General features: G+C 36.4%; 1 protein-coding gene across 2 annotated transcripts; it reads right to left on the reverse strand.

The window, feature by feature from the left end:
• Positions 1 to 3707: 3707 nt before the first annotated feature.
• Positions 3708 to 101023, reverse strand: CUL3 (cullin 3). Of its 2 annotated transcripts, XM_057551241.1 has the most exons (16): positions 100516 to 101023; positions 80573 to 80770; positions 58692 to 58805; positions 42427 to 42587; positions 41294 to 41408; positions 38946 to 39174; positions 34478 to 34623; positions 33569 to 33745; positions 32187 to 32357; positions 31476 to 31583; positions 27184 to 27308; positions 26492 to 26588; positions 24516 to 24650; positions 17171 to 17357; positions 6925 to 7070; positions 3708 to 4187 (listed from the first exon to the last, which is right to left on the reverse strand). In XM_057551241.1, the coding sequence occupies exons 1-16, from the start codon at positions 100579 to 100581 to the stop codon at positions 4056 to 4058; spliced, it is 2307 nt and encodes a 768-aa protein (XP_057407224.1). In that variant the 5' UTR covers positions 100582 to 101023; the 3' UTR covers positions 3708 to 4055. The 2 variants fall into 2 exon arrangements, with proteins under 2 accessions (XP_057407224.1, XP_057407225.1); XM_057551242.1 differs by lacking the exon at positions 80573 to 80770.
• Between the last annotated feature and the right edge of the window lie 20873 nt (positions 101024 to 121896).

A 121896-nucleotide genomic window follows, 5' to 3' on the forward strand; every position in this document is an offset into this window, starting at 1 on the left:
GTTAGCTTCATGACCAATCTCTGTATCATTACTTGTTAAATTCAGTCATTCTTAGGTCTTCTCTTACTTCTGGCTAAATAAATGATGTGGTATAGGAAAGGCATGTAGTAAGTAAAATGTTTCTTAAAACCCAAGATTTGAATTTAAATAAAGCACGTATCCATGTTACCCATTAAAGTATCTAAGACATTCACTAAGACTCCAGAATAGCGGCCTTTACCTTCCCTGTATCCCTTCCTACTAAAAACTGTGATCAGCAAGTAATACAAAGGCAATAAAAACGTCTTAAGTTCCATATTGAGATGCTTTGTGTATTATCTTTAACTTTAGCTTGCCATAAGTTCTTTTTCATGTGAATGAGATACAAAGTAAATGATAAATTTATAAACAGAAAATGATGCCAATCTGCAATATGGAAGATAAGCTAGGAGCCAGACATACAACAAACCTAGGTCCAGCTCCTGGCTCTGCCATTTCCTAGTAGTAACCTTGGGCAACACTGGTATAATTAAGTTCTCATCTCACAGAGACCATGTGACGACTAAACGAAATACACATAAAAAGCACAGAACAGTGTCTGGCACATGATAATAAGTACATATGTTGTTACTGTTTAACATTTCTATTGTTTCTGCTTTTGGGAATAGAAATGATTTATGTTATTTTGCTAACCTGAAATGTTTTAACGTTCTTATCAAGAGTACAAAACACTTATTGACTGACTATATACACCATATAGAATACACGAGCTACAATTTTGATAGGTGACAGCTTTCCTCCCCAGACTGAAACAATCTAATAGTATTCATCAGATACCATGTGAAAAATAAGGCTATAAAAATTGAGTCTTAAGTTACAGTAGGCAGGCAAAGATATAACCCTCTAATACTTATTCAAAATGAGTATTTAAAACTGTAAACAAAAAAACCCCCCCCCAGCATTATCTGGATTTAACATACTACAGTGATTTTCCAAAATTAGGAACTAAAGATTTAGAAGCCTGAGATCATGCCAACTAGTCTCCTAGGGACGGAGGCATAACTGTAAGATCCCTCGGTTGCCAGCTAAGCCTTTCTTGCTACCCAACATACACACTGAGGGATGGAGCATCAAGAGTGCTTCACTGACAAGTTGCTTGTCAAGAAAGTGTGCCAGCATCTTGGAGTCTGGGGGTGGTACGCGTCTGGGGGTGGTACGCGTCTGTATTTACAGTGCTACACACGTGATTCTAACACATCCTTTAGCGAGACATGCACCCCTTCCCCATCCCCTTTTAAAACTCATTGACATAAAGAACCTTACAATCACAACCACAGTTTATTTTGTGAGGCTGTGTGTTCCCTAACTGCAATGAATTTTCAATCTTTAAATAATGTAACTATATAACAATTCAAAATAAACACTGTCCTGGATTCAAAAATGATAGCAGAGAATTACAATTTAAACAAGTGAACAAAGAGTACATCATTTTTGCAGTTGGAAAACTATGCATCCATCCTCCTTAAAATTCTTCAAGTAAATCACCAAAATCTATTCACATCAACAGGATTAAATGAATGGTTAGGATGCATTATTCTTTGAGATTAAGACATTAAAAAATGAAGAAAAACGGCATGAATGATCTCTTGCTGAAAAGAAAGCAAGGTCAAAATGTATCACTATGAGCTTAATGAGCTAAAATAAAACTAATGCGCTAAACATATAAAACATGTTAGGTGATCCAATTTTGTTTTTCAATGCAGCATCATTTTGCGACCACTCGACTCAACTGCAATTGACTGAAATGCAATTGAATGCAAATGGTTGCCTTTGCCCACCATACAACTCAACTGCAATTCAGAAGTGTTTTAATATATTTACAAGCATTTAGAAGCATAAATATCAAACCTGTTCTCCAAAACTAACAAGTATGTCTCTGAATTCTAGATGTAATTTGTACATCCACACTTGAGACAATGACATAAATTTAACCTGATTTTTAATAGTTCAAACCAGCACTTAAATTTTTGTTTTAATGTCTCATTTAGATTTCAAATGGAAGTTTTTACATCTTTCATTATTTATTAACTTGACAATCTGAGTGTTCTATTTCCCAAAGTGTTATATATATACCAATTAAATGATATATACAACATTTTGGGAAACAGAACACTCAGATTGTCACGTTAATAAAAAAATAAAAAAATTATGAAACGTGAAATAACCAGTATTTTTCTAGGGTAAACACCCTGTCATTAAAGAAATTCCAATTGTGTAAAATCAGAAAGGGAAACCCTTCAGCTTTCCATGTTACACCTGACCTACTATCACTCAAGTATGGTGAAAGTATCCTGAGAATGATGTTCATGATAGTTTTCATTTGTATCTTAATTGCATCATGTAAAAGTGGAAAACAGAGAGATTAAGAGCATAAGGCTTGTAATTCTACAGGACAGATGGAGACAAAATTAAATGTAGGAAGAGCATATTTGCAAGTCTTAAAGGAAAATTATAACCCAAGACGCATGGGGAAAAATATTTATGTGGAGTTTTTAATCCATATTAGAATTCAGTTGTAACTTGACCATAAATTTAAACAGATACCATCTTCTGAAACATACATTCTAATAAATGTATCAACAGTATCATAGTCAGTTGGTTACTTGAACTTATTAGTAACATGTCATTTTTCTATCAACAGAAATCTATAGTGGTTTGCCCCAATTACATATCTGAAACATTGTCCTATGAAAACAAAATTAAATAAAACTGAAGATAAAAATACTCTAAAGTTAAAATAAAGCAAACTATAATCCTTGGCAGATCAATCAGGTAAAAAATATTGGTGAAAGTTGGAAGCACAGGATAACTGACATGAATCTTCAGCACAAAGCACATCTTTTGAAAACATGAAATGATGACTCTTTGGAGGACAACAGTTAAGAATGATCCAAGAATCATCAGGTTTGAAAAATATTGCTTAATCACTTTCCAAAATGCAGCTGCAAGAACTAAAGATCTTATTAGAAAATATTAAGGTAATCATATTTATTGCATCTTTAGAATGCATTTTGAAACAGAAAATTAACAGTGCATCCCAGCTTCACCAAAATATATATTTAAGAGAGGGGGAACCTAAGATATTTAGAAACAAAGTGTAGACTGTATGTGCTTTTCAGAGGGGCTGAATTAAATACAACCAGCTGCCAACTTTGTGCTCTGACACACCTGAATTAGTATGTGTATATTAAATTCATTTATTTTTGTCTACAATAAATGAAATAAAAACACTGCCCTATACAATCCACTATTAGCAGTGAGTACAACAGCAAAAAATTATTGTACAATTTATACATACTAAAATATTTTCTTTCTCTAGAGATAATGCAGAACAAAACCTAATCATTGTAAGAATTTGCGACATCTCAAATTACAGTAGGGAAAAATCAAACCAGGGTGTATACTGAGGCCAAAACAAAGGTTCCTGGTCATTAGGCTATTAGATTAGTAAGTGCAGGTGGTAGAATAAAGCATGCTCAAATTTTATGCTTGGGTCTCTGTATATTTATCAAACCTTTAAATTAAACAAGACGAGCTAAAGAAATGCCTTAAGCAGAGCGAGATAATTGGGAATTGTGTCATTTCTTTTACCATTTTTGTTACCCAACTTATACAATGTGCAAAGTGCTAAGCAACACTACAAAAACACATTTACGTGAACACTGAAGACCTGGGGAAATGAAATCCAACAATTTTATTTTAATGAGCTGTATTTTCTAAATTTTGTTTTATTTTTTCCTGTTTTCATACAGTATTGAAAACAAAACGCGGCACATTCACATTTTCCCGAGGAACTGTAAAGATGATCTCTACAGGGATAAACGTTGTAAAGCCTGAAGCTCAATCAATTGATGTTGAAAACTCTCAAAGGGAGTAAAGGCTTGATCTGAATGGTCTAGAACATGTACTGTAATTTAATAGAAGAGATGGTCGTCTTAATATTTAATGATTTAAAAGAACTTCCCAGTCCATGCGAAGAGTACAGTCCAATAATAAATCAAGTTTCTGAATGCATTTTATGCTACATATGTGTATACTTTGCGATCCTCAGGTGTTCGTGCCAAATATTCTCTCTCAATAAGTCCTTCGATACGTTTTTTAATAACAACTGGACTTGGTAAGAATCGAGCCTTCAACTGCTGAGTTACCTAAAAGAGAAGGTTAAAAAAAAAAAACAGCACTAATTCCTACCAGAAAATTAAAAAACAAAAACAAAAAACAATTCCATATAAACACATAAAAATTCTTATCTTTGAGTAGAACTGATATGTCATTTTAAGACTCAGCTCAAACTTTTCTAATTTGATTATGAACATTAAAAATACAGAAAATTAAAAAGGATTCTATTTGAAAATGTAATGTATGGCTAGAACATACCTCCTCACATCAGAATGTGAATGCTAAAGTGGATTAGTAGACGAATTAGTTGAAATATACTAGTATGAATTTATACCACCATATAGTTGAACCCATTTTGAAGCTACAATCTAATGACTTCTGGGTTACTCTCCCAATTCACAGAATTTGGGTAGCATAATGTGTTTAAAAGCACCAACTCGGGACTCAGACTTGCCTGGATTCAAATCCCAGCTCTCCGACTTACTAGCTCTGGGCCCTTGGGAAAGTTACTTAACCTCATGAAGTTGTTGTGTATATTAAATGAGTTAAAAGATGTGATGCTTTAGAATAATGCCCAGTCCATAGTTAAGTGCTACTGTTGGTATTCTTTTCTCCAACAGCTGTCAGGATTCTAGGTATTGTGACATCGGTAATAATAAAACAGTAATGACAGCAGTAGCCGAAATCTGAGTATGCACTATGTATCAGTCAGTTTTGTTTATATTTATTAATGCTCTTAACCCTGCCAAGTAGGCTGTCTCGTTTTACAAATGAGGAAAATAAGCCAGAGAGGAAAAATGGTATGAACAAGTAGTAAACAGAGCCAGAAGAGATGAGAATCTACATCCTCCTGCCCCTGAGGCCCGTGCTTTTCTCACTAATCCACTTAGTGATCTTGCAGATCACTCATCTAGCCATAAGCCAGCTTTTCTTTAACTCGTGTTGGATCAGTTCATTTTGAAGGCCACAATGATTAACTCTTCAAAATCAGCACTTCACTCCCCAACTAAAATCCATCACTCTTCTAATATTATCACTCCAGTATCAACAAATTTGTTCTCAACCCACCTGAGACCCTGAATCAATCCTCTGGCCCTTTCTTCTAAGCTATCAATAACTACTTCTTCTGATCTCACCTCCTTCCTTCATAAAAGATCACCTGAGCTGCACCCCCAACAGTACCTTCAACTCCCTGACTCCTTTGGTTCTGTTCCATAAGCACCCATTCTACATTTACTACATCACCCCAAATCCACTGCTCGGTTCTTTACTGAGTGAAGTTGTCGTTTTCACTCCTTTTGTGCAGACCTGGGGTCCACAGGCAAATACAGCCCGCTGCCTGTTGCAATCCCTCCTGGAACACAGCACACTCACTTGTTATCTACGGACGCTTTCATGCTGCAACTGGCCATTTAAAAAAAGGTTGCCAATCACTGGTTTAGACTGATAACACAAATTTACAGCATTCAAGGTCAGCAAGTTCTCAAGCACCATAACCTCACATCCTGTTTTACATAAGAAAAGAGGCCATTTCAGTTTGAAACTCCTCAAACTCCCACCACCTTACATTTATCCATTTATCCATGTTTCATTCGAACCAGCCCTGCACCCAGCCCTGGGTTCTCAGGAAAGGCATTTGGTAGCATCCCTGTTAACACATCTACCACCTACCTGTGTTCTCTAAACAACCCTCTCGCCTTTCTTTTTCTAGACTTTAGTACATCAATTAACCCCTCATCTCATTTTTCTTCCCTTTTGTTTTTAAGCATCTCTTCCTAACCTTAGAATATAAATATAACGCAATGTCTTCCCATCTAGAAAAACAGTATCCAGAAGCCCTCAACTCAACACTTAACCCTCTAGTATTGCTCTCTGTGCCCTTCCCACGAGCCAACACCTCAAAGGAGAAACCACTCACTTGGTGGTTTCACCTCCATTTACTTCTCAAGGCACTGCCATCAAATGTCTATTCTTACCAGTCCAATGAAAATAGGAAAACTAACCAGTCACCTAACTGTCAACATGTCTTAAAGGTTTACTTGTTTTGGTTTTTTAATGGTTTTTTAAATTACTGACTGACCACTCACCTATAATTCTCTTCCTCTGCCATGTGATACGAAGTCAACTTATAAACAATGCTATTAGCTGACGTGCGGAACACCGCAGCACACAGCCCCTCCCTTTTCCATTGAAGAAACCAGCCTATGTGCAGCTGAGCCAGCTACGGGCCTAAGAGGCATCCTCCACTCCGCCCTCTCAGTTCCCACGATCAGTCAATACATGCCGTCAGCTTCACTTCCCGTGTGTCTTCATTCAGCTATCTTCAACGAATACTTTATTCAGCCCTAATCACCTCGTTCCTCACTATTTCAATGGCTTCACAATGGTCTTCCCCTCCTTAGTTTCCTAATTTTTAGTATATATGTACTCAATAAATAAGCTATTAATTTCTACAAGTATAGGTAGTTTGTTTTACATCAAAGTATTAAATAGCAGTGAAAAGTTTTTTCTTTATTCTTCATGTGACAGTATTCTACCATTATCTTCATTACAAACATATTAGTTCTTAAAGTGTGCACATATTTTGATGCATTGCTATGTTTAACTATCAAGCAAGTACCATGCTTTTAATAATGTGTTATTTGACTATGGTTTTCTAATTTTAAGATTGTATTTTAAATTAGCTGAATACAGTACTTTCCTAAATTTAAATTGTTAAAGTAATTTTGTCTTTTCTACATTAATCCAGTCTGGAAGTGTCCTCACCTCTGCTACTAACACATTGTGCTGCATCTTCTTCCTAGATTTCATTATCCGCACTATAGCAGCTTCTATCTCATGTTTTCTGTCGTCATCTACTTTCTGCCTTGTTTCTTTCCTTTCTGGGTCAGATTCACCTTGTTTGGCAGCAACTAAAAGACAAATAAAGACACTTACCATGTGATTATGATGTAAATTTCAAAGGTAATGAAAAATGTTTATAAGCAAACTTAATATAATTTACTATTATCAAGAGAGAAATCAATGTCAACCTCTGAATATACACCACACATATACTTATTAATTAAACATTCAAAAAGTGCCTAATTCAATGTTTACTTTAATAAATATTTAAATAATTAACAGGCAGTAATATAAAAATTCTTCAATTCTAAATTATTCTTTTTAAATATTAGGAGTTTAATTTTACAGAGATAATAAAACAAATTTTATTTTTATAGAATTCAATGATTCCTTTCCTAGAATTGAAAAAGAGTAGCTGGATATATTTAGCAGTAAAATTATCAGTAAATAATTTCATTGCTTGTGACTTCCAGAGGTTAACTAGTATTTTACCACCATGACTCCAAGTTAAACCTCACCAAAAGCATCTCAAACAGGAGAAATGTGGGAACTTTAAGAGGAGGAAAGAACATGTATTGCCAAGATTGTTAGCTAAATAAAAAATTTAAAGTACCACTAGAACGTCACTTAACCAAACTCCATAACAATTCTTTTGTACCTCTCATCAATTATTCAACAATTTCTTGTCATGTATCTTAGTAATTTTTAAATGTCATAATCTCAATATCACTAATGCAAACTATATTCCACTCTTTAGAAGTCTTACTCTGTTATTCCCTATAGTCTTCAAGGCAACTGCTAAAGAATTAAGTATAAAAGTCCCTTTCTCTTATAACCTTGCTCTAATTGAAGCAGCAGAGAAAGAGTCTTTTTGTTTATTTGGTCATCAACAGGAGATAGATGTGAAGTTTCTGGAGGGAGAAATTGTAAAATTACAAAGAACCATATGCAACATTGCTGACTTAGCAGACTGTACAATTTAGAAGATCATTTTGGTGTGCATATTCATTCAGCTGTTTCTAATTAGAATCCCTTGGTTAAGAATTCTGCTTTCAGTGTCTTCTCCCAAGTTAATCAATACCTTAATAAAAAAGAGTAAAATTAGAATAAAATGCTCAACTAAAGAAGAAAAATGCTTTTCTTCAAAAATTCAATGTCATAAGGGGAAAAAAAAAAGATAGAGGCACTGAATTAGATTGAATAGAACTAAAGAAACATTAAAATCAATGTAATGTGGGACCCTTGACTGAATCCTGGATCCAAAAACTAAGATATGAAGGGCATTTTTTTTTTTTAATGATTTTTTTTTTTTTTAATTTATTTTTGGCTGTGTTGGGTCTTCGTTGCTGTGCGCGGGCTTCCCCCCTGGTTGTGGCGAGCAGGGGCTACTCTTTGTTGCAGTGCGCAGGCCTCTCATTGCAGTGGCCTCTCTCCTTGTGGAGCACGGGCTCTAGGCACGTGGGCTCCAGCAGCTGCGGCATGCGGGCTCAGTAGTTGTGGCTCACGAGCCCAGTCGCTCTGGGGCATGTGGGATCCTCCCGGACCAGGGATTGAACCCGTGTCCCCTGCATTGGCAGGCGGACTCTCAACCACTGCGCCACCGGGGAAGCCCTGAAAGGCATTTTTGAGACAACTGTGGACATGTAAATATGGGTGATATATAGATGTTTGGAATTATTAATTTTCTGGGGTGTGATATAGTATTACAATTATGTGGTAAAATCTTAATTCTGAGATAGGTATATGCTCAAGTATTTAAGTGGGAAGTGTTATAATGTTTACAAATTAAGTTAAAATGCTGTAGGAAAGGAGGCGGAGTCAAGATGATGGTGTGGGAAGATGCGGAGTTAGCGTCTCCCCACAACTAGGGCGCCTGCCGGCTGCTGGTGGGGGACACTCTGATGTCCAAGGAGACGGGAGGAACTGCAAAGTGAACCGGTAGGACACAGGGGGGCTGAGGCGGGAGGAGAAGTAGAGGCCAGACAGGATCAGCACCCCTGAGGCCGGGTAGATCAGGAGACACAGGCGGGAGAGACTCACCAGTAAGAGCAGGAAAGGAGCCTGCTGAGCTCCCAGGCCAGTCCCCTGTCCTCCAAAGTCCCCTCCAGGCCACGTAGGTCCTTGGGGGCATAGGAGGGAGGCCCAGGAGATCAGGAGGGGCCCTCCCAGACCAGAGGTGCAGGAGAGGAGAGGAGGGCATTTGCCCCACCACTCAAGCCCAGGAAGCCTGCTGGCCTCCTAGGTGAGGTCCCCTGCCCTCTGAGACCAGGGGTGGGGGGCATGCCTGTGCCCCTTCTGTTCCTTGAGCCTAAGCTCCACCCGCCACAGCCCCCAGGGCCTTTTCCAGCCCTGTGGGTCCTGAGCATAGGCCCTGCCCACCACCCAAACCTCCCCCTTGCTTAAGCACCCCCTCCACAGCCAAGGTCCCTCCCCCCTTTTTCTTTTCTCTCCTCTTTTTTTACTTTTGTGGTACTGATCTGATGTACCTTCTGGTTGTTGATTCATCTATATTTTTATATTCTTCCTAACATATCTGTTAGTTTCCTTACCTAATTTTATTTTTTACTTTGTTTTTTTTTTTTTTTTTTTTTTGCTGCCCCAGGCGGCTTGCAGAATCTTGGTTCATGAGCCTGGGGTTGGGTGGAAGCTCCTGCGGTAGGAACTCTGAGTCCAAACCACTGGACTAACAGAGAACCTCAGACCCCAGGGAATATTCCATCAGAGTGAGGACTCACAGAGGTCCTCAGCTCAGCACGAAGACCCAGCTCTACCCAATAAGCCTACAAACTCCAGTGCTGGAAGCCTGAGGCCAAACAACCAGTAAGATAGGAACACAATCCCACTCATTTAAAAAAAAAAAAAAAAAAGAGACGGCAAAAAACATGTCACAGATGAAGGAGCAAGGTAAAAACCTACAAGGCCAAATAAATGAAGAGGAAATAGGCAATCTACCTGAAAAAGAATTCATAATAATGATAGTAAAGATGATCCAGAATCTCAGAAATAGAATGGAGGTACGGATTGAGAACATCAAGAAATGTTTAACAAAGGTCTAGAAGAACTAAAGAACAAACAGAGATGAACAACATAATAACTGAAATGAAAATTACACTAGAAGGAAACAATAACAGAATAACTGAGGCAGAAGAACAAGTAAGTGAGCTGGAAGTCAAAATGGTAGAAATACCTGCCGAGGAGCAGAATAAAGAAAAAAGAATGAAAAGAATTGAAGACAATCTCAGAGACCTCTGGGACAACACTAAACACACCAACATTCAAATTAGAGGGGTCCCAGAAGAAGAAGAGAAAAAGAAAGGGTCTGAGAAAACATTTGAAGAGATTATAATTGAAAACTTCCCTAACATGGGAAAGGAAATAGTCACCCAAGTCCAGGAAGCACAGAGTCCCAAACAGGATAAACCCTAGGAAAAACACACCAAGACACATATTAATCAAAGTAACAAAAATTAAATTCAAAGAAAAAATATTAAAAGCAGCAAGGGAAAAACAAGAAATAACATACGAAGGAATCCCCATAAGGTTATCAGCTGATTTTTTCAGTGGAAACTCTGCAGGCCAGAAGGGAGTGGCAGGATATACTTAAAGTGATGAAAGAGAAAAACCTACAACCAAGATTACTCTACCCAGCAAGGATGTCATTAAGATTCGATGGACAAGTCAAAAGCTTTTCAGACAAGCAAAAGCTAAGAGAATTCAGCACCACCAAACCAGCTTTACAACAAATGCTAAAGAAACTTCTCTAAGGGGGAAACACAAGAGAAGAAAAAGACCCACAAAAACAAACCCAAAACAATTAAGAAAATGGTCATAGGAACATACATATTGATTATTACCTTCAACGTGAATGGATTAAATGCCCCAACCAAAAGACACAGACTTGCTGAATGGATACAAAAACAAGACCCATATATATGCTGTCTAGAAGAGACCCATTTCAGACCTAGGGACACATACAGACTGAAACTGAACGGATGGAAAAAGATATTCCATGCAAATGGAAAGAAAGCTGAAGTAGCAATACTCATATCAGATAAAACAGACTTCAAAATAAAGACTGTTACAAGAGATAAGGAGGGACACTACATAATGATCAAAGGATCAATCCAAGAAGAAGATACAACAATTATAAATGTTTAGGCACCCAACACAGTAGCACCTCAATACATAAGGCAAATGCTAACAACCATGAAAGGAGAAATTGACAGACACACAATAATAGTAGGGGACTTTAACACCTCACTTACACCAATGGACAGATCATCCAGAGAATAAATAAGGAAACACAACCTTTAAATGACACAACAGACCAGATAGATCTAATTGATATTTATAGAACATTCCACCCAAAAGTGGCAAAATACACTTCCTTCTCAAGTGCACATGGAACATTCTCCAGGATAGATCACATCTTGGGTCACAAATCAAGCCTTGAAAAACTTAAGAATATTGAAATTGTATCAAACATCCTTTCTGACCACAATGCTATGAGACTGGAAATCAATTACAGGAAAAAAACTGTAAAAAACACAAATACATGAAGGCTAAACAGTGCACAACTAAATAACCAAGAGATTGCTGAAGAAATCAAAGAGGAGATCAAAAAATACCTAAAACAAGTGACAATGAAAACACGACGACCCCAAAACCTATGGGATGCAGCAAAAGCAGTTCTAAGAGGGAAGTTTACAGCAATACAATCTCACCTCAAGAAACAAGAAAAATCTCAAACAATCTAACCCTACACTTAAAACAACTAGAGAAAGAACAAAGAAAACCCAAAATCAGTAGAAGGAAAGAAATCATAAAGATCAAAGCAGAAATAAATGAAATACAAACAAAGAAAACAATAGCAAAGATCAATAAAACTAAAAGCTGGTTCGTTGAGAAATTAAACAAAACTGATAAACCCTTAGCCAAACTCATCAAGAAAAAAAGGGAGGACACAAATCAACAAAATTAGAAATGAAAAAGGAGAAATCACAACTGACACTGCAGAAATACAAAGAATTATAAGAAACTACTACAAACAACTATATGCCAATAAAATGGACAACCATGAAGAAACGGACAAATTCTTGGAAAGGTACAATTTTCCAAGACTGAACCAGGAAGAATTAGAAAATATAAACAGACCTATCACAAGTAATGAAATTGAAACCATAATTAAAAATCTTCCAACAAACAAAAGTCCAGGACCAGATGGCTTCACAGGCGAATTCTATCAAACATTCAGAGAAGAGCTAACACCCATCCATCTCAAGCTCTTCCAAAAAACTGCATAGGGAGAAACACTCCCAAATTTATTCTAAGAAGCCACCATCATCCTGATACCAAAACCAGAAAAAGACATCACAAGAAAAGAAAATTATAGACCAATATCACTGATGAACACAGATGCAAAAAACCTCAACAAAATACTAGCAAACAGAATCGAAAAGCACATTAAAAGGACCATACACCATGATCAAGTGGGAATCATCCCAGGGATGCAATGATTCTTCAATATATGCTATCAATCAATGTGATACACCACATTAACAAATTAAGGAATAAGAACCATATGATCATCTCAATAGATGCAGAAAAAGCTTGTGACAAAATTCAACACTAATTTATGATAAAAACTCTCCAGAAAATGAGCATAGAGGGTACCTACCTCAACATAATCAAGGCCATATATGACAAACCCACAGCAAGCACCATACTCAATGGTGAAAAACTGAAAGCATTTCCACTAACATCAGGGACAAGACAAGGATGTTCACTCTCGCCACTATTACTCAACATAGTTTTGGAAGTCCTAGCCATAGCAATCAGAGAAGAAGAAGAAATAAAAGGAATACAAATTGGAAAAGAAGAAGTAAAACTGTCAGTGTTTGCCGATGACATGATATTATACATAGAAAATCCTAAAGATGCCACCAGAAAACTACTAGAACTAATCAATGAATTTGGTAAGGTTGCAGGACACAAAATTAATGCACAGAAATCTCTGGCATTCCTAAACACCAACAATGAAAAATCAGAAAGAGAAATTAAGGAAACACTCCCATTTACCACTGCAACAAAAAGAATAAAATACCTAGGAATAAACCTGCCTAAGGAGGCAAAAGACTTGTACTCAGAAAACTATTATACACTGATGAAAGAAATCAAAGATGACATAAGCAGATGGAGAAATATACCATGTTCTTGGGTTGGAAGAATCAATACTGTGAAAAATGACTATACTACCCAAAGCAATCTACAGATGCAATGCAATCCTTAGCAAACTACCAATGGCATTCTTCACAGAATTAGAACAAAAAATTTTACAATTCGTATGGAAACACAAAAGACCCCGAATAGCTAAAGCATCTTGAGAAAGAAAAACGGAGTTGGAGGAATCAGGCTCCCCGACTTCGAACTACACCACAAAGCTACGGTAATCAAGACAGTACGGTAGTGGCACAAAAACAGAAATATAGATCAATGGTATGGGACAGAATGCCCAGAGATAAACCCACGCCCGTATGGTCAACTAATTTACGACAAAGGAGGCAAGAACATACAATGGAGAAAAGACAGCCTCTTCAGTAAGTGGTGCTAGGAAAACTGGACAGCTACATGTAAACGAATGAAATTAGAACACTCCCTAACACCATACACAAAAATAAACTCCAAATGGGTTAAAGACTTAAATGTAAGACCAGACACTATAAAACTCTTAGGGGAAAACATAGGAAAAACACTCTGACATAAACCACAGCAAGATCTTTTTTGACCTACCTTCTAGAATAAGGGAAATAAAAGCAAAAATAAACAAATGGGACTTAATTAAACTTAAAAGCTTTTGCACAGCAAAGGAAACCATAAACAAGACAAAAAGACAACCCTCAGAATGGGAGAAAATATTTGCAAATGAAACAACAAAGGATTAATCTCCAAAATATACAAACAGCTCATGGAGCTCAATATCAAAAAAACAAACAATCCAGTTAAAAAATGGGTGGAAGACCTGAACAGACATTTCACAAAGGAAGACATACAGATGGCCAAGAGGCACATGCAAAGATGCTCAACATCACTAATTATTAGAGAAATGCAAATCAAAGCTACAATGAGGTATCACCTCATGCTGGTCAGAATGGCCATTATCAAAAAATCTAGAAACAATAAATGCTGGAAAGGGTGTGGTGAAAAGGGAACTCTCCTGCACTGTTGGTGGGAATGTAAACTGATACAGCCACTATGGAAAACAGTATGGAGGTTCCTTAAAAAACTAAAACTAGAATTACCATATGACCCAGCAATCCCACTACTGGGCATATACCCTGAGAAAACCATAATTCAAAAAGAGACATGTACCACAATGTTCACTGCAGCACTATTTACAATAGTCAGGACATGGAACCAACCTAAGTGCCCAGTGACAGATGAATGGATAAAGAAGATGTGGCACTTATATACAATGGAATATTACTCAGCCATAAAAAGAAAACTGGAGTTATTTGTAGTGAGGTGGATGGACCTAGAGTCTGTCACACAGAGTGAAGTAAATCAGAAAAACAAATATCATATATTAACGCATATATGTGGAACCTAAAAAAAAAAAAAAGGTACTGACGATGAAGCTAGTTGCAGGGCAGGAATAAAGAGGTAGACATAGAAAATGGACTTGAGAACATGGGGTGGGAGGGCAAAGCTGGGGCGAAGTGAGAGTAGCATCGACATACATACACTACCGAATGTGAAATAGTTGGCTGATGGGAAGCAGCTGCATAGCACAGGGATATCGGCTTGGTGCTCTGCGATGACCTAGAGACGCGGGATAGAGAGGATGGCAGGGAGGCTCAAAAGGGAGGGGATATGGGGACATGGCTAATTCACTTTCTTATGCAACAGAAACTAACATAGTATTGTGAAGCAATTATACTCCAATAAAGAGCTATTTAAAAAAACGCCGTGGGAAATATATACATATATGAAGGGAGGAGAGGGAGAGCGCGAGGGTGGAAATAAGGGTGCTTGAGCAAATGTGGCAAAATTTTAACGATTATCTACTAGAGCGTTTTTCACTTTTCCTGCAGATGTGAAAATAAATAAAATGGTGGAGGGAAAAAAACAACTTTTTAACAATCCACTTGGTTCATCTAAATTTGGTCACCTAAATTAATATACTCCAAGATAAATGGGAAGATTATGGTGATACATACTGAATTATGATGTTTTTAAAAATGTGAGGGCAGGAGCTCACTCCCAGAGCCTAGCACAATACTCTCTGCATTTAAGAAGAGCATAACAAGGGTATCTGCTGGGTAAGTGGGTACCTAAGTAGATGTATTAGGAGGAAAGGGACAAAGAAGGTGAGTGCTGGGGGTGGGGAAGGCTGTCAACTATGGAAATCACTGTAAAATACACCGAATCTAATTCTTTTCAAAGGTTGTGTTATTTGAGTAAATGCTTTTCAGTTTTTGCTTGAATGTCTATTACAGACCATGGTAAAAAGCAGCATAAGTAGGTAAGATCAGCCTCTCTGAATATTTGATTACGAGCCTGAGTACTTTCTCAAAAAGGCAAACGTGTATTTTGACAACTTTAAAAAAACTATGTGGTCACAATACTTATCACCAGAGAGAAAATTTTAACTTCTACAAAATATCAGTAAGAGCCAAGATAATCTAAGCACCATTTCAAAATGAAAAGCATTTTTCTTTACAGAATTTTACAGCTGAAAAGAACTTTAAAAGGTCATCTAGTCCAATTCTTCATCATGTATAACTATATTCCTATTTTAATCAGATCTAAAATACTATACACACACACTTAACACCAAAAATTAACAATCTATGAAGATTATTTTTTTGATAATCATAATAATATCTGACAATATTTGCAGGGCATGATAGAATCTTGCATTACAAAGACACTTAATTATTTAGGATAAAGCAGGGTAGGGCTAAGTATTTCAGATATGTATCACCCACCATATATCCTCCAAATCTGAGATTCAAGTAAGTCCTGATACCCAAAAACCCATCTCTGTCCAAAACTATAAAGTCGTATGTCTTGTACTGGGAGAAGAAGAAATTTTATTCCACGACCCTCCTTAGCACAGTTCTGTTTTATTTTTAATATACATCTGTGTCCCAAAGATATGGATCAATTTTGGAGATGAAGATAAGATACAATGATAAGGTTGGCAATGATGGGACAAAGTAGTCAAGACTGTAAAGAGAGACCACCCTGCTTTGAAAAGAATATCCAATTAGGGTCAAAAAGAAAAACAAAAGTGTATATAAAAAGTTCCTGAATCAATATATTCCGGCAATCAATTGTATATTTAACATTAAAATAATTTTTAAAAGGCTTTATCTTTTATTAATACATAATATAAAACCATTTTCAAATCAGAAAATTGTAGTCATTTAAAAAGTTTACCTTACTGTACAGACATATTAGCTGTAATGGATAAACTACCACTGGGAAGCTTATCTAATACTAGTTTTGAAACCAGGTAGCAAGCTACATTAGAGTTTTAAAAATCAGCAAAGGTGAAGTGCCTTTTTTCCTCCTTAAATGCATCGAAAGTATACACCTTACATTGCTAAATATACAATCGGCAGGACGTTTACCATCAACCTAAAAAAAAGCTGTGCCAAAATCTGTTCACCAACAGGGTCACCACTGTTTTTAAGTTAGAGAGAGAATATGGGTTTTTAAAATTTTGAAACTTAGAAAGTATTTATCAAATATAAATAGTTGCATTTAAAGATTAAATTTTAAATAGGTAACCCCCAATTCTGAGAAATTTATAAATGTCTTAAAATAGACATCAATGACTATTAGTTAACTCAACCAGTTAAAAAAAATTATTTTATAAGTACTAATATGTTCATAAAATTATATTTCACTTGTCGAAAACCATATGGAAATAAATACTTGTTCACATTATGAATGACTTTTTAAAATGCTTACTGTACTTGGATTCAACTGCATTTTGACAGGAACACATATCAATAAAAGTGCTTTATTTCTTAAGCCTATATGTCATGCAGCACCAGAAAAGCATTACTTTTTAAAAAATAGAAATCCAACAATTAAGAATATTTTTAGAAAAAAGAAATATATATAATTTTTTTAGAGAGAAAAATATAATTCCAGATACCTGTTTGAATCTTGACTCTGTGTAGTTTGGATGTGAACTGATCATTAACTGTAAATATGTGACCATTTTCTATTTCCTTGGACTTGGGTTCCTTTGTGAGAACCCGCTGTGTTGGTTTACCACAGGCGAGGGACTGCAGGGCTCTAACAAGTTCTCTTTCAGGGATATCTGTCTCTTGTTGGATTTCCTGAAATTTCATCAGATTAACATAATTACACTTTTTGAAAGATTAATTAGTAAGTAAAATTGACCAAGCAGTAATTAGAGAGGAAATTCCATTAAAGAAATAATTTACAACAAAGAACTTCCTGACTATTATGACACTAAAATCTCACTTATTTGAACAAATTAGAGAAAAAGTTGGTTCAAATTACAAAATACTGAAAAGACATGTATTTTTTGTTTCAGAGATATAAAGCGTAGTCTAAGAATGTCATCCAGCAGAGATTATTAAGGGACCTGCTTTAATATTTAGGTAAAAAACAAAGTGTTAATCAACATATGATTGTTAATTTTAGAAATACTCTACAATCTTCCTCTCAAGTTTATCCATACTACACTCTTTTGCTTAGCAACTTCTTTCCTAGAAATAAGCAAAGTAAGCCTGACCTAAGGTCTTCTATCATGCTATCAAAACTTACAATCCAAGTTGACCATTTTTACTGCCTGTATAACCAAATTAAAAAAATTTTTTTTAAATACTTGGTAATTAATACTAAATATGAAAAGCAATATGAAATATGTTTTGAAGTGCAGGTGATAATTTTTGCTACATATTATGGCATGAATAAAATGTAATACTGAAAAAAAAAGCAGTTCAGGAAAGAGTGACTCTGTAACTTTTAAATTCATTATACTCCTTTTATGGCAGTAAGAGAACTGCACATGAATACGATTTAGTCCCTTCACATCTGCAGGTACTGCACGGCGCAGCAGAGCTTCCTGTTAGGATGTAGCGTTTTGCTTCACTGTATAAAGCTGTTTTTTTCTCAAAAGGAGCTCAGGAAGAGTGGGCATAAAGATGGTGTTATTCAGAGTATGTAACTGATCTGGAGAGAGTTGTTCTCCCTTTCACAAGTCTCTGAGGAACAGTTCAGGCTTTTCTAAAGGACTGTCAGGTAAGTGAGACTGAAAGAAATGTGACCGATAGTGATGATGATGCATATTCCCTTGCTTCAAATGATCTCAGTATGTCTACATACTTCAGACATAGAAATGTTAATCCCAGCAAATTAAATAGGTGCTATTAATAATTAGAATGTTAACTGTAATTATTATATACATGCTAAAAGTGACTTATTTACATGTATTGTTGTTTAACCATAGTCAAAGAGCCGGAAATACCTTCTTAGGTGGTATTTTAACAACTACAGATCATTCCTAGAGGTAGCTACAGATCTTCTTCAAATTACAATGGGGTTATGTCCTAATAAACTCATAGTACTGAATAAGCTGAAAATGCATTTAATGCGCTTAACATACTGAACATCCTAGCTGAGCCTAGCCTACCTTAAACATGCTCAGAACACGTACGTACCTTAGCCTATAGTTGGGCAAAATCATCTAACACAAAGTCTATTTTATAATAGTGTTGAATATCTCATGTAATTATTGAATATTGTACTGAAAGTAAAAAGCAGAATGGTTGTGTGGGTACAGAATGGTGATAAGTGTATCAGTTGTTTACTCCTGTGATCACCTAGCTGAGAGCTGCAGCTTGCTGATCCCAGCCTGGGAAAAGATCAAAATTCAAAGTACAGCCTCAACCGAATGCGTATTGCTTTGTGCCATTAAAGTTGAAAAATCTTAAGTCAAACCACCATAAGTCAGGAACTGTCTGTACTGCAATTCAATGTTCATCCTTCTATGCCATTTTTGTAAATACATTTACATATATATATGTATATATACACACACACACGAATACAAATACACATATACATGTATGTACATTAACATACTTACCTATACACTAGTATTAGTGTTACATATAAACAGGATCACACCATATGAATTCTTCCATTAATTTCTTGGTGATTTTCCATGTTTGCGTAACGACGTTAAAGCTACAGGGAATTCCATAGTACTGCTCTATCACAATATGGAGATTGAAATTGTATCCAATTTTGTGATGGAGCATGCATTCCTGCCTGAGTACAAGAGCTAGGTTTCTGAAGCACATTTCTAGAAATGTACTTGTTTCCTCAGAGTTATAAAGATTTTTATATTTCATAGACAGTGACAAACTGCCTTTCAAGTTTCTTAACTATTTAACTTCATAGGAGTTATAAGTATTCATTCTCTCTACCTTCAAACACAGAACATTTTTCTTCTGCCCATCTATTGGGCTAAAAATGTTATCTCATTATTTTAATTTGTACTTCTATAACCAGTAGAAGAAAAAACCCATCTTTTTATGTTTACAAGATATCTGTAACTCTTCTTCTGTGCTTTATCTATTCATATTCCTTCCACGTTTTTCTATTCAACTGTTTTTGTATTGATTTACTGGTGCTCTTTACGTATTACAGTTTTCAATACTCTTACTTGATGTAAATAATTTCTCCTGGACTCTTTATCTTCTCTTTTAACTTGTTTCATCATTTACATGTTTTACTACTTTTTTTTACATGGTTAAATCTGTCAGTCTTTTTCTTTGTGGTTTATGTAACAGGCTTGAAAAAAGGCCTTACTTATATCACGCTTATCAAAATATTGTTTTTTTCTATTACATTTATAGATTTGTGCTTACATCTACCTGGAATTTGATTTTGATTTTACATTTGATATGACATATGGAACTAAGTTCGCCAAAGTACTCTCCTTCCATTCCCACAAATGAAGTAGCAGTTATTTTAATTTAGTTTATTAGAAATGTTAAACATATTGCATCCCAAACACCTCTCTATATACTAATCTGTTTCTGGACTCCCTATTTTGTTCAAATGACCTATTTGTCTACACATGTTAAAAACAATTTTAACTTTGAGGTATTTCTGGGTACTAAGACATACTCCTTTCCCTCTTACTGGGCCTTCCCATCTCCCAAATCCCTGCCCCTCATTGCCTATTCTTGTGCATTTTCTTGCCCAGATGAATTTTGGGATCAGCTTGTCAAGTTTCACAGAAAAGAAATCTTCTGCAGATTTGGATCGAGATTTCACTGAATTTATAGGTGACTTAAAAAAAAAACCTCCCTTATAACACATAACTTTCCCTTTCAGGTACATCTACCCTTCCATATTCTTTTCTTTTATTGCCTTTTTTGTGTAAGTCTTCTACTTTTTGTGTTAGAATGATTCCTAGAAAGATTATGATTCTTATTAAACCATCCTTTTCCTCATGTCATTTTCAGATTAATTCTGATGTAGAGAAAAGCTGACTTACAGTAAGTATGACTTATAGAAAAACTTTTCAACCAAACTCTCCTCAAAGAATAATTTCTCAGTTGATTATTATAGCTGACGATCATACTGTCTACAAACTTTGTCAACTCCTGATATTTATAAATTTCATTCCTTTTTCTTTTCTAGTGTGTTAATTAGGACCTGAAGAACAAGGCTGGATAGTAGTAGTAAAGGCAGGTATCCTAAATTGTTCCTAACCTTAATGGGAAGGTGTCTAACATTTTACTACTAATTACTGTTTGCTTAGGTCTCTCATTTAAAGCTTAGGTCTCTCATTAGATACACCCATATGCCATTAGGCATTTCATTCTATCCTTAGGTGGCTAAGAGTACCCCATCTGGAAATAAGAAGTGGGGACTGACTTTTCTCACGTGCTTTTTGCACATTTGTGGAAATCACTGATTTTCTCCTTTAAATGATGTCTGGTAATATAGCAGGTGATCAGTTAATTTTATTATTATTATAAAATCTCAGTAGCTGTTAACAAATTCCTTCTTTGTATTCCAGGAATAAACCCTGTTTGGACAGAGTGGATTATTATTTCAATAGACTGCTGAATATAACTTGCTAATGATAGTTTACTTAAGATTTGTGTATTTATTTTGAATAAACTATAGCCTCCCTTTCTTTTTTGTATTTTCCTTGTTCAGTTTTAGTAATAAGGTTATGCCAGCCTCAGATATTTCCCAAGAACAATTTGTGTATTTTGCTTCCTGAGTTCAAAATTCCCTGTATAGCTTTCAATTTTAATTTGCTAATTGTGTTATTCAAATCTTCTATATCCCTCTTTTTTATCGTATAGTCAAATCAGTACATTTGTGAGGGATTTCTGTAACTGTGGAATTGTCTATTTCTCCTTGTACTTCCAACCATTTTCCTTCATATACTGTTATGCCACATTAATGACATAAGTTCTCGATGAAATATCAATTACCACTGTTGTTTAATGGTTTTCTATTCAAATTCTGTCTGACATTTCATTTTGCTACTGTCTACAATTAGCTTTTATATTTCAGACTCATTTTCAGAAATTTTTGAAAAGTATAATAAAGAACATTCAGAAAAATATGTATTAATATCCATACCTCTTTCAAAAATTAAATGCTATTACTAAAAATCCAAGGTACAGATTACCATTATATGTATTTCCGTATTTTAGCTGTTCTAAATCACAATACGGACTTCATTCCAAAAACTATATAAAAAGAGGAAAAAGCCTGAGCAGCCTGACTATGGATTAAATGTGACACTACAATAAATGCCACCTTTTGTAGGCAGTTTCCAAGATGGCCCGCAATGATCCTGGTATGTTTTAACCTTGTGTGGTTCCCCTCACTGCATCAGGGCTGACTTGAGTGACCAACAAAATAAGGAAGTGATGATACGTGACTTCCAAGGCTGGGTCATAAAGGCACTGCAGGTTCTGCCTGGGTCTCTTGGATTTCTTGCTCTAGGGAAAGTTAGCCACCAGGAGGCAAGGACAATCAAACAGCCATGTTTGGTAAAGCCCATGTGGAGAGAAACTAAGACCTCTTACCAACAGCCAAAACAAACTTGCCAGCCATGTGGAAGAAGGCACATACCAAGAGCATTTTCCAGCCCTAGACAAACATTAGATGACTGAAGCCCCAACTGACATCTTAATGTAACCTCACGAAAGATTCCAAGCCAGAACGACCCAGCAAGCCCCTCCTGAATCCCTAACCCACAGAAACCACGAAAGATAATAAACTGTTAGTGGTTGTTTTAAAACATGAATTTGAGACCTGTTATGTAGCATTAAATAATGAATACACCATCTTACTGAACTTATAAAGAAAGAATATTCAAAGATAAGAGATCAGCTTCCTTTAATAATTATTATAGTTAAATACTTTTAACAGTCTCCTCTAATTTGTGGAGATTTCTGTAAAAGAGCTGTCTAATAAAACGTATGCGGCAGACTGACTATAAGCACATAGTGTGAGTAAAGACAAAAAACTTCGTGTGCCTTTTCACTATTCCCCAGTTGGAGATGCAAGCAGCCAGAAGGTTTTGGAGCCACAGGAATGGCATTTTACATATGCCACTCATGCTCAGGCTTCTGGTTTGTGACTTAGCTAAAATTTAAACTATTACAGGTATTTTTCTACTTAATTTTACCTTCTACCTAAATCACTACTCATTAGCCTCACTGATCGCAAGCTGACTGGGACGAGAAAAGTAAGCTTGAACCACTAAAATGACTAGCAATTGCAATAATGGCTTAAGAAAATGAATTTATGTTTTTGTTTATCCCATTATTTTTGCCAGCTCTTTATTAAGTAGGACTCTGAAAACCAACTCCAGCATTTATCAAGTAGCTTATTTTGTATAAAATATATTATCCATGAGAACAGCAGATTAAAACATCCAAGCTGTTGAAGATAATTCAATTCCACCTGTCTGAAAAGGCTTACAATGTTTGGGTAAGGTACTCAATACTTACTTAATCAATATTCTTACAACTCAATCACATTTAACTTGTGCTTGAAAATTAAAGTTATTCCCTAGGTAAAACACGCCTGGAAATTTGTAAGAGCAAAACCTCTTGGCTTAGCCACTGACCTAAAACACATTTCAAAATATTTCCTTGAGGTATATCACATAAAAACAGTCATCTCTTAACTATATCATCATCACAAAAAGGGAATATGGAGATGAGTATTAAAATAGGCCTAGAATTTAATCTTGCTCTTCATTTCAAACTTAAACTTATTTCTTCCTATATTCATTCACCTATGTCTGAAAATTGATTTTCAGTTAAGTATAAATATGGCTATAATTCTACAGCTTTTTAAAATATTCATTCTTTATCTTTAATTTAAACTTATTAAAAATCACATGATCTTCATTTCAACTCCAACCTACTCATCAAAGGTATGGGAAAAGACTAACTGAATTTAATTCAATCAAATCATGACTTAATGGGAGAAATAAAAAGTATATTATAGTATATATAGTTACTCTAAGAAAAAAAAAGAAAGTTGACACTATCAAGATAGTGTAAAATTAGCATAAGGATAGACATAGAACTTAATGAAATAGATCAGAGTGTGCAGAAATAGACCCACATACATATGGTCAACTCTTTTTTTTTTTTTTTTTAAATAAAGGGCTCAAAGTAATTCAAAGGGAAAAGACTAGTGTTTTTGACAAATGATGCTGAAATGAACAACTGAATACCTATGTGTGGGGAGGAAATAATTCTTAATCCTTACCTCTAACCATACAAAAAAAATTAACTTGAAATTGATCATAGGCCTAAATGTAAAAGCTAAAACTATAAATCACTTAGAAGAAAATCTTTGCAAACTTGGGATAGCCAATAATTTCTTAGATAGGATATCAAAAGCATGAACCATAAACGTAAAAAACTGGCCACTGGACTTCGTCAATATTAAAAAGTTCTGCTCTTCAGAATACAACATTAAGAAAATGAAAAGGCAAGAGACAGACAGTGAGAAAATATTCACAGAACATAGATCTGATGAAGGATTTGTATCTAGAATTTATAAAGAACTTTTAAAAAAACTGATAAAGATATGAACAAAGAATTCACCAAACAAGACATATAAGTGGCATATGAACAAATAAAAAATGCTCAATGTCATTATTAGTCAAGGAAAGGAATTAAATCCACAATGTATAGGTACAATTACACACCAGCTAAAATGGCCAAAATTTAAAAGACTGACAATACTAAATTTTGGAGAGGATGTGGGGCAACTAGAACTCTCCTACACTGCTGGCAGGAATGTAAAATGGTAAAAATCACTTCGGGATGCAGTTTGGCAACTTCTTTAAAAAGTTAAACATAGAGCTCTATTCACTACAGTCTAAATCTGAGAACAACCCAAATGCCGGGTGAGAATCAGAAACAATACAATTGGTTAAAATTCACATAACCAGCCCATACCTCAAACGTGTATTTTTCTCTATTATTGAAGAGCATTAATATGGTCATCTGGAAAGTGGAGACTTGCAATATATGCTTCCGCGTATTAGAGCCAGTTACTTGTGCCCCTCCAACACCAACTTCAGATCCATCCTCCTGTTTAATTTTTTAAATATAAAAATAGAAACAAGATATAATTATCTCCTAGTAACTTCAACAGTATATTTGAAAAATAAGTTCTGTAATGCCCAACCTCTCCTTAACAAAATGATATAAACTCATTCCTATATAAAAAGGAAATGTTATTTTAAAAGTGTACATGTAAATATGTGTGTATACATACACACACAGTCTTTATTTAGGACTGTCCCATTTTTTTCCATTATGAACATTTTAATGTATCTGAGCAAGTAATGAGTAATTCCTTATATTTATAACTAAAATTATGTTAACAGTACACAATGGGATAATAATGGACTTATAACATGCTACTGCCATTATACTACTACCCTAAAGTAGTATTAGGTTTCTTTCTGTGTGGACTGATCATGGTAAGAGTCCAAATAATAGCATAGGATGGGGAGAAAAAAACCTCTGCCATCCTTAAAGCCTATTCCTGCTCTATGATTTAGAAGTACAAAGTAGAAATTCAGTCCTCAATAATTAACATATGAATTATGTTTTTAAAACCTACTGATCTGTTTAATAAAACCTCAAAAGATAACATGATTATTTAGGAACAAAAACCTCTCCTTTAAAACAGAAAGAAAGCAATAATTAAAAGCTGAGTTCTTGGGCTTCCCTGGTGGCGCAGTGGTTAAGAATCCGCCTGCTAATGCAGCGGACACGGGTTCAAGCCCTGGTCCGGGAAGATCCCACATGCCATGGAGCAACTAAGCTCGTGCACCACCACTACTGAGCTTGCGCTCTAGAGCCTGTGAGCCACAGCTGCTGAGCCCGCGTGCCACAACTACTGAAGCCCATGTGCCTAGGGCCTGTGCTCTGCAACAAGAGAAGCCACCGCAATGAGAAGCCCATGCACTGCAACGAAGAGTAGCCCCCACTCGCCACAACTAGAGAAAAGCCCTCGCGCAGCAACAAAGACCCAGCGCAGCCAAAAATAAATTAAAAAAAAAAAAAAAAAAAGCTGAGTTCTTTAGTATGTATCCTTGACCTTCCCACTTACAGTTAAATATATAATAGTATCAAACATTATTCAACTAACTGAACTCTAAGGACTATTTCCCACTTCAATTAAATATAAAAATTAGAACATGTATATAGGCATCTTCAACAATATTAAAAAAAAAAAACTTTGGTGTTACAGTGACAAGTAAGATATTAATTAAAATATTTAATGAAACTGTTATTTGCTGCCAAGATGACAACTTAGGTATTTTTAATGTTTTTTTAGAAGCTTTTTATTATTTTGCCATATTAAGCCAAATGACCCTGATTTGATTTATGCCAAGCAATGAAAGTAAATTATTACTCTAAACCTCACAATTTTACATATAAAAAAGCAATTACTTCTTTAAATGAAGGCACTTCTCTAGTGTATTGTTAATTTTTAAATAATCACTTTAGCAATATTTTGTACATTTCACAAATCTTAAGTGTTAGCCTTCCCGGTTTCAATTTACTGGAAATAAGGATTATAGGAGACTGAGAATTTTGAAAAGGGACTCATGGCTTTGTATGCCCTCAAATCCATTATTTTATGCAATATTATCTCAAATCTAATCTTATAAATAAAACATGTAATTATTTATTCCATAAGGAAGGCTACTGGTATAGTCTTCATATTGTCAAATGAAGTTAGCAAGTAAGGGAACAGAAATAAATCAAAGCCGAAGTTTCCCTCTTTTTCATATTTGAAACAGGTAAGGAAATAAAAGAAATAAATAATTTATCCAAGTCAACAAAAATCACAAATCAGTTCTGTAGACTAATTTTAAGTTACTTAATAAAAATACCTTCAAACTATTAATATTTACCTTTTTAACTGGTCCATAAAAGGTGGCATTGAGATCTGCAGAACCCATATGATGTTGGAGTGTGAGCTGTCGACCACTGTGTTTGGCTAAGTAAAACCTTCAGCAAATCAAACCAGGTTTTTGAGAATCATGTAATTTACATATTTGAAATTATAAACTACCAACCCTTAACAAACATATATGTAAGGGAGACTTCAAAAGCTAAACAAAACCTTAGGAATCAAGTTCAGTTCCAATTTTTTTTTTACAGAAAAGAAACCCTAAATAAGGGGCGGGGGTGGCTGGGTGGGAAACAGACCTAAGAAACTTAGCTCGCTAGTAAGTGATGAAGGTAGCACACTACATACTTCCTACCAGGACATTTATTTGCCCCTGGCTGCTGCTCAGCCACCGCTGTTTATACGACCACCTTTCTCCATAGTTAACCCAATAAGCAAGTCACCCCAAGCTAGTGTCAAACATCAACAATACAAAATATACTCCTAACCATGCACTAATGCTGAAGAAAGCACACTGATATTCCTCTGAAAAGTTTATGCAATTCATCCTTACATATTAAATGCATAAAGGATAACATGAGATTAAAAAAATAGAGTATATTCCTCTTCAATTGGGGACACTACCGAATGCTCAAATTTATCTCAATTCTGGATAATTTGTACTTACAAATACAAAGTTCGATCTACATTTACCTTCTGAATATCTCAAAAGCATGTCTTGGTGCTGGTGGGATGTTGCACTTTGGTGTGGCTGACTGAGTGGGCCAATAACCTGTTGTGAGCACCCGAACTGTGAGATCAACACCACCTAAAGATACCTGTGGAAAAGAGAAGAAAACGTTCCCCCCTAATTAGCTAGGATGTGTTATCTGTTCCATACAGACACTGTGTTAGAGCCATCAAAGTAGTTACCTCCATATCCAACATCCAGCAAATAAAACACATCTTCTTAAAAGTTACACTCATCCAATGTTTTCCTAATTTTAACTATCCTGGCACATTTATAATTATTGCTTAAGATGCTGACTTTACAATACTGATCAAAGTTCCTAGCATATGAACAAAGTCTTACTGGTGTCATTGAAAAGTACAGAGTTTTTGGCCCTCAAGATGTTTTTCAGATAAAATGTCAAGGGGCCATATCAGTATCATTTTAGGGAAAATTCTAGAATATTATTCTAGAATTTTCATCTCAGCTTTTAAACATTTTTACCATCTTAACACAGAAACAACACATTTCTAATATCCCAGTCACATTTCAACTATATTGACCAAAACTTCCACGTTTTCACATGTAGCTCACATTCTAACAACCTCTGCATAGGACACTAGATCCAGTTCTACACAGCAGGTGCTCTATAAGCATTTGCATAATGTTTGACTACCTCTACAAAATATATGCTAGCATTACCATCACAATTAGATTTTTTTAAAAAAATAAATTACAATTTTAAGAAAACAAAAATAAAATACATCAACAGAAATTCTAAAGGGGGGAATATTATCTTTATTATTAACATTCACAGCTTGTTTTAAACCATTATTCCATTTTTATGTAACCTGGATGATTTCGTGATAGAAATTCTTTAAAGAGAAAAACGAATTTATAAATATCAAGAAGTATTCCACACTCAGATTTCTTCATAAATATCTAATAAATGATTTACTCTATTTTAAAGAAACTGAATCTAGAAATCTTACATGACACATAGGAGAGATGATCACTGCAGAGACTCTTAGATGATGAATGGAGAAGGGCTGAGAACTGTTTGTACACTTGTAATTGGGAAGGGGGTCACAACTTGGTTCAATCCACCCAAGACAATGAAGTCTTTCATCTCTTTTCCCGTATCTCCACACGTCTTGCTCCCTAACCGTCAAGGCTTTCCTCAAAATGTCGTTTTTTAAAGGAGGCCTTCCTCGACCACTCTTCTTTGCTACAAATTTCCTCTATATCTCCTATCACCAGCTAAGGTGCTATGTAATTACTTATCTTGTTGATCATCTGTCTCCCAGATTGGAAAGTAAGCTCCATCATGGCAGGGATTTTTGTGTATCCTCTGCTGTATAACCAGTGCCTAGAACAACGCTTGGCACAGAAACAATGAGTTATTTGCTAAATTAAAAAAAGAAAAAGAGGGCTTCCCTGGTGGCGCAGTGGTTAAGAATCCGCCTGCCAATGCAGGGGACACGGGTTCGAGCCCTGGCCCGGGAAGATCCCACATGCTGTGGAGCAACTAAGCCCGTGCGCCACAACTACTGAGCCTGCGCTCTAGAGCCCGCGTGCCTAGAGCCTGTGCTCCGCAAGAGGAGAAGCCACCGCAATGAGAAGCCCACGCACCGCAAAACCAGAGTAGCCCCCCGCTCAGCGCAACTAGAGAAAGCCCGAGCACAGCAAGGAAGACCCAATGCAGCCAAAAATAAATAAATAAATAAATTTATTAAAAAGAAAAAAAGGAAAAAGAAAAAGAAAGAACCTCAAGGAACTATTACTCCAATGGTTTGGACCTTTTCTTTCTAAATCTCTTAGTATTATTTTTAAGCCACTCAGCTTATTTTCCAAGACAGCACATGACAGGGACAAGTACACAGAAACAGAGGTACCAGAAAAGTCTGTCTGGATATGATATGATTTGCTGATATAAATAAACAGAAATATGATAGCAAGGTGGTTTTCCTGTTCCTATCCCCATTAAAAAAGTACAACACAGGAAAAAATGCACAAACACTTAAATTTCCCTCAGCATAATAAATACAACTTGCCTAAATAAAATATACCACAAGTATTTAGAATTTTAAGAAAAGTACTTGTTAATGACTTCTAAAAGTAAACAGAAGAGTCATTCTCTTGGCATATTTAAACAGGCCAAGAACCTTTAAGAAAGTTACAGAGAATTATCTGAGGATTGATGATGTTTTAAAAGGGTTCCAAGAGTTCAGAAAGTTCAAGATTTGTTTTGATTCCTCTGTCACTTTTCATCAAATCTTTCTAATGAAGATTAAGGCTTAGGGGACGTGAAGCTTAAGATGCTTAGTTTAAACAATTACAAAATAGCCAATAATTGCATGCAAATAATGGCCTTACAAAGTGAAAGCTGCAAACAGATGAGCAGATATATAACTTTGAGCATCTTGATAAGTACTCTACTTACTGGGTTAACAAATTATGAAACAAATATTCCACCATAAAGTGCAGGATATATCTGAATAATCAAAATGAAAGAACAGAAAATGCACAAACTTCATAACAATAGAAAATAACAAAAGCAAACAATCTGATGAAATTATGACGTTGAACAATCATTCCCTCTTTTTTAAATGAAACAAGTGCAAGAGAGTGGTCAAGAGTAAATAAAGACCATAATTGCCTTATCAAAAGGCCTTCAACTACCACAGATAAGGTAATTAGACAGCTAAAAAAATAGTAAGGGTTTTGGACCCATCCAGGAACATTCCTTTACATGGTTTCAATACAGCATTTATTCAGACCAGCTTATCTCCTCATAGCTCTTAATATGTGTAACATTAGTGGAAGAAAAAAAAAAAACAAAAAACCAAAAAATGTACCATATGAAAATATGATTTTATCAATGCATTAGACAGAATGAAGCACAAATCTCTGAACAATCTAAAAAAGAAAAACATCTAGGATAATCACATTATTCAGTCCCTGCCCACTCAAATTTCTATTTATCACAGAGTCTATCTTTCCTGCTCTCAGCCTTTCTCCACTGTAAACATCCGAGGCAAATCACACAACTATTTTTAACAAAGAGGAAACAGAAGTCCCTCTGAGTCAGAATGTCTTAATATATATAAATGTCCATTTCTACAGAATTAGGTATTTTCACATATTTTGTTTGTGATGAGACTATGGGACCAGCAGAAGTGATAATCTCATATTTAAATATCAAAGAAAAGACCTCCAATTTTTTTTAATGGTTGTGACATGTCTTAATTATGAAGTAGTATATGGTCAGTTGAGAGAGAAAACTTTAAAGAAAAAATGTGGAGTTCTCTAAACTTAAAGTTACAGTTGAAAAACAGTTAAAAAAAAAAAAGAAGAGAAGGGAAAATTCTGAACTTCATTAAACCCCACTGAATCTTCACAAAACCCCACTGGACTCCAAGGCCATATAAGTTGCAGCTTACTGCCTTCTGGGAATCACAATACAAAACCACATTTATAACACACTAGCATCAGCGTTTTTATACTCAGTTCACCCTCCACCGACCCTGAGGATGTCAGGCCCATTTATCCTGACATTTCAGATGAATAAGAATACTGACGCACAGGAAAATCAAGTAACAATTCTAAGACAGCACCATCCTGGGGTAAAGTAAAAGGAAGAGTATTAAAACTCAGTAAGCTTCCCTAAGCCTGGTATTCTTTCCCTAACCTAAAAATGGTTATAACAGCAGAATCACTATTTATTAAATTTTCAGTACATTCCTTCAAGTGGGGAAGATAAACTAAGTTTTATAAGAATAAGAAAAAATATTTTAAGATTAATAGTTAGAAAAAGAGGTTATATGGGAGAAATAATTTTTAAAGCACTCACAGACAATACATATGTTGTCACTAATGGCATTTAAAGAAATGACATGGGGTGGGGGGAAGGATAAATTGGGAGACTGAGATTGACATATACACACTACTATATATAAAATAGATAACTAATAAGAACCTGCTGCATAGCACAGGGAACTCTACTCAATACTCTGTAATGGCCTATATTCTTTTCTTGGGAAAAGAATCTAAAAAAAAAAGAGTGGATATATGGTATGTACAACTGATTCACTTTGCTGTACACCTGAAACTAATACAACATTGTAAATCAACTATACTCCAATAAAAGTTTTTAAAAAAAATAAAATAAAGAAATAACACCAGCAATTCAGTTATCTGAATGGATGAAAATGCCCATTACAAAAGACTTTACATAAACACATTTATATAAGTAGAAATTAATGAAGAATCCTACCCCAGTTGCCTGTAGATGTTGCCTGAACTCATCCATAGTTGTGTTTGAGATGCTCATATCCCTAAACATTCCTTCCAGTTTTGATGTGAATTGACATCCACATTCAGTCTGTGGAAGAAAAACAAATATGTACAAATAAATGATGGATTTTACTATTAGAAAATGTACAAAGAAACTCTTTCATGTTACTGTCATCCTTCCTAAATCTTTCCAATAGTTGTTCTATGTCTGTGGATACCAACTTCAGTGTGATTAAGATTAATCCAAGAATTTTATTTTAAAATGCAAATTCCCAGACTCTGAGATTCCCATAAACCTCACTGAAGGTAGTGCTCAGAACTCCTATGTTTTCAACAAGAAACACCCGTATCAGGTGATATGGGTACAGGTAGTCTGTGGACCACATTTTGTGAAACAGAACTATATGATGATATTCCCTTTATTGTTTCCCTTGTACTAATCCTGCCCCAGATCTCCATGAATGAATGTATTTGCCACATCAAGAGAAATTCCAGCACACTGTGAATGTCCCAGAACTTGAACAAATCTAAGTACAGCCTGCTCAAAAAAAAAAAAAAAATCTAGTTTTATTAATTCATAGAAATAAGTATTTTAAATCAATTAAGTATTTTCCAGTCACATGTTGCTTGTGTTCAATTATGTGATAATCATTAGTTAGGTGCACTCCATTCCATCTTAAATACACCTTACCTTTAACTTAGAAATCATATTTTTTTCAGAGTCATCAGAAACACTTTTATTTGTGAGAAGTCTCCTTGCCAAGTGTTGTTTATAATAACGTTCAAATACATCTTTTTCTTGCATAAACCTAAAAAGGACCATTGCCTTATCCAATATTGTTTCTACTTCTTGTTCTGTTAGCTGCAAACCATTGAAAAGACAATTTAACAATTACACAATTTTAGTTCTACAAAAACAGCATCACAGTTCATCAATAGTTTAAAAACACTGTTTGATAACAAACATAAACATCTGGTTGAGATATGTCAGGAGGAGGGATCTAGTGCGAGAAAGTGCCTCCTACTTCATCTAGTAGCACGACTCTTAAATCCTCATCTAGTGCAGCATTAATCAGGGGCTGGAATGGAGTTCCACTCCCTAGTGGGCTACCTCTGAAAGGGAGGCATGAAGTGATACATGGCTGGATTAAAGGATGACTGAGAACAGAAGAAATGAAATTTTAATCACATAAAAGAATTTTACTATGCCCTTGCATAGTATCTAGGCAGAAACTTACATGGCCAAAAGACAAGATATTTTTATATAAGCTCAGTCAAAATCTAAATTGTGCAACCAGAATGGTAATAGTTTGTTATAATTCCAAAAGTGAAAAGGCCTCTTGCCCCTAATCTTTTAAATAAGGGCAAGATGATACTGTGGCAGGTTGTATTAAGCTTATATTAAAAACTATGGTAGACTACTCAGCTGTGTCTTTTCTGTTTGGTGCCCTTAGTAATCTTTCTCTTATTTGTTTCTTTGTTATAGCTACCTATTTATTGCTTTGCCCTCCTGTCTCACAAATCCCAAGATGAAGTCAAGAAGACCAATTTATGTGTGATCACAATCTGCTTATTTTGATTTTCTGTGCTGTAGTGAGCTTCCAAGATCCCAGGTATATTATAAAGGCTTGAAACTGAGCTTCCATATATGCTTTCAAACTATTTTTCTGATACCTATTCTAGTCTGTGCCTTCAAATTTTTGGCACTCAAGTATTGTTGGATACATAACCCCCAGAACCAGGTGACAGCAAGCAACATTCTATGTGCCACATGGATAGCTGTTTTCTAGTTCCTTATTATCTCTATAGCATATCTAACCCTCACAATCTCAAGTCTATGGATGTGCAGTTGTTTTTGATGCCAGTTACACATTCAGTGAAATGTCAAAGTACTTTTTGTGACCATTTCAAATACTTGAAACAATCCTTTCAAATATCACAGTGCACATTTAAGCATAGAAAAAGAGGACTGTTTAATTTTATAGCTACAAAATTCCTTGATTTTATATTTTATTTCCTTATTTTATATCTACAAATAAAACTTAATATATTTTCAAATGCATTAATACTTACCCCTTTGACTCCCTTTTTCAGCTTATCATCAATAAATAATGAGAGGTATTCAGGGGACCTGGAGTTGAGGTTGAGAAAATACTCAAAGTCACCCGCAATAGTTTGTTTAAAGAGCCGGTCGTTATTAAACGATTCCTGGAGGAAGCGATCAAACCTACTCTTCAGATCCAATAAGCCCTTCCAAATAAAAACAAAGAAACTTAGGATACATTATAGTAACTTTCCTATACACAATACATGTGTAACTACGTACGTTTAACTTTGCTGGTAATAAATGTGTGCATTCAGTGTTAAACTTACTGATTCTACATTGCTATTTTCAAGCCTGTATCTAAGCCTGTTAAAAATGTCAGTGGTGAGAGAAGTATTCTATCTTCCATTTATGTATTATTCTATTAAAGATGAACCAAAGATTCTCCTCACTTTTTCTCCCCACCTTCCTCTATCTTGACTGAATGGGTGAGCCTGAGAGAAAATTTGCTTTAAAAATACATAGAGAAAGCTTATTTATATTAAAATACGAAAAACTTGAGAGCATATTTGTTGTACTGCTTGAAAGCAAAATATCTTGAACCAAAAAGTCACTAAAACACAGTTATTTTTTCTTGAACACACTAAGGTAGTATATGAACACTAAAGCATACAAAAAAGTAGAACTTTCATTCTTGAGACTATTTAAATAAAGACTTCTTCATCAGACAAGCTAATAAATGAAAAGAAGTGTTTGAGTTTGTATCCCTGATATAAATGTACATGCTTTCCAAAATTCTAAAATATTTAGGATTACACATTAATTTACCATTGGAAAAATTAAGTGAGAAATACATACTACATAGCTTTGTAAAAGTGACCTTTTTAGCACTTGCCAAAATTACTTTATGATAAAGAGAATCTTCTGTATTTACTTACCTGGATATAGTCAACGGGATTCTTTCCTTCTCCTTCCTCAGAAACAAGGGCTTTACCTTGTTCCCTCAAATAGGAACTCATACACTCACACATCGTTTTCAAACCATTTGGCACACGACTAAATAACTTGTACATGCAAGCAAGGTCTGCAATCAGAACGAACACACAAATTGGCTACATTAAAAATTAAGAAAAGAAATTTGAATCTCTGTTCATGGTGATTTGCGATACTTAAAGAAGCTTATTTCTCCATTATGATCATTTGCTGACCACATGAAAAACTATTTAAAAAAAAAAAAACCCCAGGAAAACAGGGGAAAAAAAGCTAGTTAATGGTTATTATTGCAATTTACAAAATACAGATGAGATACAGATGAGATACTTTAAAAGCATCAATAAAATGTCATAGCAAATTTTAGTTTACATGGAAGAGATGTCCAAACAGCATTATAGTCACAAAAAACTGCAGTTTTGAGTTCCTACATAATTTAACCTATATAATTCTAATCTAGAATCTAGTTAATACTGCAAAACAACTATCAAAAGGATAACTTTAACTGTGGTATAATTGGCAGTTAATGTAATAGGGAAGAAATTTAAAAACCAATTAAAGTCTTCCAGATAATCTTTAAGTATATCTATCTCAAAAGTTCAAATGACAGCCATGACAACAAATAAAATTAAATATATTAGGACTTATTTCATTACACATCATGGTAAAATTCATGTGAAACTTACAGCATAAATTCCTATTCTTTAATATTTTCCTCAGAGCAATCCCTAATATTTCCCAGGTGTTGACCTAAGCCAATATGTATATTTTAAAAATTGGTTTATCTCACTACATTGTTTTTATTTAGAAGGAAAACTCTGGACTCTATTTTTTACAAGATTAAAATGTGGAGTTAAAATACTGCTTTTCGATACATCTAATGTATCTCTGAAATAAGAATTTACTGGGAGGCTATAGTGTCAACTTTACAATGATATAAAAAGGTTTTATGATCGAGAACTTTTAAATATGGAGTTAGTACAGTTAGCAGTTTCTAGATCAGTGGCTGGAAAACTGTTTTCTGTAAAGCACCAGAGAGTAAATATTTTAAACTTGTGGACCACATGGTCTCTTTTGCAACTACTCGATTTTGCCATTGTAGCCATAAAGAAGCTGCAGATAATACATAAGTGAATGGGCATGACTGTGCTCCAATAAAACTTGATTTATGGACACTGAGATCTAAAATTTATATAATTTTCATGTGTAATGAAATACTACTCTTTTGATTTTTTTTTTTCAACCAAACTGACAGTGGGCCAGATTTGGCAGACAGGCTATAATTTGCCACCCTGGTCTACATTTATAAGAGCAACTTAGATCCTAAAACTGAAGTTGTATGTATTTTAAAGATACCTGGAAACAAGTTTTACAAAAAGGGCTTCAAAATTTGTTTCAGTGACTTTCAAAAGCAAATTTCATTAAAAAGTGCTTTCATCAATAATATATGTCCAAAATAACAGCAAATCTTATAGTTTCTCACACTTGTTATAAATTACAACCAAGTTTCCCATGTTAAAAACAAATATTACAAACACGACAATAATTTATGGACATATATACTACAGTAAACTTGGCATATCAAATACCTCTAACAAAATAGTTCCCAACTTTGTCTACTTTGTTCCTATGCTGTTACAGTTTTGCTTAGTCGCATGTATATTTAACAGTATGTAAATTAATACAATTTCATTATATGTAATTCACTGTATATAAATGTATGGCTTAGTGGAGAATGTGAAAGAGAAAATGAAAAATATGCGTCATTCAAAAATTAAATATCATTATTTCTGTATACACTTCATAAAACAATAAAATGATACCATTCAAACTTAATTTCATAATGTTATCTGCATTTAATTATCAATCCAACTCATCCTCCATTCATGGTGGGAAAAAACTGTTTTTCACTTTCTGATTTATGAGATATTTGGCTTCATAATGGTGAAGCTGTGTCTCTGACGTATTCTTGACATACTGCTCATGAGGAGGGCCTAGCATAATTAAAGATATTCTGCAATTAGGTTTCTAGTGGAAAGCCAGGCAAACTGAAGCCATGATTTTAAAATTTAATTTAGAATCACAGAAAGCTGCTTAGTTGTGGAGAACATTAAGTACTAAATAGAAACTATGGTAAGTGGCTATTCTGATACTCCATTATTTAAGCACTTATTAAGCACCTGCCATGTGTTAGGTATACTTAATGCCTTTAACACAAGTCTCCATGCAGGTTTCAGTTACAATTCAGGTATGCTCAACAACCTCCCCATCAAACATTTCCTAGCCTCTAATCTCCAAGCCCATTTCATCTCCCCTCCTCAACAACCCCCACCCAAGGTGACTAAGAAAGCATTAACTCAATAACTAAACAGTACATTAGAAAATTGAGGGCTTCCCTGGTGGCACAGTGGTTAAGAATCCACCTGCCAATGCAGGGGACACGGGTTTGAGCCCTGGTCCGGGAAGATCCCACATGCCGTGGAGCAACTAAGGCCATGAGCCACAACTACTGAGCCTGAGCTCTAGAGCCTGTGAGCCACAACTACTGAGCCCGCGTGCCTAGAGCCTGTGCTCCGCAACAAGAGAAGCCACCACCATGAGAAGCCCACGCACCACAATGAAGAGTAACCCCCGCTCGTCGCAACTAGAGAAAGCCCACGTGCAGCAACAAAGACCCAACACAGCCAAAAATAAATAAATAAATTTATTTTTTTTAAAAAATCAAAAAAAAAAAAAAGGATAGATTCTCATTTTAAGTAAAGGAAAATGCTTTTCATAAAGTCCTATCTGCCAGGGATCATTATGATCAGGGTCATCAAACTATAGCCCATGGACCAACTACAGCCCGCTGCTTGTTTTTGTACAGCTCACAAACTAAGAATGGTTTTCACATTTTTAAATGTTTGAAAAATAAAAATCAAAGTTTTATAGGAACACAGTCAAGTTTAATTAGTTTGTGTTATTGCCTATGCCTACTTTCTCACTATTACAGCAGAGATGAGTAGTTTACTGTCTGGTCCAAACACTTAAAATATTTATTATCTGGCCTTTTACAAAAAAAGCTTGCCAATCCCTGACAGACCATAGGCATCCAGGAGTAGCTTATTTTAGAAAACATGACAAACATCCTTAAAAATCATTTTTGTTTTGCATTTTTGCTTTTATAAAAAAGGTTTACCAGAAGGGTCTTTTAAAAAGTAACTTTCTCTAGTTTAATAAAAACAACAAATTTACATACAACTTTTTAGGAACTTAGCACATATATAGAAATATAACCACTTGAAAACACAAGGCAAAGATTCCACTAGAGAAAGAATGGAACAACCTCTCTGCCTACCATCTTTGTTTTCCCTTCTCGTACATCCTCCGTTTTAAATTATTAACTTAAAAAAATTTTTTTTCTATTCCTTACCTATGTCATGACCCAACAGGCAATATGTATTTATTTTATAAGAAATACATGGCTAAAATATTGCTAAGACTTCATCTAAGAGCACCAAATTTGTTTATTTTTTAATACCGTATCAGTGACTTATCCAGTCATAGTTTTAAAGAAAACCTTCAGAAATCAAGGAGGAGGACAACATGACTATTCTTTATAATTTCTCCTAGAGTACTTGTTACAAAATAACATTTTAGGAAAATCAGGTAAATAGCCAAGAAGAGTAAATGTTAGTTATCTCCAAAATGTTTACTTTTAAGCAATTCTCCTTTCTCCTCTTTCAGTCTATAACAAGAGTTCCCAAAACCAATCTACTAATTTATCTAAATATGTCAACATGGAAGACAAATATTTTTGCATTTTTGGTACCCTTACCACAACTAACTCCCAAAGAAATGCTTACAAAAATTTTAAGATTGGAACTTCAGACTGTAGAAGAATCACAAAAACTACAGGAGAGTGTGTGGGAAAGAAGAGTCTAAACACCCTGCTATAGAAATATAAAGTACAGGAATAGGTGAGGAGATCATTGACCTCATCAATAATATTAATCTTCTTCTTTTTTTTAAGCTCTTTTTTTTTCTCCTCTACTCTATTTCCCCCCCCCGCCCCTTTGGTGCGCTGTGTGGCTTGTGGGATCTTAGTTCCCCAACCAGGGATCGAACCTGTGCCCCCTGCAGCCGAAGCACGGGGTCTTAACCACTGGACCGCCAGGGACGTCCCTAAACTTACCTTTTGGGTTAAGAAAAACAAAAAGTGAGGAGACTTAAGATGAAAGAAAAAAAAAAGCCACTTGATTCACTAGGAATATCTAAAATCCTCATTAATATGTGTAAAGTAACAACAGTGATAAATTAATGACAAACACCACAACTTCTTGAAAACTGACATTCATAAACTACAATAGAAAAAAAAATACTGAGAACCTGGTAGAACAATAAGACTTTAATTATTTCTCAACTGCTAACACTTACCTTCTGTCTTTCCGTTTTTCAACATATGTACTAGCCCCGAATTCTCCATTTCTACTATAGTTTTCATGTGCTTGGAAATGAGTTCCCTCTCAACCACCTTTACAATTGGCTCTTCAGTTGATTTGTCAAGGCAGTGCATCACCCGTTCTATTTCTTCATTAATTCTAGCTTCTACTTTCTTTATATATACTGAAGCACTGTTTTCTGCTAAAAATTTCTGGCTTTCCATCTGCAAATAAGAAGCATGATTTTTTTTTTTAAAAAACACAGAAGCAAAATGTGCTTCTGCTTTTAACTGGGTTTCTACAGTTTCTCATAAACCAAACTAAATATCCCAAGCACTATTAACATTTTATATACTGTCTTATTATATATATTCATATAGTCCGAATTATACCCTTTAAAGCATTACTTACATAAGACTTAATTAATACATTATCCTTAAGCAGCGTTTTTCAGACTTTGCCAGTGTATTCCAAATAGCAGAAAAAGTAAGCACACGCCAGTGAAGATCAAAAGTATAGAATGAAGCATCTGACCCCAAGTGAGAGTGGGAAATTCTTCTTTGATTTGTTTTATTGTAAAATTATGCCTAAAAAGATTCATCATGTTTATCATACAGTTTTGCTGGCATACTGGTAGTTACTAAAGTCCGCCTGCCACCCCACTCCCGCTCTCAAAGGAATATATATAAACTTTGAGAAATAGAGCTTTTGAGTAACTATTAATCTTGTCTTCTAACACCAGCCTTAGAGAAATTCCAGTAAATTTTAAATGTTGGCTCAATTGACTTCAATCTCATAGTAAAATTAACAAATATATCTAAGAATTACATAATAGAAGATGTATTAATATAAATTATGTACAAAATTTAATAACATTTCCCATTCTCTTAATAAAAAGTAGTTTATACCAAATGTAAAATGGATGGCTAGTGGGAAGCTGCCGCATAGCACAGGGAGCTCAGCTCGATGCTCTGTGACCACCTAGAGGGGTGGGACAGGGAGGGTGGGAGGGAGGCTCAAAAGGGAGGGGATATGGGGATATATGTATACTTATAGCTGATTCACTTTGTTGTACAACAGAAACTAACACAACATTGTAGAGCAATTATACTCCAATAAAGATGTTAAAAAAAAAGCAGTTTAAAATAATCAAGTTTCTAAGAATAAACATTAACACACCAAACAAAAATCTTGGTGAGACCGTCACTTCCCTGTTAAAACTGTATTTTATATATACACACAGATGTATACATATGCCACTGCAACACACTTTGGGATCCTGACAATAACCATCTACTGGTATTTCTATACTGTAATGAAGGTAATTAAAACAAATGCAAACGTCAAAAACGTTGCCAAAAATATCTAGAAGTAGTTGCTGTGTTACCAGAAAATAAAGCCTGTTTCCTACATTATAAAATTAATAGTTCATGAAGTATGGTCCAGGCTCACCAGTACAGGCCACACAAGGCTTCCTGATGGCTACAGGCTGATTTCTGAAAAGCGGCCTGGGGGTTACACCAGTCCAAAGGACATCGAAACCCCCCGAGTCTACTTCTATACTCATCCAATGGCTTCTATGAATGACGCACTGTAGAGCTATTGTAACGTTCTATTCATTTAGTTCTTTAAAAGGTTATTACTAAAGTTGACCAGTAAGGTCTACTTTAGCAACACTACAAAGCTCCTACTATAAATTGCTCAGATAGTTGAGGCTTTCAGGAAGAATGTCTGATTATCATGACCTTATAAATATTGTCTTATCATTTGTCATAGTACTCAGTCCTTGTTGTTATCATTTCATTACAAAATAGTACTGGTTTAGCTTTACTTTCAGCAACGTAGTTGATTTGGGGTTGTATATACTGCTGCAAATTTTTACCAACTGTACTTACTGACTTTTAATTTCCTAATCAACAGCTTTTAAGACATATATATGCCTTACGAGATCATGCATATATCTATATTTATTTTACTAGTAACTTATATTACCAAAAAGCCTGAATAGTGAAACTTCACTGGTGATGTACTGCCTGTGAATCTATGGTAAATAGTTAGTAACATACAAATATAATAAAATTTAAGGTTATTTCTAAGTTTATATATTTTATACATATAATTTTTTAAAAATCATGTGTGTAAGTCCAACCTCTTTGACTTATTTTCAGAAAGTTCCTTCACTGGAACGTGAGACTGTGGGGTAGGTGTGCTGAAGGGTGTAATTTGCACCCTCTTCCCCAAAGGGCCACAGTACAAAAAGGTCAAAATGCTTAAATTACTAACTATATTCGGTAATTTTAAGAACATCTTAAAAGAGTATTTATTTATATCTTCACTGATTACCTGAAAAAACTCTGCAGACATTTCCAAAAAAGGAGCCTCAAAATCTTCTTCATAGACTGATCGTCCTTCGAGACCTAAAATCATTAACATCTGGCAAGCATTTCTTATTGCGCCTCTGTCAAAAGAAGTTAAACCACTTGATAATAAAAACACATTAAAGATTCATGTAAAAGATGCAGCAGAAGTAGCTAGAAAGACTTTCAGAGCAAGTTTTTTAACCTAAGTGACCAATCTTCCATAAGCAACTAATTTATAACATAAAGATTTAGAGTAATTTTAACTGGAAAGCGTATCTTGACTGCACAGCTATTTATCTCAAGTTGTTCTCATGCTGTTGTAACTTAGGATTTTTGAAGAAAATATATTTTAAATGACTAAATATTCCTGTGTACTTAAAAGCGCAAAAAGAATCAACAGGCTATCAAGAAGCAGGGAGGAGAGCAGGAGTCTACAGCACTCAACATGGGTACAACGCACAGTTGCTCCTAGGCAATATAATTTTTTTGCACCAAATGGCTTTGGGGCAATCCTGACCAAGCACCAAAGATGAAATAAAAAGAACTTTACAAGTCTTCCTCTAACAGCTGCTTTGAATACAAAGAAGCAAAGAAAGCAGTCTTGCATGTTTCAAGCCACTCTGGCTGCAGTGTCACAAAAATGGCACTGCAACAATGTTTGGGGGGGCGGAATACGACTTAACAAAAGGGGTACAAGAGTTCTTAGTCATTTTAGACTATGTTCAACATTTTTTTCTTCAAAGACCTTAAAAATAAATGCTAGCCAAAAGCCCTTTTACAGAAGAAAAAAATATATTATCAAATAGCAAAAAAAAAAAAAAAAAAAGCCAGCATAAAAAAAATACATAAAAAAATCAAAAAGAAGACTAATGGCCGATTTGCTTTTTAAAAGTATATTAAATAAAAGCTTAGGATGGTTTCTTCTAAAAATAAATGTGTGCTTTTTAGTTACAATCTAGCTAACTTTGTTAACTGTGATATAAAGTTTTTGAGTATTTTCATAATATGCTGGACAATCAAACTTTAATTTACTTTAATAAAATTAAGACAGTGAAATCGGTTCTCAAGATATAACCACTAAAAACCAAAACCCAAAGAGTAAAAAGATTATTATACCGGTCTACAACTTCTCCTTTCCGCTCTCTGGCAATCATATCCAACAACGTTTGTCGTAGGTGATCCCTAATACACCCATAACGTACAACTTGATCTCGAAAAATAATTAATCCCAAATTGTAGACATTCTCCACATTATTTTGTTGTACGTACACACGGTCCTGCAGTTAAAACAAAACCATAATATAAACATTAGTACAACTCTTGCGAACATAAAAATAATCCTTTTGAGTTACAATAATAAAGGAAATAAAATTCCAAAAGTGGTCAATTTTTCAGGTGAGAAACACTTCAAGCAACATGGAATTTTCTAGTACCTCCCAAGTTATATAAAAGTTATATATAGTAAGTCCTTACAATTTACAATTGCTACTGAAACAAACAATGGCTATAGGCGGTTGCCCATTTACCTTAAGAAAAAGGGAGGAAAAAAGCAAGCACCCCACCCAGGGAGAGAGGCAAGTCAGCAGAAAGCAGAGGCGAAAGGTAGACAGCAAGGCAGGCAGAACTTCCTTTCTCCCCAAAGCCATACCATGCACAAATATGGTTCTTATTTTCTTAAATACTGTACCTGAAGATCATATTAAGTAAAACTGAGAGCTGAATGAAATACAGATGCATGTGACTTAAGCTGACTGTTTACTGGTAAATGTTAAAAGGTTCTAATGCTTATAATAGAGCAGCATTCAGTATTACATAATTAAAACACCCCTAGCTACTGCCATTTCAGATTATTTACCGGTAGTCATCTAACTTTCAAGTTCTTACCAACATGATTACCGGTGTCTCACTTAATAGAGTACAGATAATCCAGAATTATTGGCCATAAAAGTCCTATTTTGTGAAATATTTTAAAATCTGTATTTACACCAAAATACACTGAAATAAAACTACTGTTCTTAATTCACAAAAGGATTAGTAAAAGAATTCCTTTCTGTTCTTAACCAGGATCTCTCCCGGCTTTGGCGGGTCTGTGAACTTCCCAAAATTTTTAAATTATTGTGTGTTTGTTCATACATAAGTATTTTGGAAAGAGTCCGTAGTTTTCACCAGATTCTGAAAGGCATTTGTAATCCAAAAACAGTAAGACTCACTGCAAACTGTGATCTCTGAACTTTTAAAGGAACACTGTTAATACAAGCAACACCAAATACAAGGTAAACGTGAACAGAAGTTCTACCGTATTAGTATTAAATGGTCTTGATCACCTTTCTAGCCAATTTTTACTAAATTCTCCATGAGTAGCACTCTCTTCACAGACACTATCCTCCAACTTTCACTCATCTCACACAATGGTACATACCTAATGGCTACAAGGAAAGCTGCTCTTTTATTAGCATTGTTGGTGCTCACTTTCTCCATTTTATTTCACATTTTTCAAATCCTGACAGCAACTTCAGTTAAAGTTCAAAATTTTCATTGATGACTTCTTCAATAAATTTTTGAATTTCATACTTCTTTCCTCAAGATCGTAAATTCTGAGTTTTGCCCTGGCCGCATCCCTCCTCCTTTTCGATGGCCTCACTGTTTTCTACGCACTGAAGCTACTCTTCACTCTCATGACCTTCAGGTCCAACACTCCCCACCCTCCACTACCATCCTGATTCTGGCTTACTTTTCAGCATAAAACAAAACACATTCAATAAAAACTGGCATAAATCTAATAATTTATGAAGCAATGAGAAAAAATAATCACTCCAATTATTGAGTAAATTATTTATAAATTTGATTTTTACAATTTTGATTATAAATTTCTATGGTACAGATTCTGTACCAAATACAGAATCACTCTTACCCAATGCAATCAAAACCAGTAACTAGCTAGCTAAAGTGGTAAAAGAGGAAAACTATTAAACATACACACACACACCACACCAGCACCTTAAACATTTTAATTTAAAACATATAAGCATTCACTGAGATAAAGACTTTTTCTTTGAACATGAGTCCTGTGATTAGAAGTCAATGCTGTCTTTCTCACATATACCCATACATCATAAATTTCTAGCCTGTCTACTTTCAGTTTCATTAAGATGGCTAATGACCAGAGACAACTGTGAAGCAATGTAAAAGGCCTTCTAGATTTTTACAATTTCCACTCCAGTCTTATAAATTACCAAATTACCCAATATTTAGTGATTTGCCTTTGTCAAGTCTTTCCAAAACATTCAATCTAGTTTGCCAAATAACAAATTTTATTGTTTTTCACACTTTTATTGACTTACACAATATAAAATGATGTAATAACAAGAAATACAACTAGCATAAACAAGCTTGAAAACAAATACAACTGACTCTCAGTGAGCAAAGCTCAACTGACAAGAGCAAAACAGAGAAGATACAATGAATAGTAGTGGAACAGCACTGAGAGAACTTTGTATCAATCAGGCTGTTTCACAGCTAGAATAGAAAGTATTGTTAATTCAGGCAGGTACTGTTAAGTTTCAACTGTACTATATATGCCTCTGTGACATTCAGCACATCTTGTAGGGGATATATAACATCCCATACATACGATATAAGCAAACTTAACATATGTCTACTAAGACACTAACCTCTTTCTTAGGAAACCAAATGTTCTTAATTTAGGCTAAGAGAAATGTCAAAGAACCAAGTCAGATTTTATTGTTTTTGGTTAAAGGCAACTCCCTTTAAGAATTACAGAACAGGGCTTCCCTGGTGGCGCAGTGGTTGAGAATCTGCCTGCCAATGCAGGGGACATGGGTTCGAACCCTGGTCTGGGAAGATCCCACATGCCACGGAGCAACTAGGCCCATGAGCCACAACTACTGAGCCTGCGCGTCTGGAGCCTGTGCTCCGCAACAAGAGAGGCCGCGATAGTGAGAGGCCCGCGCACCGCGATTAAGAGTGGTCCCCGCTTGCCACAACTAGAGGAAGCCCTCGCACAGAAACGAAGACCCAACACAGCCATAAAATAAATAAATAAATAAATTTAAAAGTTAAAAAAAAAAAATTACAGAACAAAAGACACATGCAATGTAATCTTCAGAGTAAACTAAGAGTGTTAAAGTGAAAATTTTTTAATGTTTTCCCCTTTTGGCTTTATTGCAGTTATATGCCATAAAATTCACTCATTTTAAGAGCATGAGTTCAATTATTTACAGTAAATTTCTATATTGTGTAGTCATTGCCACAATCCAGTTCTAGAATATACTTCCATCACTCAAAAAAAGAAAGAAAAAAGAAAAAGGAAAAATCCCTCCAGCCCTTCCGCAGTCAATCTCCACTTCCAGCACCTCTGCTTTCTCTTTCTATACATTTCCTTTCCTGGACATTTCATATAAGTGGAAGCATAGAACATGTAATCTTTTGTGTCTGATTTTTCATCAAGTGTAAACTTGCTAAGGTTCATTAATATAACATATATTAGTATTTCATTCCTTTTTGGGGCTGAAGTATTCCATTGTATTGGATATGCCACATTTAGCTTATCCATTTATCAGCTGATGGATATTTGGGGCTGTTTCCAGTTTACTGGCTGTTTCCAGTCTACTATGAGTAACGTTGCTATGAACACTTGGGTGCAATCTTCTTGTTGGACGTATGCTTTCATTTTTCTCGGATGGATTTCTATGAGTAGAAGTACTATTGAGCCATATGAAAATTGCCAAATTGTTTGTTTTCTAAAGTGGACGTGCCAGTTATAGAATTCTTCGTATTATCTTTGGCTCTACCATTAACTGGTGGTGTGACCCTGAGTAAGTCATTTACCCACTCCGGTCCTGGGTAACATAAAGGGCTGGTCAAGACAGTCTCTAAAACTCTGATTTCCTTTGAAGCTTAACTCTCTGATCAAAAATTAACATATACTAGGGATCAAGACACATTTCAATATTACTCCTTCCCTTTCTGTTATCAGTCTCCCCTGGCCTGGGTTCCTCTCTTCTCAATCCTAAACACAGTGATGCTATCACTACCAAAGCAGGTGAGTCTATAACCGTATTGGCCTATAATATCTGCTATCTTAAGCCCTGTGGCAACAAGACAGAACGAGAGCCAGGTGCAACTGATGAGTTCTTCAGGCAGAATGCATATGGGAGAGAACAATGTTTCAGAGTAAAAGAAGCCAGGTATGATGGGAACACATGGTTGGAGTATTTGAGCAAAGCGTAGAAAATTTACATCCATGGAGGATGACTGGGGATAAGGGAAATACAGATGTTGTAGGATAAAAGCCAAACCCTTGTCTTTTAATGTGAGACCGTCAAGGTGTATAATGATTATAATTAAACGACATAATATTAAGAAAAGCTGTTAACCCTGAAATATGATTATAGATACCAGAGAGCTAATACATAGAGAAGGGAAAACCTGCAAACATGAGTATAGCCACTTAAATTAGTAATACCAAATAGTCATTTATATTGTTTGGTACATATGATTAATTACCATCAAGTAAAATAAAAGCTACACATACATACATCTGAGTGTTTATGTGTGCGTAAACTAATGCAGGCACACATTCACAATAAACTTGTGATCTGCACATGATCATTAAAATATCTGCTGAATGAACATGCTAAATCTTCTGTTTACTGTTTATCAGCACTATCAGAAGGAATTCAGCCTGTGGGTACACAACAGCCTTTCATAATAGATTCTAACAGGAATCTCTCTTTGTTAAAAAATAAGTGGCTAATTTTATGTAATACAATATCAATTTAGCTCTGATCATTTAAATCACTGGAAGACTATTTTGTATACCTTTCTATGTGAATATTTAATTTGACCAAAAGGTAGTTTGTATGAGTCCAACATTAGTCATTTATCTATTGAAGAGAGCTCAACAGAGATAGAAAGTTGGTGGTTGCTTCTATTTGCCTTTTGAAAGCCAAAATACAGGCATTTTAAATATAAAATGTTATGAAAAATCCATTTGAAAGCCTCACATCTGGATCAAACATTAGATTTACTAAAGGGATGTGAGTTTCATAACTACAGAGATAAAATTACATTTAAAATCTCTGTTTATGGTTCCCTCTTGGGAGTTGCTATTCCTAGGCCAAGCAAACCTTTTCCCCTTAACTGATGGCTTCACCAAGACACCTAATCCACCAAGATACCTAAATATTTAACTAATATATGACAGATCAAACTCAGCATGCAAAAGTATTCTTAGATGTGTCAAGACACACTATGTGAAAATATAGATTTTATGAAAGCTAAACCTGTGCAAAGTCAAGGAGTAACTGTGCAAGTGGGCTAAAAAGCTTCATGACTCAGGGAGTGGTATTTAGATAAAAATAAAACAGCAAAAATTTGATAATGAACTTCAAAAAATAACTCTTGGGGCTTCCCTGGTGGCGCAGTGGTTGAGAATCTGCCTGCCAATGCAGGGGACACGGGTTCGAGCCCTGGTCTGGGAAGATCCCACATGCCGCGTAGCAACTAGGCCCGTGAGCCACAATTACTGAGCCTGCGCGTCTGGAGCCTGTGCTCCACAAGAGAGGCCACGATAGTGAGAGGCCCGCGCACCGCGATGAAGAGTGGCCCCCACTTGCCGCAACAAGAGAAAGCCCTCGCACAGAAACGAAGACCCAATGCAGCCATAAATAAATAAATAAATAAAAATTAAAAAAAAAAAAAAAAAACAACTCTTACTATTTTATCCAGAAGAAATGGTTCGGGAAATATTTTTAACCAACAGTCATTGTATCACGAAAAAGCAAACTAGGATAAATGTGTACTGGGCATAGGAATCAATGATGCACCCAAGGAAAGGACAAATTATAAGCTCTTTCAATATCACTCATATCTAGTTGTCTCATTTGAACACTGTTTTCTTGTAAGATTACATAGGTATTTGGGAAGCAAATTCTAAAACTAACCTTTGGGTTACATTCAACTCTGAACACTGAGTACTACAAATATAAATACAATAGTCCTTTGTCTCAATTATTTTTTGAGGGAGCTTGTTATAAAATTTTTGCTTCAAATACCAGCAGTTCAGTACTTTTAATAACACCACTAATGAACTAAATAAGGGCAGTTATGGATTAGTGCTCATTTATCTACACTTCCCTGCTTGATCCCACTTATGACCAATGGCAGCTATTTATTTAGGCAAAGACCACTTTTTAAATTGAAGTGAATAGCTCTGAAAGTTGGTTTATCAAGCACACTGTCAAGGAGCTTAATTAAACTTAAATAATTCTTCTTTCACTTTCTTGTCCTCAAGGCAAGAAGATCTATAACTGTTTTCGTTTACCTTTTTTTTAAAAAAAGGGAACAGAAAAGCAGCAGGAGCCCGCATGCTGCAACTAAGATCTGGCGCAACCAAATAAATAAAATAATTAAATAAATTTTTAAAAAATAAAAAAAAATTTAAATAAGAAGGGTAAATAAATAAATAAAAATAAAAACAGCATTACCATATGATCTAGCAATTCTACCATCTAGGTTTATACTCGAAAGAGTCAAAAGAAGGGTCTTAAAGAAATATTCATACACCCATGTTCATAGCAGCATTATTCAAAATTGCCCAAGGGTGGAAACAAGCCAAGTGACCACTGACAGATGAATGGATAAGCAAATGTGGTATATCCATCCAACTGAATATTATTCAGCCTGAAAAAGAAAGGCAATTTTTAAAATTGATGCAACACTGGTTTATAACATTACATACATTTCATGTGTACAACATTATATTATGACTTCTGTATACACTACAACGTGCTCACCACCAAATGTTTAGTTTCTGTCATCACACAGCCAACCCCCTTTACCCATCTTGCCCTGCCCCCATCCCCCTTTCCCTCTGGTAACCATTAATCTATTAAGGAAGGGAATTCAGACTCAGGCTACAACATGGATGAAACCTGAGTTGCGAAAGGACAGATACTCTACGATTCCACTTATATGAGGTAGCTAGAGTGGTCTAATTCATACAGAAAGTACAGTGGTGGTGACCAGGGGGTGGGGAATGGGGAGTTATCATTTAATGGGTATCAGGTTTTAGTTTTGCAAGATGAAAATTCTGGAAATGAATGGAGGTGATGGCTGTGCAACAGTATGAATGTACTTAACACCACCAAGCTAACTGTACACTTTAAAATGATTAAGATAATAACTTTTATGTTATGTGCGTTTTACAACAATTACAACAAACAAACAAATACTGTTTAAAAGCATCAAAGAGCACCAAAAGCAACCTGGACTTGCGGGGCCTGGATTCTGGAGAAAAGACAAGTATACTGAGAGGAGCCCTACGTTCGCCTTCACTCGTTCCCTTGGGTCATTTGTTGTATTTGGAGGACTGGAAATAAGAGGCCAAGCAGAAAGTCACAGGTGGGCTGGCTATCAAGCAGCTAAGACTTACGAGGCAGAAGTCTGAAGAAGAGAGAAATGTAAAGAGGAGCCAGAAATTCTGCAAGCAATTTTCACTGAGATGTTTACTGACACATCACCTAAGCATGGATGAGACACCAAAATACCAAACAGAAAGCAGCACTGGGAGACTAAAGAGCTGAACAGAGACTGTTGGCAGACTTGCAGCAGAGAGAGACAAAAGCTGGTATCTCAAGGCACAGTAACATGAAGGGCAAAGCAGTAAACAACTCAGGCTTTTAACTGAGACCCCAGAAGGGGTTATTTCCTGTGTGTAAAAACATGCCCTGGAAAAAAAGGCAAACTGAAAACAGATCAACCTTAACAAAGCCTAAAAGCCAGCTTCAACTAGATCATGGTGATCTATGATCCTATGAAGGAAAACATCATCATCCAGGGCCTCCACAATTTTTCATACACAATGTTGGAAAAATTACCAGGCCTGTCCCCGCACCAAAACAAAACAAGCACTCCAGGATCAAATGTCTAAAAACTAAGGGGGAAAAGCCCCAGGAAGTCAAAGTATTCTAAGAGTCCGATACTATCCAGAAGTGGTTTTAAGAAAAAACTAACATAAGGTAAACTATAAGTCAAGGATCTATGTTGTAATCTCTAAGGTAATCCCTAAAATAATAATAATAAAAGCATATATAAATAACAGCTAATGGGGGAAGGGGATAGGATAATAAATCATACTTGATTCACCTAAAAGGAGAAAAGAAAGCTGAAAAAAATCAAAAGAACAGATAAGACAAACAGGAAAAAACCAAAACAGTAGGATGGCAAATATAAACCTAAATACATCAGTAGTCACATTAAATGTAAATGAATTATATGCTTCAATTTAAAAACAAAGATTATCAGATAGGTTAAAAAGCATGTTACTATATGGTACTTACAAGTGACACACCTTAAATATAAGGACACAAAAAGGTGGAAAGAAAAGGATGAGATGAAGTTTGCCATACAAACATTAATTGTAAGAAAGCTCATTTAGTAACACTAGACAAAGTAGTCTTTAAGCAAGAAGTATTACTAGTGATAAAGAAGGATATTTCAGAAAAATAAAAGTCGATTCAATAGGAAGATAAAAACCCTAAATTGATATTCACTTTGTAACAAAACCTCAAAATATATAAACTAAAAGAATAAACAAACAAATCAAATCTGAAGATTTTAATATTTCTTGGTAGTTGACAGAACAAGCAGACAAAAAGTTTAGTAAAGACGTGGAAGATCTGAACTTGATTAGTAAATCTGACTAACTGGTATGTTTACAACACTTTATCCAACAACTGCAGATTGAAAAACTGAAATTAATTGAAATTAAAAACTTCTCTGATCAAAGACACCATTAAGAGAAAGGGCAAGCCCAGAATGGAAGACATTACCTCACAATACATATATTATTTAACAAAGAACATTTATCCAGAACATATAAAGAACTCCCACAAATTACGAAAAAAACAAACCCCAGAAAACCCACATTTTTAAAAAAATGGGCAAAAAAAATTGTGCAGTTTAATTTATGTTACATATCAACAAGTGTTTCTAAAAAAATTAGAAGTGGACTTTCAAATTAGTTTAAGGCTAATATACTATCAAGTGGTTGGAATAATTGCTACAGTATCTAATATTTTTGCTGAGTTTCTAAGTGTTCTAAATAATGATGGTTTTAAATAACTTCTGATGACAATTAGGTATCTAAAGCCTTAGAAAGTCACTTCTTTAATGAGAATTTTATTATCAAATTCAAAATAAAAAATGAGAAAAGAAACAATACTAAAGATTTCTAATATGCTTTGATAGCTTACACCTGGATCATTGATAAAATCACTGTTCTTAAATTAGGCTTGGGAAACCAGGATTATCTGCCCAAATGGGATGTCCACATCATAAAACTGCCCAGTGATAGAAGAAACCGGAAAAAGGAACCCAGTTGTTTAGCATATAGTGTCTGATACATAATACACAGTCATTGTATACCTGCTGAATGAATGAATTTATTATCCACATAAGCGCAAAGGTGAATGAATGTTAGCTCAACTCTGCGTAAATAAATTATCATATATATATATGATATTACATAAAATTATCATATATACACACACACACATATGTATATATATGGGGAGCACTCCCCTTTGTGGACAAAAGTTTCATTTCCTTTCCTACAGCAAGATATGACTGCACCACCACAGGGCCTACCTCTGGCTGAATTAATACTTGCCTCCCTAAACTCAGTCATAGATTGCTACATAATCAGTGCACACACACAAAAACAGTTCACAGGGCATAGTAATCAAGGTGTTTATGGTTCTATTAATCTGTTTGAAAGAGGGGCTAAAATGGACGGCAAGGAAGAAAGCTAATTATCAAGCACAATACTCTTAACCTTTACAGTATTTACGATGTTGCCCTAGTTTTATTTTACATAAAGGCCTAGTACCTGGCCTTTGACCTAACCATAAAAAGATGCCAAGGTATTATACTGTCAGTCACAAATGCAAAAACTAGAGCACATATGGGGAACCTGTCTTGCACAGACCTTTCTTGCAAAAGCAGTAAGTAAACATTGAACAAGTGTGAAGCTTAACAGTCCCAAAGCCACTGGATCCTATTTTCTTCTAAGATGTTATTTTGAAAACAGAGAAAGTACCAAGAAGACTCTTAAGCAACCTATCTATATTCTTCCAGAATACAGCTATTTTCAAACTTTTTTCAATGTGCAATCTAGAATACAGTAAAGAAGTATTTTTTGGAACTAAAAGTATCAAAATCTACGAGAGGAAAAACAGACTCATAAATTCTGTCATCTCCATGTTCTCATCCTGTCTTCTGATCTCCAAGGACATACAAATCCTTGGTAGCTTCAGCAAACAGCTTACATTATTTCTCTCAACTCTACTCCTTGACATCTATTACCTTTGGTAACTGCAACTTTTATAATAATGACCAATCTGACACACTCCTTAAAGATGCCTAAATTTTCATCTCCCATCTTATCAGGATTCCCTTCACCCACATATTGATATGGACAAATCTTGAGACTCATCATTAGAAGACATCAAATATCTCTGGTATTAAAGATCCTCTTTTTCCTCCCACCTCTCCCTCTGTTACACTTCAACTGCTCCTCATTCTAACTGGATCTTCAGGTCTACTGATCTGTAACACCTAATACTTCTGTTTCCTGGGACCTTGTGATTCACTTGCCTGCTTATTAAACAGCACAGATTCACGATCAACAATTTTAACAATGCTACTATCTTAGAATTCTTCCCCATACCGAATAAGCCAAATTATATCAGTAGGTTTTTCTTAGTTTTTGAATATTCTTCTCTGAGACTGCTTAAGTACCTCCGAAAAAAGTACAAATGCTGCTGACAGCCTCCACTATACAAAATTTGGGCCAACTTACCCTAAATTATCCCCTCACAATTACAGATGATCCACTTATTTATTTATAGATAGTTGACCCCACCACAGGGGATATTCCAAACTTCCCCCATGTGTTAGTTTCCTATCATTGCTGAAGAAATTACCACAACTTTAGTACCTTACTTATTCTCTAACAGTTCTACAGTTAAGACTGAAAACAGTTTCACTAGGATAAATCAAGATGTCGGCAGGGCTGATTCTTTCTGGAGGCTCTGAGGGGGGAATCCACTTCCTTGACTTTTTCAGCTTCTAGTAGCCACCTGTATTCCCTGGCTATAGCCCCTTTTCCATCTTCAAAGCATTATCACTCCAATCTCTGCCTCTGTCATCATACTGACTTCTCTTACTCTGACCCTCCTGCAGCCCTCTTATAAAGACCCTGCACTTCTACTGGGCCCACCAGGATAACCTAGGAAAACATCATCTCGTGATCCTCAACCTAATCACGTCTGCAAAGTTCCTTTTGCCATATAAGGTAACAATCCCTAGGTTCCAGAGGTTAGTCATGGGCATACCTGGGGGTCCATTACTCAGTCTACCACACTCCTCAACACCTGACAGGCTTCTGTCACCTGTAACTGATGGCCCCACCTTCTACTTTATTAAGGAGACCAAGAGCATCAGAAGAGTTCCTCAGCTTCTTTCCTCTTCACAAAGTTGTTGCTACATTCCACCTCATCGCTTCACCCACCATCCTTGATGACTTCCCATATAGCTCAAAGAAGCAGTGACCCTCCTTTCCTGGGTCAACGCTCCACCCCAGGGCTTTGAATTTATAGCCTCTAGTCTTTAAGGATAACCTGCAATAGTACTATATCTTTGTTATTTGTGAAAATGACTGGGAATATAGATAAATTCAAGTAAAAACATGAAAATATCTTTGAAAATAACCAGAGTTTTATGCAGAAAATTCCTCTATTAACCTTCTATTAGCCCTACATATCACAATAGGAAATGCTTTCCTATATCTGTTGACATTAATTCTAATTGCTCAAAAGTAACCTACAGAATACCATCCATAAATTTAACTCTCCCTTGATATTGTATTCATTTTATAGTTTAAGGGGGGGAGGGAAATGAACTGAATATTAATATACCTGTAGATCATTTTGATAATTAAAGCTATTATATAACCTATAACACATTTTCTCCATAAAATAATCAGATCTTTCCCCAATCATTCATCTTTTAAACAATTAAAAAACTGAAAAGGAAACTTATACTAAGTAGGCTCAAACCAATCTTAAAAGTTTAACATGTTAACTTTTCTTAAAGAAAAGAATGAATTAAAAATAAGAAACAAAGCAGAGATTACAAACTCCAGCGCCTTCAGGGGCAAAATACATAATGCAAGTCTCAAATGTTAGAAGGGGGTATAGATCACATGTTCCATCTAGAGACACGTACACTTTTCTTTCTGGAACGCTGAACCTGCCAACAACAAAGTGAGTGGGGACCAATTGTGACCAACGGCTGCCTCCACGTAACCTGTGACTGATTCCATTTCCACTTTCAAGAGTCAGTGTGTCCCATGCTATCTATATACACTGAGGCTCACACAGGGCATTTTAGATACAGACACCTCCTTGTTAGAGAAAAAGTCAGCTAGCTGAGTAGGAGGGAGGTGGGAAGACAGTGCAGCATCTTCTCTCCTCCCTCTGAGCCTGAGATCTAAAATTCCAACAGTTAGAGCCAGAATTCATAGGAAAGAGAAATCTGTCTAGAAACCTGTACACCTCAGGTGTATGTCTTATCTAGCAGGTAAAGTGATCTGATAAGTCTGAATTGAGGGTAAAAATCCTCACAGAAAATAACGTAGATGTCAACAGAAAAAATTTTTTTGATCTTTGGAAAATTAAAAGCATTTATTTATCTTGACTGAAGTATTGGTTACAAAGGAGCACACATGTGTCAAAAATAACTTTATACACTTCAGTTCTGCACATTTCAATGTATATAAATTTTACCTTAATTTTTAAAAGCACTTATTTAACTAAGCCCAGAACACTACACATAAAAAGGAAAAATAAAGAGAATGAAAGATGAAAGAAGTCTACCTTATAGAACATGAAGATACCTTATCAACACTTAAATTTCTTTCTGAATCTGTAATTGCATATTTTAATAAGCATTTTGAAAAAAGCACGATTGAAAAAGAATGTGTATATTAATTCAAAGATGTATGGGAGTGCCTTGTTTGTGCAGAGAGTTGTGCTAGGTGTTGGAGACACCGCGGTGACACAGACATCCCCCCCAGTGAAGTTCAGTCTAGTGAGGAAACGAGGCGCTAAACAGTTGTTAATAATGATAAATGCTACAAAAGGAGTAGTGCTGAGCACAGTGAGAGCAGCTGGTGCCAGTGTGCAGTACACAGCACGAGTCAGAAATGTAAGCTAAGACTTAACGGATAAGTAGGAAAAAAATCACATAAAGGGTGGCAACATATCCAGACAGAAGACGTGTGAAAATTCCAAGATGAGAGAGAAGGACTTCAGCAGGGCAGTAACATAATCATGTGCTTTATAGAGAAGAGAGGGGAGCACAGTGAATGTTATATGACTAGTTACTAAGAAATGAAGGTGCTTTGGTCTTAGGTAGTAGATATGAAAACAGAGAAATTTCAGGTTCTAGAAATACATGATGTAGGGAGAGAGGGAGAAGAAACTGACAAGAGTAATTCCCAGGTTTCTGTCATGATCAGATGGAATGACACCGATTATGAGCTCATTTGGAAACGCCAAGTCTGAAGTACCTCTCAGACAATGAAGGGAGCCACCAACTAGATAAATGAACTTACGAGTCTGAATCTCAGAGAATGAGGCTGGAGACATAATGTGGGAATCACCTGAACAGAGGCACAACAGAGAGCTAAGGTAAGCAAATAACAGGTACCAGGAGAAGGAAGCCTAGGACTAAGCCCCAAGAATGCCTCTATTTTAAAGGGCAGAGGAGAAGGAAGAGTGACTGAGAAGAAACAGAAAGGCAGGAGGCATACCAAGGGAGTGTTTGGTCACAGAAATTAAGAACCCAACGTGTTCCGATGCTGCTGGAAGAATCCAGGAGCATGAGGAGTAGCAGTGAGCTTTGCTTTCAGAGACGCGCAAACGCGGAGATCCCAGTAAGAGCAAGAAGGAATAGAAGAGTTGAGATAGAAGCGTGACTAAAACATATTCAAAATGAATAAAAGATGAGAAAAAAGAGATAGCAAGTGTCAACATTTCCTATGAGACATTTAGCTGTGCATGGCAATGAGACACCCTGGGAAGCAGTGCAGGGGTCCAGCCGAAAATGTAGTGGGGTTTTATTTTGAGGATGCCAGTGACCTGAATGTGTCCAGTGCTGATGAGTAAGACCAGTAAAAAGGCAGAACCTGAAAATAATTCTGTTTTTTGACAAAGTAGAAAGAAATGAGATTCTTAGCACAAGTGAAGAAATGGCATTTGATAGGTGAGGAAACACTGCCCTCCATTAAAATGGGAGGGAAAAAGAGAAACACAAAAGGGGAGAAAATATAGGGAAACCTGTAGATTCAGAGGCAAGAGATGAACCCAGCTTCCACCTGATGCTTTCTCCTTCTCTCTGAGAGGCAGAAGGCAAGATTGTTTATTAAGAGTAAGGGGACCAGCAGGACAGCTGGAGGTTTGAAGAGAAATAACTCTTTCAAAGTGGTGGAATGAGCTGAATAGAGAAAGCGTGAGACTACTGAGCAGTGTGGAGGGCTGACTAGAGGTTTGTGAAAATGGACAAATACTGGCACTGAGCTACCCTGTGTGAGGTTTCCCAAGTGGGGTTTCTACCAGCAGAAGCCCAGGAAAGGCAAGTTGCTGGGTTTATCTAGGGGTGTGGTACTACCAGCTGGGTTTGATGAAAAGATGATGGGAAATATTAATACTAGTTAATTTTTACTGAGCACATTACTACAGTCCAGGCCATATAGGTGCTTCATATGAAAGGCTCCTTTAAGCCTCATGGCTACTCTACCCAATTAGCACAATATTATTTTCATTTTATAAATGAGGAAGCTGAGGAATGATAATTAGTTCCTTGACTATGGTCACATAATAGCCAGGATTCAAGGTTTGAGATTTCATTTGCCCCCCAACCAACAAAAAAAGTGGTGTGTGTGTGTGCTGAAATAAAACAGAAATTTAAAAAATAGCATGGTATAAAAAGTATATAAATAATTTTAAAATATTCCTTTTATCAATAGAGTGATGGACCATGAAATCACAAGTAATTTTCTATCTCAGTGTCTGTGTTGGAATTTAAAGACTCACCAAATCCAAAACTTAAAGAGGACAGCAGTAAGTTAACTTATTTCACATTTAAATCCCAGACATTATATGTTTTCACATGCTATCGCATTTACCTCAAAATATCAACTTAAAATGAATCTATATCCTGAAGAGGAAAACGAGGCTCAGAAAGGCTAAATAATTTGTTAAACGTTTCATCAAAACCCTGAAAAACGAAGTAGCTTCTCCTTGACCCTCTTGCCACTAAGCCCTATAAAACCTGGGGTAATAGGCCTGATTGAATTCACTCAGCAGAACAAAAAACTTGACAGCTGTTTGCTCTCATTGGAAATTCTTTCCAAACACTGCTTCATTCTACCAAGTAAAAGAAAGCAGGACACGCTCTCACCATTACAACTAATAATCAAAACTAAAGAAACTGAAAATAAAAATTCGAAAAGCAGAGAGTGAAATCTTAGAAGAAAATCACTACGTCCAATTCTCAAACATAAACAATGAAGTAACAAGTTATTGGGCTTGATGATTTTGCAGACACAATAATTAAGCTTGATGAATCTTAATAATCATACTAAAGTTAAAAAAACCTGAGAGTTTAATCTCCTTGAAAGCTATTAAACAGCTTACCTCAGGTCCATGTTTTCCAAATTGTTTTGATGAACAAGATACTTTTCTTGAATGATTAAAAAACAGTAAAACTAGGTGAAAAAGGCAATACATATCTGAAGAATATATATATATACCGCAAGCACTTACAGTCCTTGTAAGATTGGGAGAGATTTATTATTAGGAGTGATAGATGGCAGTTATTACAAAAATATTTGTATTAATATGACATCCCCTGTAACTGAAGATATAAGGACATTAGGGTTTAAAAACTTGCAAGAGAATATTCAGCTTTCATCTCTCATGTTGTCACTCAATCACCCTTACTCAAGAAGAGATGATGGACTTTTCGGTATTTCACATATTGAAGCGTAAGTGCTAGATATTTAGAAAAATATTAAATCTTTCCCTTTCAGTTTTCCATTCTAATCATTAAGTATAGGAGCAACTAAGATTCTACTCATATAAGCTAAGGCTGGCCCTTACGAAGGAAATAGTATTTTAAAGAAAAAGAAAAAAAGGTTTCCACACTGAGTTGTACCATCCAAATGTGACAGAAAAAAGGCACTGTGTTTTGAAATGCTTAACTTAAAGGAAAAACAACAAAGCTCTACTTACCATATACATTAGTATGTCTCTAATCATCACCATAGCTGTCTGATGATCGTTCCAAGCTTGATTTAGTGTTTGAAGAAAGTTGTTATTCAATGAATTTAGTACATCTTCTCGCACCTATTAACAGAAAAGTTCATTAGTTTGTTTATACATATGCACGCGTGCACTCATATGTATACATGCACATATCTGTTCAACAAAATAATGAAGTGGAATCTTCGATTTTAGATCAAAGAAACATGTTACAGACCAGTAGAAATATTTTAAGCTATAATACAACCTATATACAGATAACTAACAAATGTGTTTTGTATAATCCAGACCCATCTCTTGACCTCCAGAATCATAAAGCAACCTCTTGGGCACTTCTCAACCCGCCGATGACTTAACCTCACTGTCAGCATAAAATCCTAAATACTTATAAAGGAACCACAAAGGCCCCACAGAACTGGCCCCAGGCTATTGCTCCAATTAAATTTCCTACTACACTTCCCCTCCCCAATCTTTGAAGAATGGTCGAAAACACTGATTTTGGAGTCAAACTACCTGGGCTTGAATCCCAGCTCGCCGACTAGCTGTGCAACCTTGGGTAAAGTATTTAATCTCTGTGCTTCAGTTTCCTCAAATCTGAAGTAGTATCCATTTTATAGGATTGTTTTAAGGATTGAATTACCACTAGTAATACAGGTAGAACAGTGTCTGGCACTCAGTAAACACTCAGTGAGCATAAACTATTAACTTAATGCACTCCAGCTACCATGGAGCTGCATACAGCAAATGTGCTCTGCCATCTCCTCTGCGCTGGTTCACATACCTCACTCCCTGCCTTTTTTTCTGCTCAAGTTTCACCTCCACAAAAAGGTCTTCCCTGACACCCTATTTCAATAACGTCTATCTCTATTCCTTTACCCTACACTTTATTTTTCCTCAAGTACTCATCACTAGTTACTAGTATATTACATATTTATGTTTATTATTTCTCCTACTAAAATGTAAGCTCCACGGTAGCAGGGAGTCTGTCTTTTCCATGTGTACCTTCCACATCTAGAACAGTGCCTGGCATATAAAAGACCCTTTATTTCATCCCCACCCTCCAACACCATGATCCACCTCCAACAAGGTAAGCTCTTTCAGGATATCTGCCTTTGCAAGTAAAGTTCCTTTCAGTCTGAAATGCCTTCCTAATGCAATCCTGATAAGAATTCAGGAATTCCACAGTCCACAAGCATATTGACACCTTCTCCAATATGAGGTTACTGACTACTACTTCTTCCTGCTATGCTATCAGTCCAACTGAAAGATTATTTGACTAGGAAATAGAATCTAGACGCTGGTTCTAGCTTTGTCATGAAAAAGTAGTGTGTTTGTCCTCCAAGTTCCTACAACACTTTGGGACTATACTGCCAACCTATGCAGTTATTCAAATCCAACCAATCTTCCATGGTCTAGCTCAACTCTCAATAACTCCCGGCTTGAAGAGACATCTTCTATCTCTAAACATTCTTTACCATAGATAATCTGCAGTAGTGGTTCAACTTTTTCAGGTTGGGGAGAATCTGAAGTCATGGTGTTCTCTGAGAAACAAATCATTTAATATGTGTGTTGAGATATATAGACACCTGTAAACCCAAATTATAAATACATGTAAATAAAATGTCACTGTGTATTAGAACTAGAAAAAAGTGGTTCGAAGTGCCAAAGATTAAAAAACAAAATACACATAACACATTACTCTCAACACATGGGAGAGTAAGTTGAAGTTGACAAAACTATATATTTTCTTATTTATAGAGGAAAAGAAGTCAGTGAGAGATTTTAGTGATGGGACAATAAATCTATTCTACTAAGCATACAGTATGAAAACCACGAGCCTATATACCACATAATTTAGAATTTTATTATATAATCTTTTGTTCACAGACTCAGCTCCTTGACTTCAAATATATCACCCAGAGATTACTCCATAAATATGCTGACTACATCAAAAGTGATAAACATCCATGTCAGTTAGTTGACAGTACTGTGTTAAACAAACACTTTCATGGAAAGTGGTAATATACCATTTATTTCAACTCATTAAGTCTATCACTCATCATATGCAAGTTCCCAAGGTAGCTAACGCTAAAAACAAAAACAAAAACACAGCAAGTTGAAAATGCACCTATTTACAAAATTCTTCAACCTTCATATTCTTTCACTGAACCACTAAACTTTGAGTAGCAATTAAATCAAAATCATGACAATACTAGAGAAACTGTACTACATAACAAAAATTAAATTATATATTCCAAACACCATAATATCTAGGAATTAATTATTTGTAAGGACTTAAGTGAACTTCTATATACCCCCTTTGTTATAAAATCAAGTTATATGTTAACTGTATTAAAGTCACCCTGATTTTGGAATGCAAGAATATGCTTGGTATATTTGTTGGATAAATGAAAAATTTACCAATTAAATTTTAAAAGTTATAAAATAAGGCATATTTTCTAAAATCAATTATTTATACACTAAAACATAGCAACAAGTATAAGATACCTGCCTTTCAACAAAATTAAAATGCGATCAACTAGCACAATGTGTCACAAATGATACAATTGCTTTATTTGCATTATACTTCAAAAAATTATGCTGACAAATCAGTTAACAGTGAATTTTACTTAGCAGAAAATAAGCTGCTATACACTGTTAATTTTGTTATATTTATTTTTGAAAGATTACACACACGGACAGGACTAAAAGATGAAAGATAAATACCCTTAGGCACACTTGCTGCAATCATCTCTTAACTATTCAGATCACTTTATGAGCAAAAAACTGTTCCTCTAAAACTGCCCCAGAAAAATATCTTCATACTCTGATACATGAAAAGTGAATGCATATTTGTTCAAACATATACAACGAAATGGTAGGAATGAGGTGAAAATTCAATCTTTATGAAGATCAAAACTTTTGATAGGCTTTTCAAAAGAAGATTAAGTTGGCATATAAAGCAAAATACACAAAGTGAAAAAAAGATTTAACCTTTATTTTACAAATTATTAACATAACAATACAGAAAACTTGAAATAGAAAGTGGGAACTGTGTGTTGTAACATGATTAATCTTTGCACCAGCAAAGGCAACCCTGACGTAGAGGTGGTACCAGAACCAAAGGGACCTGCAGATCAAGTATGACCAGCATCATTACTTTAGAAAATCTACATGAAGATTATCCAGATGAAGAGTTGGACTTTGAAGAGTGAGACGATGAAGAACCATGGAAGTTGAGAGCAGGATGGACCAGCTGTGACAAAGAGGATAAACGAGTAGCTGCAAACTGATGGTTAATGCAAGACATCTAGCCTTGCAAAGGATAAAGCAAGACATAGTAATTTAAAACAGTAGATCACAAACTTGGCAAAGAAATAGAATCCCATGGAGACTAATAGATTTCAATCAAGAGAATGAGAAGACAAGACACAGAATGGGAGAAAATATTTACAAAAGACACACACACCTGAAAAAGGACTGTTATCCAAAATACACAAAGAATTTATAAAACTCGACAATAAGAAAACAAACAACCCAATTTTAAAAACTGGCAAAAGACCTGGACACCTCACCAAAAAGAGATCCAGATGGCAAATAAGCATATAAAAAGATGTTCAACATCTGACCGGTAAGGAACTGCAAATTAAAATAACAATGGGATACCACTACCCATCTATTAGAATGGCCAAAGCCCGAAACAACGACATCAGCAAATCTGGTGAGGATGCAGAGCAAGAGGCACTCTCAATCACTGCCGGCAGGAATGCAAAATGGTGACAGTCACTTTGGAAGAGAGTCTGGCAGCTTCTTACAAAACCAGACATATTCTTACTATATGATACAGAACATTATGCTCCCTGGAATAAATACCAAAGGAGTTGACAACTTATGTCCACATAAAACCCCCCACACTGATGTTTATAGCAGCTTTATTCATAACTGCCAAAACTTAGAAGCAACCAAGATGTCCTTCAGTAGGTGAATAAATAAACTGTGGTACATCCAGACAATGGAGTATCATTCAGCACTAGAAAGAAATAAGCTATCAAGCCATGAAAAGACACACAGGAACCTTAAGTACATATTACAAAGTGAAAGAAGACAATGTGAAAAGGCTACGTACCATATGATTCCAACCATATGACATTCTTGAAAAGGAAAGACTAAAGAAACGGTAAAAAAGATCAGTGGTTGCTAGGGATTAGGGTGGAACAAAAATGAACAGGCAGAGCACAGGATTTTTACGGCAGTGAAAATATTCTGGATGGTACTATAATGGTATTTCATTACACATTGGTCAAAATGCATAGAATAACCACCACCAAGAATGACCCTCTAATGTAAACTATGGACTCCGGGTGATAATGATATGTCAGTGTAGGTTCATTACTTTAACAAATGCGCCACTCTGGTATGGGATGCTTATAGTAGGGGAGGCTGTACATGTGTCAGGGGGCATATAGGAAATCTCTGAACCTTCTGGCCAATTTTGCTGTGCATCAAAAACTGCTCTAAAAGTAAAGTTTATTAAAAAAATTGGGGGGGGGGCCACCAATTTACTGATCTAAAAAAAAAAACTGATCAAAAGAAAGAGAATCTGGGTATTTTTCTCTTTAAAGCTACCCCAATGATTCTGATACAACAGCCAGGATTTGGAAACCACTGACTTAAAAGAGCCATACTAGCCATTTCTGTTCCTTCCCTTTGCAGAATTTCCTCAATATGAATATGTTTTTATATAGTTATAATAATAATCATACTGATGTGGTTCTGAGTCCTGATATTTTTAAGCCATCCATTAACATTCAACATTAAACTTTACTTTAGGAGAAAAATTTCTAGCTATATCATTTCATTTCCAAAGCACCATAATAATTCAAAGAAAAAGGGTATAGCAGAATGAAATGTAAGAAAAATACAATGTCATCTGAGATTTAAGCAATTTCCAACCTAACACCAAAAGCATGAGCTATAAAAGAAAAAAATGATAAACTGGACTCCATCAAAGTTAAAAGCTTTTGTTCTGCAGGTACTGTTAAAACAATAAAAAGACAAACTATAGACTGGGAGAAAATATTAAATGACTTGTACCCAGAATAAAAACAAACAAACAAACAAACAAAACCTCTCACAACTCAGTAAAGAAAGCAAACAACAGAATTTTAAAATGGGCAAAAGACTCGAACAGACAATTCTACACATGAAAAGATGTTCACCAACATTAGCCATTAAGGAAATGCAAATTAAAACCGTGATGACACACCCATTAGAATGGCTAACATAAAATATACTGACAATACCAAGTGCTGGCAAAGATTCTGAGCAACTAGAACTCTCATACATTGCTGGTGGGAATGCAAAATGGTACAGCCCTACCAGAAAACATTTTGGCAGTATCTTATGAAGTAAAACATACACTTACACGTGACCCAGCAATCCCTCTCCTAGGAATTTATCCTAGAGAAATGAAAACTTATATTCACACAAAAAGCTGTACACAAATGTTCATAGTAACTCTATTCATAATCAGAATAAACTGTATACAACCCAAATGTCTTACAACAAGTAAACAGGTAAATGGATAAGCAAACTGATACATTTATATAGCAGAATATCACTCAGCAATAACAAGGAACAAACTATTGACATATACAACAGATTGGCTCAATCGCAAAATAATTATGTGAATGAAAGAAGTGTCAAAGGCTACGAACTGTATGATTCCACTTATAGGACATTCTTAGAAAACAAAACTATAGTGACAGAAGAGATCAGTGATTGCCAGGTATTAGGGGTGGGAGAAGGATGTGACTACAAAGGGAAAACAAATTTTCTGGGGTGAAGGATGTTCTATATTGACTGTGATAGCAGTTACATAAATCTATAAATGGGCGAAACACAGAACTGTACATGAAAATAAAAGGCTAATTTTACTGTATATTGACTTTTTAAAACTTGCAGTAATTATGATTCTCAAATTGGGTTCTGTTTTATCATCATATTATAAATGTAAGCTATGATGCCACAATCTTTATTCATAAAAGCAACTTGAATGCCAAACAGTGAAGAATTGCTAATTATTTTGTGTATACCAACCTTACAAAGGCCTCTGCAATAATTCAAATTGACATACTACATCCTCCATTTCTGTGAACAGAGCTTTCCCTGTCCTTTTTATTACACACTTAGCAAAGATTAAAGTAGATTACTAAATCAAAAAAAAAATCTTTATTTTTCAATGTTGTATCAGTAATAACACCTGTTCACTGATAAATTAACATCCAAGTTGCAAGAAATACATCCTCAAATCAATCAAATTACTGGCAAAGGGAGGGGAGAAGGATGGAAAAGGGGGTGACAGGAGAGGCCAGCAGGCATGAGCATGAGTGGGAGCGACAAGGACTGACAAGGAGGCTGACCCTGGGCCAGCAGCTCTTGGCTGGATGGAGAGGTGAAGGATACTAATAATCTACACAGTATCCGCCCACCCTCTAACATACACACATTTATTTTTAATCATTAATTAAAACTTTTTCACCTAAATTTAAATGCCTGGGGCAAAGTCCCAGCAAGCCAATCCTAACATCTAGATACCACAAAGAAATTTATCAGCTAAAACTAATTATAAAGATTTTAATTCTAAAGTTTACTGAAACCAGAACTGAGCCATGTAATTAATGATGATATGGAATACTGAAAAGGACTTCCTTCTTAGAAAGTCTTAAAACTCAGGACAATACTTAATTCCAACACAGATAAATCTCTGTAAATACAGATATTTGTATTTAGCATTATTTTGCATTGAAATATACACCATGTATTAAAAACATAAAATGGTGCATAATCTAGCACACATGCTAAAAAAAGAACATTTGAAAGTATCACAGAGATACTACTGATATATGTTAAGAGGTGCAACCTCTTAGAAATCTGTAGTACTGTAATGTTCACTCAGGAGCTAAAACAATCAAATTAGTATTTGCAAATGGACTTGAGGACACGGGAGGGGGAAGGGTAATCTGGGATGAAGTGAGAGAGCGGCATGGACATATATACACTACCAAATGTAAAATAGACAGCTAGTGGGAAGCAGCTGCATAGCACAGGGAGATCAGCTCGGTGCTTTGTGACCACCTAGAGGGGTGGGATAGGGAGGGTGGGAGGGAGACGCAAGAGGGAAGGGATATGGGGATATATGTACACATATAGCTGATTCACTTTGTTATAAAGCAGAAACACACCATTGTAAAGCAATTATACTCCAATAAAGATGTTAAAAAAAAAATTAGTATTTGCAGACAGTTACCAAGGGCAGTTACTAATAAGGACTTTGTCCAAGTTACTTAGCCTATACAGTCTGCAGCTCCTCTTCCCTGTAATATGGCTGGGGTTGATTAGATCAATGGCACTCATGCAATGCTCCACTAAGATGTCTCAGTACCACTCCAGGGTGGGCACTCTTTCCCCTGATTAAATATGATTTATATTGGTTTTGTGTGATTTTAAAAGTGGGGTTTTCCACTATTTTAAAAATACAGGCACACCTCGAAGACATTGTGGGTTTGGTTCCAAACCACTGCCATAACGTGAATATCGCAATAAAGCAAGTCACACGAATTTTTCGGTTTCCCACTGCGTATAAAAGTTATGTTTACATTATACAGTAGTCTATTAAGTGTGCAATAGACTAAATAAATGTCTAAATAAATAATGTGCATATCTTAATTTAAAAATACTTTGTTGCTGAGAAATGCTAGCCATCGCCTGAGCCTTCAGGGAGTCATAATCTTTTGCTGGTGGAAGATCTCGCCTTGGTGTTGACGGCTGCTGACTGATCAGGGTGGTGGTTTTGCTGAAGGCTGGCGGGAGCGGCTGTGGCAATTTCTTCAAATAAGATGACAATGAACTTGCCGCATCAATCGACTCTTCCTTGTTTCAGGAATGATTTCTCTGTAGCATGCAATGCTGTTTCACAGCATTTTACCAACAGTAGAACTTCTTTCACAAGCGGAGTCAGTCCTTTCAAACCCTGCTGCTACTTTATCAACTAAGTTTACGTAAAGGTCTAAATCCTTTGTTGTCACATTAACAACCTTCACAGCATCTTTACCAGGAGTACATTCCATCTTAAGAAACCACTTTCTCTGCTCATCCATAAGAACCAACCCTTCATCCATTAATGTTTTGTTTAGAGATTACAGCAATTCAGTCACATCTTCAGGTTCCACTTCTAATTTTAGTTCTTCTGCTACTTACACCACATCTGAAGTTACCTCTTCCACCCTTTGAGCCCCTCAAAGTCATCCGTGAGGGCTGGAATCAACTTCTTCCAAAGTCCTGTTAGTACTGATATTTTGACCTCTTTCCACAAATCATGAATGTTCTTAATGACATCTAGAATGGTGAATCCTTTGCAGGAGGTTTTCACTTGACTTTGCCCAGATCCATCAGAGAAATCACTATCCATGGCAGCTATAGCCTTATGAAATGTGTTTCTTAAATAAATAGACTTGAAAGTTGAAATTACTCCTTGATCCATGGACTGCAGAATGGATGTTGTGTTAGCAGGCATGAAAACAACATTAATCGTCTGTAGATCACCATCAGAGCTCTTGGGTGACCAGGTGCACTGTCAAGGAACAATAATACTTTGAAAGGAATCTTTCTTTTCTGAGCAGTAGGTCTCAACAGTGGGCTTAAAATATTCAGTAAACCATGTTGTAAACAGACATGCTGACATCCAAGCTGTGTTGTTCCCTTTATAGAGCACAGGCAGAGTAGATTTAGCATAGTTCTTAAGGGGCTTAGGGTTTTCAGAATGGTAAATGAGTGCTGGCTTCAACTTAAAGTCACCAGCTGCATTAACCCCTAACAAGAGTCAGCCTATCCTTTGAAACTTTGAAGACAGGCGCTGACTTCTCCTCTCTAGCTATGGAAGTCCTAGATGACATGTTCTTCAACTAGAAAGCTGTTTTGTCTACACTGAAAATCTTCTGGATTAGTTGAGAGTCTCTACATCAGCACTTGCTGCTTCACCTTGCACTTACTTGTATGTTACGCAGACGGCTCCCTTCCGTAAACCTCCGAACCTACCTCTGCTGGCCTTCAACTTTTCTTCTGCAGCTTCCTCACCTCTCGCAGCCTTCACAGAACTGAAGAGAGTTAGGGCCTTGCTCAGGATTAGGCTTTGGTTTAGAGGAATGCTGTTGTTCCTGGTGTGATCTTCGATCCAGACCACTCAAACATTCTCCACATCAGCAATAAGGCTATTTCACTTTCTTATCATTCGTGTGTTCACTGGAGAAGCACTTTTAATTTCCTTCAAGAACTTTTCCTTTGCATCTACAACTTGGCTGTTTGGTACAAGAGGCCTAGCTTTCAGCCTATTTCAACTTACAACATGCCTTCATCACTAAAGCCTAATCACTTCCAGCTTTTGATTTAAAGTGAGACGTGCCATCCTTCCCTTCACTTGAATACTTGAGGCCATTATTAGGGTTACTAATTTGCCTAATTTCAATACTGTTACGTCTCAGGGAATAGAGGCCCAAGGAGAGGGAAAGAGACAGGGCAGCAGCTGGTCAGGCGAGCAGTCAGAACACACACAACATTCATTAATTAAGTTCGCCATATTATTTGGGCACAGTTTGTGCCTCCCACCCCAAAACTATAACAGCAACATCAAAGATCACCGATCACAGATCACCATAACAAATATAATAATAATGAAAAAGTTTGAAATACTGCGAGAATTACCAAAATGTGACAGACACATGAAGTGAGCAAATGCTGTTGAAAAAATGGTGCCTGACCGACTTGCTCAACAGGAGGTTGCCACAAACCTTCAATTTGTGGGAAAAAAAAATGAAGTTATCTGCTACGGGCAGTAAAGCTAAGCACAACAAGGTGTGCCTGTAACTGAGACAGCCACTGGATACTTGCTAAGTATCGTTCTTGGCTCTAAATTCTAAAACATACTGCTTGTCGCACCTGATGAAACCAGAGTATTTACATAAATATGCAACATTTACCATGATCAAAAATAGCATATAAGTTCTCACAACATTTGAATTTTTCAGAGCCCTGCGTATGTGATCCGGGGGCTTGTCACTTTACAAATTTTACCAGTTATATAAACCCTGTTTTTCCTAGAAATGCCATTAAAGAATAATTCCTGAAGATCTCAAAATATTTTTCACTTCATCACACCGAAGGGATGTGACATAACCCTACCAATCAAAGTGGCTGACTGTGTAAGTGAATCTCAATGGAAGCCAAGCCATGGAGTGTAGAGGATATGTCTCCTAATCCGACACATCCTTTGAAAAAAGCTCCACAGCTCTTCCCGTTATGCCGAGAATTCTTGACTTAAAAGATTACATGGTGAACAGTGGCAGCACAGCAATACAGATGCTAAAAGGCCCATCTGCCTGATTCAAATCACAGACTCACATCTAGTAGATGTGTGACCTTGAGCAACTTACTTAATTTCTTTATGTATCAGTTTTTATAAAAACAGAAATAGCACCCACTTCAAGGAGCTGTTGTGTGGATAAAATTAGTATACACAAAATACTCAGAACAGTGCCTAGCCCACAGTAAATGCTACATAAGCATTTGCTTCTATTATAATATTACTTGTATTACATATTCATAAAATTATTCATATACATATTTGAATCTTGCTACTCAGAGTGTGGTATGCACAGAGCAGAATCATGGTCAATATCATCATCATCATCATTGGTGAGCTGGACCCACTGAATCATAATCTGCATTTTAACAAGATACTCAGAAAATACATAAGTGCCTTAAATTTTCTGAAACAAGCAACATAAGTAAAACACGTATACCTATATATTCACATATTTTATACAGTATTTTCTAAACTCTCAATTTCCACTTGATTCTTGCTTTCCCTCCTCTAAAGAACAGAAATTTCTCCATAACTAGAAGGAATTCTTTTACTTCACACCTTGAGAAGTTCGTAATGGAGCCAACCTCCATTAAGTTTGGTGAATAGATGTTGCTATCTCATAATACATATAACAACCTTAAGATTTTTGTATTTCAAAGCAAACTTCTACTAAAAGTTAGGAGAACTAACCTTAAATTCTGTAGATATTTTAAACTTTCTAAGAATTCACTAATGACAAGAGATTCCTGAATGGAATAAAATTCACTGCCCTCTTGATATTTTCTACATTGACAGTACTGTTTTCATTATTTTCACTGATTTTTAGAATAAAGGTGGCCACCTTGATCAAAGGAATCATACCAGTATCATTAACAAAACTAAAGATAGCCACTACAGGGAAAACGTTTTTCTTGACTGCTGTCAGAAGATTCTTCTATAAATAAGTTTACTAATGTATACATAGTTAGTGACATAAGTTTAAGAATTTCACAAAGTGTCCAAAACGAAGCTCTTAATTCAAAAGGATACGTAAACATCTTTCCCTGAACTGACAATTCAAATATTTAATGATTACTTCCAAAAAGTGAAGCAGGGTGCTAGGCACCATGGGGAATACAAAATGCGGTCACTTTACAATCTCTATAAAGGAGGTAGAAAAGAGGAGCCTAATATTAGCATTCATATGACCTCCATACAAAGTAAAATTCAATGAATAGTACTAAAGAAGTTGTGAGGTTCAAAGCAGGGGCACATGATGGCAATTAGGACAACGGATTTTCATAGTTTCATAAAGAAAATTTGCTACATGTTAAAGAAAACAAAAACATCCAAATTTGGGATTTTAAAAAATACATTCTTAGTTCAAACATTCTTTTTAACTTCTTAAAAAAGTAACACAACTTGGAAAATCAGGATTTAAGGACAAAGTAGTATCATGAAAAATGGTAGCTTTTTACCTAATGGTTGGAAAGGAAAACAGAAATAAAAAAGCAGTATACCATAGAAGGACAATATGATTATCATTTGTAAAGTACTTCATTCCCAATGGTTAAGACAATAAGATATACATTAAAAGCATCAAGTACATTTTAGCATTAATACCATAGTTAAACTCTGAACAACAGGGACACTGACATAATAAACAGTAAAATATATACAAAGCATGGCAATACGGCAACTAGTCTTTTTGTTCTCCTGAGTACCATGGAGGGAAAAAACACAGTTCCACAAGATCACACAATCTGGTTCCCAGCAGACTGACAGACTCCAGCCTCAAGAAATCAGAGGTATACAGCCCCAAAACTACACTGTGCTTTTAAATGGTGAAACACACTCTGCTTAAAGTGGTTAGATTCAGTAGTAATTAACTTGGGTAGGTAGAAGTATTACCCCACATACAGAAGACAAAACAGATCTCGGCAGTTCATGGATATAAACCATGATGGTTTCCACTTGACTGTTAGTATTATTCTTAGAGATTCATTTCAATAGACAATTACGGAGAGCAAATATGAAGAACAGGAGACACAAAAATGAATGAAACAGGTCTTAGCTTAGTAAATATTTAAAGAACATCACTAGAAACTACAATAGAGAGCAGGACCTGCCCTCACAGTGCTTACAGTCTATTTCACAGTTTAAGTGGGCATAGCTGGTATTTAACATGGGTGAACTTGCTAAATAACACTCTAAACTTGGCTCTTCCCCAGCATCATTTCTCTTTCAATCTTTTCAAAGTAGAAACTACTCAATTTCCTATGCCCCTCATATTCTATGATTGCTATCTTTCTGACTCTCTAATAATCCTTTTTCCTCACCTTATCCCTAATAATCTCTTTCTCTTTTGGGATTATCCTATTTATATTCAAGTCACTCTTCCAAATCATATTCCTTAAGGGTTTGTATACCTAGCTGAGAGCCTTCCTCTTCTTTCTGACTCCTGTCATCACCGTAAGCTGCTCCAATATTCAATGTAATGGGTTCTTAGTTTCTTCCAACAACTTTAAATTAGGAAAAAGGACAAGACAAGATGGCAGGAGAATGAAAGATAAGTAGCAAAGAAGCACTGAAAATGGCACTCCTACTAAACCTTTTACTCCATCTTTTCCGTTTCAATCCGTCTCTATTTTAAAATTAAAACCCAACAGCTCCTACCACCCACAGAATAAAAGCCTAATCCCCTACAATGTTAGTCCAACTAACTTTACCATTCTCGATTCCTACAAATGCATGTGAAGTCCTTTATGTTCCATTTACACTTATACTGGTCTACCAGACAATGCTCATACCTACCTGCCTTTTTTACTCATGCCATTTTCCCTACTGAGACTATCTTTTGCCTTTGTTTACATGATGAATCTTTCATAATCCTTTAAGGCTCATCAAAAGTGACCTCCTCTTTCTACTTTGTCCTGAATTCTTCAGGCAAAGTAATCCCCCTTCAAATCTGATTACCTCACTAAAATCAGGAGGTTTCTTGCTGATAGGCATAGTGTCTTAATTATTTTTTGGTGGATAAAACACAGGCGAGACTCAGTATCTGTGGGCCTCTGAAGTGAATCTGTCTTTGCTAATGAAAATCTTAGTCCTTAGTGTTTCTATCAATGTCCTTCGTAATTAACTGCAATCACTGTACTTAGGATATGTGTTGTACATAAATGCCATTTTAAAAGTCTCTACATTCATTCACATTTGCCTAGAAAGGAAGGAAAAGCACTAAAAAATCTTTATTATAAAAGCTAAATCTGTTTAAATAACTGGCCTACAAAATAGTCCAGAGCTTACCATAAACTTACCAACTTCATTCCCTCAGGCAATTAGTACCACTACATAAACATCTAAATATAACTATGAATAAACATAATACTTAAAACTCTGGTTCTTCCCATTCTCCCTCTAAAAATGGGGAGAAAAATTAATATACTGAACAAGTAGTTTACATAGAAACATCATTTTCAGCAAACGTGACCCTACATACAAAATACAAATGGTAGGATGTTATTCTACAAGGAGACTTTACAAAAAAATACTCAACAAGAAAGTCACTTAAAAATTGAAATTCCCCTTCAAGGCTTCATTTTTCCTACCTGGAAAGCAAAGTGCTGAGAACTGATCAGGATTACAAGGCACAGATTCAAGGATGTAAGTCCGTAATACAAGTTCCAGAAAGACAGGGATCCTTGGTGTAACACAAATGCTTATTAGCCTAGTGCCTGGCACGTAACAGGTCCTCAATAGGCAGTTTTCCGAATGAATGAAAAGTGCGGAGGATGAAGCTCCTCTTAGTCTGCCTTCCTCACATTCAAAGTACGATGTTATTTGAAGAACAGGATGGAAAGAAAGACTTTGAAAACCACTGGAATAAATATTCTTCTTAGCAATAATAAACTGTTTCTTCTAGAGTTAAGAAGTCAACATCTTTTTTGTCCAGCTATTTTTCTGAGGAGAACAAACTTTCAAAGTACAGGAATTAGCTTTTATAAGCTCACTTATGAGACTGCCACATTATTTAGTTATTACTATAGAGTAATAACTTGAAAGAAAAGGGGAAATTAAGCACCAGTCAAATCTAAGAAACCTGTTAATCATCACAAAATTGGGATAATAAAGTTCTTGCCACATTAAAACCAAAGAAAGTTTCTCCCCTGACTTTAAGAAACAATTAAAAATGAAAAAACTTTTGAACACATATTATGGCACATGAAAGGACAACGGTAAACTGCAAAAACCATGATTTTCCTAAGTCTTAGTCATTATATAATTTTCTTTTTCATTATATAATTTTAATGCCCATTGAGGCTAACAAAACCAATCCCAATCTCATTTTATACATTAATAAACTGAAGTCCAGAAAAATCTAGTAATTTGTTCAAGATTGTTAGTGGTAGAATCAGGCCTAAAGCCTAACTCTCCCTACTTTCTATCCAGTACTTCTTCCACTGCATCTACTTCTAACTTCTTTATTATTAAACTCCTATTATTACTTCTATTGATATTATTATTTCTTATTATTATGGAGTACTTAGCAGTGTGTAGAAAAAAAAGACAAGTCCTCCGTTACTTTACTATGAGTTTAGAGAATTTCCATTAAGTTTGAATCCCAAATAGGAATTTTCTAAAAGGAGACGACTCCAAAAAAACAAACAGAACACTTTAAATATCTGACAATTTGGTCAGTTATATCTCAATAAAGCTGGGGGGGAAAAACATAAAAAAAGATGGCTCCACCCTAACCTAACCCTGCCCTCAAGTAATAGAACTGATCAGCACTATTTTGGAAGATTTTTTTTTAAATGTGGACCATTTTTAAAGTCTTTATTGAATTTGTTACAATACTGCTTCTGTTTTATGTTTTTTGGGTTTTTGGCCACGAGGTATGTGAGAGCTTAGCTCCCCAACCAGGGATCGAACCCACACCCCTGCACTGGAACACGAAGTCTTAAGCAACGGACTGCCAGCGAAGTCCCTGATTAGCACTATTTTTGAATTTAAAATTGTCTTTTAACACACACACACACACACACACACACACGCACGCACACACTGTGAAAACCACAACCCTGCTAAATAAAGGTCAAAATTAAATTATTTTATAATTTAAGGTTAGAGCTGAGTCTTAAAGTGCCACTAATTCTGGCCATTTTTCAGTCTCCATTGCAATCCTCAGTCTACCTGAAATGGTCAAGTTCCTCAGGGTTCAACCTGGAGCCCTCTTCTTTTTTTTTCCTGTGTGATTTCATCTACTTCCAGGGCTTTAAGTATCATCTATATGCTCACAACTCCCAAATTTACACTTCCAGTTCAAACTTCTCAAGAGAACTAGATTTACATATCTCATTTCATTGGCATCTTAAAATTAACCTGCCAAATGGAGCTTCTTTTTCTACCCCAAATCTATACCAAAAAATGGAAACTCCTAGTTGTTCAAAAGCCAAAAACCTAGAAGTCATCTTGGATTCTTCCCTTTTCCTCATTCCATACAATCAACCTAACCACAGTTAACAAGCTTTCTACCTCCAAAATAAATCTTGAATCTGAAAACTTTTCTCTAGCCCCAGTGTCACTAGACTGGTATAAATCGCCACTATCATTCATCTGAATTATTGGATTATTCTATCCTATTGCCCCCACTTCAACTCTTGGGCCCTGTAGCTTATTCACCACACAGCGACCAGAATAATATTTTAAAAATCTACATCAGATCATGTCACTGTCTTGCTTAAAATCCTTGAATGGCTACCTACACAGTACATATAATAAGCATGACCCCCTTATAGCATGGCTTCAAGGCCTGGCATGATGCAGCTTCCGCTTTTCTCTCCAAACTCATCTTGTTCCATTCTTCCCCGCTGCCAACTCTTAATTCCCTGTTCACGACATGCCCCCTCCACCCCTCCAAATTTCTCCAGTCCAGGTATTGGCAAAGGAAGTCCTTCTGTCTTTTAAAAATAAAGCCGCTGTGCCTGTTCACTGTGTATAGTCTATTGCTGCTCTCGTGCTACAAGAGAGGGGTTGAGGAGCTGCGACAGAGAACATATGGCTTAGAAAGCTAGAAATATTGACTATCTGGCCCTTTACAGAAAAAATGTTCCATCACCATTCCCTTTGCCTGCAATGCTCTTCAACCCACTTTTCTCATGAGCACCTTCTCATCCTTCAAGTCCCAGTTTAAACATCACCACTTTCTCAAACAACCCTGGCCTATGTAGTTGCTCTCATCATTTTTCCCCATCACTGTATCCTGTTTCCTTCATTACTTTTTATAACTGAACACTTGTTTACCTGTTTATCTGTTCCATGAATGCAGGGACCAGATGCAACCTATTTACCAATGTATTTCTTACACCCAAGCCACAGACTAGCAAATAATAAATACTTTTGAATGTTAAATTCTGTGATGATAAATCTTACAGGGATACTTTTGAGGCTCTGACAAAATGACCTGTAATTTAAAAATCCTTAAAACTGGAAAGTAGCACAACTTTTCTTCTCCAACATAACCATACGTTTACAGGTATTTTACTTAGAAGAAAATTATCCCTGTGAATTCTGAAACGTCTTCATATTTACTAAGTAAGACAAGAATTTTTTTTAAATGGCAAGGCACAAAGGCCACATCACACCTTAAGTTTTGCTTTGTGGTCTTGAGAAATTTACTGAATTCCTTTGGGTCTCAGTTTCTCGGGGAAACATTTTTCTAGAGATAGGAAGAATACACTACTAAGAAAGAGAAACAGCATTTAGCTTTTCTATGCCTGCTTCTATTCTGTAAACTTATTTCCAAAGCCAATAATCAGCTACTTTCGCTGCAAAGAACGATCCTCCCATCAGCTGCCCTCTTGTAGCTTATACCACTTCGCTTTACCAAAAATGTTCCTCAAAATGTTCACTATTCTCATCTTGAAATCGGAGTACCAACAAACTCTGATTCTATGAAAAAATTGTATTTCCTCTGAATTCTTCAATGTGAAAAGATAGGTCCTGACTGTCTATACCATAGCACTAAAAGGTTCACTTCAGTGGAAAATAACTTTGCTTTAAAAAATATATTATTATTACTTAGGCAGTTCAGCTAACTGCTAAAAGCATAGTAAACAAAAAAAATGAGGGAGTGGACCATGTAGGAATGCTTTCATAACCATAAAAAGGGATATATTCTGTGAGCCTGAGACAGTTACTTTGATACCACAGAACCCTAAACCACCCTCTTACCTTCCAGTCAGAAGGTGCAATGTAGAGACAGGCAATATTGACTTCCATGCAAACTATACTTCTGCACATTAGATCAAAAACATCCCTAAGTCCCATCTGGTAAACAAATGGAGACTTCCAACATCAGGGGACAAACATTTTGGTCTACTGTATCATGGCCCTGTCAGTTAATAGACTTCCTTTAACAGTGTCCCCTTCAGACAGTACCGTATTTGTATGACTTTTTAAAGTGTCTTATAAGAGTAAAAATGAAATAAGATCAATGGAAAACACAAAAATGAAAGCATAGATACTAGCAGAGGTTCAAAAACTTAATTCAATTTAAATAAAGAAATCAATCATTAGATATGCTGCCAATGGTACATCCCCTAGTCAGAAACTGACTAGCTTAAGGTGGTCAAATGAGTACTTGTGAAAGAAAAAAAAAAATTAAAGAATATTTTCAGATACTGTTGATATATCAACATCTGTAAGAGAAATAACAGTTTAGCATATACACTTTGTAATTCTTTAGCATAATCAACTTGAATACATGTTCTCTGGAATATATTACAGGGAAATGCCTATATTTTGAAATGATAGTTAATCTTAGATATGGGACCACTTTAAGAGACTTACAATATGCTGAAGCTCTTACAGTTACCATGGAGTTATTGTTCACATGACTTCAATTTCTACCTAACCATGTTTCAGAGTCCAAATATCAATCACATCAACACTGACCTCACACTCTGGCTTCCCCTCCACTCTTCACTTTTTGAAAGAGCCAATTCTCAACCAAACCAAAATAACTACAAATGTTTTTTCTGCATCTGTGCCCAAGCTGCAAAGCACTGCTTAAAAAAAAAAAAAAAACACACGATAAATCACACATTCAGGCCAACTCCTACTGAGCTATCTCTTTCCTCACTTGCCAGTTCCTTAGTATATTCCCCACAGGAGCTACTCCAAGTCTCTTCATCTCATTTTCAGAACTTGCACTGCTTAATTATTAGATTCATGATAGTTTTAGAACTAAAGCATCTCAAAGATATTACTGCCAACTCCTTCATTTTAATTATAAATAAACCAAGAACTAAAGCTTAAAGGACTATAGCTTTACAAAAACTGAACCGATTTTCCTAAAACCCCACATGCACCCTCAATTTCGGCATATATTTACTGCATCTTGATCCATTCATTTTGCCTCAGGAGCAGATTTATAGAAAAGTTAAGGACTCAGCCTGAAGCCGCACTGCTTCAAAACTGTTCCAGCTAGGCCACTTACTAGCTACATGCATCTGGACAAATCACCAATTCTGTGCCCTCTGTTTCTTCACTTTTAAATAGAGATAACAGTAGTATCTGGCTCATTGGGTTGTGACTATTACCTAAGTGAACACATCTGAAAGCACTAGAAGTGGACCTAGCACATAGTAAATGCTAAATAAGAGTTAGCTGGGGATATTATCATCATACCCTAGAGAACCTCTGGCAAACGAGAACATGCCCCTCTTCTACCTTTACTTCTCCACTCTTCAATTCCACACTCTCTCCATACCCAAAAATTCAGTTGCTCCAATCTTCTCCTCTTCAACAGCTTTAAGCAAAACTCCCCCACTCTACTTTTCTTCCTTCTTTTGATGTCAAGTTTCTTAAATTAGTCTTCATTTCCCACACCTATTTACCATAGTTTGCTTTTGAAGATGACATCCCTTGGCTCTGGGATTTTCATTTTCTGCACTCCAACACATATTCCTCAGTACATGCTACCAAATGTCAGATCTTCATCTCCAGTTCTGAGTTCCTGCCCAAGCTCTGAACCTGTATATCTCCAAACACATCACATTTCTACTTGGACATCTTATTACAATCTCACACTCAAATTTTATCACATGTAAAATGATTTCTAAGGTGCTTTCTAACTATAAAAATTTCCAATATAACCGAAAACAGAATCTGTCATCTCCTCTACACATTCCAAATAAGTTTTCTACTATAAGTTCACAATAATTCTATTGGTGGCACCATAATTCTCCCAGTAACCAAATTCTATCTGGTCTTCAGAATTTCTGACATCATCCACTCATTTCTAGCCTATCACCTTAACGTAGATTTCAAGGTCTTTTCCTGTTTATAGCACACACACCCCCCATTCTACATTTATATCATTCTCATCTTAATCTTCCTAAAATATTTTGTCACATTATCATCTACTTAAAAACCTCCAATAAACCTCCACTGTAAAGTCCAAATTCCTTAGCTTGGCATTGAAGTTCTCCAATCTGTGCCCAAACCAACTTTGCAACACTATACCCCACTAATCCCCATAAATTATTATACACCTCAATCAAACTCTACTTATCACCCAAGTTTATTTCTGTATAATCATGTGACATCTGCCATCCTGGAACACCTTCCATATTGTTCACTTATATCCCAAATTTTTCATGGCTCAGTTCAATTTCATCCTTTCCCATGAAATCTTACAGCCCAGGGTAATCTCTCCCTCATTTGAATTCCTAAGCCATTTATTGCCTATACAACTCATTGAATTATATAATGCCTCACACTGTTACCTAAATGTGTGTATCATCTCTCACATCAGAATAAAAGCAAAAACAAACCTAGGAAGGGACAGCATCGTATCTCTTTGCATCTAATAGATTTTCTTAGAAAGCTGTACATGGCAGGCACTTAACAAAAAACTGCTGAATGCATGAAGAACATAATCACCTTGCTTCATGAGATACTAGCTACCTGCTCATGTAATCCCATTTAAGAGAAAAGAATTACAGAAGGAAGAGGAGAAATAGAAAGTGACTATTTTGTAACCATCGTAGCAATAATGATTCATGCAAGAATCATCAATGGATGCTAAAACCATCACATGAAAGTTTCTTGGGGAACAGGATATTTATACAGTCTCAAAATATATCTGAACAAATTACTTATGAATTACAAAGGGAAAAAAGGTACCTTCACAGTGGAGAAATCTGGCGGACACCAAGTGATCAAAGTTAACATCACCAATAATGGGATAAACTGACATCATGTGCCTCCTGATGTGATGCACTGAGGACACAACATCACTTATGTATTATTCCTGCCAAAAATGCATAACCTGAAACTAGTCATGAGGAAACAATCAGACAAACCAAAAACTGAGGGACAATCTACAAAACAACTGACCTATACTCTTCAAAAATGTCAATGTGCTGAAAGACAAAGAAAGGCTGAGGAATTGAGTGTGTGATCCTGGATTAGATCCTGGATCCGAAAACAAACTGCTATAAATGACATCACCTCCACACAGGACAACTGGTGAATTTGAATGCGGACCATATTAGAAAACAGTTTTATATTAATGTTAAACTGCCTGATTTTGAACATTGTTCTTTGGTTAAGTGAGAGAATTTCCTTGTTCTTAGGAGAAACATTCCAAAGTATTTAAGAGTAAATGAATCTAAAACTTATTCTCTTAACTGTCCAGCAATAATAATAATAATACCAGTAACAGTAATAACAAGTACCAATAGAAAGACTGGCTAAAATGTGGCAAAATGTTGACAACTGGTAAATCATTGTACTATTGATGCAACTTTCCATTTTTTTTTTCAAAATAAAATTTAAAAAACAAATACCTTAATACCACACAAAAACTTTGAGAAGTTTTTATTTATCTGTGGTATTTTACATCTTATCTGACAATCTTAAAGCAAGACATACTTTCAGTGGAAGAGTCTGCTTTATAAAAACATTTGCTCTAAAAAAACAAATACATCTTTTTGGAACCAAAGAACCATTTTATAATGTTAACAGTCCAACACTAATTTACCTTAAAAAATTTATATAAAGTTAATTTCATTTGGTGAAGACTTAGACAATATTTTTTAAACAATGTAGTCTTATTATTTTCAAATATATAGAGAAAGAAGAGAAAGCTAAAATGGGCTGACTGATTAAGCATTTAAAGAAAGAAATAATGATCTGTAATTAACATATTAATAAACAAGCATATGTAAATTAAAAGTTTGCTTCCAAGATTATATCTATCAAAGATCACAAACTTCACCTTCCCTCAATTATCAAAAATTCTGGTTTAGCTGACTGTAAGTTTTAAGTGAGGTTTTATAATATAGCTACTAATTGATTATTATTTCTATAGGTTTCCTGAAACCTTTAAAAATAATACTTCTAGATTCAATATAGTTAGCAACAGTCCTTTAAAGTTGGATACCTTATTTATGAGATGTTCGGTAACAACTTCTCTTAGTCCAGTGTAGAGCTTTTCTCCATGTTTATGCAAAACCATTGTATATGCATTTCTATAGAGCTCCTCAAAACTAAGACCACTGTTATTCTTACGCTGGATTTCTTGAATTGCATTTTTCAGAAGGTCCCAAATGCTGTTTACATATTTTTCATCCATGGTCATCTGTAATATCCAAAAGAGAGAAAGAGACAAAAAAAAAAAAAAAAAAAAAAAAACAAAAACCAATGGTTGAAAATCTTTCTGTATTTGTCCATATAGTAAATATTTTATTATATGGCTATGATTATAAATCTGCATGACTTACAAGGATGTTAACAATCTATTTTAACCGAAATAAAGGGATACATTTTAAAATAGTTTTTAGAGCTGAGAGAAGCAATTTTTAACAAATCCTTTTAACACCTCCCTCCTTTCTTATCTGCAGCACAACCCTCCACTTTAAATAATATCATAATCCCTGATGTTAATACTTGCTTTAGCCAAAAAGTGTAAGACATATTTTCCCTAAGTTTATTTAGTAGAATACAAGCTCAGAGAGACAGAAAGGGTTCCTTGATGAAAAAAAATTGGGGACATGAACACTATTTTCCTCTCCTGAAGATCTGCAGAGCTCCTTAGCAAATTAAAGATGAGGAAAAAAAAAAAAAGATGAGGAGATCTGTAATTAAAAAACAAAAAAAACAATAAAACCACACATTTTCTTTGTTTAACCTAGCATTCTCTCATTTTCCTCCTTTCACACTTTAGATTCCATGGTCCGTCATTTCTAAGCACCTTGTATACATCCATAAATAACTTGCCCCCTTCCCCCCCTCCAAAATACTTGCCATTCTAAACACCAGCTGCCCACCTACGCCTCACATGCACCCACACAGCTGAAAGCAACTACAGAATAACATACATACAACCATATTCAATCCATCTGAATTTAAATTCATAACCACTAACCGCAAGTCGGCCCTTAGTACAACCCCACAATCCTACTTTTCTAGACGGACTCTACTTTCCTAGATGATTTTACACCATCTCCTCCATCCACTCTAGGATAATGAATTGCTTCCTGTTCCACTGAAAAAAGAGAAACAACCTGAAGAGACACTGCACAAACTCTGGCCCTATCCACTAACCTATCTGACCGTATACCAATATAACCTGCTAGTTCTTGTGCTCGAAGTGCCAAGCTCTTATACTCAAATTATAGCACAGGGACCAGAAACACACACATCATCTAGGGACTTGTTAGAAATGCAGAATTTCAGGCCCCATCCCAGACCTACAGAACCGTATCTGCATTTTAACAAGAACCCCAGGTGATACCTATACAAAATGAAGTTTAACAAGTATTGCTCTAGTTCCATCCCAACTTACCTATTCAAGGACCTCCCTTTAGCAATCTCCCTTCCCAGCATCATCAAAATTTCCCTCCCTGCTAGGTAATTTCCACCTGCATTTAATATCCTCAGTTCCCCATCCTGAAAACAAACAAACAAACAAATCCTCACAACCCCACGTATTACTCCAGCACCACTTAATTTTTCTCTTTTTCATTTACAACAAAATCACAGGGCTATGGAGAAGACTTCTATATTCACTGTCTCCAAGTCACATTTTTCCCGTTGTATCTTGAATCCACTCCAATAAGGCTTTCATCTCTACCATTTCACAGAAAGTACTCTGGAGAAGGTCACCAGTGACTTCCTCACTGCTAAATCTAACAGTCAAAGTCTCACTTCTCATCTTACTTGACCCTTCTGGCCTAATTCAAAGAGCTGATCACTCCTACTACTTGATACACATTCCTCACTGGCCTTCCAAGCACTACAATCTCTTGTTTTTCTTCCTATTCCACTTGCTCCTATTTGTCAGCCTGCTTACTGCTTCTTACCCATCACCACAGCCTCCAACCTCCTGTCTGAACCTCTTACCTATCCACGCTCGGTTTTTAGGTGAAGTTAACTCATCTGGTCTCATGGCTTTAAGTTAACCTCAAAATGTATATATCCTGTTTGGAGCCCTCACCACCTTAGTACCAGAGTCTTATGTTCAGCTACCTACTCAATACTTCTACTTGAAAATCTACTAGGCATCTCAATCAAGTCTAGAACAGAAAGCCTCATCTTTTCCCCTAAGTTGGCTTCCCCTGCAGTCTTCTCCAACTGAGAGATATCCACTCCATCCTTCCAGTTGCTAAGGCCAAAAAGTTTGTAATCCAGTCCTCTTTAGTCTCTCATCTCACTTCTAAAACAAAAGGCAATTCTGTTGTCTCTACCTTCAAAATGTACCCAGAACCTAATTCCTCATTTCTTCCACTGCTCCTAAACCAACATTATCTCTCAGATTATTACAACAGCCTCCTAACTTGTCTTTGTTTCTGCTCTTGGCCCAATACCATAGAGCAATCAGAGTGACCTTCTGAAAACATAAACCAAATCATGTCACTCAGCTGCTCACAACCCTCGGTGACTTCTCATTTCTCTTGGAGTTAAAGTCAGAGTCCTTAACGCTATTCTACAAAGCCTTATTCAACCTGATAATCTCTCTGACTTCATCTATTCTTCCTCCTTGCTCTCTCTGCTCCAGCCCCACCAGCCTCCCTGCTACTCCTTGGAATATGGCAAACAAGTTCACTTCAAGTTGGTATTTGCTACTCTGTCTGGAATGCTCCTCCCCAAGATACCTAAGTGGCTCATTCACTGATCAACCTCAAAACTCTGCTCAACTGTCACCTTAAAATAAAGCTTTAACTACCTACTCTATTTAAAATAGCAGCCTCCTCCTACTAGTGACCCTCAAATTCCAACCTCACATTATTTCTCTTCCTGGCCTCTCTCCTCCCAGTCAAATGTCAGCTCCATGAAGGCAGGGATTTTCTTCATTGCTGAATAACCTCAGCCACTAAAATAATACCTGGCATATAACAAGCACTTACACCTGCTGATTTTCTACTAATCTCTGACTAAGCAGACCTCTTCATGCTCATAAAACCTACAAGTTCCACGTTCACAACCAGGGAAACACTGCATCAATTACTCATCAGATTCATGCACACTTCTGACCTGAAATGGATAAAAGATACTGAGCTAAAAAAAATCCTCTCCAGCTAGAAACTTTTGGAGGTGATGGATATGTTTATTGCATAGATTGTGATGGCTTCACAAATGAATACTTACCTCCAAACTCATCAAGTTGCATACATCAAATATGTACGGCTTATCTCAATAAAGTGGTTAAAAAAAAAAAAAGAATCCTCTCCAAGTCCTGTACAATGAGTATGAATGTGAAAGAGGAAGAAGTAGGTAGGCAAAACAGTTCATTCAGTCAAACAAGCTCAACTCCCAATCAAGAGGATTCTTAAGCAGATGACTCAAACTGAGTCTTATTATTCTAATCTTTTCTGGAGAGCTTAAAAAGGAACTCTTTAGAAAACAAATTCTTTCCTGTTACTCAAATATTATTCAAATCTAGGTCTATCAGAGACTTCTCTGAAGTGGCCGTAAGAGAATTTACCCTTACATCTAAACTACTACCTATTTTTATCAGATATTCTCATACAGAAGATGCCATCCATATAAAATATAAATAAGATGTTGCTATTTACAACTTTCCACAAATAAAGCCCACAAGACAACGTGATAGTGATGGCCTCAAATACTCCATGTATGTGCAATGTGGTTTTAGTTTGCTGACAGCATATGTAGAGGTTACAATAAAGCAGGCTAAGACACCATCCCTGCGGTTAAATAACGAACATATAAAGCAGAACGTTCAAACCAATTTCAAAGAAAGAGTAAAGTTAATGTGGACTAAAAACTCCAGAGATAACTATATTGCTAATAGTTGAGCAAAACTTCAAATGATCTTTTCAGGCTCTGTAACATAAGATCCCATGAAAGCTAGAAAACGTACAAAAACGTCTCTACTCAGCATGAATTACTAAATTTTCTATTAGAAACTAAAGTATTTTAAAGATATAAACTAAGAAGCTTCAAATATTGTACAAATACTCTCACATTATAATAAAAGAATCATTTCTCACATATATAAATCAAGGGTTCTTTTAAAATCCAAGATGGTATATAGTATTTTCCTCAGTATTTGTGCTTTATAGATAGAAATGAAGACAGAGAGCAAAAATGTTTCTTCTGGTGATTGCTCAGGTATAAAAATGTTCAAACAAAGGAGAACAAAATAGACGGAGAGATTAAATGACTTACCCAAAATCACGGAGCTGGAATTGGAATTCATATTCTCAAATCTAGTACAAACCACTGAACTCACCTCCCATCCCACCGTGTTAATAGGGTAAAGTAATATTACAGTATAATCACTGATTATCTTGGTAAACACAGTACATTAGTAGAGAATATAGATTTTGCTGTCTGACAGGCCTGGATTTGCGTCACGGCTTTGCTAAATTCATAAGCCACGCAACCTTGGGCAAATTACTTAATTCTTCTAAACCTTTATTTCCTCACTTGTAAAAAAGTGGGTTTAATAACAATACCTATCTCAAAAGACTATCATGAGGATTAAATGCAAATGTCAGTAGAATTCAGCCCAGCCTAGGGCACAGTACAGTCAGGCCTCCATATCCATGGAACTCGCAGATACAGGGTTGACCGTACTATGCCATGTTATGTAAGGGACTTGAGCATCCTCAGATTTTGGTATCTGAAGAGGTCCTATAACCAATCCCCCATGGATACCGAGGGACTACTGTATAATCCCTCACATGCTGAATGACAGTGACAGAATCTCTTGAACTCTCATCTATGGGCATCAAATGTCAGGAAAAAAAAATACAGTTTTTAGGCTTAGCAAATAAACAGCTAAAACAAAAGTACCTTAAGAGAACAACTATGCTAAATGAAACAAACTATGGTAAATGAAAGTCAGTAAAATGTAGCCTTCTTTCACAAACAATATTCCCCTACTTCATATCTCCTATTCTTCCAGTGTCATTTAAATCATTTTAATCCCCAGAGCTCTGTCCTTGGTTCTTCTTTTCACTCTACACTGGCTGCATTTCCATTCATTATCATAGTTACAACTACTATATATACTTCTAGGGTTCTAAAATTACAAGGCTCTAGATTGGCAAGGGATTCTGGAGCCTCCTAAAACTGCATATAAAATTTTGCAAATATAATGTGTGTACGCTTCTTTTCTGGATGGTGAGTCACTAGCTCTTATCAGATTTCCCAAGAAGTTTGGTCCTCATCTCAAAGAAGATAAATTACTGGCTTACATGTTAATTGCTCCCAAATCTATATCGCCAGCCCAGAAGTTCCCCCAAAGCCTTAACTACTGTATTCAACCACCTGCTGGATATGCTCAACCAAATTTTCCAGACACATATCAAACTTATCATGTCCAAAATTTCTGGTAAACTCACTCTCCAAACACACCCAAATCTTCTTTCTGTATTCTCTAATTCAGTAGCAGCAACACAAACCACCTAGTTATACAAGCTAGAAGCGTAAGCCTTAACTTTTCTTCTTTCCTCTCTCTCATCCCTTTCTCATCCAATCATCAAGTGCTACCAACATCAGGCCCAAGAGATTTCTCAAATATCTCCCCATCTTTCATCCTGAATACTGCTGCCCTAAAACTTTCATCTAGATTACTGCAACAGCCTTCCAGCCATCATGAACTCTAATAACCTCTTGGAATCCATCTTCCTCAAAATCATTAAAATAACCACATCAGCATCATGCTCCTGTTCAAAAACCCACCTCTCATTAGCAACGGGGTGGGGGGGGTGTGCTTTAAAAGGGAACATAACACTTCATGATCTAGTCCGTCTATGCCTCCTTCTCTGACTTCGTCTTTCACTCACTACCTATCTTACATTCACTTTCTGGCAACATTAAACCAGTGGTTATTCCTATCCGCTGTCACACCTCCCCTCCACACACCACCCTCTCATGTCTTCTTTATACACCCCTCTTCTGCCACTTCTTTGATTCTTTACATAGCTTTTGAACACAGCTCAGGTGTCACATCCTCCAAAAATCCTTCCCTGACCTCCTCAAGCAAAACTAACAACTCTTTCTCAGCTCTTTCATAATACTCAGGTTATATCTATCACTACACTACCATACTGCTGCATACTTATCTGTTTGTGAATCTCCTTCCTCCATTAGACTATGAGATAGTTGAGGGATTGTGCATTTTTCTTCAATGTTACTTAGAAGGCCATAAACAAATGCCTGGGGAATGTTGTTTTACCTATGTTATACCAATGCAATTTTGAAAACATGAACATTTGAATTACTAAGCACAATGATACTGAAAAATAATTTAATGTGTTTATATAACGATTCATGTAATTTTAAAATAATAAAAATATATTTTCCAAACAGAAATAAAGTACAATAATGTACAAGCAAAAGACTCTCAAATTTCATATATCAAGTAGTATTTTCACATTCACCTAACTAAATGCTTCAAAAGACTGCTTAATCATTAATTTTATTAATAAATGTTAACTAGGAGGAAAATAGTGGATAAAAAAAGGCTATTCAGGAGGAGATCTACAAGTTATAGTCTTTCCCTAAATCAAATAAGTCCAAAAACAATACACCCAAGGAAACAGGCTTCAAGTACATATTGCTACATACCCGCTTTTGGTCCTGGCATCAAATGAACATGTCAACAACCGTGGCAAAATAATTACATTACTGATGAATTGACGGGTGAATTTCTCACCCATCCTTGACAGAGAATACAACATTAACTGTCAATGAAAGTTAAAAGGACTAGATGATAAACTCTAAAGTCATCAATGTTAACCATTAAAAACATCAGTCTAGACTTCACTCAGAGTCATTTAAAAGCCCTAACACTTTAAAGTAATATTCCAAAGTATTTAAGCAGGATTTTAATCCCATTGATGAAACTGACTTACTCAGGTTGCAATAACTACAAATACACTCAGGAAGGGATCTGGTAACAATGCTTCAGCAAAGCAATAAAATGATAAAAAGCACACATACATATATACACAAACATTTAATGTTTGCTTATTTTAGATCTATACTGCATCTTTCCCCAACAAGCTCAAGTTACAAAGTGTTCAGCAAAGTAAATTCACTTAGCAAGAAAAGAAACAAAAGCTCTTTTTCAAAGGAAAGATATAATTGAGTATTCTTAAATGTCCATGGTTTAGTGAGACCTCTTAGAAACCAAATCAAGACTTTATTTTTTAAAAGTGACTTTTGCCCACTTCCCTGTCCCCAACCCAGGATTATAATCCCCTAATTAGTAAGTATCAATAACAAAAATAACACTAATAATCTTTTCTTTCACAAACATCTCTGGGTTTTCATCTACATTACTTTAAAAGATATAAAAACATAAACCTTCAAAATGCTGCATTTAAAAGGATGTCAACCTATTATACACTTACACATCTTGAAGGTTCTGTAATTACTGAGAGCTGCAGAACTACAGCATGAGCCAATTAAAACTAAAAGGAAGAGAACTGTACTCTTCACATCCACTACATACAAAGGACAAAAAGTCTTTAGTCCCCTGTGAATAATTTTCTACAAGAAATTTAGAACAGGGTGTGTGGGGGAAAAGGGAGAGAATTTGAAATTCCAGGCAATTCAGAATGACACAGCTAGAAAAAAATAAACAAGGAAAAATGCTTGATCTTAATTTTCAGCTTCAGCCTCAAAAAAGTTGCTTTGCTACAAATATCTGAGGAATGGCAATATTCTAGATAAATACAACTAAGCCATAAATTTTGTAAGGAAGTTCCCACCCACATTATAAGCACCTTAGACTAATATCAAGTCTCTGTTCCCTTATTTTACTGTATCCTCTTTAATACATGTTATGATTCTTAGATGATTTGAATGCAGTCCCATTAGAGTTAGTAATGATGATGAATCTATTTGATGACCAATGGCTACACAATGACTTATGATGTCTTCAATAATCCCATTTATTCATCAGTTAATCTTTAAACATCCTCAACCAAAAGATAGCCAAAGATCCAAGCTTTGAGGAAACAGCCCAGTGAGTGGGACACATTCAGATTTTGGGCAAGTTATTTAACTTTCCAAACTTCACTTTCCTCATCTGCTTGTAACAAGAGAAATGGGAGAAGATGGTGTATTGTGTGGCAATTAAGAAAGTTTGTGAAAGCATCCGACACACATCACTTGCTCAATAAATTTCGTTTTCTTTACTACAAGGAAGAAACATACAGCCTTCTGTGCTGGAATTGTGCTGCAAAAAGTAACGACTGATAATGACAATTATCAATTAGAAAAGCACAGTAGCCCAGGAAAATGCTATGAAATCACAAATTAAGGCTGAGCTACACTCAACTGGCCTCTAATATCACTAAATTACAGAACAGTAACATTTACAATGAGAAAGTTAAATCATCAATAGACGGTTCAATTATTATAATCTGCGTTTCAGTTCTCAACATGAGCAGGCTGTTCAAAAATCAATTTAAAAATTTGGAACAATTTCTTTCAAAGACAAACTAAGTTCAAGCTTTCACATTAGCCTGTTGAAGTCCAGTTAAGTCACAACTGACTTAAGAGTACTAACAATATTCTTTCAACTGTATCTCTGTGAATGATCTTTGCATATGTGAAAAAATGTATATGTAACATTTCATAGTCTGATGATGACCACAACAAATAACATGCGATCGTTAAGTATTCTCTCTGAGTCAAGAAGTTTGTCACTGTTCTATTGGTGCTATTTTCCCTGATATAAAGAGATGTTATTTGGCACCCTGAAACACGTTTTATCCAAAGAATACAATATACATCTTGACTAGAACTCTTCAAACATAGAGACTCTCCCTATTAAGAAGATTAGTTATTACGTCTATAAGATCAACACTTTAAAATTATAAAAACATTTGCTGTATTTCTCAATATACTATTAAATCCCAATAATAGTAAGGGCTCATGTGTATAAACTAGCTCTTCAACATTCATCTGGAAAACAAAAATAATAGAAAAGCAAGAATCATACATTTTTGGATGGAATCTCAAAGTAGTAGTAGTAATGCTACAGACAAAAAATACTTCATATCTAAGTGCATGTTTGAGTTCCATATTTCTATCCAACAATCTAAAACTATGAATTTTAATAAAAAATGACAATACTTTCTTCTCTTTAGCTTACATCGCTATTTTTTTTTTTTGAAATGGATAAACCCAGTTTTTCTAAAACTATGATAAAGTGTAAAGATGTATAAAACTGTCGGACAATAACAAAGTAGTTTATACCAGAATCAGCTACACACACTCCAAAGAGAAAAAAACATGCAAAACAATACAAATTGCCACAGTTAGCTCTGTCTTTGAATGAACCTAACCATAAACTAAATGTGATATGACAGCAAAAGGCCTATAACATAAAATTATTACAAAAATCTGATATCAAATCTCAAAATTTCTCTAAAACTACCAACTTACACAAAAAGAAGTATGTAAGAACACAGCTAACTTTTCCACTGCTTCATATTAGCATTTAATCATCACCACTGAAATATACCATTCTTATTCTAAAGAAAATTCTAAGGCTGAAAAGATAGGTGACATTTGCAACATCACAAAATGTTTTAGAGCAAAGGAGAACACACCAGCATTCGCTTTCTAGACTGAAATTTTAAGAGTGGAAATGAGCCTAAGAAAACCCCAAATTAAAATCTCTTCATTTTACAAATGAAGAAACTGAAGCTAAGTAGCTTATCCAAGATCACTCAGCTAGTTAGAGCAATGAAGGAATCCACGTGTCCTGAGCTAAGGACCCTTCCGTTACACCATGTCAACTCAAATCACCTGAGTGTCTGATGCTACAAAATCAATTTATAATTAACAGGCTAATATTAACACTGAATTATTAAGGCTGTATGCTTATTTCAGTTTGGTCTAGAGAAAAGAGCTTTTAACCAGAAATCAGGCTTCTAGTCATGGTTCTTCCATAAATTCAAGCCGTAAGTATCCTTTGGGTAAAATCACCCTCTCCAGTTCTCCACTTCCCCATATATTAAATAAGATTAGAACATATTCTCTCTAAAGTCCTTTCTGGCTTTTAAAAATTAAAATATGAAAACAAATAGGAGCAAATAAATTACTTGTTTTTTTGGCTAATGATAACGTTCATCAAAATAATATAGTTCTTTCATGTCTCATTTGCTTATTTTAAACTACCTGATCTTTGTACTTCAAAATTCATTTCATTGTTTAACCTACTACTTCTTAATACATTCTGAAAGACATAAAATCACTTTTTTCTAAACATATATTTAACAAGATAAACTTCTAATTGAAAGAAGTTAAAAAATGTGTACTATCAGTCTTTAAGTTAAAAAGGGAAGTGTTAACTTAGAAATACGTCAACTAATATACCTTTCCTATTGGTTATGATTTTGACTGCTTTATTCAAGTCAATACACACTATGACCCCCTTAAGCAATTTATATATTCAAATTTTACTGAGCAACATAGGCATCCATTGATTCAAAGTTTTTACAACTTGTATTCGCTTATGAGAGGTGCATATACTTTGAATCTAGTGAGGTTTAAAGCTTGCAAAAGCTCCTTCCAAGATCTGGAAACTAATTTTGAATCCTTTTTATAAAGAGAGTACTGCAGTGTATAAGCTTCAGGGGCCCTGGATCCGCCCCTGGGTGATCATTTAAACGGCAAGCTTAGAATTAACTTTCCAATATATTCCTATTATGAAAGTAAATATTTCAGAATCTAGCAAATTCTTAACGGAATACAATTAAAGCAGTGTGGTGTAATGGAAAGAACATGAATTTCTGAGACAGATACACCTGGGATCTGAATTCCAGCTCTGCCCTTCCATAGGTATATATGTAATACACATATTTTACTATGTCTCTCTGAGCCCCAGGATAGATTTAAAACAGAAGTAACATCTAAAGATTGTTCTGAGAATTTGAGATAATTATAGTTCAAAGAGCCTAACACAAGGTAGACTGAACAAGTTGTAGTTACTCATCTTATAAAGCAACTTCTCATACTATTAATATATTGAAAAGGAAAGGAGAAAAAGAATTTTTCATGATTACTTTCAAGAGGACAGGGCAAATAGAAAAGGCTAAGTGTTGCTCAGTTAAGAGCTGCTTTAGATAAAGATGACTTGCGATCAGTACGCTAAAGCATTCCTCTTAGCAATGACGGCTTGCTTTTATAGAAAACCGTCTCTAAGGAATCTTGTATTTTCTTAAAGTAGGTAAAAGATATCCCTTTGAAGTCTTTATTCATTTGCTTAGCAGTAACCTTTCTCATTTAAAGAGCAAATTCAGGTCCATTCCTTTCTCAATGATGACTAGATTAATGGAAGTCAAATTAAGAAATTTTACTTAATTATATTTTCAACTTTAAAACTGACTTAAAAAAATAAACAGCAAAAGCTCTTTTAGTAGCAAAAGCTCTGGATTAGTGGTTACAACAACTACAGGATCAGTTCTCAATTTCCCAGTTGGTTAATGTTACCAACTTGGGAAAGTAGGACTCTCCTCAACTTTAAAAAGGCTGGATTAATGACAGTGATTTTAAAGCAATAGTTAGAGAACTCTTTAAAAAGAAATCTTCTACACATAGAACAATGTACAAACTGCTCTAAATGATTAGAGAGGGAAACTTCTGAAGATATCTACTCCACTCCTCCTAGGCCTCCTGGGTCCTGGAGACCCTATAAGAGTTTGAAAATAAATGTCCTACATGAAACATACTACTTTTACTTGAAAATACTAACTTTATGATTAGAAAATCATTTTAACTGTCTCAATGATGCCACTGTTTATTATCAAGCACTTTCTGACATTATTTCTTTTAACCCTCACAATCAACCTGTGAGAAAGATTGCCATAGTTCCCATCTTAAAGATGAGAAAACAAACTAGAGTCTTGTCAGTTTATTCGTTCAACATTATTGACTACTACTGTGCAGCACTGACAAAGATCAATACAAAAAGACCTGCTGCCTCCTCTAAAGAAAATCATGCTCCAATAAAGGAGATACTGCCTATTTGAAGAATTTTGGCTATGAAGGGAGATGGTATGGTAGTTACCATGGTAGGGAAGACAGAAAAAGGAACATCTTCCTTCTCTGAGACCCAAGGGAAGGAGTTGAGAATGAGTAAAGATACAGGTTAATGAATATAACTGAAAGAGAATCAAGCTGAAGGAACTTACACAAGATAACTTCAGTAGTTAAGTTTCCTGAAAAAGAGAGATAAGAGAATTCTCAATAAAGAGCTTAAGGACAGTGATTAAAGTCTGAAACAGCTCATGCAGGAAAGGGGAGAGGGAGTTTACCAGGGACACAAAAATATTGCCCAGAGGCACTGAGAGTCCAGCTAGCTTAGAGACCACAGTCTTGGAATTTTCTCCAGGAGTGCACAATAGTCTAAAAAATATGAGCAGTGAAGGCAGATGAACAGAATGGTTCAAGATGCTTTTTGCTGATATTTCTGGCCTTGCTCTGGGGAGGCAGTAGGAAAGAAGGGGCAACTAGCAACAGGCGCCACAGCCTGGGAGAATGAAAGGGGTCTTCTTGAAATCCAAGAGCACATTTAATGTGAGAAGGAAACAAGCAACAAGTAGGATAGAATAATTAAATAACAACAGCTTGTATTTATTTATAACGCTTACTATGTGCCAGACACTAAGAGCTTTATATGCATTAACTCTATCCTTACAAATATCTTAGGAGGTAGGTACTATCGTTTTCTCCCTTTTACAAAAGAGAAAACAAAACAGGCAGAAGTTAAGTGACTTGCTCAAGTCCTACATCTAATAAATGAAGGAGCTAGGATACAATGTAATATTGAAGTTTACAATTTCTAAAGTAGCGGGATGACAAGCTCCAAGACACAGTGAAGATCGCTGTAATACAGAAGAGGCCAGATCTGTTTGATCATCACTGTATATTTAGTGCCAGACCTCTAGTAGGAACACACAATAAATATACTTTAGAATGAATAAATGAATGACTCTGTCCACATGCATTGGATAAAGTTACAATTTAATCTAGAGAGAATGTATGTGAATAAGGTATTGAAGTCTTCAGTGACTGAGGGAGCATGTGTACGAAGTTAGGAGATGGTCACAAGAAGCACTCAAAAGAATAGTTCACAAGGGCCCAAGACACAAGAGGATCATAGATGTGGCAATAAATGGCATCTGGGCCCAGTGATTCAAGGATTATAAGGAAAAAAGACACCTCAATTCAGGAATATAAGCCTGTATCCTCAGGGCAAAGGTAAATTTCAGATGAAAAGAATTCACAGAACAGGCTGATGATACAGGGCAGTCAACCTGCAATGGATGTAGGGGATCACCATGTACAGTCAACAGGCTGGGAGGAAGGTGTCATGGTGGAAGGAATAAAATGTAGAGTACAGCTAGTAAACAGAAAAGACTAGACCAGAGATTAAGTCTTCTGACACGCCAATCCAAGGTTACTGCCAGTATATACTACCTTTACTTTCAAGTCATCACAGTTTTAGGAGATTAGGCTGACTAACCTTTAAGGGAAGTGCCACATGATCATTAATGACCTACAAATTAAGACTTCACTTACAGGTGAAAAGAGTTCAAACATTCTGGAATACTACCTGCATCGACTTACCTAAGTAATGAATTTCTATGGTTTGTCTTAAAGGACTAGTTTCTCATTTAATCGATCATTCACTAACCACCCACACTGTGTCTAACACTATGCTAAGTACTTCCAGGTTCAAAAGGGTGTCTGGTATAAGCTTTGGGCGGGGACCACAGCCCAGTTCATGAGTGAAACAAAAAAGAGGGTGGAAGGAAATAAAAACAAAATGTATTTTTAGATAAACACTTAATGTACATATTAGAATGTACACACCAAATGAGTGTTTACTCCTTCAATAAAGTTACCCCAGAAAGACTACATACTTGCTCCGATGATTATGTGATAATCACTATTGGATCTTCTCTTTTGAATCTACCCCCTCACCCAAGAGCCGGTGGCATTCTTTCGAAGCACCCCAGTGGTACCAAACCTATATCCTTTGACACTGAGTTCTTAAATGTGGTTCACAGATTGATTCTGTAAGCTTTTCAAAATGGAAGGTCTAAAAATGTAAGCACCAAAAAATGGCAGCATCACTAAAATAACTGTACAGTAAATAAAATTACTTGCAAAAATAACATTCAATTTTAATATATAAATTGTGGCATAATCATGGCTAAATGTTGGTATAACAATAGTTAATTGCGTGCTAGGTCCTGTTCTAACAGCCCTGTAAGATAGGTCTTATAAATATTCTAATTTTACAGAGGAGAAAACTGAGGCTAGAAGTGTTAAGTAACTTGTTAAAGATAACACAACTAGAAAGAGGTGGAGCTGACACTCCAACTCTGACAGTCCAGAGCCCACCCTCTTAACTATTATGCTCTCAGTCTCTTTACTTTTTAGTCATACTTCTAAAACATATGTTGAATACTCTATGTAAAACTAAATGAAAATTCCCTACAGACTATCCGTAGTTTTACTCTTACAAGTAGGCAAAGAAATGCAAAATAAAGCATTAAAGTACTATTTTTTTCACCTATAAAATTAAAGATAAGTTAGCTAAGACATGGTAGATGTTACTGGTATGTTACTGATACAAGTAACAAGTAACAAGATGTTACTGATACAAGCTTGAGAGATGTAATTAATTCTTAAAGCATTCACTTTAGAGCCAGACTGCCTAGGTTAGAAAGAACCCTAGTTCTGCCACTTACAAGCAAAGTGATCTTAAGCAAACTACTTAACCTCTCAAGGCCTCTTAGGTAAAAAAGATGATAATAAAAGTATTCTATAGAGTTGTGCAAATGAAATTAGTTTACACATGCAAAGTGTATGGCATATGATAAGCATTCGGTGAGTGGCACTATTATTACTCCTACCTTTCTGGAGGTCCATTTGGTAATATGTATCATTATGTCGAGCCCAGTAATTCCATATCATGGATGGGCTCAAATATTTATGTGAATATATAGTCGTCACAGTTGCATTCTTTATAATAGAGAAAATACGAATTCACTGGAATCAATCAAAATACCTGTCAGTAGGGAAATGGATAAGCCAAGGTACTGGAGAGTATTACCCAGTCATTCAAAATCATGTTTTCAATATATTTAACATGGAAATAAATGTACAGTAAGATACTATATTTTTTAAAACACAGCATATGAAAAGGTCGTACCTCAATTTTACTGTGTGCTTACACATTTATGAAAGATTAAAAGGAAACACATCAAAATGTTAATATGGCTTATTTCCAAGTGGTAGGGTTACCGGTGATATTTATTTCCTTACTTATAAGTTTAGATATTTATTAAGTTTTCTATCATGAATAGGCATCACTTTTCTAATTAGAAAAGCTACTAAAATGAATTCATAGCTTTGAGAGACTACTGAATAGTTTTCACAATAGAAAGACACTAACTGTACTTCATGTTTTATCTCAGTGATTTCTTACTAGTAGCACTTTTACTTTTTTGCTGACTTTACAATGGATAAACAAGAACTATTTTCAAAGTTCCATTATTTAAAACTACAAATTGTCCAATAACTTTTATAAAAATCTAACAAAACTGTTAACACCCAGATACTCTTGAATAAAGATAACAGCAAAAAATTCTAAGGTCTCCCAATTTATAACACAAAGGGAAGACATACTACTTTTTCTAGTCTTAATTATATATTCTTGTTGAAATAGAGAAATGCTATTATTACTTAGCTACATTTAATGAATGAATGATGTACAAATGACACTTTATTTTGTTTGAAAGAACTGACTTTGTGACTAGTGTATTATTTAAAAGGCCAAATTCTCACATTATATTCTATACTACTAAAATTGTTTCAAATTCAGTAACTTTAGTACTAATAATTTGGCAGTAATAATTTTTTTGACTCCTGTGAACTTTCTAGGGAGATAATGCAAAATAGACACTTTTATAGATAACTACTTCATCTTTTTATTTTTAAACTTCTAAAGCCTGAGAGGTACTAACAGCTACAACACAGCTGACTGTCCTAAAACCATTAAATAGAACAAAATCAGTCTAAGTGAAAGCAACACTTCAATGAATGTTATATCTTACTCCATAACATCTCTGTAACAAAATACTAGAGAATGAAAAACAAACTTAGAGTTAATTCCCCACCCTGTGATTTCCCAAACTATTATTCAGCCTTTCTCTATGCACAGTCCAGCTAGTTCTAGGCAACAACTACTTTCCCTAAGTGAGAAACTTATTTTGAAGATCAAAGCTGTTCCCCCATATCTAGCAAATATCACTATAGCCAGGGAAAAAAAAAAACATTAACTGTCCCCATTTGTCGTTAAATTCTTGTGCTTTTAAGTATTTTTCACAAACGATCTCAAAATTCATCTCTTTCTAATCTCAGTCATTTTGCGGGTTCCATCTAACAGTAACTTCTACATCAGTAACTGTTCACGCCACACAGGTGGTGCTCTGTGAAGCTCATCTAGAACAATGGAGTGGACATCACAACCAGAGATTCATTATCATGATTTAGCATGCGTCTATGAACCAATAACTGAAACCATTTCCAGATCACACTCTAAGGACAATCACTTTCATAACACGTCTCCTAAACTCTGAAGGCTCAGCCAAGAAGGCAAATCAGAGGAGAGACCAGTATTTCCATTCAACCATATCCCCTCCAAACCAATCAAGCTTTTCAAGCCCATGTGGACAAACAGTGGACAGTACAGATGGTGAATAATGGCTTTTCAAAGATAAGGACAAAAGGTTCACCTGACAGCAACTAATCCTACATAGTGGAATAAAAGCTCAGGAGTGAGACACATGGCAACAGCAAGGAAAGAGCACCAGGAACTTCTGGGGGCAGCATTCTTTGGTCCAAATCCGTATCGTTTCCAGAAGTTTCCCAACTACAGACTTCTTCCTTAAAAAAGTTTTGTGGCCCTTGCTGTTACTCTGGGTACCAAAAAACCCCAAAAGATGTGAAATGATATGTATTTTGTCCACTGCAGGAAAGTTTACAAACTGGAATAAATATTTCCTCCATCACCAATCTGTAAGTACAGAAAGCTCTTCATTGTTTCCCACCTTAAAAAGAACCAATTGCTCAGAAACTGATTTTACTGATGGGACTATAGCTGGAGTAGGTTTACACATTTACAAAATATCCTGTACCGTCACTTACTATTTTGCAATGAAAACAAAACAATCCCGAAACATATTTTTATACTTTTTACACATCAATTTTATAAAACACACTCTGAAAAGTGCACTTGAGGCTTTCGGTTACACTGCAATTTCCCTTAGAGTAACTGTCTATCTCAAATGGTAATGTAAAATACAATAGTTTTAAGTATGCACACATGAGTACACATAAACACAATATTTTCTTTATGGAATAATATGCATTTACTACTTCTGACTAGCAATCCATGCAGACTATAGTTCTGTAAAAGACTGCTAACCTGGAAGGAAAAAAAAAATTCTGAAGGTCTAGAAGCACTGTCACCAAATTAATCAGTGAAATACCACACCACGGAGGTATGTATCCATCCTTAACAAAGGTTCAAAGAACTATGACTTTAAAATTTATACATTAAAAAATATAATGGTTCTTTTCAGTAGGAACTACTTATGAGTGATGTTAACACTCATGAAATAAAAAAAAAAATCTTAATGCTTTTAAAAATTAGCAGATATTAAGTACTGAATACCAAACACTAGCCACTTACAAACTTCATTTAAGGATTTTAGAAAAACTTAGAGGGCAACAAGTTATAGACAGAAAGGGTCTAAAGTAGCTCATGACCATAATGCTGCTTTAAAAAAAATCAGTTTCAGTAGTATGTGGTAACCTGTCACATACTATTATACTCTTCAGCTGAAGGAATAATGAAATTCTCTCCCACCACTTCCTCCCAACAATACAAGATCCAGAAAGGAGGGATACTGGTCTTTCAAGCTATACCAATACATCCCAAGACCCTAGGACAGCGCCTGGCACACAGTCCTCAGTAATATTTGTTGAATGAATGAAGGAATGGAAGAACAGGTAGGAACAGGCAAAACCAAGAGATCAACGAGTTGACTACACATAAAGGTACAACTGGTTAATCAGAATATCCACAGAAGTAAGCTGATGTCAGATGTGAACTACTCCACATTTTAGTAATAATCTGAATTAGAAAAACTCAGACTTCAAGAATAGCTAGTTTTTCTTAAAATATTCTTGTATTAAACTATTTAAAATTCTGAGTAATTCTAGATTCTACTAAAAATATTCAGAACTGGTTTAGCAGGAGAACTAACATTACTCACAAATTCATAAACCCAGTTCACTGTTTCATTATAAGTAAAAACGTGCACATGAAGCTCATTAGTTCTCTTCTGTCAACATTTCTCACTTTCTTTGCACTTTCTCACGATTACTTAGGGAAAAAAAACTTCAAAAATATAAAATCCCTTTAATGAGCATCAAAACATTTAATTCTCCTGAGTACATCCTACCTTTATTTACATAAAGCCTGAAGACTCTTCACATTGATATTAATATTTATGTTATTACAACTTCAGAGTTCTGCATAAAGTGTATTTCCTTCTTCTAAATTTTAAGAATTCAGAGAGGTCCTCAAGTTCTCTGAGTCGCTTTCTTACTCAACTAGGACAATTATATTAATAAGTCTTCCCTCTAAAGTGCAAACTACACTTTAGAAAAAGCATGCTTCATGAAGTGAATACAAACCCTCTTTTCCCTCCTCGCATCATATACTGTGTTTGTGATTCTAAGAAAGGAAACCCAAGATCTTTCTCTAGTTTTACTGTTTTAAAATCTTCTGTTCCATTGCTAGTTTGTCTACCTTGACATATACCTGTTACTGTAGCAACGTGAGCAAGTATGTCCAGTTCCTCTGTTCCAACAGTACACTTTAATTGTTTGCCATTGGCTATCTGAATCAGATATGACATCCAAAGTTATACCCTATATACTAAACACTGCAAGGGTATGACTCAACGTAATGCTAAAAAAGAAAGTTTCTAAACAGACTACGTTTGCTGTCCCTAAGAGTAAAGCAACTCAGGGTGGTGACTACTCATTCTTTTGGGATTCCATGGCTCAGAAATGGAGAACCAATCGTCCAATTTGTTTTCTCTTATTTCCCCTTGATTGGCAAGGCAATTCCTGCACAAGAGAGTTTGTAAAGTGCTTTGGAAGCCTGTGGATAAAAGATGCTGTAAACACACCGGACGTTGTTGGTATATTACTATGGAGCATTACGTGGAACCACTGTCACTGCGTGGGGGGCAGGTGGATGGCACAGCCCTTCCTGAGGAGGGGAAGAGAGGGAGAGGACAGTCCCCTTCATCGTTGGGCTGGCCATCTTTTAGGCTGGGTGATTTTTTCAACCGCAGCGAAACCCCCACGTGAAAAGTTACACACACGCCCCATACAAGGAGGACTTCGACAGTCCCCATCCCTGCAGGGCTGGGAGTCCCGGGAACCGAGCGGGAGCGGAGTACTAGGGGTTGGGCCTACACCCCAGGAGCGTGGGGGAGGTTCTGGGACCAGCGAAGGGGCCCCGGCCGCAGCCGACGCCCGCAGGGCGACCGGAGGCGCAGCTCCCGGGCGGGGGAGCGGCGCCAGACTCGGGCGACGGGCGCGGGGAACGGCCCGGGAGGGCGGCCGCGCCGGGGCCCCGCGCCGCCCCGTTGCCGGGAAGGCTCGCGCCCCGCGGCCGGCGGCGTGGGGGAGGGGAGGCCGGGCCTGCGGCCTGTTGGGGGAGTTCAGCCCGGGCCTCGCGTGCGGCTCTCGGCCGGGCCCCCAACCCGGGGTCCCAGGCGCCGAGAAAAGACTCACCGGAAAGGCCCGGATCCGCATCTTGGTGTCCTTCCGGCTGCCCGTGCCTTTGCTCAGATTCGACATGGTGCTCGTCCCCTCCCCGGCGGCTGCTTCGGGTCGCACTCCGAGGCGCCGGTGTCACATTTAAGGCGGGCGGGCGGGCAGGCGAGGGGCGACGCTGGGGGCGGCGGCGCGGCCCCCGGGCTGGGCTGGGGAGCTGGCCGGCCCCTGGGCGGCCGCGGCGGTGGCGGCGGCGGCTCGGGTTCCGGCGGCTCGGGCTTGGCAGGGGGGCTGCGCTGGCGCGGCGACTCCACGGGATGCCCCTCACGCCCGGCTCAGCTCCCTTTATCGCGCTCCTCCGCGATGGCGGCGGCGGCGGCGACGGACAAACATCTCACTGCGCAGGCCGAACGTCCTCCTCCTCCTCCTTCTCCTCCTCCGCCTCAGCGAGACGAGATCCGGCCCAGAGGGTGGAGGGGGGAGGAGGGAGGGAAGAGAGCCGGAGAGTGGAGAGATTGGGAGGAGGGGGGGTGGGAGGACGAGAAGGGGAAGCAAGCGGCCGCTGCGGGGGACGCTCAGATCTCGCGAGAAGAGGGCGAGTGCTCTGTCCCGGGTGGGGCGGGGCGAAGCCTGGGAGCGGGAGGGGGCAACGGGAGGGGAGGAGGGGAACCGGTAGTTGGGGAGGTGGGAGGGGCCAGAGGGGCGGGGAGGTAGGAAAGGGGCGGGACTGAGGCGGGAGGTGTAAGCTGACTTTTTGAAAGGGGCTCGTTGGAGACCGGATCTTGGGCGAGGTGGCTGCTGATTGGTGGAGCGCGGCGCGGGGGGGCGGGGTCCTGTTCACGTGAACGGAGTGGGCGGGGGAAGTTCGGAGAGCCGGAGCGGTAGGACTGTAGTAGGCTGGGTCAGGCTCTGCTGCGCTGGGCTGGCCGGGGTGGGCTGAGCTAGGGCGGAAGGCTAGTAGTCTCGGGGTGGAGCGTGGGGTGCTAGGTGGATAACCACGTCCTAGAACTGGTTCCTGTGTTTTTCTAGGGCATGTGGACTAGGGATGGGTACTTGACCAGATGCCAGAAAGTTGAAAGAAGAGTTTGTGTAGGAGTTACCTGCAGTGTTAGAAATTCGGTTCCTGTATGCCTAACAAAGTATTCAGATCGGATGTGCACACCCCAGCTGTCAGGATTGAGGGGTGGAAATCCACAAAATTTCCTTAAACTGCATAAGCTGTAGATTCACTGATATTTTCTGAGGGACCCAGAACTTATTAGTGTTAAGATCTCTTTTTCGTTGCCATTGAGATAACTCCCTTAACGCAGTGCAGTATTTTGGTAAATGGTGTTAAGTAGAAGATAGGATGATTAGAAACCTATCCTTAACCTGCCAAATCATTTTTACCATTACAAGAGTATGATAGACTTTGAAAGCCAAAATTTTTGTCTTTGATTCCAGTTTGCGGATAACTTGGGGAAAAAAATTTTTGGCATTGTGGTCAAAAAGTCTAGTTTTGCTTTTCATTTATTATGGATTATACTTACTAATTTACCTCTTTGCCCAAATGATGTTATATTTGGATTTCTGACTCTGCAGAGGAATATGTGAGTTCCCACTAAAGTTTGTGATCTCATTTTAAATAAGACCCTACTGTTGGGATGGGCATCTACATTTGGAAGCTAGGGTAGTAATACTTTTTAAATTTATTTTTTAAAGCCTTTTAAAAAATATCTGGAGTGTAATACTTTTGTAGCATTTGGAAACTGGGTTTTTTATACGTTTTTTTTAAATAAGTGGACTGAAATATACCTTTTGATTTGTTCGCTATAAGGTTGAATTTTCCCTAAATTAACTTAATCCTGATAGCTAGATTTACCAGTGTTTGCTTTCACCCCCTACTTGGTTGAAATGCCCCATTAGAAACATCATATTTTCTTGTTTTGTTTTCTGGTATTTGCTAATAGAACAGAGCTTAAGAAACAAGGATGTTGCTTGAAGCAGTATCTGTGTAAATACTGAAGCTAAAAATAGGTCAAGAATTTTGTTGATAAGGTAAGATTGGGAGGATTCTGATTTAAATATAAAATACTGTGAGTCTTGGATAGGAGTTTATAATCTGTATGCTGACTGAAACTCCATTTCTATAATAATTAGACTATATTAACAACCAATGTTTTTGTATTGGTTGTAGTGTCACATGGCTCAGTTTCTTTGTAATTTAAGAATATATGGGGCCATAGCTACCATTTTACTGGCTGTATTTTCTGTCTTTTGGGGCAAGGACTGGACTGTGTCTAGAGTTCCTCATCTGTAAGATGGGGATAAAAATAATATTTTCTCCTTGGGCTACTATGAAATTTAGATGATTAGCACCATTTTTAAAAGGCCTGAGAGCAGTACTCAACACCGACTCAAAACTTGTTGGCTGTTATTATCCTGGCTAATTAAGGCCCAGGTTACACTATCTTCCTTTATTCAATATGTAGGTTTCTTTAAAAATGCTGTATACTTCTATAAAATGAATCTTATTTGGATTTCACAAACCAATAAAGTATTTTTCAAAAAGCTGGGGAACCAATTTAGGGTTGGCAACTTCATTTTGGCAAGTTTAAGAGCATTGAAAAGGAATAACTAACTGGAAGTAGAGACTACCTTCATTATCTTTGTGTTGTTGTTGTTGTTAAGTATTTTAACCACAGAAATGGAAGAAGGTCAATTTGTGAATAGAGGACAGTTCTTCAGAACAATACACTGAGCTGATTTTTCTCCTTTCAGCGTGAACCTGAGAAAACACCATGGGCCAGCATTTAGGAATACCCTGCATTAAGTCATATTCCCATGTAATTGTGAAGCATATAATCACCTTTTAATTAATTTGTTTTGTGAACCCAGATTTTCATATTTTGGTTTTGCTTAAGTAAAATTTAGCTGCATTTAAAAGAATCACTTTCAACTGTCTTCCTCTAGGCTTTTAACCACAAAGACCCAGAAAAACTCTTCAAAATGAATTTGTCTGCCACTGCCATAAAAACAAAAATCTACTGCTCATTTACTTTTTCATTTAATTATTCATTTATTTAAGAAACATTTATTTAATGGTTGCGATATGTCAGGCACTAAGGTGAATAAGACAGATGAGACCTGCAATCACAGAACATGTAGTTCTTCCTCCCCACCGCCGCAAAAAAAAAAAAAATTTGGAAACCACAGACCCAGGTTGGATTTGGCAATAACTTTTTATATACTGCAGTACAGAAATCAGAGCTTTTCCTTTCTAGGAAATCAGCATCCTCACAATGTCTATGAAATACTCTCTAAAGCAGCAGTAGACCATTCTTCTAGTCCAGTAGTATTCCCTGACTTGCAAATAGCAAATGAACTTTCAGGATATTTCTTTTTCTGCCACCTGCCACCTGCCACCTGATCTAGCAGAGAAAGCAGCTCTGGACTAGGAACTCACTAGATGTTACATGCCTGCCAGTTGGTATTCCTACTTACGCTGACCGTGTCCTGACACAGGAGAACAGTGGCCCATTTCCATTTATTCGCATGGAGCACGTGCAGTCAGAGAAGTCAGGAGGCTGAGTGGACCAGCCTCTTTTCTACATCCCAGTTTAGAAATGCGCAGTACAGACTGTGAGAAGCCAGTGAAAGGCAATAGCTTCTTCTTGGCCATGAACTTCTAGGTATCCAGGATACCAAGCCACATTAATCACTGTATCGTACCTGGTGATTTGATTGTGCAGATATTGGTTATTAAAACTGCCGACAGCCTCCCAATTCATTTAGAAAGATCTGTTCAATGGCTTTGAACAACAAAGACTGTTAGGGAAAGATGCATGTTTTTGAAATTGGAAGAGGAAGATTTATAGATATTATCACTTCCTTGAAAAGAAGGGCTAGATCTACTTTCTTCCTTGTCTCCACCAGGCAACTAGCAAGTACTGTAGGCCATTAAATTTGTACATATTTAGAGCAGTAGCATTCATATTTGCTTTATAAGATGACATATTATAGGTGTATTTGATTGAAAACATAACCACAGACAATTACATATATAAAAACTGTAGATCTTTTCTACTTTGTTCTTAACTATTTTTCTATATGTACGTCATCAAGACAAGAAGTTTATAAGACCTATGAGCATATACGACAAGTTACATCTTGAATTAAAGAAAATCTTAAATGCCCATTGTATCATAAAAACCCATCTCAATATTTTATCACATTGTCATGCTAAACAAAAGCATCTCACTGGCAGCTCTGGAAACCTTCAAGTTGGCCTGGACAGTATTCTGTTTACTCCACATTTATCCAATAAATTAATATTTTGGAAATAAAAATATCTATATATACAACCAACAAACCTAATTTACCAGAATACATATTCTCAATTAAAAATTATAAGCATTGCATTCACGTAATTTTATTTTGAAGAAAAATGATTTCCTCTTACTGATAACAGTAACTATATCAAGAAACCTCTGGGGGACAATTATGAATATGTATTGCTTTCATTCGTGACAAGTAAAGCATATGTTGAAATTTATAACTCATCAGCTCTGTCTTTGTGAAGTAAGTTAATTTTGGAGATGAGATAAAGCATGGTTCCAGAGAGCTATAAAAGTAAATAGTCTAAATTTTATGCTAGATTTAGTAATTTTGTGAGTTATAAATACAGCAGTCAACAAATATAATAAAATAGTATTATCTTTAAACTTCTTCAATAAGCTGTTTGTCTTTAGTTCACAGTAAACCTGTATTCTTTATTCTTACATCTTCAACTAGTAAAAATCAAAATCTGAATAAAGCAAAGGAGTGATGGTAGAGATGAAGAATAACCTTTAAGAGACTAACAGATTAAAAAAAAAATGTTGGGGCTAGTTTCTAGCCCCAAGTTGATATAATCAATTAATTCCTAGCAATAAGTTGATTTGAAGTTATTGGTATCTGAATATTCTAGTTCTTGAGTGGCTGGTTATTGGGCAGACGACCCACTGAATGGGTCGTTCTAAGAAAGGGACAACATGGCATCTTGTTAAGATGAAACCAGCATCTTTATACCTAACCCAGTTTAAAACCTTATAAATATTTTTCATTTATAAGACCTTTAGATATGGTACTTCTCTGCCACTGGAATCCTTGATGAGAAGTGCCTGTCTTTGCATGAACCTTCGTCTTTTGGGAAAAGTTACTTCAGATGCTTGGATTGGATTGTTAAGGCAGTCTCACATTATTTTATTATTTTTTACAGCTATGTTTGTCCTTGTTTTGGGGGTGGTGCTTCCAATTAGCATCCTGATTTCTTGTTTTAAAGGATTCACCCATTGGGTGTGGTCTTGGTGGGTAGTGGTGTCCATTCCTATCACAATAGCCAGAGGGGCCTGATTCCCCCATCTCCACTCCCCAGCTCAGCCTGGGGATGTATGGTGTAGACTCAGGCAAGCGGACCTTCTCCTCGAAACTCTTGAGTAGGTGGCTGAAGGACACAGGGACAGTTGGTGGGCATGGGGGCAGTGGCAGTGGGTGGCCTCAGCTCCTCCCACTGAATGACTTTAGCTGTCATTCCTGCTCTTCAGCTTTCCAGAGGTCCCTGGGTTCCTGCTTGTTCTCCAACCCTGGTCCTCCCATCTTCCTTCGTTTCTGTGCTTCCTAAAATGCCTTCCCTAAATTCCATTTTTGCTTAAAATGGTCAAAGTTTGTTTCCTCTGTGTATCAGAGAGGGTCCTGGCAGGAAACAGATGGCTCACTCAAACAGGGAAATTGAGGGGACTTTAATTCAGGGACTATTTACAGAAGTGTGGGTAGAGTTAGGGAGTGACCAAGGGATGATGAAACATCTCAAGACTAGCAACAGCAGGGAGCCTTACACCACTTCTAGGCTAGAAGGGCTATGAGGTGAAGTGCCGCCAGAACCTGGAGAGAGAATTCTCTCTGTAGCTGTGGAACAGGGCTGCCTGACAAGCTGAGACCTTAGGAGAGGACCCAAGCTCCTGGCTCAATAGGGAGGCAGCCAGGAGACAAAATACCCCAGCCTCACTCTTCTCCTTCCCTTGGACTTCTGGCTGGTGCCTCCCATTGGATGAAGCTACCTGGAAGCCACAAGGCAAGGAAGCCCATTGGTGGAGCCCATAAGGGTCAGCCTTTCAGAACACAGAGCAGAATGAAGAAGGGTAGAGAATAGATCTGGAGAGGGAACAGGGAATATCTGTGTAGAGTGCTTGCGAATGAGACTTGGCTGATAAAACTAAAATATACATATACATTCCTTTTTTAAAGCCCCCTTATATAGTTGTAACGTCTGTACACTGTAAAGAGGTGCCTTGCTGAGAAGGTCAGTGGAGGCTGATATCCAAGGCAGGTACCCTTGCAAGGGCTGTCATTACCTGAAGGATGGAGCACGTGTTTCCTTGATCAGAGATGCCAACTGCCCTCTAAACTGTGCCGTTAGGGGGCTGGACTTCACTGGGTGGCGGGCAGGGCCCTTTGGTCTTTTCTAATTTGCATTAAAACTATCATATAGACCAGCAGTGGCTGTGCGTCACCCATGCACTAATATTTTAAACTATGAAATAATATAGCATCTAGTTAAGCATGCCAACTCTGGAATCAGACTACCTGGATTCTCACCTGAGTTCTGCAGTGTATCAAACAATGTGCCGTTTACTCTCATCAGTGAAATTAGGTTAATAATAATGCCGACTTCACAAGGCTAGTGTGAGGATTAGATGAAACAGTAGAGATAAAGCATTTAGCACAACACCTGGCATGCAGTTTGAACTCCAAGAACATGAACAATTGTTTTATGGTTAATTTCCAATACCGTTTTTTGACTTCCATTCCTGCAGCCACCACAACATCCTGGGTGCTTCATCTCTTCCCCGATGCCCAGTCCCATCACCCCTTACACGGTGGCCTCCCTGTCATCTGTATCTGATACCTATACTTCCATCATCGTCTCGATCACATCACTTTCCAGTCAGCATTCATTTTCCCTGCAACGTTCGCTTCTCTAGGCTTACATCCTAGCCATCTGTTATCTGTGGAGGTTGCTCCCAAGTTATCTAGCCTTCCAGGGAGACTTAGGAGCAGCAAGCCTCCTAAAAAAGACTGAAAAAGAAGAAACAGTGATGGGAATTCTGCTTTGATTTTCAAGCCGCATCAAAATCTTCAACAGCCTTTAAATTGTCAGGATATCCTCTCTGTAGTTTAAGATTTGGTTGTACCACAATTCTAGGATTAAAACTTTAAATCTATGATGCTTGCTTTAAGGTTCCACAATGGACTTTAGAAAATAAGCATGCAAAGCAATGTAACCCGACTGTCCCTTCCCATGATCTGTCTTAGGCTGTGTTCTTTCTTTCCAAAACATACAAAGTATATAAACTTTGGATATGTAAATTCCATGTGGTGCAATTCATTATCATTTGCACTTCTGCTTTCCTCTCCCCACTGCCATGTCACCTTTGTCATGCACAAGAGGGCAGCAAGGCTGGACCTTACATCATTACAACAACTGAAAAATTAGGAGTCTCATGTCAGTGTTAAGTACGTGGCAAATTAAATTCATCCTTAAGATTTTGATTGAAAGCATGATGCTATATCATCTAAAGTATTTTTTATATCTATTGATTAAGGAGGCAGGTCTTTCCATAATTGTGTCCAGACTTTTAGGAGTAAAAGAAATGGTCCACGTGGCTCTAGTTTGATCAACTCATTCACCATCAGTTTTTGGTGAATTTACACATCTACCATCTAATGTTATACTAACCAGTGTGGTAACAAGTGACCATGGGTAGGGATGGAGAAGGATTACAAATGAATTGATTATAAGCAATATCACTTTTAAAAACAAGCCAGCAGACTCTCCTTTACATAAATACCTGGCATATGGTCTTAACTCAAAGAATATTAGCAGTTATCAAATGGTTATATCAAAGCAATAGAACAATTAAGGTTGTCCATAAAAATAGTATTTTTATGAATCAGCTAATTTAAGTTTTGTTGCAAGTAACAGAAAACCCAACTCAAATTGGCATACGCAACAATCAAATCTATTATCTTACATAATAAGTCCAAAGTGAGTGTGGTTTCCAGACATGGTACATCAAGGCTCCAGCCCAGCTTTGTGACAGTCTTCCTGGCCCTGGCCTTGGGCTGATGGCAAGGTGGCTGCAGACACTATAGGTAACGCTTGCAGACACAACAAAGTCCAGACTAAAGGAAGGAGAGAGACTGTCTCTTTCTTATGGCTCTGTGTAATGAGCTAGAAAGCTGTTCCCAGAAGCAGGAGACTCTTGTGGCTTATTGGCCAAGACTAGGATATGTGTCTATTTTAACCCACTCATTAGTAAGGGGAGTGACCATAGTTTATGCTATCATTGGGGTAGAATAGATTTTGGGAGTCAACAGTTAGTACAGAGCACATTTATTTATCTCTGAAGAGATTTTACGTGGACATTAAGTTTGAGGGAAAGGGAAGTGTGTGTGTGTGTGTGTGTGTGTGTGTGTGTGTGTGTGTGTGTATGTGTGTGAAAAATAGGTTTTTTGGCTAATGAAGGGGCATGATCTCAGGTCCCAAACTACAATGAAAGGATAGCTCTCAAACACAGGTAAGGAGATCAAAGAGAAGTGCATCACACGCAGGGACCCACAGAAAGGTACAGCTTGTTTCAAAAAGATACTGTGGGCGTGCACACTTACACAGACAGCTGCACACTTCTCTCAGGGGTTACAGGCTTCTGTCTCAGAGGTGCTGGAGAAACCTTATTCTCTGCTCCCTGCTTTTGTGGGCTCTATAGACCAGGACCTCCACAGGCAAATGAGGACAAGGTGGGTGCCCACACAGAGCAACTTGACAGGTGATGAAGAGGCCTCTTTACCCTCCAAAATGCTCCCCTTTAAAAACAAAACAAAGCAAACCAAATGCACAAAAACACAGGGAGACCTAACTAGCCATCTGCTTAGGTGGACAAGTTAGTTAGCTATGGGATACAGAGTGGAAGGTTCTGTGCTGTCTCTCCAAATCCCATAGCACCCCACTCTGAGCTCAAAGCCATCAGTTCCACTATTGGATAAAGCATGTCTAAAGTTTTTTCAAAAGTAAGTGCTTATGGGAAGAAGACTACATTAAGCCACCAACAGCTTAGCATTAATTGTTACATCATAGAAACTAAGTGTACCTGGAGACAAGCAAATTCCCAAGATGGGCAGGATCTTTAAAAAGGGAGAAGCAACTTCTTTATCAGTTTGCTTAGATTTCCAATAGACAAATATGTCTGTGTAAAACACATAAGAAAATAATGTGATAATCAGATTCAAACATGTGCCCTACTTGAGCCAATGTATGAGGAAGAAACTGGGAACTAAGACTCTCAGGAGAGGGGCCCTGTGGCCCTCTGGGAGCTCCCCTTTTCCTGCCTTGGCTCCTGAGGGGAATCCTGGAATTGTGTTCTTCACTCCACTTCCTGTTTGTTGGTGAGAGATTGGCTCCTTTCCACATTACAATGGAAATTAATCAAGACATCTCCCAAGAATGAAGTATGACCTTGGGTTCATTTTAGACCTTTCTACGGGAGTGAGTAGGTATGTGAAAACTTTGTATTGGGATGTTTAGTTCAGAAATATTTATACTTGATTGATGTCAAAACGTGTATTAATTGTTCTGGAACCCTTCGACTTTTGATCCTGTCTTTACTGTTTGGTAGCAAAGGTGTCTCCCAAAGATGTAAAGAACTGGTATAACAAAGAAATTTTCCTTTGGGAATAGAAGTTAGTATTTTTTTTATTTATGTCAGATCGATTCTTAATTTATTGCTGTTTTGTTTGTTTGTTTTACATTCACTAACTTCCTAAAAATATGAAAATATCTAACCTTTAAAAATTATGACTCACTGTATTGTACAACTGTAACATATAATATTGTATGTCAATTATACTTCAATAAAAAATAAAGGGACTTCCCTGGTGGTCCAGTGGGTAAGACTCCTCAGTCCCAATGCAGGGGGCCCAAGTTCCATCCCTGGTCAGGGAACTAGATCCTACATGCATGCCACAACTAAGAGTCCATATGACGCAACTGAGTCCACATGCTGCAACTAAAGATCCCACATGCTGCCATGAAGGTCCCACGTGCCGCAACTAAGACCCAGAGCAGCCAAAATAAATATATAAAATAAATAATAAATAAAAGCTCAACAGATAACAAGTTTCTTTTAAAAACATAATACAAATAAATAAATAAGTAAATGCATAAATAAATAAAAAAAGAAAATATCTGAAGTGTAGGTTCTGGGTATTCTTAGGTACACTATTGCTAAGGAGAGGAGGTTAGCATTGATTGAACATCTACTACATGTCTTTCACGCCTCAACTTTGCTCACTTCTCTTGAAAGCAACCCTGTGCAGTTCAGTATCACTAGCATCATGATGAAGAGCTCTGGGTTCAAGCCCAGGCACTGTACTCATGAGCTGAATGACCTGGGTGCTCCCATATAAGAAGGAGATAATAACAGTACCTACCTCACGAGATTGTTATGAGATTAAATGAGTTAAGGAAGCTTCAGTGCTCTTAGTCCAGCACCTTGCAAATAATAAGCGCTTAATAAAAATCTGCTCTTGTTTTATTATTTTTCTTATTTTATAGATCAGAAAGTTGTATATCAAAAAGATTAAGTAACTTGTCATATCTGAGAGAGCTTATTTGCCTAAGGTCACTACATTAATAAATCATGAGAGAGGGATTTAAATGCTTTTATCTAATTTCAGGTCTATCCAATTCTAGAGTCTGCCTGTTTCACAAGTATGTCATATTTCTGCTGAATATCTATTTCAAATACTCTATTCCACACAAGATAACAGGACAAAGCTCCCCAAAAGTTGGAGATCAAAAATAATTTTTTTGGTATCCTCCTGAGTGCTCTGCACTTAAAGGGCACTAAGTAGATATTGCTGAATGACCAACAGATGGAGAGTCTATGCCTAAGACCCTGACAAACTACAGTTGGTCCTGTGTATCCATGGGTTCTGCATCTGGGGATTCAACCAACTGAGGGTTGAAAATATTTGGTTAAAAAAATTCCCGAAAGTTCCAAAAAGCAAAACTTGAATTTGCCACACATTGCAAATATTTTTACATTGTATTAGGTATCATAAATAATCTAGAGATGATTTGAAGTATGCAGGAGGATGTGCATAGGTTATATGCAAATACTTCACCATTTTACATAAGGGACTTGAGCATCTATGGAGTTTGGTATCCATGGGGGTCCTGGAGCCAATCCCCTTTGGATACTGAAGGATGACTGTATTTTGTTGCCATTTTGAGTGATGGCCTGAAAATGTGATAGTATTCTATCCATGTTACTGTGATCTTTACTCATGAAGACCATCTCTATATACTTTAAGACATAAATTAGCTAGGAAAAAATGAGTTTTGCTGAGTTTGTTCTTCTCACACATTAGAGAAAGGAACTAAAGTTTCCACAGAGGTTTTGGAGCTAAATGAATTTCTTTAGTTCACCAGAACATGCAGAAATATATGAGGGTCCCAGCTATGATTAATTGTTGCTTTTTTTTCAGTAACTGCAGTGGAATTTTTTTTCTGTCCAGGGTTTACTTTGTACATCAGATACATTATGAGAAGTGGGAAGGGAGTAGGTGTGAATTATAAAACACGCTGAGCAGGTATACTTTAGGGGATAATTTTGTTGAAATCCTTTTTCTTGGAGTATCCCCAATAAGACTAAGATTGCCAAAGCCCTTCCTAAGGTAGGGGATCTCTTCAGGCATCTTCCCCTTAGTGTTACATGTGGGAACTATTGAGTTTAAGTGCTTCAACATGGTAGAATCAAACAAAAGCTGGAAAACCAGAATGTGATCTTTGTCATTCTAATTTTATTGACTTGCAGTATTCATTTTCTTTTTATTTTTTGAAGTCTTATTACATACTTATAGATTTATTTACTTTTCCTCTTTTTTAAAAATTGAGATATAATTGACATATAACATTCTATTTGTTTCTGGTGTCTGACATGATGATTCAATATATGTATATATTGTGAAATGATCACCACAGTAAGTCTAGTTAACACCCATCACCACACATAGTTACAAATGTTTTTTTCTGCCGTGGAACATCTTATTATATAGTTTACAAATGGATATCCAAATGGATTTGGATATATGACACCAAGGTCAAATTGAATGTGCCCAAATAAAACAACCACCAAAGAGAAACTTGATATGGTTTAGCTGACCTATAAGGTAAGATTGCTCTTTGACACCAGGATTTTAAAAGCATTTCAATGCATTATGTTACAGGTTATAGCAAACATAATTGGTGATTTAATTTTGAATATTTAAGTCACTACAAAAGAGTCAATTTGAAATATTTAAATCACACCAGAATATAAAAATAAATGCATGGTTTTCTTGTATGTAAAGTTTTACCTCAAATGGGAAAAAAAAAGGCCTCCAAACAAATTCTGGATTCTATTTAACAATAAGCAGGCTGATATGTTTAGGAAAGAAGTGTGCTGACAGTTTCCATTAAATTTGAAATGCATCAGGAAAGAAGACTTGCTGGATGGATATCGGAGTGAGTAGACAGACATGTGATAACACAAATCTAGGGAAATGTTAATTGTAGGATCTAGGTGGTAGGTAGATGGGTATTCACTGCATAGTTCTTTCAACTTTATAGCAGGTTTGAAATTTTTCAATAAAATGTTAGGAAAAAAAATGAATGTGTGGATTAAATTACTTATAGTCATATTTAATTGAAAAGAAGAGTCCAGAATGTGCATGTATTATAGGAAGTCTCACAGTAAGTGAACTTGATACATGAAAATGTAGAATGAATGATATGGACTGCAATTTATTGAGTACTTAGTATGTGCCAGTCTTTGTACAAACTGCTTAATAAGTGTTATCTAATTTAATGTAATACTCACAAGCATTGTTTGAAGTATATATTATTATCCTTACTTCACAAGTTAGGAAAAGTTATGAAAAGGTTACATAACTCGCAGGAAAGTGTGTATCCAGTAAGCGGCACAGCTGAGAGTCAAATCACATCAGTCACTACACTCCAGGAAAGGGAAATTTAAATTAGAGGCATTTAGAGACTATCGAGTTTCCCCTCCTTTGGTACAAATGACACAAAGGAACAGTAGCACTAGAAACCCAGAATTTTTACTCTTTGGTCAAGGCTTTTGCCACTAGTCATAATATCTCTCTAACTACAGTTGTTTTCTACAAAATGGATTCACTATAGGATTCCTTTAAGTGACATTTCCATAATGTACTTCAACCATAATGTGATATAGCAGAATTTGATCTATATACTTTTTTCAGGTATCGTATGTCATAAACAATAGCACCCTGATGCTATAAACAGTATGTCCAAAAGTGTAACATTAGCTTGAGTTTTTTTTTTTTTTTTCCTCAAATGTAGCATCCCTAGTAATGGGACAAATCGTCATGATGTTACTCTTTTTTTTTTTTTTTTAATTTTCATTTATTTATTTATTTATTTATTTATTTATTTATTTATTTTTGGCTGTGTTGGGTCTTCGTCTCTGTGCGAGGGCTTTCTCTAGTTGTGGCAAGCAGGGGCCACTCTTCATTGCGGTGCGCGGGCCTCTCACCATCGCAGCCTCTCTTGTCGCAGAGCACAGGCTCCAGACCCGCAGGCTCAGTAGTTGTGGCACACGGGCTTAGTTGCTCCGCGGCATGTGGGATCTTCCCAGACCAGGGCTCGAACCCGTGTCCCCTGCATTGGCAGGCAGATTCTCAACCACTGTGCCACCAGGGAAGCCCCTAGCTTGAGTTTTTGAATGCACTGAAATTGTGCATATTTCCCTGGTGGGAAAAACGCACGAAATTCTGAAATAAATATGTATTGCATCCATTTGAGTGAAAATGCTATAATTCTGCTTATTGTGGAGTTTTTTTCACAGCTCAATTCCAAATCCACGACATCCCGGGATTTTTTTTTTTTTAAACAGTGACTTATTTACACAGTGCAAACCACCTAAACCAAAAATGAATGTAGAAGTTGAACATCAAAAAAACAAAGAGGGCATATTTATGCCCTTTCCTCCATTTGCACCCTCCAGCTTATGTCTTCAATTCTGCTCCCAAAATTCTGACCTGGGTGTGTGGCAGCATCAAAGAAATGAAGAGACCCACTAAAGCTTTTAGGTTTTAAGTTCTGAGCAGTTGTCCATCTTCTCTAGCGCTATTGGTCAAATGTTTGGCGGCTTTGGGCTAAGAAGTCCTGGATTTAACTTTTGGGTCCACCACTCACTAGATGAGTATAGTGAAGCTCCTTATCTTCTGAGTCATTTTTCCATCAGCCATAAAATACTTGCCTGACAGGATTACTGTGGGCATCAAAGGAAAATGTGTTTATGCTTTGAAAACAAAATAACAAAAACATAAAAACTAAGAACAACACAATAAACAATGTTTAAATTTTGTCATTTGTTTATTTTTGCCATTTTCAGTGAGCCATAATTATGTTTCCACAGTGTGATGAAACTATGAACATCTTTCTTGGTTTCGGAACATAGAAGACAATTCTCCATGGGTGTCTTGCATAGCTGCACACCTTTCAGGTGAGGCACTGATTGCCTTTATTATGGACTATCTTTTCAAAAATTTTGGTATAGCTAACAGCCTTGAAAGACAGAGATAGTGTCTCTCTCTCTGGAGCGAAGAGCAGGCATGTTTATTGTCCTGTATAAAAGTTTTGGGTTCCCTAACCTCAGGGTTTCTTTCCCATAACACAATCCACTGCATGTGTAGCTATTCATCTGGGCTTGTCTGTGTCATCCTAGAAATGGGCCTTGGGCAGCTGGTACAAATGCAGGTTCTTTAGCTACTGCTACTGCTGTGTGTAATAGAGTCTCTTGTCTCTGACCCAGGAGTCTCATGTCTTCTACCAGCCTTCAAAGCAAGCTAATTTCTTTGTTGGCAAGAAGAGTAAAATCTCAGACCCTTCACAGTTCTTGACAAGAAGGTGGGATGTAAAATAGAGACAAAAATTCTTCCTCCTATCATCTCTTGAGACCATTTTTACAAAACATATGTCCTCTTTTTGGGAGAATGGGCAGCATATTGTAGGAATTAAACACTTAGACTCTGTGGCCAGACTGTCTGGGTTCTAATCATGTCTAGGTCTCTTTTTGGTTTGGGTTTCTCGAGAAACAAACTCTAAGATAAGGATATGAGAGAAAACAGTTTATTTTGGGAGGTAATCTCAGAAATCACTGGTAAAGACTAAGGAAATAAGAAAGCCAAGGGAAGGCAGCCAATAAATGATGAATTTTTAAGTAAGTTATAACTGTGAGTAACAAAAGTTTAATCCCACTTGGGAACTCTTAGTAGGCAATATAGAACATGTGCCTCTGAACTACCCTACCTGAGGGGTGAGGGACCTGAGATATTTTATACCAAAGCCGTTCTGTCATTGATTGAGGGCTCCTGGGAGGAGGTTGGGGCAGAGTCTAGCTCTGGCTTTTCTGGTCTGTCTTGCATACAGCAAAACATACACAAAGTGGCCTGCAGCAGGCCCTGGCAGTTAGAAGTAAGGCCTGGGTGTGCACTACATTGATAAGGTCAAAGGAATATAGTTGGCACACCCGCAGCCTTTGCTACAGACATCCTCTATCAGTATATTCCTAGGAAGTCACTCATCCTGTTTAAGACCTAGTTTCCTCCTCTATAAAATGGAAATAATAATAGCTTCAACCCCATAGGGTTGAGAGAAGGATTAAAGATTCAATCCATGTAAAATACTTAAAGTAGGCCATAACATTTCATAAGCACTTAGTAAACGTTGGCTATTGTTATAGAAAAAGATGACATTTATTGATTGATTAATATTTCATCTATATCATTCTCTGATATTCTGGAGGTCGGCTTCTAATTCCTGAACATCAAGAAGTCTTATTTTAGTAAATGCCTGTGATGGACTTTTATAGATTCAAGGTATTTTTATATTTGCCATTTGTCAAGGGCCAACACTGGCTGCTTCATGGGAAGCACCAAGAAAGATGTGTTTAAAATTTATTATTCCTATTTAAATTTCCTTAGAGAATTTATAGGGCTAAGCACTCCTGAACTCTTTAATTTAAAGATTTACTGCTTTGTCAGAGAAACTAATTAAATCTTATTTGAAGTGTCAGTAACACAGCAGCTTTAAACTCAGTTTTCTCTTCGTCTATTATGGGAATGAGAATATAAAAGAGAAGTGTATTTTAAACTCAATTTTCTAGCATTATGTATCATTTATGTTAGACTCCTGTGAATCAGCATCATAGTAACTATGGAATTCACCAAAACAAAACAGTCAAGAATTTTAGTAAGCCTACTTAACTTTTGATTAAGGTAAAATTCTGCTATTAAGCTAAACACACGGGTAAGAAATTACAGTTTACCAAGGAAGAGACATATTTATGGAAACGAGCTCTTCAAAGGTCTATAGATTTGCCTATTTCCTACTCTAATAAAATCCCCGACCTCCATTCCCTTTTATTCTCCCCAGACAGTCCTCTTGGCTTGCTCTGCTTTGACTTTTAATTTCTTACTTAAAGAACTCACTCACCTTTATATGTGTATTTATACATCTTTATATTAAGATATATGTTTTTATATTAAATCTCTATATTAAGGAAATTGTCTCAAGAGTTTTCCCCAAAATCCTTTTTTCATTTTTGCAGTTGCTAATTTAGGTATTATTTTCTTCGTCTAAATCTGAGGATATCTTAATGCAACATATATGTGCATATATGTGAATATGAAAAAAGTTAAAATTATAATCTTTCTATAAATATCTTATTAGTGTTTAGACTGCAAGAAAATTAACCATAATTTTCACACTAAAATTTTGACAGTTTTAATAAGACATGTTTTATTTTTAGCTACTGTTTTTCTCCACATTTAAATGTCTTACGTTTGAATTCTATTGAATGGTGCTTATTTTCATTATAGACCAGGAAAAGTTAGAAAAACCTGTAAACTTTCTTTTCTTCCATTAGTAAACTTTTCTTTTTTTAAACTTTTTGATGTCTTACTGCACTATAAAACTTTTCTAAGTAGGAGGTAGGATAAAGTTTCCTATAAATTTAATTCATACATACTATGACATTATTTTTATTTCTTGACATTTTCTAGCCATTTTCTTCCTCACTAAGCATCCTTTTAATAAAATATATTGTTATAGATAATATGAATCAAATGTTTTTATCGTGAAAACAGACCATTAAGGAGGAAAAATTAACAAAATTAGTGATTTAACCTATGCTCTTACAAAGAAAGTATAAAATAGGTCAGGTTAAAAAATAAGTTCAAATTGTATTACAGATTTATGGATGTTTAGAAATTATTTTAAATGTTTTAAATAGTCAGTGCATATACGTAATTATAAAAATAATGTATCTTAGTAATAACTGATTGAAATATCTCTTTGTTATTACATTTATTTAAATTTTTAAAGTTATTCTGAATTCTTCTGAAATGTAAACATCAATTCAAATCCTCTGAAAATGAATTTCAATTCTTACTTTTTCTTTGAATTCCTCCTAGGACTTTAAACTCCATTTTAAAAAGTCAACATTTATTTGTTCCTTTACTTATTTTGTTTTCTTTCTTTTTTTCCTTAAATTGGAGTATAGTTGATTTATAATGTCATGTTAGTGTCAGGTGTATAACACAGAAATAAATATTCTTTTTCATATTCTTTTCCCTTATAGGTTATTACAAAATATTGAGTATAGTTCCCTGTGCTATACAGTAGGTCCTTGTTCCTTTACTTATTAATGCTATGGTATTTACTGAATGCTTACTGTGTGCTAAGTTCCAGGAATACCATGGTAAAACAGCATGCTCCCTGGTTAAGGAGAAAATATAGTAATCAAATAAAGCCACCAAAACAGCCAGTAACAGACAAGTATGATAAGTACCATTTACAGAAGTTACCAGGCACTATGAGAGCATTTCTAGGGAGACCAGACCCAGCCTGGGGAATATAGAGAGGACTTCCTTGAGGAAGAGACATTTGAACTGAGATCTGAGGGATGTTTAAGAGTCAGACATAAAATAACAATTTTAACCTAAGAGTCAATATACAGAATTCTGTGTCCAGATTTCAAAGTTAAAATAAGCCACGTGTTATAATTATTGACCCCAACTCTTCTAGTTTTTTTGGAGCTACACACTACAACTATCTAGATCTTAAGTTACTCTTTTATTAATAAAACAGATTATACTGTCAGTTCTATTTCTGAGAAGATTGCTCTAAGAATAAAATGAAATAGAGTATGTGAAAGTGGGTTTTTTTTTCCATGTGATAGAGTTTGGGGCAGATACTATTTATTATCTCTCTGTGGCCTCCATTATTTTTTATTTTCACATAGGAAGTGGAAAAAAGAAGTCCATGCTTTAAAGAAAAGGATTACTTGTTCTCTACAGATAAAATTTCTAAATGTTCTTGTCCAATTGTTTATTAGCAAATAATGTTTAGTAAGTGGTTCCCTGATAAAGCTGTCTCCAAGACACAGAATAAACTAAAACATCTTTTTCTTCCCTAAAAGAATGACTATAACAAAGATGCACAATCAACAAATAACATAACACCAAGAGTATAAGTAAATTTATTGTTCATTCATTCATTCCTTCATTAAATCAGTGTTTAGCTCTAAGGACACTAGGAAAAACAAGACAGTAAAGACAGAAGTGGTCCCTGCCTTCATAGAACTAATAATCTAACTCTAGTAGTCAAATGTTATGAACATTCTTAAGATGTGTGTTTAATTTCGGGAACATGTACTAGAAAGAACACGAGCTAAGAACTATTATCCATTATATAAATTACAAGGCCAGTGATTCCCTCAAGATTTATGGGTAGCCCTCAAAGCCATCCACAAGTTGTGGAAGATACCTAAGCTCTTTGCATTACTACTTCTCACTTCCTGGCAAATTACCCCTCTAGAATTTGTCTAGATTCCAAGCTGAGAGAGAGGAGTACAGCTGGCAACTGTACCCCATCTCCTCTTAGTGAAAGGGTAAGAGATTCCCCCTTAGGAGTATGCTAGGCTTCTTGGGAGGTAGGTCATTATGTCAGTGGGAGACGGTAGCTTCAGCTCAGTACACTGGTGGAGTAGAGGCCATCTCCTGGCAGACCTACACCCCCATTGGACTCTGAATAAGCTCTGCAGGAGAGAAAAAGGCAAAGCATGTATCCTCAACAGCTCAGCTTACAGCCAGCCCCACTCAGCATCCTAAAAATGCCACAGGAAATGTCAGCTCATTTCTGGAAGGTCATCCAGTAACTAAGACAAGTCCAAAAGAACCTCAGAGGCTTAGGAGATTCCTACCAACTTTGAAGGTCCCAGCCTCAAAGCAGGGCTGTGAAATTGCACCTGCAAAAGGACTACCATTGTCAAAGCTCTAGTTTCATCAGAAAAATAAAGAAGGTAAAATGTGTGTTTGGTGACATTCCTGTCGCCTCTTTCATCACCATCCCCACCTCCTTTTCCCTCCCTGATGGCTAAGATCCTAGTGCAAATACTGGCCGTCCAACTTCTGTAGGACACCTGGACATATTTTGAAGCTAACCAAATCCCGTTTTAACAAAAGTTAATTCCATTCATTATGGGCCCCCTTTTTTTTTTTGGTGGAAGGTAATAATCTGAAAAATCCATTTCTGATAAATTGTTAGTGGATTTAGGATGGTGTCTGACATATAAATTCTTCCTGAGAATATAAACACATCTGGTAATCTCTCTAGGTCATATATACATATTCTAACAGGGGCTGGTGACATTTCTTAAACTCCAGAGAATGGCAGTAAAATTTAAAGTTTCCAGCCCTACAGGAGAGTTATATTTGGGGGTGTATCACCCATATATTAACTGTGTACTCTCACATAATTTCTGCATATGGTTTAATGAGCCTGGTCCTATGGGCTAAATTGACATTCTATGAATATATATTGAGCCCAATGTACACTGCTGGAAATTCAAGCCTTGCCAATGAGGTTGACTATTTCTGGGCACTGGTACAAACCCAAGACATAAAGATTAGTTACATGTTTTCATTAGTGATGACATGAGTTAAATAGTATACTCTCAGATTAAATTTAATCATCTATTCAACACAGAGTTCTTACAAAAGGCCTCAGTAAATATAGTCTTTTAAGTGTAAAAATTGGAGAATGTTGACAGCTGCCAAGTCCATGTAGCCTTTACATATTTGCATACTGAGCAAACACGTCAGTCAGTTTGTCTGACCTACTTGTGCCCTTTCCCTGAGAACCTGTTTCCATTGCTTCTAGTGAATGGGCGGCAAGCCATTTGACCCCAACCTCCTGACCCGAGCTGATTGCAACACGGATGAAAGAGACAGAGGGAGAAAGAGAAAGACAGAGAGAGAAAAGTCAGTAGGGATAGACAGAGAGACCAGTGACCACGTGGCTCCAGTGAGAGAAAAAGAAAGAAAGAGAGAGAGCACACACCTTGATTCCAGAGAGCTTTCCAGTTCCTCTTCTTCTGATCCTGTGAATGGCCCAGATATACTCCTTATCTCAATCCTATGAGATAATCTGTGTAACAGAGAAGGCTAGTTTCCATTGCAGGGCTATCCAGCAGAAATAGAACGCAAGTATGCAAGTCACATACGTACTTTAAAATTTTCTAGTAGCCTTGGTAAAAAAGTAAAAAGAAACAGGTGAAATTAATTTTAATAATATATTTTATTTAACCTAGTTATCCACAGTCTTGCCATTTCAACCTGTAATCACTCTAAAAATTACCAATCAGATATCTACATCCTTATTTTCATGCTAAGTCATCACATAAGTGTGCTCTTTATGCTTACAGCACATCTCAATTTGCATGAACCACATCCCCAGTGCCCAATAGCCACGTGTGGCTGCTGGCCACCATATTGGATCACAAAGATAGAGCAATCACTGGAAAGTAGCTATGCTCTCAGGGACTTCATCTCCTAGTTACCTTGTATCTGGGAAGGGCCAAGTAGCTAGGTATTGCCAAAAGCTTGGGAATAGAAGTTATGTATGTCACTTCTAAACCAAGGTGGCTAAGAAGTAGATGTGGTTTCTTCACTCTCTGTCTGCTTTCACCAGCTTGATGCAAATGGACTTGCAGCCTGTCAAAGATGGCACAAGAAGGAAGAAGGAAGGAGCATGGGTCTTTGAATGATGACTTTGAGGAAAGACTGCCATGAATCAAAAATATTTGCTTTGAATGTTACATAAACAAAAAATGAACTTCTTGTTTGAACAGTTATAAATGTTTGGCTTATTTGTTTAGCCATTAGCCTACCCTATCTAATATGCCCATATTTTCCTGTACTAGTGTTAAATGCTTTTGCTATTTCTTGCAGCAA

This window comes from Balaenoptera acutorostrata, chromosome 8, assembly GCF_949987535.1.
Source record: "Balaenoptera acutorostrata chromosome 8, mBalAcu1.1, whole genome shotgun sequence".
Classification (NCBI taxonomy): domain Eukaryota; kingdom Metazoa; phylum Chordata; class Mammalia; order Artiodactyla; family Balaenopteridae; genus Balaenoptera; species Balaenoptera acutorostrata.

Bases quoted from the DNA above. Each gene is read 5' to 3' on its own strand.
- CUL3 (XM_057551241.1), bottom strand. From the start codon at position 100,581: ATGTCGAATCTGAGCAAAGGCACGGGCAGCCGGAAGGACACCAAGATG. The intron at 58,806-80,572 runs GTATCCAACTTT...TTCTGTTAATAG, and splicing joins CCGAACATCTCATAAATAAG to GTGCGAGAAGATGTACTAAA. The intron at 7,071-17,170 runs GTATCTGGAATT...TTTGTCTTTTAG, and splicing joins CAGAGTCAAGATTCAAACAG to TTGCTGCCAAACAAGGTGAA.